At 29.0% G+C, this 144,179-nt stretch overlaps 2 protein-coding genes across 2 annotated transcripts; one reads left to right on the top strand and one right to left on the bottom strand.

The window, feature by feature from the left end:
- Nucleotides 1-41,617: 41,617 nt before the first annotated feature.
- On the bottom strand, nt 41,618-42,268 carry LOC119672177 (peritrophin-1-like). Its single transcript, XM_038083171.1, has 2 exons — nt 41,959-42,268; nt 41,618-41,867 (listed from the first exon to the last, which is right to left on the bottom strand). The coding sequence occupies exons 1-2, from the start codon at nt 42,169-42,171 to the stop codon at nt 41,817-41,819; spliced, it is 264 nt and encodes an 87-aa protein (XP_037939099.1). The 5' UTR covers nt 42,172-42,268; the 3' UTR covers nt 41,618-41,816.
- Nucleotides 42,269-54,248: 11,980 nt separating this feature from the next.
- Nucleotides 54,249-115,159, top strand: LOC119672176 (cysteine-rich motor neuron 1 protein). The gene is made up of 5 exons (XM_038083170.1): nt 54,249-54,573; nt 54,643-54,773; nt 76,047-76,246; nt 77,711-77,838; nt 114,996-115,159. The coding sequence occupies exons 1-5, from the start codon at nt 54,377-54,379 to the stop codon at nt 115,012-115,014; spliced, it is 675 nt and encodes a 224-aa protein (XP_037939098.1). The 5' UTR covers nt 54,249-54,376; the 3' UTR covers nt 115,015-115,159.
- Nucleotides 115,160-144,179: the final 29,020 nt, after the last annotated feature.

Raw genomic sequence — 144,179 nt, 5'->3', positions numbered from 1 at the left:
TGGCAGCAATTAAGGACAATTACTATGCCAAAAATGAGCGCGATCTGTCAGACAGTTCGTTTAAGGCAGCTGTTGAAACCAGTTCACCTCAGTAGTGCGTTGCGAAAAAAACAATGGAAAAAAATATTGGACAAAGAGTTTGCATCAAATTTTGTGTTTCGAACGAAATTTCGTGTGCAGAATCGTTGCGAATGCTACAAAAGGCTTATGGGGAATCAGTTTTATCGAAAACTCAAGTTTATGAGTGGTACAAAGCCTTTCAGGACGGTCGTACGACCGTCGAAGACATTTCGCAACGCACTACTGAGGGGAACTGGTTTCAACAGCTGCCGTAAACGAACTGTCTGACAGATCGCGCTCATTTTTGGCATAGTAATTAAGGACAGTGCTGCCAAACTACATAAACTTAAAATATCGAAAAATATACAGCGCGCGAATTTTAAATGAGAATTTCCGAAAACTTTTCAGTCTTAATGTATATAAAAAAACCATTTATACGCATTTAGATTTGGTTTTTTACGATTGCACTCTGAGTGTTAAAATTACGATTCGTTGTAGTTCAATGGTCTGCAGATAGAATTATTTTATTTATTTGTACGGACCTTATCATACTTTACTAAGCAAATGTGCTAAATCAGTTTAAGATTATAAAATTCCTGAAAAATTAATAGTGAGCATATATTATATATATCATAACAGCTCAACTTAGTAAGAAATGTATCTTTAATATAAAAAATATTTTTATTGAAATTTTTGTAGCACATAATGCCTTGCAAACTCTCGATATTCGTATTTGATATCTGCATTTCCTTCTTAGGGAAAAAATCTGATCATATAGACTACAAAGCTACATAGATAAATCAATTTCATTTTTCAATAAATGAAAAAAGATTAATTGCAAAGGAAATAAAGACTATTAAATATATACAGATGCTTAAGTTTATAAACAAACACTTAAGTCGCTTCAAACTAAATGACCTTTTGATGCGTTTTAACCAGCAAGGAGATGACTAGCTCAGATCTAGCTATATGCTCACTTTAGATAAGTAACATTACTTGTAATATTAAATTAAAAACCCTCTTGTTAGTCAATATGGCTAGTTGTTGTTAATTTAAACTTTGCACTTTGTTTAAATATAATAAAAAAACCAAAAAAAACTGTATTGAACGCAACACCCAGACTTTACACTGAGTAACTGATTTTCATAGATTTTCAAAGCGTTTACTATTTTAATCTTGGCAACTAAGTATTAGAAATCGAAGTCTACTGTACAAAATAGTCGTAAATTCAAGTCTATTATATGGTTGTATTGTGAGTTGTACAACAAGGTTTACCCGCTGCGCCAATTGTGTTTTGTTTTTCCACAGGAGAAAGGAGATGTGTCGGTTAGCGTTAATAATTGACAATTTTTTGTTTGTTGAAAAATTGTAGATTGTTGTCTGTCCTACTACCAACGTATTTATGTCCCCTCAATTGTTATTCTTTCATATTCGTCAACAATCGGTTAATAGAACTAATGCCAATAAAAATGCCATATAATTCGATTTGTTTTAAATATTTATTCACGCATTTTGTTCTGTTACATTTTAGTTTTATAATCTCTTAAAAAGTTTAATTATTAATTGAATGAATGTTTTAATATAATTTCTTCAATATTCTTGGCTATACATTCTCAATTTCACCTAAACATAATAAGTTTAATTTTTAAATAAATTAATGTTCAATGTACTTTATATAATTTTTAGTTACACATTATTATTTTCACAAAAAGTTAGTCCGTTTTCTTTTTTTTTAATCTTTAGTCAAGAATTTTTATTATATTAAGGACTCAAAAATTCCGACTTAGTTTTTATTTCTGACTAATTTTTTAATTTTCTTATGAGACTTCACCATTCCAACTTCAAATAAAAACTTTCAGACCCGGATTTCATATTTGAATACTCTAAACTAAGACTTTCAAAAAAAAAATCTTTCTTAAGAATATCTTACTTAATATTATTACCTAGTTTGATGGACTTCCTAACGTTTGACCATGTCATAACCTTTTATATATCCCAATTACTTCATTTAGGTTTGCAAGTATTTCATAATCACACTTTGCGTAATTCACAAAATTTTCCTTAATTAAAGTTGCTCGAGATTTTTTTACAACTTTTTGGTATTCATATTTTTTCAAAAATTATGTGACACAATTATTTAATTAAATACCAAAAATCAGCATTTCTTACTGGCTTCAGCTAATACTCACCAAGTTGCTTATAACATTAGCTTTGTCTTAAGATCCATTCCCATCAATACCAATAAATATCAAACTTCTCAAAATATAGAATAGAATTGGTGTAAGTTGCCTGGTACCTACGAAATATAATTCTTCATATAGACTTGAGGGTTTCAACTATTAAAAAATTAATGAAAGCCAAACTATTCTCGTATCATAAGTTTTTTTTGAATAACCCACATACACTACATGAATCTTTTACTAACTCTTAACTGAGATTACTATCCATTATTTAAAAAGGAATAATTTAATAATTTAAAAATAAAATTATGGTCATTTTGGTATATAGCTAAAAATGAATAAAGAATTAAAAGAGTTAATAAGCAAATTGTGACCAGATTTTATAAAATAGTTAGTTTCTAAAAACTATTTTAATAACCTAAATTACTATTTTTAAGAATTTTTTATATAAACATACTGCGAGTCATGGTCTTCCAAAACTAGTACTTCACTGGCATTTAAATTGGCAGTTAACTATTTTTGCAGTAATGATAGGGAATTTTATATAATTTTTCCACTTGTTAACTGAACCATTCATCTAAAAATATTACCGACAAACTACAACGAGAAAAAGGAGTTACTACAAATTGTAGTTTCCATGCTAAGTACTTTCGGAATTCCACTGCATTGCAAAAACAGAAACACATATGCGCAAATATGGATGTATTCACACATGGACGTAGATGCACATACCGACATTTGCTTCATGAATGAGTTCACTGGATGGAAGCAGGAAAAATAACATAAACATGGGGTAGAACTGGCAATTGCTGTGCTCAGGAACAAACAAAAACAACAACTCTGAAAACTTGAGTGTAATTAAGAATGCAGCAAATTCCTGTTAAAGGACAGCGGAAACGTGTGGTTGTTGTACTATTAGAAGCAGGAAGGTAACCGTATGAGAAATAATAGCAAAAGTCGGGAACTGAGAAGTATAATTTAAAACCAAGATAGAAGAGAAAAACATTTTTTTTTATTCTTAATTGCACGTTTTTATGCTGAGCGCAACAACTAGACTTTATATAAGTAAATGCTCACATTCTCTTAATAGCTAGGACTTACTTAATAATAAGTACAGTACACGTTCATGAGTATCGATGTAAATCCTTGCGAAGTTGGCAAAAAGTTATTGTTTGTTGTAATTCAGCCTCTTTTGCATGAAAAACTACTAAGTTACAATGCAGCACTAACGAGCAGTAAGCAGCCAATTGAAGTATTGAAGTTAAGTCGAGATTTGCACCAGAAATACACAATGAAAATAAATACTTTCAGTTTCCACAGAAATCATAGCAGAGCAGTAATTAGTTCATTTAATATTGATATCTGATATTAATAACTCAGGGAAGATATTCTTAACTTGATGAAGCACATCGTTAGATTAGTCAGTGACTTGGTATATCTGTATCTCTTTGTATTTCAATGCTAATCAATGGAGATAACTAACAATTTAATGAAAAATTCTGTACAAATGTAATCCATGGAATAACTTCAGTAACACAACAGAATAACTTTTTACCATATTTATATAAGCAATATTTTACCATATTTATATAAGCAACATGAGTACAATGTACTACACCTGCATAAATCAAGATAAGTAGAGATAAAGAAACATTTAACATAATTAAAATGTATGTATGTATGTATATTTATATTCATTTTAAATTTCATTTTTACAGTATGATTAGTGAATCTTAAATTAATATATAAATAAATATAATTAAAATAGCGACTGCGTCGTCCGTCGACTTATAGTATAATAGTGAGTATAAGAATAAACTAGTATATACAAAATAGTAAAAATAGTTAAAAATAGTTAAAATAGTAATTGAGCTATAAAATATATATTAATTATTATATTCTGATATTATTTAAGACCGGTATGCCATACAATTTTTTACATATTCTGCTACTTTTGCCCATTCTACCACAGAACCGTTTAAAATATTTATAATGTTTTCATAAGATACAATAGCTTTACTAAAGTAAGCTAATCGAAACTCTTGTAGAATAGGACAACAGCCAAAAAAATGTACAATATCTTCAGTCTCATCTAAATTACACAATCTACAGAGCGCAGATCTATATACATCAAATCTATTTCCGTTTAGCTGTATCGTGCTACTTCTTGCTTTGAGTATCCAGGTGATATTTGCAATATGTGTTATGTCAGCTATATATTCCTTTCCTAGTGATGGGGTTAAGTCTTTATAAATTCGGATAATTTGTTGAGATTTTCTTATATATTTGTCTCTCAAATCAGTCTTCAGAAATGTCAACAGCAGTTCATTATTTGCCTTCCAAAAAAAATTAATTAATTTTAATTAATTTTGTAATAATTTAAAAACATCATGGTTTAGAACTGTTTGAGATTATAAGTTAAACTTTTCCATTCAGTGTCTTTTATGTTCGAAAATAGTTAATAGTCACATCATATCGAATCCTGTGAATTCATCAAACGCTTTACTAATTCGAACTTTTATATAGTTAATTTTTTGCATTTACCAAAAGCATATGTCCAATAAGTTGAAATCATTACACTTATCAATGTGGTTTGTATAAGCAGTGGGGACTATAATACTGTTTATAGTTACTTAATTCGGCGGTATTAGGATTTTTCACCAATATGACATCATTTTGAAAATTAAGCCTGAGTGCTGAATTTCATCAAGGAACCAGTGGCAAACCCATATTATTATTATTGTTAGGGGATGGGACACAGCGATTGTCGGGTCTATTGTGCCCCCTTCTTGGCTTAGAGTAGGTCCTTAAGCCCTGTTGCATTAATAAAAAGTAGTATAGAACCTACTTTAAGAAATTTTATTGTCTCTGCCGTAAGAATATACATTTCAAGGAGCCTATTTCGTAAATGCATTAGCGCAAGGCGTACTAACAGCACATGTATGGCAGACTCCTCATTCTCTTCAGAGAATCTACAGTTTGCATCCGTAACTATACCCAGTTTTTTAAGGTGGTGTTTTAGTCTACAGGGCACTGTAGAGCAAACCCATATCATTGAGATTATTTAGATCAGTACTGGTCAAAGTATGGCTTGCTACTACAATTACGCAAATTTTCCTTTGGTGCACTGTTAAAACTACATTTTATTCTTGTGGTATATGTACTAAATATATATAAATTGAAAAATTAATGAAACTTAATTTAAAATTATATTTGTATTTTTATTTTTGTAGAAAACAACTATGAACGCATGTATTTGTTTCTGCGGCCCTCGAATCTGTATAGTGTTTTGTATTGGCCCGCGATCGCATCTGGTCTAGACGACCCTGATTTAGATGAAGTTGTATCACATCATATAGACCAAGTTGTATGCGTTTGTCATGTATATAGTTTTATCAGGAAAATTGAGGTGATATGCATTCCAGAAATATAAAACTTATACTATAAAGTATATAGACTGTGGACTGTTCTATTACCTTGGAATTTATTTTCGCTATGTATGCATTTCTAGTACATATTATTAGTTTTTAAAATTGGAAAGTGTCGATTACTGAGAGCTGTTAACTGGAAAAACTTTTTTGTTTTGAAACTTGATCCAACATGACATCAGAATATGATGAACCTCTGGCAATAGGTAATGTGGATAATTGGAAACAAAATTTCAGTGGTAAAATCGAATATGTATCTCAATATGTAGCAAAATCTCAACAGAGTACATAATGAATGCTCAAAAAGCAACGAAGCTTCGGTTTTAGAAAAATTAATGCAGATGAAACATCTTACATGTTTTTTTGATACGAGGTGTTAAATCTGTTATCCTATCTTAAAATATTTTCCATTTCGAAGTTCAAAGTTTAGTTTTAAAAATTATAGTTGTGATGTATATTGCCACCTAAATGCTCAACAACAAGAGTATCTGCAAGTACTAAGTGATAGCAACTGGCACAACTTAGTAGTGTACTTGTTTGTATATTAAAATAATTTTTTGAATTTGCATGAATAACCAAGTCTCAACAGATAGCTAATGTCAACGTCTTATAAGAATGAAAAGTTTTTTGTTTCCTCGTAATTCTAAACCAACTAACTTACTAACTACATATCCTTGAAGAGTTTGATGCTCTTTGAGCATAGCTACAGTTTGCTCTTAGAGATGCTCATTTTACTTAACCTGTGATTTTTTATTGTGTATGTTTTCTATTTCAAGATAAATATTTTCAATGAAACTTTACCTCACGCTTATAACAAAAATTCTTTAGTTCTTTGAAATCATTCTTACCACAACATCTGTTAATTTGTTAAAATAAATAATAAGTTTTCGATGTCAACTTTTTATCTGCAGCAATAGCAATGCAATTTAATTTAATTTAAGCTTAATATTATTATAAAACGTCACGTCACACTGCAGCGGTGCATGCAAGACGAGAAATGCATTTACCTTTAAACTTTAATTCAATACTATTTTGAATTACTTTTAGTCCGTCGTTAAGTCTGTGGGAAAAAAATCTGCTGGAAACCAGAGAAAAACTTTTTACCAACAAGATGCGTTTCTGTTGAATTGCGGTTTTGCATTTCAACTTTGCTGTGCGTTGCAAAGTTCTCTTTTCAGTATTGCATCTGCGAAGCAGCGTAAACAAGTTACTACCTTTGACAGGTCTTATCACAACTTTGTTTTATGTACCGCCACCGCTTGGCGTGGGACTGCTTAACAACTGCCAGCGTTAATAGCTTTGTGCGATTATTAACGTCAACTTAAGTAACTCAAGACGTGCCGACAAAAGTGTCAAATGCAAATTATGTCGCCTTGTTTACATAAAATAGCAGATGCAAGCTAAAAGCTGAAAAATGTACAACTGAGACATTCATTTCATTTACCAATTTATGGTGTTTTTCCAGATTTATTTAATTCAAACAATATATTTACTTCAATTATGTTGTAGGAGTGGGAAGGAAGCAAATCACTGAAATTCTTTTCTGTGTACAAATGATTTGTTATATATTCAATAGTATTAGATAGTTCTCTAATTGTCAATAAATGTGGTAAAAAAATTAAATAATTTAAAAAAATTGTCTTAAATATTAGAATATAAAATAAATTCGGTAGCAGTTGATCCTGAAAGCTGATAATAGCATTATATAAAACGTTCAACTATATTTTAAAGAATTTTGTAATGCAAATTAATTAAAGTGGGTTTATTTCACATTTCATTAAATTTTACATATAATTTGTAGTAATAAAAAATGATTTGAAAGAATTAATCGAAAGAAGTTTAAATCGTCAATCATTTGTCCGCAGTTAAGTTTAGTTTGCATAGAATTAAAAATACTACAAAAAATAATTTACACTCTCTATATGTTAAACTTAGAACTAACAAGTAATCCTTGCAGTCGGTGAGATAAAAACATTATTCAAACTCTATCTGAGTGTCTTAAGTATAATTTTTGGAACAAAATTTAATATTAATAACAAATCATAGGAATTAGATGTAACTATAAACACCATTTTGAGAACAAGTGTTTATTTTAAAAAACTTATCACATTGCAAAATAAAGGCTGTTTTTCTTAGATATCTAGATCATTTTTAATGTGAGATGAGACCTATGGAAAATATATGAATGCTCCTATATTTTGCTTTATTGATAAAATAATTATGACATAAATGATTAAATACAACCAGAATCATAAATTTCGAGGAAAATATTTAGAAAATATAAATTTCCTCTTGATATCTGACATTGTTTCCTTCAAAGTCTTTCTCCATTGTCACAAACGTACCTATGCCAGTGCTACATCAAATTTATAACACATTTTATATAATTACTACTTAATATCTATTAAGTACAATCGAGCAATAATAAAAAATAACACATAGTTAAGATTCTACTATACATTTCTAATAGAGAATTTAAAAAAAAAAAATTTTTTTTAATCGAATTGGTATGTAACCTTCAGAGGTGTGTTCGTGTAGTATACATTAAGACTGAAAAGTTTTCGGAAATTCTCATTTAAAATTCGCGCGCTGTATATTTTTCGATATTTTAAGTTTATGTAGTTTGGCAGCACTGTCCTTAATTACTATGCCAAAAATGAGCTCGATCTGTCAGACAGTTCGTTTACGGCAGCTGTTGAAACCAGTTCACCTCAGTAGTGCGTTGCGAAATGTCTTCGACGGTCGTACGACCGTCCTGGAAGGCTTTGTACCACTCATAAACTTGAGTTTTCGATAAAACTGATTCCCCATAAGCCTTTTGTAGCATTCGCAACGATTCTGCACACGAAATTTCGTTCGAAACACAAAATTTGATGCAAACTCTTTGTTCAATATTTTTTTCCATTGTTTTTTTCGCAACGCCCTACTGAGGTGAACTGGTTTCAACAGCTGCCGTAAACGAACTGTCTGACAGATCGCGCTCATTTTTGGCATAGTAATTAAGGACAGTGCTGCCAAACTACATAAACTTAAAATATCGAAAAATATACAGCGCGCGAATTTTAAATGAGAATTTCCGAAAACTTTTCGGTCTTAATGTACATATATTTTCGACACTTAGTTTTCGAGAGCTTACGCCATATATTGGTAATAACTTTTTCAATATTGACTTACAGATAATTCATTGTTTTCAATTTATCTAAGTTAATCAGTAACTATACATATTTCCCTAAAAAAATATTCATAGCTGGGTTCACTCCCTTTGCTATTTAATTGAGGAATGAAAAAGTTAGAAATCATGAACCTATAGCATATTCCATATTTAAAAAATGTGGTTCATTATTTCTGCCAACTCATAAACCACAGCGTGTCGTGTCCTATTAAACATTTTATTACTTACTAAATAAGTAATAAAAGTAGAAGATAAAACACACCGTAGTCTATTTAACAGTTTGAAATCGAACTGATCATATGGTGAGGAAACTATTAATTATCAAAAGTGTTTGCAACTAGAAACAAAGATCACGACTCTAAACATTATAGTATATAAGCTATTTTTTTTGTTATAGGTAGGACTATTACGTGATATGTAGTCTAGGTTTTGAGGTGCTCGCAGTTCAATAAAATAGCATTAAAAGTTTATTTTGATTTAAAAAATGCTTATTATGCAGTTTATCTAGAAACAGACCAGTCAATGATATCAACCTTAAAAAAACTGATTACCCTTAATTGTCGTGAACCAAATAGTTAATGAACTGCTATATGCCATTAGGAATTTTTAGGAACGCTATCAACAATAACACTACAAAATACACTCAAAAAATATGCTCTAACCACATGCTATTTAAATTGATCTGATCAAATTTGTTAGAGAAATGTTAGCTCATGTGGTAAAAGAAGAGGTAAAACCTAACAGTTGGTATGGTTGAATTAACATGATGCATCGAGAAAGAATATTTTGACCTAAGCGTCAGTTAACATCTGGTTATATCAACCAAATTATTTTTCTGAGTGTATAAATAATTGATCGATTTGGAAGTAAGCTAGTCATAATGATACCATATTCACCTTTAAGATTTTGGACTATATTCTAAATGAGCGAAATAACTTTTAAACCAAGTTCGACACATTCGTTTTATTGTTGATATTCCAAACGATAACCAAATTATTAATGTTGACCATGACAGAATCTAAACATTCTTACAGATATTCGATACTTTCCCAATTAGTAGAGATATTAAAACTAAGTTTGTTCCAAATTTTAATTTTGAGATAAATTTTATTTTACTAGTATTGTAATTTGAGCACTTTACAACTACCGTCATATTACAAAATTTACCACACTCTCTGTTGTCCACACATCACAAATGGTAACGACAACTGAATTTTGTATGATATGATGGAAAAGAAGACGTCATTCACTACAGGACATGCTTCGAGAATGCTTCGAGAAATAAGTGCATTCTGCTATAGTAGTATTTTAGTAGAAGTGAGCTACCTCTCTCCACATTAATATTACACTTTGCTGAATTGCGAACATTGACATTATTCACAACTTTCCAGAAAGAGATGTGACTTTTCAAAAATAATTTTCTATTGATTATTAGTCGTTGTTTTATTTTTACGGAATTTAAATGAAATTCAAAAGCAAAATTGGGTCACAATTAATGATGAAAAATTTTAGAGCAAATAAGAATGTGTATAGAAAATATTTTGGTGCTGCATTTGAAGTTAAAGTCATAAACAAAAGTGCTTTGTGCAAAAGTACAAAGCTCTGTCTTTGTATTTATTTTACTTTATTATACCATATTTTATGATATTTTGTTTTATTTTGTTATATCTGCATTTGACAGAGACATGTCACGCCCTTGAACATTTCAAATTTCATTACCCACAACCATTTCTCTAATAGAAATGCATGGCACCACTTTGAGAAGAACGTTTCCACTTTTGGACACTTGGACACTGGTCAATTTAATAGCAAAGGCCATCCAATCTCTCATGCATTCAATTGATGCTAAAAGCACAGAAATTATGTGACATTTTAAATATTTTATTTATTTGAGAAGAGATAAGTTGGCACTAAAATTTCTTCAGAATAAAAACAACTCGCATATTTCCAGCTCATGCTTAACATTTCAGAATTCGCTTTCTGGTTTGTCCAAGAGCTGAAGTAACCGAGTTGTCTCCTACTGAGTGCCACGCCACTTAAGCGGAATCGCACTGTGGCGTCATGTCCTTTGGGAAACAAAGTCAAAAAATGTATGTTAAAGGATTTCCTTATACTTGCAGTACAGTGTGGATATTTCAGATAAAAAACGTGCTTTAAATACACTCGGGTCAGTGTTAATATTTGCCGTATTTATTAATAAATTTTCTGGAGTGCCATTACGAGTTAATGCAGGTGGCGTGGGTGGCAGTAATTATTTAAGCACGTTTAAAACTTTATGGCAACACTCGTCGCAAGAGTGTAATGAGTTGTAATTTTTTGTTGTGCCTTTTTTGATGTTTGCATAACCATTAAAGTTGGCTAAGTAATATTACCTTTCAGCTTTTTGCGGACTCATCATGTTGATTTAAGTACGTTCAAATTATAAACACGAGTGGGCGGCTGGGAACGTAAATATTGATGCGTTGCCACTAAGAGGTGGGAAATTTAATTAACTTGGCTTTTGTACTCACTGGATGCAAGGCATGGGTTGAATAATACGTCAGAATGTAAAAATATATTCACTTGGCTTACGCTTTGCAATATTAATGGCTCTACAAGGGTTGTAAGGGTTTCGCTAGGTTAATCAACTGGCCAAAATATAATGGGTAAATGTTGTTGTTAATCATCAAAGCGTTGAGTAAAGCCAAAGTATTTAAGATTTAATCTGTTTGTGTAACATTCCGCTTAGAAGATGCAATTTACGAAATTTGCAATTTTGTTAATTAATTTTTTCAATTATAAAGTGTAATGATAATGACCAATGATGTTAGGAACAATTATCAGTAAACGTGTGAGCATATTATAATATTAATCTAATATAATTTAATATTAATAAAAAAGCATGAAATAAGTACAAAAAAGGAAAATAATAAAAATATAGTATTTTAATTTAACAATTAAAATATAGGTATAAATATAATTAATTAAGTCAATTATTCTACAGTTGGTTTAGGCTTTGAGTCAGTTGGTTAAGGAGCGCTGACTTTGAGCTTCAAATTTGGCAGGGCACGAGTTCAATCACTGGTACTTGCAGTTTCAAAAAAAAAAAATTATTTACGAAAAAGTAAATAATAGAAAGTATCTGAGACCACTGATGATGGGTATTTGGCAATACTTGAAACAGATGAAATTTCAATTTATCAATAATCAATAATATAAAACAAATTTTTTTTTTGTTGTAGTTACACTACTTTTCGAAACTTCTCCACCTAATTTATATTAGAAAACATATTAAGAACTAGTAACTAAAACATAGTCCTTCAAAGTATTAGGAAATATAAAAAACTGTGAAAAATTAATATTTCACAACAGTTATTTCCTTATTTCATACATCAAATCAAGGAAGACTGATGCAATTTATATAATTAATAACACGTAGTGGTGAACCTGATTTAAATGTTCTCACTATGATAACCTAACTAACTTAAAATCTAAATAAGAGTATAGCATTAGGCAAGTGATACCTATTCCAGCGACCCTATTTTTTTGTGCGAAATTACTTTTTATTGATTGAAATTACAAAAGTTTGTGGAAATAATCAAAATTTTAGAATCCATTCTTTCTAGCTTGATGTGACCATCTTTTGCGTCAACTATTGCCTTCAAACAGTTAAAAAATTAATTGCTTGCTTAACGAATGTGATATTTTGGACCATTCCTAAACAATGGTTTTCTTTAGCACATCCATACTGGCATATTTTTTAGTACTCACCTTGCTCATCAATATGGTCCAGATGGTATTGTTCATCGGATTTGTATGCACATGAGATCTTGGTTAACACGAGCTTTCTGAGACAGAGACCAGTCGTACAACCGAAATAGTTGTGTGCCCACATAAAAGAAAGAGTATAAAAGAAAGTGTATAAAAAGTAATCATAAAATATCATGAACGAATGCAGATTCATCTCAACAATATTGGTTTAAATTTGATGTCCCTATGAAAAATTATTACAAGGCTGAGAAGAAAACGCCACTTCAGTTCTTATAATAAAAACTTAATTTGAAAAAAAAAGTTAGCTATCCACAGGGAGAACTACCTAAATTGTAAATTGTTATGTTTAAAATCTTTTTTTCAGGAAATTGAAAAATGTCACAACATTATTTGACAGAATACATATTAAATTTAAAATAAAATAAAAATAAACAGTATGTTACATAGTATAGAAATCTCCACAATATTTTTTGTTTAATTGCTGCTTCAGCTAAAAATTTACTTGTATATTAGATTTGTCTTGTAGTATTGACTAACCTATATAACGAATGTATAATGTGTTCTTAATATTCGTTCAAATGGACTATCGTTAAATTGGGTATTCGTCATACTGGATGACTAATTTAAAAATGATAGAAAAATCTAATATTAAATTTATTTTGCACTGTAGTTCACTTTTAGTCCGCGTTACGACTACATAATTTAAAAATTAATTTGGCGTATTCGGACAATAATTTTCCCAATATTTTATTTCACTACCCAACATTTAAGTTTGTTAACTTAATTATATCAAATTTCAGAATATAAAAAGTTGTCTTATAAGTTATAGAGGTATAAGATGATAAGAAGGACTTAACTTGAACACAACACAAAAAAGGTGAATAAACCCTGATTTATAGAACACCCAAAGTCACATTTATATATTTTTATACATTTCTTATATTTTATATTTATATTTTCTTATATTTTATTTATACATTTCTTTTCATGAAGTATAAACGTTAAAGTGCGAATCTGGCTTTTAGTGCGAATCTGGCTTCTCTAAAAAAAGTTTTATCTGCTGTGGCTACAATATTTTTGTCATTCCAATGATTTTAGAATTGAATGACATAAGGCAGATGAGACTCATACTCAGAAAATTTTCCGAAATTTCCTGGACATAATTTTAAATATCTTTTAGGAAAAAATATGTGTTGCTATTCATTTATTTATTTTATTATTGGTATATTATATATATGTATATTATTCTTATCTTATATTATATTATAATATTTCATATCTTATTTTAGTAATGTATACTACCTTTATATCTGTTCTTCACATCATAATTGTTACAAAATGCTAAGATACCGTAAAAATTAAATTTCTCTACCATTCAGAAGTATACCAAAAACGTAAAAGCTTTACTGCCAAAAAATTACGTATTTCGAAATAGTTTGAGATATATTTGTTGGATTCGTCATTTATTTTATCTGTTTTTGATATTGCGGTATACTGCGATGATTCAAAGATTTGTTAATAATTATGAACAGACACCTAAAAATTATTTTATTATGCTTAGATCGAACCAAACACGACTTAGTTTAACACGTTTTAACACATTTTTGGGTCAAATGCATGAGATGCGGAATATTTATGGAAGTCCGAATTTTGGAACATTTCTAATTAAATGTTTTGTTATGCACGCCCTATGGCTATTTCACACAGTTTTATCTGTCGGTCATTAAACTTTATTCCCAAACAATATTTAATGATATGTGGTATTGTAGCTGTTACTATGAAATCACTACATGAATTCATTTGGAGTGGTGGCTACCAGATTTGGGGAATCAACCTTTTTAAATAATCAACAATCAAAGTAACGCATACTTCACACTTTGCAGAGTTTTGACCGGATTTCTGTGCTGTTGTTAAACTATTTAAAGTAAGTAGTTTAAACATTTTGCGGATTTAGATTTTTCATCAAATAATTGCTGTTACTTTAGGGAATTAAATTAATTAAGTTTGCTTGCACTTTTACAAAGGAATGGAACTTTCGATAATGAAAACTGTTTTAAACTTTTTGTTGTCTTACACTAATACAAGTTTTTTTGTGCATTGCATTAATAAACTTAATAAATTTGTGAAAAGGTTGACGAACTATCAATGATATATCTAGTTAGTCTATGGTTTAATATTACCTTGCACTAATGCAGTATTAGTTCCAGAAATAAAAAGCAGAAAATAAATGGTTTTTTACTTACTGTAGTAGTAAGCACTTTAGGCCTAAACACAAGTATAAGTATAAGTTTTAATAGAACCTTAAGAGCATTTGTTAAATCTACCAACATGTAAATAGACATCCATCCAAGAAGTAGCTAGACTTAGCATGTATAATGATATCGTATTATCGGTGGTGTGTTTTGGGAAGGAACAGAGGAGATATAACATATCCGCTGACAATGTTATCTACATATAATAGATAAAAACTGTATAATTTTAATACATTTTTGCGGTTTTAGTATCAACTACAAATTTTTATAATAACACTTTATAAAGATTACAGTTATAGTCATATACTTTAACTATAAGTGAAATTAATTTTTTTCTTTTTAGTTTTTTACAAACCTTATAAAAATAAACAAGAAACTAACAAGTAGTTTTCCTTCGATGCTATCATGTATTTATACCAATTTTTAAAACCACTACTTTCAGTTAAATGTCATTTAAGCCTTGTAGCTTCTTTCGATGAAGTGTCTGAGTAACTTAATGCTAGCTTCCACGTTTATATATCTCTGGAATGACTAACGAAATTGACGCTTCCACAATGTTGTACTGCTCTGGGTTTAGGCTGGTGATGTAACGAGGGGTACATTGAGGGAAGATCTCCCACCCCAATTCTCTTAATAATATGATCTATGGTACGAATAATACAGTGCAAAAAAGCTGCCATCAAAATATATCCCAGTATACTATCCTTGCTATAATCCTGGTTATGCCAATATTTCAGGGACTTTTAAAACTAGTAGAATTACCGATTTTTAAAAAAAGAGAGGTATCAAAAGCTATAGTATCATCTGGCAAATGTAAAATATTTTGTAAATTTCTTACATAGCTTTTATTACTAAAGTAAGTATTACACACACAATGAATTTTTCAGAAACTATTGCATTTCCTAAAGAGCTGCTAATAACACTTAAATTCTCTTTTGATTCTTCAATGCAAATTGAAAAAGTACACATATTTCACAAAGTTTACAGTTGCAAAGTTCAAGTTTACACTGCTCACATTGTTTGCATTTGCAGCAGGTGTTCCTTCGTGCGCAGATGACATTCAAGATAAAGCATCTCAAATTGAGGTTATTCTACTCTGAAATTGCTTAGACACAGTGTTGCCAATTTTGAGTACATAAATGCCATTACTATGAAAACAAGCTACTAAATGGTTCTCGTACAAGCTCCCATCATGCTTGGAACTGCAGTGCTGAAAACTGTAGCTGCCATAAGGACGAAGCGTATTAGTAGTCGAACCAGCACGGATGCGGCTGCGACTTAAGCTAGCCATTTTAGTACGAAACGCCAGCAGGACGTGCAAAATTTATGAACCCATCAATTGCAGTCAAAAGTGGAGTGAAAAACACTTAAGCAAATGCAAAACCATCAAAGCAAGACGAAAGCTATTTGAGGCATAAGAGAAAAAATTGGAAACGAAAACAAAAGTAGAGCAGTAAGGAATATGCACAAGACAAATGGCAGCCAGTCAATTTCATAGGGGAAAGCGTACAGCGAAATGTGAGAACAGTGCAAACTATACTGACTAAAGAAGGTTGAAGTCCTCTTGCAGCCTCTGAACTCGTAGCTGCAATTCCCATAAAAATGCAGCAAGAGCAGCGAAGGGACGCTGAATGTGTTTCGACGCGCGGTAACAAAAGGCAACTGTTGAGGTTAAAATTTGCCAAAGTTCATAAAGTTAGTTTTTATCTTCTTGTAGTGAACATTAAAGGCAATTCTCAGAAATTTACAGGAGAAAAGGATAACAGCTTGTATACAAATAAACGAAATATTCGTCTGAAATTAGTAAAAATAGACTTTCCTGCAAATTTGTATTTCCTCTCAACGATATGAACTTTCAATGATCGGAATTTTAAAGCAGTTGTAAAGCTGTTCATTATTAGAACCAATAAGATAAATAATATATAAATAAATAAAAAAAATTCTGCAATTGAAAAAGTCTTCATTTCTTTTAATGTTTTTAAAAAAATAAATAAAATTTGAAAGCTAAGGAGTCAAATTTGACTTAAATATCTTGGTCAGCGTCCTACTTCCGTTCTCTCTAATGGCACTTTTATGCGGACTAAACTTTATTTTATTTGCAATGCTTACCAATTTTTCGCCTTATAGCTTAACTTATATCTACTGCATCAAATACCATCCTTCTTCCCATTATTTTTGTTGCAATTTTTTGTTTTCGAGGATACATTGCAAATGCACTTGGATGATTAAACTACACTTGACACGTAGCACTTTGACATTAGCTTTGGGATAAAAAGTAAGAAATGACAAGCTGCCACAGCATCAGAAAGAATGGGACAATAATAAAGTTATATGGCGTGCAATAGTTCCATTCATATTTGCCACTGTCACGTACTCCTGGGGACATTAGTGGTGAAATGTGTACAATGAAGCGCGCGCTTAATTAAAAGAGAAAAATAACTGTAAGGATAATGCATTAATGGCATATGAAACATACTTCCTTTGGTTTATTCTTCTTTAGTTAACTCTCATTTGGAATTGTTTGAAGTAAATAACAATGTAATGCATTACGAATCATTTATTTCATAATTTTGTATTAAGATATAATTACTCTCACATAATGAATCACAAAAAATATATAATTAAACACAATAAATATTGTTATCCAATCATACAGGACAGTTGTTATTTATTTTGGATAGTCACAATAACTCTAAAGTCATGAGTATTGAATTCTTTAAATTCTTTTAAATTCATTTAATTCATTTAATGTTATCTTACTTCCACAAGAGAAGAGTGTTATTTCTTACTTTTTCGTTATTTATTTTGTAATTCATTTATTTATATGATATATGGTATATAAGTCCCTTCAAATAATTTACAATTCATTCTATAATTAATTGTATTATGTGTACATAAAATAATTTGTGATGTAATTTTATTAATTTTTCAAAATTGTAAAACTAATTGTTAGGTTTTAAATAAAAGCGATACAATATATACAATTTGTTAAATAGAAAAATCCACCTGCTAAGATAAAGTGAAGCTAGAAATGTTGCCCATTATCGTTATAAGCGGATGGGCAATTAATAAGTATTGAAGTTTGGGTCTAGGGAGACTATCACAGTGTCTCAGGATGTGTTGTCCCTTGTAACACCTGAATTCGATAAATGTTTCTTAATTCCACAAAATCCAGTGAGAAATCATATAAACAAGTCGAATGCCTTTTTTGTTCAACATAAGCAGCTCTCTAGTTCTGGCTTTTGAGAATTTTGGCATAAATTCTTTAGCTTTCCTGCAGGCAGTTACACTACCCCAATTGGTCTGAGGTGCTCTTTACAGTCATTAATTAAAGTATGAAGTCGCCCCTTTTCTGGCTAGTTAAACGGCTTTCTCACATCCCTCAAATTCGCTGTGTCCTGGGATCTATATGAAGTGAACCCTGTCGCTTTTAGTAACATTTTTAAGAAGTTAAAGGCATACCCACATAAGTTTTAAAGTCATTCGAGATAAGTTAAGTGCTAGAAGTGTTGATTTACTGTCAGAGAAAATATATACGTTTTTCCATGTGATAACTTTCTCTTTATATTTTCAAAAATATAGTTCATTTGCGTTTATTTTGGCAATGACTGCTTTAACTCTAGTCATTTCTGGCTAGTATTAATATACAGAACTTTCGGTACAAGTAAATTTAGGTGAGAAGATGTCATTGTTTATGTAAATATATTCTTCTACAGTTCCAAAAATGAACCGACTCATCAGACATAGATCCCTTTACAATAAAACTATTAGATATAAACATATTTTGTAGCTAGCGTGATATTATAAGTGCACAAAACTGGGGCTATAATATTATTAACCAATCATAGTGACTATCATTTCGCTAGTAACCTCGATATTCATTGGATATTTAACATTACTAAAATTGCTGCTAATTATAGAATAAACAGAAGCCCATTCAATGTGGCTTTAGAGGCATATAAACAAACAGGGCACCAAATTTCTTAGTATCGCATGTATTCCACAATTTCTACGGGTTTAAGATAGCATCGCATAAGTCCTTTTTGTTTTGGACCATATGTGTGCCATATGCAATTTAGTTAAAATTATTTTATTGTAATAAATCAAATTTCTCCAGTTGTTTATGTTAGTTCCCTTAAAAAGTCATTTTAAGTCGTGAGTTATTGTATGGTAACACTATGAACTAGTAGACCTAAGTGGTAGTGTTATGGATCGCCGGTACAACGTAGCGTAATGGAATCTAAACAATATAAGCTTATGAAATTTTTTTCTTCAATTTATATTTATTTCGAATGAGCATACTTTAAAACTAAATCTTTCCATATTTTTCATCCATTTGCTTGGGATTATGTGTTAACTTTTTCTGTTTTTGTGTAAATATTCACTTTAAGCTATTTTTGAATTTTACGTCAAGCAATCCTGGTTATAGGAAATTAAATGCCATTTTCTTTGAATATATGCTTTCTTTAAATTGGTTTTTGCTGAGTTCGTAACGAAAACATATTTTGTATTCTTTGAGATTGTTTCGTGGGTTTTGCCGTAGTTTTCCGCTTTATACACTAATATTTATTAAAAAAGTTTTAAGAGTACGAAATCCTTGTGAACCTCTTGCGCTTGTAGTTTTCATTGTTATTATAATTTTTGTTGCATGGAAAAGTGCAAAATTATTATAATTCTACTTGTTTAAATAAGTTAGGAGTACTTTTTTAATAACTTAGTAAAGTGGTTTTATGCCTCTTCCTCAATTTATTCCTTTGCCTGGGTCTTTATCTTTTCGTTTAATTTTTCTTCGCTATGAAAACTTCTGCGCATTTGCGGTTTCATCGCAATTTTTCAAGTTCGCGGCTCAGAAACAGTGAAAGTTTTCAGAATTTCATTCTATGTAGAAGAGCGGAAAGTGAAAATATTACGAAATAAAATAAGATTAAGTGGAAAAAGATGAAAAACTGCAATAAAGGCAACAATTTTTATTAGTTTCTGTAGTTGTTTTTGTGTTCTGCTGCTTTGTGGTGTGTTTAAGTATTTAATCTCTTTTAAGTTTATCTAAACTACAAGCTTGTAATTTATTTATTAATAAGTAAACTTTTGCATTCATAATTCTCTAATGATAAAAAGAACCGAAATGCAAAAACTAAATAAACGGCAAATAGAACAATTGAACGGAACAGTGCGGCAGAGAGAAGTGCTGCCAAGTTCATTTGCAATACTTAAATGCAGCCACATAATGGCTGACATTTTACTGCTTTGTTGCTGAAACATTGAAGTAGCGCTCTCTTATCCATTTCCACGTTATAGTCCTTTTATGTCTACAACAGGCCATTCAAGTCATTGCGGGTAAGCCTTAACGTCTGTTTACGCTAATTGGAAAAGTTTAACGTTTAACTTTGAAAAAAATTGTATTTTCTTGAAAAAAAACGAGGCTTGAAATTAAATTATTATTAGGAATGGCGCAACATCAGTTTATTATGGCTTTTGTTTTGTAATTTTTTCATAAATTTTTCAATGATTATCTTTCTTATATATTGTATATTATCCGTATCTTTGAGCATCCACAAGAATAGAATTATTGGTTGAAAAACGTCACATTGATGTAAGTGAATTTTTGGCAAAATTTGGTTTTTTACTCTTTTATAGAACTCTTGAGAACACGTGTTACACACTTGCCCCGAATTACTTTTAGAAAATTTCTATTGAATATTTATGAATATGAGTTTTTTCTTTATGTTATGAAGAATGTTATTTTGTAATTTTATTTGGGCTTTCGAGCAAATACTTATTTGCAGCTGATGGTTCTAAAGTTTTTGATTTATACATAATAGAACGCAGAGTGTCTTTAAGCTTCAACTCATTTAATTTAAATAGGAACTTTGTTTTGGTAATAAGAAGGGGCTAAAAAATTTACTAGAATTTGAATGTAATTAAATGTGTAGGGACAAAATAATATGAAATAAAACTTTTAAGTTTTTTATGAATTAAACATCGAAAATATAAATAAAATGAATGCTAGGAAACCTCTGGAATGGAGTATTTTATTTATTAATAGTCAAACATAGGCTAAACAGTTTTCAATCAATTTATTTCTTACATAATTTCACACTAAATGGTAAGCAGGAGTGATATATTGATACAGAATGTTATACAAGGTAAAACTATCACTGTTTAAATTAGATACAATATACAATTTATAAACAACATATTACATTATTATTAAGTCTAATAATTAAAAAAGTTGAAGTATTAACATGAATACACACAAAGCTGGGCTAAGCATCAACGTCGGGAAAAACAAACTTTTGCAAAGTGACTATAACCGATAGATCTCTTCTCCAGCATCATCTACATCGGTTGGTAAGGGTAACGTAAAATGCGTTCAAAGCAACACTTATTTAGGTACCACTATTATGGACAAAACCGGAGTTGACGATAATGTCCATAACCAACTTTTCCAAGCAATCAATCAACTGTCCAAGATACTCGTGTTAAGCTCCAGCCAAATTTCTTTAAAAATTAAGCTTTATGTGTTTAACGCAAATGGCAAGTCAGTACTTTTTTATGCATGTGAAACATGGAAAAGGTCAAACGAAATGCAAATCAAGTTGCAAGTGTTTGTCCGCAAGTATCTCCACTGAATCTTCAAAATCCGATGTTAGGAAATAATATCCCCAAGTAATAACGGAAATGGTCCTGTATCGGACATGTACATCGATGACCCGCAAATAACATAGTAAAGCAAGAACTGCGAGGGAGCCCAGAAGGTAGTCGGCAACCCAGTGCATCAGTAGGAACATGGCGGAGAACAATTAAAAAAGAATTAAAAGATACAGAAACATGGCGGAGAACAATTAAAAAAGAATTAAAAGATGCAGGAGTTACTTGCAATAATGTCACGAAAACAGCTCCTGGCAATATACGATTTTAATCGATGGTGAAGAGAATAGAAGAGAATATTCATGGTATTATTTATATCGATCGGCTTAGATACAGTTGTTTTATAAGTTGGTACTTTAAATTCATCTTATTCTGTTTTATACATATTTTTTTTTTTTTATTGTCAAAAAGGGTTGGGAACTAGTCACTGTGTCACTGCATCCTCGGGGATTATTGTGACACTGTTTTATACATACTGTCATCCACACCAATAGATCCTGCAACTTTAATAGTTAAGAGACGTAAGCTAAGAGATGAGAATACGATGTAAATTTAAATTTCTGTCTTAAGAGTATCTAGGGATTAACAAAAATCAACACCTTAATTGTTTATTTCTCTTTTTTTTCTGTTAATAAAGAGAAATTCTATGAAATGAAAAGGACACTTATTTTTCCTGGTGGATTTGATATATTATCTGTGATTTTGATGTTTTGGCAAGGTATAACACCGTATATAGTGTAAAATGTAAACAACTTGTATCATGTTGTTAATAATTGTCTAATTGTCTTCGGGTTCAGGAACTTTTGAAGAAATTGAAACACAATAAAAGGACAATGGAATTCATCAACACCAATACGAAATCAATGCGATTGGCTAAACCGATAACAACGAGCTCATATGCAGTTTCTGTCCCTCTTTCACTTCGTTTGCTCCGTTCATTCTTTGGATTATATAGAACAGAAAATTTTGAAAAAGACTGTAATTGAAATGCATGGAGCACTAAAGTGGTTCCATTTGATGGTAAACTAAGTGAAAAATAATTTCAGGTTGGTCGCATTATGCTAACCCGTGCCAAGTTGAGCTCGAAGTTGCTGACGTATTCCAACATTTTAAAAACTACTACATTACTCACAATAGCATTTCAACAAGAATGTTTGACTAATTTACATTATTTTTACAGACATGTCTAACATTACTATATTGTATTCACTTACGTTTGCTGCAATTTGCTATTTAACACAAAATCGGAATTATAACTCAGTTTAACACCATATGAGGACATGTGAAAATCGAAAAAAGATTTTTCCCATACAAGTAATGGTCAGTCTATTGAGGACGTCTTAAATTTGTAGTAACTGCATTTATTTAGGCGCATGAGGAAGTGCCCTACAAAGCAAGTAAACAATATCTAATTATGTCTTTAGCAAAATTTACAAGCTATTGAGATCTTCAAACGTTTCATTTTACACAATTATAAGGCTGTTTATACGGTGGCGAGTTAATAGAATATAATCGCCGGCAGCACTCAACGTTTACTAAAATTTGTCAATCGCTGACGGGTTTTACATATCTTACAAATGATTTAGCCTTGCACAAAACTAATATTGAGTTCCGATTTTAAAAGAAACTATCGAAGAAATAATGACTTGGAAATATACGCATAAGTGGCTTGTTCACATTCTACACCATGCAACGATATGATATCTTTGCTAACCAAATCATTTTTGAAGTGATTTTCATAAAATGATTAATTCATCGAAGTTTTGTTGTTATTACTTCTGCAAAATAAATTATTATCAATATTCTGTTTATCTCAATAACTGATATTAATAATATCATTAATTTAATACCATATATTACAATGAAGAATTCAATGTTTTAAAACACCTTTTAATTATTCAAATGCAAATAATAATATCTTTTCTGATAAGTATTTAATCATTGCCTTTTATTATAGGCGACCAAAATATTGTACATATGCACCAAACTTGCATATATGAGGTACGATGCATTTTAAAAAGTTTATGTAAATTTAACTTTGAATTTTCCTGAAAATTTCAAAAAGTTATTGAGCATGAAGTGATTTTCTTCAAACAAATAAATACTTTAAAGTTTTCAAATACATACGTATTCGCAACACAATTTTAACAAATTAAATAGCAATTAATTTAATTTAGTTCAAATACAAATAAAAGAATATTTATTTTCAGTGATGAAATCGATTTCGAACAGCAATTTAAAAACTTACACTTTACTCATATAAGTCAACAATCTATTATAACTGGCATGATATATATATATACATCTCTTTCCTAATATACCTTAAAATATGACTCCTAAAAATAACCAAAATGTTGATTTTTAAACCATATTATGACATACTGAGCAATACGTAACTTATGACTAAACGTATTTTTACAAAATAAGACAATTCAAACAATTTGTTTATTTCACATTGCACAATGCTTACTGATGGGTTTATTTGACTAACATACTTCTCAATCTCAAAAAAAAACTTTCCATTTAAAGTTTGAAAAAACAGAAAATATTCGTTTTAAAACTTTCAAACATGATAAGCCAGTTTTTACGTAATTCGTAGAACAAATATCGTTAGGGCAGAATAAAAATAAATTTGGGGATATGTTTTTACGACCATACCCAAAAGCATACTTCAAGGCACTGAAATGATAAATTTATGAAATTCGAAACAATGCATCAAATAGAGCATATGTTGCACGACGATAATCGCACAAACCAAATATTTCCGTAGTTCCAAGAGCACACATAAAGCGGAATATGGCTTTCCTATCAGTTTATTACTGGTACTAGTACTGCTAGCCACACGAAATACCGCCGATATTATTCGTTCTACACCTTCGTCACTTCCAGTCTACAAAATTAGTTGTTTTCGACGCATGCGTCTGATAAAATAATGTTTTTGAAATGTAGGGATATTCTGAATATTTCCACTAAAAGGACAACAAAGCGGTCTTACGTATCAGCACAAACTGAAACGTATCCTACGACAACAAAATCAGTCTTTCGTATAAAATCGTGTCGAATGGCAGACAGGACCGCATGAAATATTCATAAAGTTCTTTCAAAGTAAAACGACAAATTAACTGTAGCAAACTTATCATAACCAAAGTGATTTGTTATTATTAAATTCAAGCATATTTTTAGGTGAAATAACAATATCCCTTTTTTATATTTATAAAAGTAATTTGAAGTTTAACATAAAAATATAAACATACTTTTGTAAAAAAAAAAATAATAATAAGTTAAGAGCCGAAAAGTTATAGCAAACACACCTTTAAAAACTTATGCCTGGCTGCCAACGCCATCGCACATTGATTGATAGCCTTAAGCTATGCAATAAATAAGCTCATCTAACGACACGAATCAAAACAAATTTATAAGAAAAACCAACAAACATAAAGTCAAAGTGTATCCGTGAAATAACAAAAATTTTTATAAAAACTGAAAGCTGAAAGCGGAAAACTGAAACTTTATTTCACATTGGTTAGCTGTAGATATCCAATAGTACGGATCCAGTACACGCGTCATTACTCATCTTTTTATCATTTTGTTTACTTTCAAACCCCTGTGCGGTAGTTACTTGTGTTTGAGTTAAGAGTGACACTGCCATTTCCGGGACTTATCAACAAAGTCAACATAAAAATGCTAATTATGATTGAAATTTGGTTGCAGCAATACTCAATCTTAAATGAAAAACTTGTGCTGAAATGCAACTGAGTTAGTGTGTCGTCCTAAAACTATGCTACAAATTTAAGGACTTCATGTGAAGTGTACGAACAAATGAGTCAACTCACGCAAATCTGAACGTGCTCGGTCAGTGCATGATGTCCAAGGATTAAAACAAAAGAAATTAATTTGTATTCATTTGGCACGATTAATTGAGCAAATTTATTTTTAAATCAAAAAGGATTTTCTGCCATTTGTTTTGATTGCCTAGAATGTGCTTTTGACATCAGCTCGTAACTACATTAATTTTACTGGTAAGCTCTGCTATTTTTAAACTAAATCGATTTAAATTTATTTTAATATATAGGATATATAGTATACAAGTAAACAAAACTGAAGTCAAACAAAAAAACTAATCAATGACATTTTTGCCTTCGTTTAATTTTTCTTTTTTTCTTCAAAGAAATCTCCAGTGTAATTTTTGCGCTTGAGTTAATTTTTCATGAATTTTTGTGTTTTTGTGGAAGCTATTAAAATTCGCTTTAATATCCTTTGACATACTTCGACGTGTTTTCGAAGTTTTGCTGTTTTTAAATCATTTATTATAAATTATTTTGTTATGTCTTATTTGAGAACCTTGAAGAGGTGTGCACAGCTGTGCATGTTTTTTATCTTCTTTCTGTCTTATTCGGGTTAATTTATCACAGTGGGTCTTTGTGGGAGTCCGTAGTTGATGGTGGGTTGTGCTGAAGTTTCCTTCATTTTTGTCATACACGTTTTAGTTTGCTTACATCATTTATTATAGTTTGATATCATTTTACTAAGTTTGTTTAAATTCCACTTAGCACACATTCTTGTTGTTTTGCTTTCTTTTCTTTTAGTTATTTTCAGTTCTCTTAGTTACACATCACAACAACACATCAAATCATATGTAAATAAATGATTATAAGATACGAGTATTACGACTATTATAAATTTATTGCGTGTGTAAAGATACGACCATGAAAATTAAATGTAATAGATGGTATTGAATACGTGTTTCTCGTAAGTAGTTACATTAGGTCAAGAAATTGAGTTACAAAACAAAGTCAAACACGCCACAATTTTATTTCTAGTTTAATCCACTTTGAAGATGGAATTTGTATGTGATTTAATGTGTAGTAATGTTTAAGAAAAATATTAATGTAAACATAAACATAATCAAATTAACGATTTTTAGTAACGATTTTTAATTATAAAGTGAATGTACGTATGAGATTTGACGCTACATTTTTAGATTTAACCTTAAGTCTAGGACCTTAAGTCACTTAATTGAGTTAAACTTATATTCACTGTTCTATGCTACATGTTCTTTAGACTGAAATTTTATAGAAGACATCAACAAGACTATTAAAAACTGTTGCCTCCACTCACTGTTAATCTTCATTCAAAGGCTATATTTAAATTTGTTGTGAATGGTGTGATTTATATATTGTCAAGAAATACAAAAGCTATTTTTATGAGATGAAAAATAAACTTGAATTTAATTAAAATTAATAAAGTCAATAATTACATTACCTAAATAAAAAAAAAACAACAAAAACTTTAATTAAGGTTTTGGCTTAGCATTATTATTATTTGAGTTTGCAAAAAAAAAATTGAGTTCAATAGTTTGCAAATAATCTATAAACTGCAACTGTCATACTTAAATGTTTCATCTGATAAATTTAAAAAGTCACACAAACCAAGTGTTGAGATTGCATTCAATTTCATTGTTTTTCCAAGCAACAGAAATAAAGCACTTGCTGTGTTAATATTAAAACACAAGCATAAACCATTATCATCAGTTTATGTATTTCCTATTGGAGCATAGAGCCTTAAAAAGCATAAACCAAAGTACATATAAGTGCATATAAATGTTAGAACAATTGCTATAAAACTTTGCTATTATTTTAGTAGAAAGACAGATCATTATCTGCTTATTATAGTTGCAACGTGTTGCACATTTTTCTCTAAACCTAACTTAGAATTTGCTTTTATTGGAAGTACATGATTTATTCACTATTGCAATCACAATATGTCATCCGAACACCAATTTCACTGTTTCTTAATGGAATTTATTTTCTCACAATAATTATTTATCGAATTTAATCGGTTTATACTGCGAGCATAGATTGCAGGCATTCTTGTGATCATTCAGATATAACTTCATATTTTGAGTTTTTGTCCCAATATATTGGTGGTGTTCTCTTAAAATAATACTAAATAATAAATAATAATAATAATAATAATAATAATAATAATAATAATAATAATAATAATAATAATAAATAATAAAGTAGTATTTGTCATTCATAGCGCATTCACTTAATATTTGCTCCATAATGTTGAGTCCCCTTTGCCTTTACTGAAGTTTTCGATCGTCTTCAGCAGGCACATGTATATTTAAGTAATCTCATAATGGGCATTACTAAAAGTAATACAATTGATGTATTCTTTATTAGTACATACGACATTTACAGAATTTTACACGATGATGGTAAGCAAAATTGGTAACGCTTACATACCTTCCTTTGGCAGGATGTTGTCGGTTTTACCAGTCAGTATCATTTTCAAAACATAGAACTTATTAATTTTATAGTTCTTCCTATTGTATTCTTATTGTTATTCTTATTGTATACTTGAGGAATTCTGTTGACTGTTGAGCATAGTTGGTGCTACTAGAACTTAGTGCATAAGTTGGCAATACAAGGAGTAAAAGTAAAAAATTAATATTAATAACTACAAATATATGGAAACTTTTAAAAGAGTTCTCTTAATTAAAAATTTTTCCTTTATTCCTTTTCAATCATTATAATAAAGTCATATTAACTACATATAGTGTGTCTATCATTCAAAATATATAAGGCTGCAATTTTACCTCTTGGGTCACCTACTAATGTAAAAATATTACACCACTCCTTAAACTAGGGTTGAATATTCTTAATTATGTTGAGGCTAGTTGAGTCAGTGCACCTAAGCACTTTTACTCTCTATTATCTGCGAGGTTTCTTCAAAGCATCAATTCGTCTATACTTTAATTTGTGTTAATTGACGACAAACAGATGATTATAAATTTGATATTCCTATTTCAAAATTATGTACGTTATTGCCTATATCAATATACCAATAATTATTACATGAGGATAGTCAAGAGTCATGAGCATACGCCTTTTCCCTTAAAAGTGTCCAAAGAAATATTTAATCACGTAAAGGGAACTAAAGAAGCTATCGACTAAAGAAGAAGGTTTTAGTACAAAAATTACTTATTAATCAAGTATGACTAAATAATCCTTAATAATGGGTACCACATCTTATACAGAAATGCGAAAAGTAATTCATGGTTATCAGAATGTGTCAATTTCTGGATAATATTTTTTTAATATTCATATAGTGCATTACCTGGGAACCTGTGACCTGGGAACTGAATTGACCAGGACTGGGACTGAAAAACCAAATTGAATAGAATTGTATCAGTGAGAGAATGACAAATGACAAGAAAAGATCAGCCAGTTAATAATTAATTGATGGAAAGGTATGTAATATGGTATATACATATTCATAGGTCAACGTATTGAAGCGTTTCTAGTAACGTTTAAAAAATTAGAACTCAATATAGTAAGTGATAATATAATATATTTGAATGGAATAGTTAGGATGTGTTTTTATTAGTTACATTTTTAAATTTAATTCAATTTACACTAGAATAGAATAACAAAAATTCCACAAATTATCTTAAATAAATAAATACACAATTTGCATTCTTTTAGTCTCATATCCAAACCCTTTCAGATCCTTGCGAAAACAACAGCTCCCAATCAGTTCCTAAAACAGTTCCCTCTTTAACTAGAAATTCAGCAAAAATATATGTGGGAGGGTTTCATTCACATTATATTATATATAATTTTTAACAATATTTATTAATTATAATGCTTATGCTTTGATTACCTCGTCGGCATTAATTAATAATCAGAAGTGGGGTTAGTTTGGCAAATAGTTAATGTTGTTGGAAATAGTTAATTTTCTTGGAAACTATGTATCATACTTGTCATATTTTTATGAACGTATTCGGAACATTTTTTCATTCATATATTTCGACTTTATCGTTAAATAAGCCCACCATATTAATGAAGTTAACTAATATCAGAATTTATCTACGACTCAAAATATATTATACACTTCTAGATTTTATAGTAAAGAAACATATTTATTGACAAATTTCCTACAATCTTATTATTTTATTCAATTAATTCATTCACGTATTGCAAATTATAAAAAACATCTTTAAAAATATTGAAGATATTATGTATGTTATTGACTTAATCACACATTTTATAATAAAATATTAAAATTTTTAAGATTAACAATATTAGGACATTATTGGACAATTAGGACAATATTTATAATTAAATTTTTAGTATTGCGCTATAAAAAAATATTGTATGAAGCTTCATAATGCTTTATTGCTGCACTTTTATGTTGATAATAGCCAAACAAGATACTTAAAGAAACATAAGCCATATAGTGAGATTTGACTTTCTGTGATTGTTTAATAATTGTATATACAATATGTTTGCGGTTTCTTGTCTCAGTTTTTCGTTTCCGTAATATAGTATTATTACTGAAAACTTTAATATAGAAAATGTGTTGGTATAAGTCCATGAACTTTTGTTATCTTTACAAACATTACAAAAAATGTAATCGTTAAATTGAAATATATTAAAATATAAATATAAAATAAATATAAAAATATTATAATTGTATATGAAAACAAAATTTTTTGTGTATAATTAGAAAATGTGTCTAATCTACAGATGTGTAACAATTTTAAAAGCATAACAATATTATAGAAATGATAGAATTATAAAAATGGCAAATATGTATGTTTGTAAAGAAATAAATTTTTCTTTACAGTCTACTATATATCACTATATATCATTACTAAAAACAGTCCAACGTTTAATATTTTTGTAACAAGAAATTACCTCACGAATTTAAAAAATTTAACAGGAAGTACTATATAAAATTATTGCATATTTCCAATCTACACACTGCATATCAAATAATGTGATACTTTGGTTTTCAACACATCATTAGCACAAAAGTATGATACTTTCAGAGTAATAATTCATTCAGGTTGAAACTTATATCAAACTAAATTCGAATATTTCCTAAGACCACTGATGATGAGTACTTGGCAATACCCGAAATAGCGTTATATGGTCAGACAAATTTCAGTAAATTAACTAAAATTTTTTTCTTCGTCTTTCTTCGCTTTTCGAATTAGTCTAACTTTTAATTAGTTTCTTTTCGTCACTCTCTGCAAGAAAAAATTAACATTTAATTCCACTTATTTCAAAAACTGGGATTGGGAGTACCTGTATGGAACAATAAAACTCTGCTCGTAGCTCTTTATGAGAATATTAATGATCTTGTTAGGAATACAGTTAGCGTTTAACGCTAGCCATATGTAACTTCTTTTAAGTGCTTCGAACGCCTTTTCAAGATCAATAAATGTTAGATATAAAGCAGCATTCAGTTCTGAGGCTTGTTCAATAAGTATTTTAATGGTGTTGATTTGGTTGATGCTTGTGTTCCTTGAAGAGAGACTCGCGTGAGTTTTTCGAATAAGTGAGTTTAATGTTCCGAAGATTCTTTCTAAAATTATTTTGTTGAAAACTGCTGATATTAAAGAAATTCCCTTCCAGTTGCTGCACTTCTTTCTGTCACAGAAATGCTTCTTGCTCCCACATTTTCTTAAAAAAAGGGTACAATAGTTTCGATACAACGTTGGCGTCAACCTTAAAACATTTAATCGGTAGATATTCATTATCTGGTGCTTTAGCATTTTTTATGCTAACAATTACATGTCGTATTTTGTTTTCACTAGGTACTCTTGTATCTGTTTGCCTGTTGGGATTCAAACGTTTTCGTATTGTGAGCTCACTTTCGCTGTGTATGATTTTCAGGGTTTTCTTAAAATGTCTTTTCCATATTTTCGCCTGATCATTCTTAACAGTTACCAGCGCTGTCCATTTTTAATCTCTGTTATTATTCTATACCAGAGTTTAATATACTTAGCAAGAATATCTGTTCCTTTCTAGATTTATTATTTTTCCGAATGTTTCATTTTTCTTCAATTTAAAATTTCCTATTAAAATTCATTAAAGATTAAATAAAAACTTTTGTGATGTGAATTGTAATACAACTTCCTACTCATTTCCACATTTAATGATTTAAATTTAATAAGAGTTTTCACAAAAATAAAAAAGTTTGTTGGATTTGAAATTTCTTTTGCTTTCGATTAAATTTAGGAACTGAAAAATTCGCTTAAAGCGAAATTCGCTCGTAAAGCAAATAGCAGTAGACAAAGCAGAGCAGAGCAGAGCAGTGTCAGGAGAGGCTTGTGAGAAAATTTCTGGTGTCAAGGAAGGCACTTCATGAGCAAAGTTTGCAGAGACGACAACAGCAAAACAATCAAATTAAAGCGAACAAGTCAACAAAAAGCGCAGGAATTAACATAATTGAATGCAAACATGGCGTCGCCCTAACACAAAAAAAAGTATTAAAGCCTTGTTTTCGCTGTGCGTGTGTGTCTGGGCTTGTGTGTGGAAGCGCTTTGCTTTGTTGCAGCAGCCGAAAAGAATAACACAACAATATGGTTCACCTTTTTATGGTTGATAGGCCCACACAGACAAAGTCACAGACACAGACACACAGACAGACAGAGAGACAAACATAGAACAAAGCCAAATCGTAAACAGGAGACATTTGCCTACTGCAACAATGGCTGAATGTCTTCACTTGGCAATGCCTGAACGTCCCCAAGGAAATATAAAAAATTATGCAATTTAAGGCGGCCGCGCTATGCTGAAGAATTTTTTCATTTTAAATGTCAAATCCATTTCCATTTAGTTTTGTATTAAAATAAAAAGAATTTATGTTACATATTAAATTTATTAGATAATAAATATCAAAAGATATACTTTATTATTATTACATAAAAGCGATTGTAAAGAAAATAAACATAAACATCAAAATAGCTATAAAAATTAAGTAAAAAATGATGTTTTATGTTTAAATGAATTTTAAAATTTTTTTTGACCTTTGAAAATATATTTTTCAAATAACTTGATTTTTTATTGTATTTTTTAGGATATTTAAAATAATTACATATTTTTATTGAAGTTTCTATTTTACTTAAAGACTTCATTGTTAAATATCAAATTAATTGCTCCAATCACATTTCGATTTCTATCATTTTTTTGTTTACTCAAACAAGGACAAAAAAGACATTTGTCGCACTATTATTTAAAACAGGGCTGTCCAGATCAGATGTGATCGCGGGCCAATACGGATCACTGTGTAGATTGTGGGGCCGCAGAAACAAATACATATGTTTACAGTTGTTTTCGACAAAAATAAAAATACGGTTATAATTTTAAAATTAGTTTTATTAATTTATCAATTTAAATTCATATTTTTGTTACATATACCATAAAAATAAAATAATGTTGTGGATTAAAAATATGTCGCGGGCCGCACAAACATAGCCGCGGGCCACATGCGGGCCGTGCTTTTGACAGCCCTGATTTAAACAAACGCATAAAGCACAGCTATATATAAATGCAATTAAATCCTATAATTGTTATTGCGTATGACTAAGCAGTTTGTACTTCTTAGTCTAGTATTAGTACTTAATAGTAACTATATGTTAGAGAGGATAAAGTTAATAAAAACAATTGTCTTTATCAGAAAGGTTTCGAAAAGTAATCAAGTACAACAACAAAAAATTTCAAAATCTTTAAATTTTTTTAGTTTTTTTATTTACTTCCATTCTATTTATATTTGATTTCAAATATAATAAATGGTATCATCCTTAGATGTTCTAATTATTTCTAAATTTCTGTGAGATAATAATTGTAGTAAGAGATGTATATAATTTTTTATCTGACTTTTATTTATGTACCTAATATTGAAAATGTATAACATAAAGTATTTAAGATAAGGAATATGTGCATGTGATAAAATACATAACACAATAAATTATCAATAAATAACAACATAGGAAAGAAATTAAATTGAAAACTTATTTCAATATTATAGTAATAACTTTCAGAAGTTGTTGTTCGATTTTATAGTTTTCTAATAATAAGTAACGACTATTGTAACAATTTATGGCTTATTCCGACTTAAGGGAATAAACTTTTATTCTTCAAACTTTTATTGTGCCTGCTGCTAGTATTCCTTTACACAAGTGTTGGGAATACACAATTTTCATCATTTAAAAATTAAAAAAATGTATCTGTTCATTTATTTACAATAGGTCATATAGACAAAATAACGTTTGCTAAAATTTTCTAATAAATTCGATACTAAACTTTCCAACCATCTTCATAATGATTTTCTTGACGTCTTCTTAATGATGTTACTCTACACGGAATTAAGCGATTAATGTGTTTAAAATTTAGCTGGTCAGGACAGAACTACAAATATCGCTTGAACAAAGTAATATGACATTTCTTGATTATTTGTTTTTGTATCAATATAGAGCAATATACATTGTGACCGAAAAGTTTTCGGAGGTTCTCATTTAAAATTCGCGCGCTGTATATTTTTCGATATTTTAAGTTTATGTAGTTTGGCAGCACTGTCCTTAATTACTATGCCAAAAATGAGCGCGATCTGTCAGACAGTTCGTTTACGGCAGCTGTTGAAACCAGTTCACCTCAGTAGTGCGTTGCGAAAAAAACAATGGAAAAAAATATTGAACAAAGAGTTTGCATCAAATTTTGTTTTTCGAACGAAATTTCGTGTGCAGAATCGTTGCGAATGCTACAAAAGGCTTATGGGGAATCAGTTTTATCGAAAACTCAAGTTTATGAGTGGTACAAAGCCTTTCAGGACTGTCGTACGACCGTCGAAGACATGCCGCGTTCTGGACGACCTTCGACCTCTACCACCGACGAAAACATTGAAAAGGCAAAGGAAATCGTGTTCAAAAATCCTCATGTGAGTGTTAGAGAGATAGCACGAGAGCTAGGCATCGGTCGTGAGATGGCTCGTTTGATTTTGGTGGACAATTTGTGTATGCGACGTGTCAACGCCCGGCTTGTTCCGATTCACCTCAATTTGTTCAACATTATCAACGATTTTAAGGCCAAACATTCAATAAATACCATCGAACAGCCACCGTATTCACCTGATCTTGCACCGTGTGACTTTTTCCTGTTTCCCAACCTCAAATTACCACTCAGAGGAACGCGTTTTGAATCCATAGAAGACGTAAAACAGAATTCGCAGAGGGAACTCAAAGCCATACCGGAAAGCGCCTATAAAAAAATGTTTTGATGATTGGAAGAAACGTTGGCATTTGTGTATCGCTTCTAATGGAGCATATTTTGAAGGAGATAAAATAAATATTGATGAAGATTAAGAATTTTGCGTTTTATTTAAAATTTCCGGAAGCTTTTCGGTCACAATGTATATATAGCAATGTACGTAGTACTACGTACTATGCACAACATGGGCGTAAATGCGTTGGTCAATGTGAAATATTATTTTGGACTTTTTATCCACGTACTATAGAAAAATATATTTATGAATTGAGCACCATCAAATAGTTATATGATTTAATAATTTTTATTATAGAGGTAATGTAATATAACTACTTACTTACAATATTTTTATTTCTGATAATCGTTATTGGGAAGCAAGTAAGTTTTAAAATCTTAAGTAATGCCTATGATGACTATCTGATGTTATATTATTTAAAAGCGATTTCTATAACTAACTAGAATTTTCTTTAAGATCCAGAGTTAGCTGAGAAACAATTTATTACGAAATAAAGATTGATCCAATTAAATCCAAAACTTTTATACCAAAGATTTAAATAAATTTTATTAAATTTAAAATATAATTAGTTTAGTAACTCAAATAAAATGCTATATCTAAATTTAAAACAACATTTTTCTTTTGATAACAGATTTTTGGTTTTTTATATTAAATTATCACATTTTCCATCTGATAATTTTAATTATTGTATTATTGATTTTGTTTAATGTGAAAGAATTTAATTTTATTAGTAATTTAAAGTACATAAAATAAAAAATATTAAAATAAAATAGAATTAAAATTCTAAAATTAAAAAAAAATATATGAAATAAAAAAAATATATTTTTTTAGGTAAGTTTGTTACAGAAATGTCACAAGGACATTAAAGGAATTTTAAATTTTCTTTTGTTTTGAAAAGAATAAAAACGAAATCGACCCTTTAAGCTAAATAAAGTTAAGCTCCTCAACTGACAAACCTTGCGATGCGGAAAAAATTTTCAGCTTCAAAAATTTACTCTTCCCAATTTTTGTCATGATTTGATTATAAAATGAAATGCAGGTTAAAATAAGATAAAAAGCAATTTTATTTAAATTTTAGTTGAAATGCATTTTCCAAAAATTTAAATATATTTCATGCTAATTTGTGAGGAAAAACAATTTAAATGCACACAGAAAGAGTTGGAAATTTGAATAAATGAATTAAATACTTAATTCCATAATTTAAACTATAAAACTATATATTATTTTTGATTAAAAATCCATTTGAAATATAATTTATTGATTAATGTATTTTTGTGAATTAAGGCTATGAAATTAATTTTCTGATTTTTATTTCGAAAATGTTTTTTAAAGCTTTGATTTCTACTGTTATTAGTAATCATAAATGTTTAGCAACAAGTTAAATAGGTCATTTTACATATATAAAAATTTTTTACATAAATGGAAAAGTTAATTATACAATATATTTATATTATATATATTTCTCTAAGAGGAAAACAGCATTGAAGATAGTTTGTAGAACTATCTGCATGATGTCGTTGATATATGTAATGTATCATATTTTATATTTATAAAATATAAAATATAATAAAACATATTTTATTATAAATACACATTTTGCATATTTAAATTAAAATATGTAATATAAAAATTTCTGAAAAAGGTTCGATAACAAAATCGATTCATTCCTTATCCTGCGATTGATTCCGTATTTAAGAATTATTTTAAAAAAGCTATTTATAATGCATAATATATTCTATATATATAGATATATATCATCATTTTTTATCATTTTTGAAAGAATGGGTTTGTAAAAAAAAGTGATATTTGAATTAAAATAGACTTGGGATCAATGTTATCTTACAGAATAAAGCTATACAGCACTTCTTATTTTTGCATCTTTGCATATGCTGAGAAAATGCTTTGGGAAGATTTTGATTTCAATGTTAAGTTGTCCAAAAAAAAACCGAGAAGTTATGACTACATGAATATTATTTCCAGAAAAGGAATGAAACGAGTGGAACATACCTTGGGAAATCATTGCAACTTATTAGTGCGTGCCAAGAAATCAAGAACACTGTCAGCTTTAGAAGCTAATATTGACTATATCATTCACTAAAGTTCCAGAGTGTGGTACCTTAAAGAATTTTCCTAAAATGATCTCACATGATTGTGTTTTTTCAACTTCAATGAAGTTATCTTAACTTCCTCCAAGAAGATAGTCTATTTAATTAAACTGACAGTACATATATCACCAAAAATACACTTAAAGAAACGTATAGACAATTCACACGACATAATCTTCTTGATCAGATATAATTTATTTCTATTTCACATATGGTTACTAACTTCAAACAAAATCATTAAAAATGGGTCTCAGAAACTTATTTTTGAAGTTCTTCTTTGTATTTCCTCGCCCATTCTTCCTCCATACTTTCTATGTTTTTATATTTTATATTTTCCTTATTCGCCTGTGTTGCTCAAACTGTTGATTGCCAATTATGTATTTTCAACGGAAATAAATTATTAATGCGAAGTTAATCTAAATCTTAAGATCACGATTAATTCTAAATCTTGTGAAGACATGTTCATATTTATATTGCAGTTTTAATTTAGATGTTAGTATAGACTTTTCAGTTAATAATTTATATTTTCATATATACTCAACATTTCTGCTTACTATTAGACAAATAACATGTACCGACAGACAAGTATGCCCTCAAGCATATTGTTTGTCTACTACATAATTATTTGCATATATATATATATATGTATATACCTTAATGAACAAAATTCACAAAATTCCCAATAATAATTTATGGAAGCATAATTATTAACAAATTAAATGTTAAATCACTGGTTTTTTGACAATATGAGTAAGCATTTGTTTATTACCTTAAAAGCTTTAATGACCTAACAAATTATTGCCTGCTATCGATGGTGAATTATCAAAATATTCCATTTGGTATGCATCATTTAAGCCATTAGAGCGTTTTCATTTGTTCAATATATGACATATTACATTTGATTCGAGCGCTGTTCCTAATTAATCCGGAATAGTCGTCCAAAACATGGCAGCAGCAATTATTACTAAATTATTTTAATATGCACAAATGATTCTCTTAATTGAGTTTAAATCACTAATACAAACATAACTAAAAAGCACACATGGACACATACATATGCACACAACCACTCATTTGTTAACTACTACAAATGTAAATTAAAATTAAGATAATTGCACTTAAATTAAGTATTCAAACACGCGTAAAAAGCAAACTTAATTGCCCTGTCACATGTTGACAATGATTTTACAGCAATTATTTTGTTACTAAAATATTGACTTTTACACAAATACATAAACAATGCAGTTCCGTAATTAAAGCGAAATTAAAACAAAACAAAACAAAACTGATAAAAAACAAAATAAAACATCAAGGAAAAAACAGAAACCAAAACAAAAACAAAATCCTGAAACAATGTGTGAATCGCGTAATGGAGGCGTCGGGAGTGCGAATGTTCATGTTAGGAGCACATTTTCCATATTTTCAGAGTAATTTTCTGTAATGAATCGATTATTGCTGTTATTCCCGAGGTCTTCACATGTGAACACATCAATCGAACATTGTTGAAATCATGTGACAGGAAAAAAGACACATGTGCGCTTTCTCACAATTCGTGAAACAATAAAGAAGTAATGGAACCATTAGAATGGTTCCATGTCAAGAGTCAGTAAAATGCGAATAAAGACATTTTTTGTCATTTATCGTTGAAGTAATTTTGTTCTTCTTATATGACAAATAAAAATGAAAAAATATTATTAACTTCTGTACATTCATCAATAAAAGCATTTGTTATTGTCTATTAATGACCTACAGAACTTCCTTTTAAAACGAAGGACACAGACTATATATGTTGACTCTTGTAAGATTATGCTTAAACAGACCAAATACAGTAAAAACTCTGTTTTACGAACACTCTAATAAATAATAAACATTCCTTTGTTTGTGCATTGGTGCAATTTTTCTAATAAGGTATGTTTCTTAAAATAAATAACACTCTTAAAGAATATTCCATACATTAATATATATTTAGCGCAATATAAACAATAGAATAAAGGGGATGACGTCGACATAATCTTAGTAAAATGAATTTATGTTAGATCGTGATGGTGATGATGTTTCCCAAGGAGAGTCGAAATATTGAATATAATGAAAAATATTAAACAAACGTTGAATTATTTAACGAAAAGTGACCTATAGCCGGATACAAAAGAATATATGTATATGAAAAACATTATAAAAAATCAGGTCGATAAATTAATTCAAAATTTTATATATATAGAATATGTATGTTCTTTACTACAGCATATAAAAGTAAGATATTTCTTTTTATTGTAATCGTAACTATTATCAGAAGCAAACTTTTGACAGAGTTGAATTAGAGAGTTTGTGTCATTTATACTTTATTTAAAATATGTGTGACGAACACATTACAGACATCAGTGCCATCTGTTAGGATAAACAGCATCATCAGCAGCTAAGAGAACAAGCAAGCGGCCATTGAAATACAACAGGTCGTCTTAGTTTTCTATTTTCTAATTTTTCACTTTTAAATAAAATAATTATTAAAAAATTGAAAATTAAAATTAATAATCAACCAAAATCAATGTTAAGAATGTTAATAAAATTTTGAAATTTCTTTTTACAACATAATAATAATAGTTTAGAATATTTATGCTTGAATAAGTACTAACTTGTTAGCAACTAATCCAATAAATCCATAACTGATTCATTCAAAAACTGAAAAACTAATTTGTACATTAACAGATAGACATAGCTTAATCTATTCATGCGAATGCAGTCGAAACATGATTCCTTATACATAAGATGACTCACATCACCCTTCATCATTACAGTGAAAATGGTTTAATACATTTGATATTTGTATAGTATATGTAAAGGACTTAAAAAATGTTAATTTTAATTATAATTTTTAACAATTAATACAGCTTACTTTAATTTGTATACTTTAAGATATATATGGAAAAAACTATTATAAACAGCTGTATTGACACTGCGTTAAAAAAAATTTTGGAAATGGGAAAATTTTAGAGACTGTCACAAATATTATAAATGATTATTAATATTATTATATATGATTAATCCACTCTCTGTTTTTAAAAAAATTAACTATATGTGATACTATACAGAAAACAACTACGTTTATATTTGCTATTTGAAGTAAACCAAAAACTTATAACTAAAAGGGGTAAGGTTGAAATATTAATAAAACTATATTATTTTTATTCATTTATTTAATTTAATATGTTCAATTTTATTTATTTTATTAAATTTATTTTATTTATTCTTTAATTTGCTAAGAATTTGAATTATGACTCCATCATATGACAAAATGAAATGTTGACAAACAACTAGAAAATTGCTAAACATTCCTAAACTAAATAATTTATTATGAAATATATATGAAAAAAATATTTTTCATAATACACGAAAGACATTTTTGCACATTCACTACAGATTTAAAACTATTTCAACAGATTTGTAAGCTACTCAGATAATTACTGCATCCATTTCGCTAAACCTGAAACGATCTACAAATAAACCTGCATCTATAATAACCTTATACTACAGTAGGCGCACGATATAAAATATCATATAAAATCAAAGATAAATGTATTCAACAATCTTATTTTGAATTTCTATTAGAATTTGAAAACTTTCATGTTTAATAGTGTTTGACTAAATTTGACTAAGCAGTAAAGTGCATATATAATATGTAATATTGGATCATATCGTTTAGCCAGGATAGTAAAGTTACGATTACATATTCATTTTAAACACATCATTTGTCTGAGATAAAACCTTTCTAGACAATATAATTGGCAAATCAAATACGACACTTTTGTATCAAAACTTAATTAACACTTATATTTATTAACTTGTTCTAAACCAGATCAACGAAGCTACATGAAACAAAACCTTTCTTATATGCTATAGATTTTTACTTATAACTTTTTGAAAAAACGTAAGGAGTGAAAATGGATATGCAACTTTGATCTAAAATCACATTAAAATCATAATAGTTTAAACGACCGACTCACCGAAATTTGTTATACATGTAGGCTACCCTAATGACAATGATGCAAATGATAACTCTATCAGCTAAAGAGTGGTGTGGAAGGGTATGCAGTAGCACGGGCAGTGAGTGGTTGACGTGCATTCGTTGAGATCAGTTTGGAGTTGATACTTCTTTTCTTTTTTCTGTATCAATATTGTAGCTTTATTATTTTAATATATAAGAAATAATTGAAACCTACTGCTCACAAACTTTTCCTACAAATATATTCTTCTTAATTATAAGAAAATCTTCAATTTAAAGAATACATATTATTTTTCATTTATTTAATTGTACTTGCTACATACTAACACCTGTGTAATGAATGGCAATATAGAGTCAATTACTTCTTATAACTTATAACTTTGCTTTAATCTGCGAAAAAATATCCTTCACTGATAATATGTAACATAATATATATCGTAATATCCATGTTTAATAATAATGTCACTTAAGCCATACATTTTCTTAAAAAATTTCTATTAAAAATTTATTTTTATTCAGAATAAAAATTAATTGTATTCCTTTTTAAAAATAAACTATAGATCTCTAAATTCCATTCATTTTTTTATAAGCTATGTTAGTATTACTGCATTCAATGAACTTACCCATTTCGTTGTAATGTTTTTTGTCCTTGCCTTGCTCTAGATTTTATGGTACAAGAAAACAAAAAACTACGATGAAATAAATGTGTTTACGTGCTGATATTTTACAAAAACTTTTTAAGTCAATTAGTCTCGATTTAATAAGAATTACGTACTTCAATGCTTTTCCATTCATTTCGAATACGAATCCCTAAAAATGGTTCAATTTTATTGAACTGAATTGACAACTCAACGCAAATACTTAGGGAAGAGAAAAGAAATCCGATAGGTAAACAGATAACAGAAGTAGAAAAGTTTAAATTGTGAAGTGCAAAGTAGTAAAACTTGTCTTAAAAAGAGTTTATTTCATTAATTGATACAGAAATACTAAAGGAGAACAATTAAAGTATCTGAAGAATTATTAAAAAAATTGTCACAAAATATTTTTAGAAAAGAAACACACTGATTTTGAGATTTACAAAAATTTCCCCGGTACTTAGTATGTTACTTAATAGCAGTTCCTTTCGCGCCATTGAAACACTCTCCTTTCATATAATATCGGCCAGATGACAGTGAGCGCGGCTCGGGAAATCGCAGGCCTGCAATGTATGAGAAAAGCATTTAAAAGTGAAGCGAAACATGTAATTTCAGTGCATGTAAAATGCACTGTCAATGGCTTTGACTTTGTACCTGAATAAGTTCGTTGTAGTGCAAGCCATCCGGACACTTGTTCATGTAGGCGATACCTCGATTGCATTTGTAAAACACGCTACAACTTGTTGGCGAAGGATATTGGATGACAATGGACTCATCCTCCTGTTCGGTGGGACAAACAATTTCAGCCGCTGTTAACGCAAAAACACTGACAATTAAAATGGCAACTGTTAAAGTGTAAAACTTCATTTTTCAATAGGCGATGGCACGTTTCAGTTGGAAAGCAAATAGTTCAGAGCTATGAGTATGAGTACGTCACAACAGCACTGAACGAATACGAATTTGATTTCACTTTGACGCTTTGCTTTGGGATTGCACGTTTTTATTGGCAGCTACGGTTTGTTGTTGTTTTGTTTTGGGAACTGATAAGTGTTATCAGGTGTACGCGATGTAAATATTATTTTTTACCTAGCTGAGTTAATTTGCTATTTGTTGACAAACTTTTTCCATTTAGAAACATATTCGAACATTAGTGCTACAGAGACCGAAACTAATTGATGTTTATTCAAAAATATTAAAAATAGCTTAACAAGTATAACATTTATGGAATGTGTATTTTTAATTCAATTAGCCTTGTCAAGCTCTATGGATATTTTTGGTAATTTTCTGTCAGAATTTTTAATTAATGCACTAGAAGCTTTAGTTTCATAAAATAAAATATTTTCCGTAATGTCGTCACCTACTGAGCAGCGAAGCAGCACCGTAGTTCGGTCAAAGGACAAACTGCTCCGCATGTGTTTTTAGCATTTTTTGCTTACTCTGTTTTGTGTACTTACGACTTACATACTTCATATATATATACATACATATATACATAAGCACACAAAATTCACATAGATACTCATCTCTATTAGAACTGCTCGCCATTTGGTGACAATAATTAGTTTTTTCCTCTGTTGATATATATGCTGCCTTTTTATATTCAAACATCCACAAGCCTTTGCCTCTGCCTTTGCCTTTGCCATTGCCTGGGAAGGCAAAAATAAAATATTTCAGTTGTGAAAGAAAATTTCTGTAAAAGTTCCTACTTTTGGTAAATGAATTCAAAAGGATTTAGTGCTTTTATTGCCAATATAAATTTTGTGCAAAATGTTTTAATTAAATTTGCAAAACTTTTGAATGCAACTAAATTTCCTTTTAATTATATAGAAAATTTCTACACAAATAAATAAAAATTAAAAAGAGGTTAGATTTATGCTCACCACTAAAATTTTCGGAGTTAAAGTATTGAATATATTATTTTAGTTAAATAAAAAACTTTTTTACATATTAAAATTTATAAGCATTACTTGATATTATATATAATATTTAAAGTAGCTTAAAATTATGTAGAAAATACCACGCTGATTTTGTATTATTAAGCAAGTTAGTAGCTTTTACTAGGTCACCATGCAATCACCTATTAATTCGACGGATATGTGTAACATAAATGAATATATAAATGCAGAATATATCAGATTAAATTCTGCATTTAGCGTTAGTACCTTTTTAAATCAGATTTAACCATGACTCCATTAGCAACAATATTAGTATGGAGTAGCTGGAATATGCAGCTACGTGATTGATACTCCTTAACAATGCAAACAAAACTGTTTGATACTAATATATATTTCCTTTTTTTTATATATTAGTACTAATTTTTATAGAAATTTTGAAATTTTTTAAATTAATTTTTCTTGCCGAATGCTACGCTGCTAATTACAACAAAGAAGCTATTGTTAAAAGTTGGAAGGAGTCAAATAGAAAGAAAACAGAAGAACAAAAATTTCGTTGATTTATTAAGATTTGTCTGACCATACAACGCCGTTTCGAGTATTGCTAAGTACTCATCACCAATGGTCTTAGATGATATTCGACTTTTTTTTAATTAATTTAAAGTCCATATGTAATTTGTTTAGATTGCAAGTGCCATTCATAGAACTCGTGTCTGTCAAATTAGAAGCGATGATTATTTGTGTTTTTCCACAAGTTTTTGTCACTTTTTTCTTTTTTTTTTGTTTTTTTTTTAATGACACTAACCAAAGCTTATAAACTATAGCTTTATTTGGAAACACAAGTTCAAAAAAATTAAAATTAATTTTTGAATTTGCCTACTTTGATTTTAAAGCTATTTTTTTGTCGTAGAGATAAGTACCTGTAGAGTAACTTTCCAATTTTGTTAGGTGACACTAAACTAAGTTTAATGATAAAACTGAAATAAATAAACAAAGTAAAATTGTCAAAGATTTTTAAGAATTTTGAAGCAATATAAGAAATAGTGACACTTCCTTCCAAAATACCCAAAGCTTAAAAATTCTTATAAAACTTTTAAACCAGATAGCTTTAAACTTACCTAGATTTCAATTTCAAATGAATATCTTTCCTAAAAAATATAAATTTAAGCAAATAATATTACATACAATTTTTAAGATATCTTATATGTTCAAATGCAGATATGTTCAAAAGCAAAAGTGTATATCCTAAGCTTATTAGAAAATAAACTAAATTTAGTGAAAGGATTAAAAGGAGTAGAAGTTTCTCAACTTAAGTTTTGTGGAAAAACTTGAACTATTTTTTGAGCGATAAGCAACTATAATATCTCACAGCTAATGTAGATCAAACACAATGGTATTAGTGCTATAGCACAGACGCAACAACAACCCGCACTCGCATGTCGGAGTATTCAGCAAATATAATCCATTCGGTTATGTCAGGGGAAGGAAGAAGGCAGAAGGCAGTACAAACAAGTGTTATGTTCATGCAAGAATCATGCAGTATCCTTGCTGATAAATTTAATATGCAAAATAGACGCCATAAACACCGGAAATGAAAGGAGGAAAGACTAAAGAAACGATGAAAGAAAAATAAAATATTTAAAATAAAAGAAATTTTTTGTTTAAATAAGTAAAAAGTTTTTAGTACTTTTTTATACACTTTGGGCACTTTGCGTTCTGATGGGAAAGCATTAAAGTTAGTTGCTCGCAAAGAGAAAGATAATCATTTATTTATTTGATTTAATATGAAAAAATGACTTTGTTGTGAAATTTTTTAGATTTCATTTCAACAAGATGTAATAAATCCATTGCAAAAAAGCAAGGAAAAGTAACGTTTTAGTTATTATGAAGAAATATTATGGCATAAAACAAATAAACAAAGGATATTAAAAAAAACAAATTAATTATTGAGAGTAGAACGTTAAAAAATTCACAAAGATATCTTTAGGATTTTTTATATAATTTTATATAATCTGTTTGACATAGCAACGTCAGATGAGAATTTTTTAATTGCAATTAAGTAATTTATAAAAAGAATATAATCTATTCAAACTATGATAATGCAATATCTGTTTAGTTTTATAAATATAAGTGCAGTTATTTGTCTAAAAAGATTTACTTCGCAATCATGTAAATAAATAATAATGAAACAATAATAATATAAAGTCAACTCAGTTATACTAATATATTTTATTTAACACAGTGTTCAAAATATAAGATAACATCTTTTATAAGTTCATTTATGCTTCTAAACCCATTTGGGGGCCTACAAAGTACTCCCCTCGCTACGCAATATAAATATAGCAACGCTTTTTTTATCTTCTCAATCGTCTCGAAACAATATCTTTTCAACTAAGTGAATAACCAGAAGACACATCATTATAATGAAAAGAATACGATGGTTAATGGACAATGTAAGTTGAATATTATTTTGATAGTCAGAAAGCATTATTTCATAGACTTTAATTCGAAGCGGTTTTTCCAAAAAAATTAAATGAATTAAATAAAATCATTTTTCAACATTATATGACGTCATTCAAATGAAATATTTACAGTATCAGCGAGGTCTCTGATAGACAATGGAACACAAATTCTTTCAGTGTTGTTCTGCAATTGATATTTATAATTGTTTAGGATGATTTTATTCTTTAACGCTTTTAGCATTTGCTTTGAATTGTTTAAGTCGGATCTTAAGATTTTTTGTTTTGTAACTTGATCGCTAAAGGCCTTCTGCAATATGTTCAGTTCCAACTTAAAAAAATAGTTGCCAGAACTGAAAAGTCATGAAATTATCAATGATTTTTGGTTGTCAGTTTGCTGTTATCATTTATGCTTAATTGGCTTACTTAAAAGATACCAATTGAGCATAAATATTCTGATTATTTGAGGTTATTTAAACCATATTAATGTTGTTTATTTACATACGAAAAAAAATTATTAATGGATGTTAACAATAATATCTCTTGATTGATCGGAAATTTTATAATCTTATAGTCTTATTTTTATAGTCTTATTTTATAAAAATAAATTTAAAACATTACTAATTAACCTGAAATTTTGACAATTTTAAATTTCATATGCTTTGGTAAAGGAAATACAAATATTCATCATTTTTTAACCTTTAACTTGAATAAAAATTATAATAAGTACAACTTAATTTTTTTATATAAATTTTTTTTTTTTTGCTTTATGGGAAAAGGATATCTAAATGCAAAAGGATAAGTAGCCAACCTTTTTAAAAAAACATGTCAAAAGATTTTCACGAGTCACAAACAGAACCATTCTTTCTAAATGATTTATGATGGATTCAGTACCATTCGAATTATATAAGTGCTTTTTGATGAGGGTCCAATGAAAGAGGCGAATAATTGTATTTTTTTAATTGAAATTATCGTGAAAATTCATATTTTAAATTAAAAAAAACTTTAATTTAAAGGTATTACGCATTTACCCATTTTATTTCATACTGGATTAAAAATGTTAAAGTATTCAGTTCATAATTTCAAGCAATTATTATTTGAATATAATTAAAAAAAAATGTTTCTGACAGCAATTCTTGTTGTGATTTATTCTTAGATATGATCCTACATATTATACATATATAATATAGATTTACAGCCATTATCTGATAAACGGCCATATTCAAAAGTTTCAGCCAGATATGTAAATGGATGAAAAATGGCTCCACAACTTATTCTGATAAAAGTCAAACTTTTAAAAATTTATAAATTGATTTTAACTACTATATTGTTTAATCATTGCAAAAAATTAAAAGTAAAAAAATTTGTTTAAACATGTGCTCAGATGACATTAAAATATTCAGAAATCCAGAAATTTACGCAGATTGAAATCACGTTTAGGCAACAAACAGAAATGGACGTGTTTGCTGATAACCAGACAATGAAGGCAAAAACACTTTGCTTCCTCCATTAACTCCATTTGGTAGAAACCACAAAAAGGACATAAATGCGTCCATTAACACTGCTCGAAATGGGTGCACAATTGAATTGGCACTTAATATTTAGACCAGCTAGCGTAAAATTGTTATTATACTTGCACAGATAAAATTATAATAGCCAAACGGAAACAAAAGAGATCTTCTGTAAAACACCAAATTACATTCCGATTCATTTTGGGAAGGATAAGAGAAAGTATATAACATAAAATAAAAGATTATTTTATCTTTCAAAAAATTAAAAATGTCAGAAATAATGTGAGTATGTCAAAAAAGAGAAACCAAAATGACGGTTAGACTTATGAAGAATTATTTTTTTCATTTTAAGCGTTGGAATTTTATTATAAAATTATATACAAATACTTTCTCTAAGCACTATTAAAGTAGTTTGTTTCAAATATTTGCACAAATTTCAAAACTAAACGTAATTCAGATGACATTTGGAAACCCTCAAACCTACATTGTTGTGACACATGTGGGTTTTACGCACATACATAAATCCGCAACTCATAAATGCTTAACACACATGAAACCACATTGAGATAAATTTCGTGCCCTCAATGGCATAAATGTACACTCATATGAAAATAAACGAAACATTTGGGTTACTTATATATTACTTATGTATCACAAGCAAAGCGGTATAGTTAAAATTAGGATCTAAAATTATAATACCATAAAAACATTGCACAGTAATTAATTAAAATGATTTTAAAGATTCTAAAATATTGATTATGTATGGTCCACCTAAACAAATGTAATATGATTACATTATTTATATACAAAGACATGATTGCCCACATAAAATCACGATAAGAAGATAATTCATTAATCACTAAACTAAAATAGAAAAATTGGAATATAGTATTAGAGGAAGAAATTTAGAAGAATTACATTGCATAAAGTGAAATACTGAATGTTACTAATTTATTGTTTTATAATCTAATATGGCGAGACAGAATCCAGTGTTGTTTTGCGGGATTATCTCCTATTGAAGAATTAAAGCTAAGGTGTTTTGAAAAACAAACGCATCAAGAAACGTCCCATTGGAAACTCCAAGGAATTTCCGCCGGAACCGATTGAAATTCCTTGGCACTATGGTAAGGATCTGGGTTTTAAATACTGAGTTTTTCCTTTATAGACGCTTACATAATGGGCCAATAGGCCTAAATGGATCCCCTATAGATTGCTGGTATAACCTAAGCCCCATTCAATCTCTGCTGATTTTTTCGTCACAGCACCTAGTTTGAATACGCAACTCTATGCCGAATGAATGTAAAATACAATCATTCTTCCCGCATATGTTTCGGTATTAGTTGGTCAGGATAGCCGAAGCTGCGGGTTATGACCTCCGTAATACCAGATTTGCACCTCTGGTCTGATGTCGAAACTGAGTTTCACTCACTATCATTCACACGACAAACAGTGTCGGAATAGCGACTGGGTTTTAGTCGCCTCTGACGACAGGCATACCATATCTCGTGAATAGAGCTGTTTCAAGTACCGCCTAATATCCATCATTGCTGGTCTTTTACAAGTACTTTAATTGGCTTATTAGTCTGCAATTAAATTTATCGACGGAAACTGCCAGCCTTTGCATTTTGAATCTCTCGGAACTCTAAAGTTATGATATGTTCAATTGTTAGCTTAGAGTGCCAATATTGCATAAAGCTTTGTTATTCACAACTTCAAGCTTTTATGTATTCCTCTGTCGCAGTGCATAATTTTGGTCTTACTGTGTGTAATATATTAAAAATGTCCAATTGTTTTAACTTAATTTCAGCTGGACACCATCTTCCTATATATTCATACTTTAGCATTTTAAAATTCCTTGCCCTGTTTCTACCATTTTAATTCTCTAACTATTGCTACTCCTTCAGTTGAACTGGTAAGATCACACAGCGGTTTACATCAACAAATAATTTAAGCTGAAAAAGTAGTTATAAACTGATTTTAAATAAAACTGAAAGCTATATTTTGATGCGTTGTAAGCCGATTCCAATTCAAATCAGTTAATGTAGTTTACAGTGTCTGCTTACAGGAAACTGTAAGTATTTACATTAATATTCACTTCTACTCTATAAATAATCGATGAAAAAATTAGTCAGACAATTATTGTTGGTAGTTATTTCCTTAGTAGCATGTATAGGATTGTAAATCTTAAACAAATGTGTACCAATCATAAAAAGTTTTTTCTTTAATCGAATGGATCTTACGGCTATAAGTTCTTCCTCTAATTCGTCTTAAAGTATTTTCGGAAAATGGTGATCTGAGTTTCTTGGAGGTCTGCCTGAATGCTTGAAGTGAATCTTTTAATTTCTCAAATACGTGGTGTGTACCTAACATTGATACTTCAAATTGCAAGAGAACAATTATTTTTCTGGTCTTTAAAAAATATTTGATCTGATACTTAATTTTCTTCAAGTAAAATTTTATATCAATAGTCTTAAAATTTTAACGCTTATGAAGCGATCATATTAGGCGGTTAGTACATTAACGATTTTATTCTAGTACGAAACATAGAATGTCTATATATTGTATCGTCAAATCAATCATACTTGTTTAATTTAAATGGTTGTAACCAATATATACGTGTCGTGTTGGTAAAACAAATGATTATTCCTATTATAACGGTCTCCTCATTATTGTATTTAAGATTTGTTTCGGACTTTCTCACTAGATAAACTATCTTAGTAAACTGCTTCACATGTGGTATGACTTGCTATGTTTATGACATCAGATGATTTGATCATTTAAGGGTATAAAGAAACGCAATCCTAGGATGCGACATTTAATACATAAGTATATTCATTGATATGTGAAGATTTGAGTGTGCTTGTCCTTGTTCAGACTTGTATCCATATAGATACCGGAATATTTTTTTAATTGTTAAAAGCCATTGAAGTCAAATTGATTGTTTTTAATTTTTTATTCCTAAAATTAAGTTTACCTTCACAATAAAGTTTTTCTTCCTTCATTCAACTAAAATATTGAACCACCCCACCTACCAAGCATATCTTGATATACATAACCTGATATGTTAATTTTGGAATGTTGTGCACTGTGTTGTATGTTGATATTTTAAGTAAGCTTTAAGATGGTAAATAAAAAATTTCCTTAATATATCTCAATAAATAAATAAAAGAAAAATATATGTTGCGAATTAAGTTGAAGTATAATTTGCTTTAATTAGTTCTTAGACGTTTATTAAGAAAAAAGATTATTTTTTGTCGTATAAAAACATAAAATGAAAGTTGAACATAGTTTCTGGTTTTCATCATTACCACTGGCAGTCTTGTATTAATTTCATTCCAATTATGTTTTTATATTTGATCTGTGAGATATACTAGTTTCGCTTTTCATTTTTCCTTTTATGTAGTTTTCAAGACAAGGCTTTTCTCTACAGACTTAAGTCCTAATTATTTAGTGCTAATTTTAGACTGACAAGTCTATTATTCTAATTCTATATTTAATATCAAGTTTTCTACGACATACTGTATCATTAATTTGCTATTACGAGTATAATACTAATTGTTTTAACACAAAAAATGCCTACGGATATTATTTGTAAAATATTATGCTTTAATTGCTTTAAAGTATCATTTTAAAACAATAAACTTAATATTTTAATTAAATTGATTTAATTAATTTTATGTAAATTGATATTCGTGATTTGTATTAATAATTTCATTGAAATAAAGTGATATGAAATCGATACATCAATTTTTTCCGTTGAAAACTAACTTTACATATTCAATTATTTCGTGTATTTTTACTTAATGTCAATTCAAACAAATTAACAAAACAAAGAGTAAATAAATTCCTAGTTTCTATTGGAAACAAAATTCTGAATTGAATCTAAAGACAGAATTGCACTTAATTAGAAATGACTTTGGTATGGCAATCAAGAGATGATTATGTATTTGCTAAGCATAAACAGTCCTTAATCAATGTCTTTGCTTCGTGGGCCTTACTTAAACCTAACATTTGTGTACTGATGTAGAGCACTTCACATGGTCAGTATTGCCAACATTTAAGCTTCATATTGTTTGTGTACCAACTCTGCCGTATGATAAACATAAACACACTCTACAAAAGACACTCAACATATTGCCATTTCATTTGCTGTCGTCTGTGTTGAATGGAAAAGTGAGTATGGAGTCATCTTGCAAATTCATTTTCGCAAATTGAAAATGATTTTGCAAATGGAAAATGGTGTCCACTTCGACTCCAGCTGAACACTCCTCTCGGTTGCGTCGTCCAGCACAACTACTTTCGATACATTGGCATTCTTCGGAAGCAATTCTTTCGTTCGATTGCATATTAAATATGTTCGTGATGTTGTTAATTTGTTTCTGTTAGCATTGCTGAAATCACCCACAATTCAATTGCAATAGATGAACCGAGTGTGCATGCTTTCCTTTCCAAACATGTGTTCATCAGTCAATTTTGCTATGGACACAGTGAATCTGCGTTTATGTGCACACTTTGGTAGCATTTCAGATATTCTAAAAGTTTAAAGTTGAATGCTTTAAGACTTTATATACGAGTATGTATTGAACCGAACAAAAAGGATTATGCGTTTTCGTTTTTATTTATTCCTCATCTTTTTAGTTTGTTATTTTTCCTTAGTTTTCACTATTCATTGGCAATGATTTAGCAAAAAATATACAATTTCATCTCAATCAATATTCATTAATTTTCAAATTGGATAAAAACAATATTTTTTTAGATTGTTTTTTATTTGTTAGTTTTGAATTTGAAAACAAGTTTTTTAGTAAAACGAATAAATCCATAAAAGTGTTTAGAATATCACTCAATAACAGTTTGAAGATAAAAAAGATAATCATAGACTATACCAAATAATTCAATTAATATAAAAAATTTTATTTTATAAAACTGAAAACGTTTTTAATTATAATTTATTTTAATAAAGAATTTGAATAATTTGTATATTTTATTTGAAACAAATTCTTTAAATATCAAAGATATTCATAGACAGTAGACCACCGCATCAGACAATACATAGTCCGAAGTTGTTAACGAGATTATCTGATAGCTTAACCCTACGGTGCACTTAACACACATTTCGGTATAATGTGTCCATTTGAAATTCCAAGGAACTCCGCTGATACTAATTAAAGCTACATGCTTGGGTATAGTTTCCTGCTGGGTGGGGAGTGAGGCCTGTTAGAAAAGCACCCAGTTAGAAAAGTACCTTCAAAACAAATTAAAGTAAATAAATATAATCATTCTACCCATGTATGTTATATTTAAGTTTGTATATACAATAGAATGAGATTCGTCAAAATTGACTTCTTTTATGGTTAAATTAGGAAATCTACGGAGTTCTTTCGTGTATAAGATCCATTATATTACCATATAAACTGAAAAATCATAAAATAATTCAAAACCTTTAATAAAACCTTAGAAGTTATATTACTTAGTTAGTTACTTAGTTGCCCCAAAATTCATGTCCAAACATATTTAATCTACTTAACATACCTCTGAACAGTAATGAAATAGATTCTAAACAATACCTTCTGGATATATTAACTATCGAACATGAACAGTGGAAAAGTATTTTTAATTAGCAATTATTGTAAATATTTGTGGTGAAATTTATGACTTTTTAATTACTTATTGCTATAGAAATATTATAATAATTATCGTGATAATAATAATATTTAGTAAACATAATTTAGTATTCATCTGCGAACTTAAATTACAATAGTATTTTTTTTTTATAATAAATACTGATAAAGTTGTGTAAGGGGACACACTTATATATGTTAGATGCTTTTATTATTTCCAATAGAAAGAACAATATAATATCCTTAAATATCGTAATGATAAGAATAAGTTATTAATGATGTAAGATGAACATTATTCGTTCACGATTCCCGAAACACGTGAATTTTTGCATTCTCATCAGGGTTGCCATCGCCTCAAAGTTGTGAAATTAAGATCGAAATATTTGCAATACTTTGTAATTAAAAACGTTTTTCTACAATCCACATCTGATGGCAAATAAATTAGTTTTGTATAAAAAAACATTTCACAAGACGATAAACAGATTTTTTCTGATCACTATATTATATCAAATAATTTTATATAGAAAAATTTTAATAATTGTTTGCATGATGACAGTTATAATCCCAAATGTTCCAGAAATTTGGAATGTATTTCTAAAGTAATCTGTAATCTTATCCGCTAACAATATCTCAACGACAGTAATCTCAAAAAAAAGTAATGCGAAACTGTGTGGATATTGAGATGAACGATATTTAGAGATACATCCGAGATGTGAAATAATTGCTATTCAATATAGATGCTTCACCCAAGTACCTTACTTTCTATAATAGCTTCCATAATAGCCACTACTTTTGCTTGAAATTGCAAATGTCAAGCATTTTTCATATCTTTCCCGTCGGCTATCTTACGTTTCTTAATAAAATAAATGCCAACAAAAAAGCAGTAAATAAGTGATAAATGTGATAAATTATATACGAAGAGTTCCTTCGTTTCTGAATAAGAAAATTAATTTGAAAATACATCCAGAGAGAATATGGTTGGGATGGGAATCAAGAATATCATCGAAAACTTTTTAAAAAAAATTTGATTTGAAAAAAACAAGATTTCCCAGTCTTATCCAAAAGTGAGTTTTTACTATAAAACTTTTTATATTAAGGTTTTTTTTACATAACTGAAGACTTTCTATTCAAAATTGTCTCCAGCTTAATTAACAACCCGTTTAATATTTTTTCATTCCTTTCCAAAGAAAGAAAGTACAATTTGTTCTTAAAAGTCAATGGATTTTGACAAAAACAGCTTCAAACACAAACTTGTAAAAACTTTATAAAAAAATATTGATAACTAAATAAATAATAGTCAGTAAATACAATTTTTTAATAGTTACGTAGTGAATTTTATTTGCTATGTGCAGATAAATATCTACTCTTCTATACAAATTTTTAATGTTCAAACTAATTCTAAATTTTTTTTTACTTAACTAATCTTTTTTTCACAAATTTTTCTTTCAGAGCAATTCAGTGCAAAATGGAAATTATATTTCTATCTAAGATGTTTCATATAATAGAATCGAGATAAGAATTTTTAAATAATTAAGAAGAGAATAAATACACTGCAAAAATTACAAATAAACCTGATAAAAAGATCACAAAAAATGTGCTCAACTACGCAATTCTGTTTCCTGAATCTGCGTACTTATCTCATATATTTATGCTGCTATTTACTAATTATGGTAGCGGCGGGTAGCCGTGTGGTGAATGGACTAAAATGTTACTGCAATCCGAAAGAATGTGATGTCATACGTTCACTCGACTGTCCAGGCAAAGGCTTGATGATTTGGGATCCATGCAAGTATGTTATAATGTTTATACTTCCTAAGACAGGCCTACGAAATTAACAATCACTGTTTTTAATTTCTAGATGCTGTAGAATTTGTGCTAAAACCTTAGGTGAAACATGCGGTGGTCCTGGCGAATTTTCTGGCCGATGTGAACCACCTCTGCAATGTGTTACGAAATTACCAATAAGCAGTGGCTTAGGTGTTTGCATGAGTAAGTCCGAATATTATATTATTTTTATATTACATGATATTAAAGTTTTAGAATTTATTTTGACACTTTAAATTTCAAGTAATCAATATTAAAATTATTAATTGTTTGAAGTAGTATTATTTACTATATACTCGTATGCTTGACCTTTTAATGTGGTTGCATCTATTATGTATACATACCAGGTTATACATTTGGTAGTTTTAAGGTAAATGTGAATAAAATACGCATAGATTAAGATCTCTATAAAATTTTTATTTCAAAAGGTTAGGTTGAAGTGGCAGTCTTGTATACCCAGAAATCGCACTTGAGCTCAAAATAATGGCGCGTTGTGGAATAGCGTTGGTTCGTACATAGACAAAGTGATCAGTATACGACCAACGCCGGAAAAGGCAACGACTCCCACATTTAGGTGAAGGCAAACCAACCCGACAATTCTATTAATCTGCCTAGGTCCCTAATATTGCAGGATGACAGCTCTGTCAGATCAATCAGAAAAGGGGCCCCAAGATTTTTGATCTTCTCCTAGTTAAAGATGGGCACTGACACATGTGATGGAAAACACTTTCCTCCTCGTCTTCAAAGTCACAACCGCCACAAAGGCTATTATTAGGAATATCTATACTCATAGCATAGCTCCTTATTAAGCAGTGACCCGTCAACACCGATACCGTAGTGCTGAGCAGATTCCATTTTAGTTAGAGTAGCTGACTCGTACGTTTTATGTCCAAATTAGACCAAATCGATCTAAAAATCTGATAATTGGTCTCATTGATCCATTGTTGCTTGGCAGTGTTTAGATATTTTTGTTTAATTGCCAGTTTAGCTTTGACAAGCTCCTCTGCCCTACAGTTGCCCACGATATCGCTATAACCAGGAACCCAGATGAGATGTACTACATAACTCTCATTGATTCCACGCCACTGTTTATTGTCCTTACCGTTGATTTCGGGTATTGCATTTTAATGTAATATTTATTTGCCAAAAATGTTTGCAGTTTGAAAATATAATTTAAAAGTGTATTCCACTGTATTATTTCTTCCATGTTATGTTATATAAAGAAAAATATTGTTTGAAATTTAAAACATATTATATTCGTAAAGAAACATAATTTTCTTTTAAAACAATTTTTTAACTTTGTCCTTGCGGAATACACAAAACTTAAGTTTTTTGTTGATTAAGGAAAAATGTTCATGTCGGCCACTCTCACGAGATAAGAATCTGGTACTCTTGTTTAAACAATCTGTGTTTGTTGAAGTCAATATTGTAGTAAAATCGAAAATTTATGCTTGCGATGATTTTGGTATAATCCAGCTGAACAAATTTCATTGAAAATATGTCAACGCGTAGTGAGAAACTATTAATAAAATATTTTTTATTTTAGTTATGAACCCCTGGGCATACTTTATGCTTATAAGTCTAAACACATAATCTTACTTCGTTTATGAAGTTTCGATTATTACAATACTATTTCAATGTAATTACAAATATTATAAGTAAATTATCATTAATTAGAGTTTAACAATCAAAATAACATTAACTCATTTACAACAAATTAATTATAATAGTTTTATAAATACATGAATGCCTAAAAACCATTTACATTCCTCATTATTAATAATTTGTTTAGCTATAAATTCCAGTTCATCCATTTACTTGGTTTTGTTAACATTACACAGCTTTTATATATTAGAATTTTTAACGCTGTTTCTTTTAAAAATTGAAACAATTGAATATCTGTGTAATCAAGTATGGTAAAAGTTTCTGTTATACAGGGTCTTCTACTAACTACAGTAACTTCTTAAGTTACCTTATTTGTTTTTAACGGTATTTTAATAATAGAATATAAATTTATTAATTAGCGACATATTTTTGTTCATTAATGTTTGTTTAAAATATTATGCCAAAATGTACGTAAGTCGTTCGGTGTTTATAAATTATTTTCATCAGAGAATTTATCCAAAATTAAAGATTCATTAAAAATTATTACAATGTGCAACACCAAAGGAGAACAAGGCCCAGTCTTCTTTTTGTAGCTTTGTTCATAAAAAAATTTTTAATAATTGGAATAAAGAACTCCCAAATGTGATACATCACTTATCCATGTAATCTGGAAAATGCATTCTTTGGTGCAATGTACCAATTAATGATGCTTCAAACTGAACAATCAACAATTATTGACTTTTCTATGTTGTTGTCAATATCTTCTGAATGTCTTTTAGGTGCAATAACAAGTTATATTGTCAAAAGGAATCAATAAATTAACAAAATAAGTTCTCGGTAACTAAATGTTCCCCAAAAAGCATAATGTACTGTCAGTACAGAAACATGAACAGTTCAGATAGAATAGCTCTATCTCTATTTGCGCAAATATCTTGAAATGTTGATAATGCCCTTATAAATGATCTGGCTTTTCCTTGGATGTATTTGCTGATAGATGGTCTCGTAGCATTTAATGTTTATTGGAAACCTCTGTTTAATTAAATGTACTTTCCGATTTTAAATTAGTCCTTTTAATGTAACAAATTTCGACAGTTTTCTATTTAGTGGAATTTTGTCTATATCGTAACATATTATCACCGAGAAATGATTTATAAAGTTTTCTATATTAATAATCAATTTTATATTGAAAGAATGGCAGTGGTGAACAAATTTAAATTAAACAAGTAGAAAAAAAACTGCAATTAAATTCTTTTATAAAAATTATGTATTAATAATGTTGTGATTATGTATATTAATTTGTGTGTACATATGTTTATAATTAATTTTTAATTATCTTTCCTTCCATTGTCATATCACATGCATGATTATTATTATACCATATTTCAAGAACTATAATCCAATGCATTGGTGGTAGATACATTGGAAAGTCATTCGGATTAATAGGATATTTATCTATATAATACTTCTTATTCTAGGAAAAATGAAATCGATTAAACATTATTCATATAAAGAAAAAAATACTCACCGCTAATATAGGACATTTCTGAGGAAAATTACTTTTCTTTCTCATAGCAGTCAGAATGACATTAACGATAGCTACAGGCGTCGAATTCATACTAAAATACTTACAGCCTTCAATTGATAGATTTATAATATTTATTTTAGTATTATCTTTACGTAGCAAATCGAATCTGAAGTTATTGTCGAAAGAGTAGACGTCCTCTAAGAATAAAAACTCGCAAGAAAAATACTGTAGACCCTTTTTATAAGAACTGCAATTGCCATGATGGAAGACGCTGTTATTGAATATTGCAAAGTTAACACTTTTAACATCTATAGTGTAATCCCGCTGTAAAGAAGTATTTATATGCTCTCTAAAACTTTCTTGAAAATAAAACTAGATTAAAATATTTACTTTTGCTTTAGAGGAGGTCAAGCAAAAAGTTATTAAAATTATATACAAAAATATTGTATTCAAAATCATTTTTATGCTTTCAAATGTAAAATTAAAATTTTACTAAATATTTTTAACTCTAGGTAGGCTATTTAATTGTATTTAGGTTTAAGATTTTTAAACATTTAATAAAATAGTTCAATTATTTCTGTATCAAAATAACTTTATTTGTTTTTAACAAAAATTAAACCGAATAGCAATTATAAACTCATTTCGAGCATTTGAAAAAATTAGATAAAATCATTAATATATGCATGACTTTTACATTTAAAAAGCAAACAAATATTTTTTAACAGCTAAATAAGATGTTTTTAGGATTATTAAAAAAAAAATAAGATCAAAATATTTTTAAAGCATTTTAGCTCTGGTCTTGTGGAATGTGTTGCTATATAAAGTCTATGCAGTCATTTGATATCTGTATATACTATTTACATATACTATATATAAAAAATTTATAAAATTTACAGTTTTTGTAAGAACTGCGATATTCTTAACTTATAGGTTCTACTCAATAAGAGATAAAATAACAAAAATTGTAGGAGTGATATGGAAATCAGCTTTCAATTATGGAACTAACTTTGAAAACATTGTTTTCAAAAAAAAATAAATTAAACATACATTACTCTTCTTCTTTCGTTAAGAATTTAACAGTAAATTGCAGATCGTATTATCTGAATATTTCCGATCTGTGTGACCATACCAGATCACACAAACGGTATGATCTGTGTAACAGTCAAAAACTCATTTAGTTTTTAAAATTTTTTAACTTTAACAATACGTATATGTGAAAATATATTCCTCGATTTCTATTAAGCCCATATGGATTTCACCAAACTCAAAGAAACATTCAGTCACCTCATTCATCCCGGCTGTGTCAATATATTTAAGGAAAACCCTTATAAAATATGTTGCTTAAAAATGTTAAAATAATTATTTTTAAAATATGAAGGAGTGTAAAACTTAGGAGTCGCTTATGTATGTATTAAGTATTTTCTGCTTTTGCTGCTTTTTAATTAAAGTTCTCTAAATTTAATTTAATATAATTTACATTTACAACACTCTATGTGTGCATTTAATATAAAAATGCACTCAGTTCCTCATTGTTTGTTATATTTATATAAAGGCATATCTAAAATAATAAACTATTTATATATCATTTGCAAAGTTTTAGTTTCTTTATTTATTCCATTCAGATACATATATACTACGTTTTTTAATATATAAATTTTTTCATTATTTTTTATTCACTTTACCTTCGATGACCAAATCAAATTCATGTTTTTTGTCATACCATCCTTCGAATACTACAATCCAATGCATTGCAGGTACATAGAGTGGAAAATCATCCTCATTGATTCGATATTTATCTATAAGGTACTTCTTGTTCTAGTAAAAAATAAAGAGTGTTGATAATTATTTTAAGTAAATAGCAAAATTAAAGCACTTACCGCCAAAATGGGACATCTCTTTGGAAAATTGCTACTTTTTATCAATCCACTTAAAAGTACTTTCAAAATTGATATGGACGATGTGCTGGTTGTGAGAAACTTACACCATTCAACTGATGCACTTAGTATATTAATTTTGGTATTATCTTTACGCAACATATCAAAGGTAAAATTGCTACTAAATGAGTTGATGTTCTTTGCAAAAAGAAGATCACAGGAGAGAAAGAGTTGCGATTTCTCTTTAAGGTGACTGCAATTTCCATGTTTTATAACATCAGTATTATACAGCGTTGAATAAACTTTGACAATGTCTATAGTGTAGTCCCGCTGTCAGGAAAGTATAGAAATATTAAAGTATTTGTTCAAAATAAAAATTCGAATTTAGTTTATACTTTTGCATTGCAGATATAGCAAAAAATATTTAGTATCAAAGATAAAAATATTTTATTCCACATTTTCATGCTTTCATATGAAAATTTATATTTTTACTAAATTTTTGTAGAGTCGACAAAGTTATTTCATTGTTTCAACACTAATAATATTTAAATGTTCGTCAAAATCATTTAATTATTTTGATATTTTAATTACAGTTGAAAATTTTTTTTGGTAAATCAAATTGAAAACAGCAATTTAATGTTCATTTGAAACACTTAAGTTCTTAATTAACATTTGCTATGTATATATCCCAGATTCCTAGATATATATATATATATTATATATATATATATATATATATACGGACCTATTCTGTGCACTTGACAGATTTGTCAAATTCTTTAATAAAATTTTTGATTTTTATAAAGCAGAAAGCTTTTTGGTATTCTGGACACATCTTGACAAATTTCAAAGCTCAAGTACTTAGTGCTTCTCACCACACTATGGTGTAAAGTGTTTTGTATAGAAAACTGTTCGTAATTGTTCGTAACTGTTCGTAAAAAATGCTTGTAAAGAGCACATATTTTAAGTTGTCAAAAGCATTTTTCATGCATTCAAATAACAATAAAAAATATGCTTGTAAAGAGCGTATATTTTAGTTAAGAATATTTGTCATGCATGCAAAAAATAAAAAATGCTTAAAAAGAGCATATTTTTATAGTTGTCAACAACATTTGTAGTATTGACAATTAACAAGGAAAAGAGCTTTTTATTTATGTCACAGAATACCAAAACCTTTACAGCAGTCAATTTTGACAAGTGTCAATATTTGACAATGTTTTATAAAGTGCACAGAATAGGTTCGATATATTATTTATATATAAAATATTGTGCAGCTTAAATAGTTACTCAGTCAGAAACTCCAAAATCAATTAATTTTACTCCTTATATTTGCACTATTATTATTGGGACAGTTCTCTGCAACATTTTCTTGTTGGCGAGAAACTGCTATATAAAGTAGTAGTTTTTCGAAACCCTGGATCTTCATAATAAATAACTAATGGTTGTAACTGAAAGGTAATAACATGGATTTTCGAGCAGCAAATTCATTTCTTAAACTAAAAAAAACTGTTTTCTATTTTGATCACACTTTGGCTAACCTTTAATAGTATTTTCTCTTTCTAAATACTATTTATTTATTTTTTTTATAAACATACTCTAACAATATATTATGTTTCAAAAGAACAATTTTTGGTACTTTCAACATAATTCCTTTTTGGAAGTTTAAGTAAGTTGCTTTTAATATACTATTGAGATAACTACGAAAGTATTGTGATACCCCAGTAATGATAAAAGTATAACCCATATTGATATCAGAATATACTTCCGGGCGACCGTTATATATGAATTATACTCATTACTCTTTAAAAATCATAAAATTTTTTTAAATTGCATATATGTTTCTCAATATAACAAATAAAGCTTCCAATTTATTGAGATAAACCAACCATAAAATTTCTACCACCCTAATGTACTCAGCAATTATTCTTTAACTTAATTATTGATATGTTACTCGTATAACATATGGCATTTTCGATTGGTAGATTAGATTAGATTATGCTGGCAGGCCATAAAGGCCACGCGTAGACCACTAAGGTCCATTGCGATACCAGATCAGAGTCTTGTTTTAGCGATTGTAAGCATCACTTAGGATGCGCGTTTCATTAGCAAAATTTATTAATATTCCAACAGAAACCTCAGGTATGTACTCCAGTCCTGCAAAACTGAAAGCTTCCAAGTATTTTTGTCGAGTTCTCGAGAGAGCCGGGCAATTACACATCAGATGCTCTAGAGTTTCCTTTGCATCCGGCTCATTGCATTTCCTGCAAGCATTGTTGTGAATTAGGTTTAGTTTTCGGGCATGTGATGCAACCAAACAGTGACCTGTCAACACACCAATTAATGTTCTACAGTTCCTTCGGTTAAACGATATAACATTCTTGGTGTACTTTTCTTCGTATTTGTGTCTACACATAATTCTAGCTGTTCTACAGGTGGTTAAGTTTCGCCACCTTACCTTTGTTCTCCTTATCATGTGCTCGTCCAGAAGTTTATGTATTTGTTTCAGAGGTCTAAGTACTTCGCTCGTTTGTTCCTCTGAAAGTTTTGCGCCATTTTTAGCAATAGCATCAACTGTCTCATTTCCCTCTATGCCTTTATGACCAGGAATCCAGTACATACAAAGTCTGCGGTTGCAGGCTAGTCTTGCTATAGCTTCCTTGCATTCTAGAACATTTTTGGAAGATGACCAGTAAGATTTGATCGCTTTAATGGCTGCTTGGCTATCCACATAGAAATTTATGCAGTAGTTTCTCGTTTCATCCCTACACACAAGTTCCGCTGCTTCCTTAACAGCAAACACTTCTGCTTAGAAGACACTGCAGTAGTTGGGAAATTTAAACGGCATTCTTATGCTCAATTCCGCACAATATATGCCAGCTCCTACTCCCATTGGTAAATTTGGAGTACCTTTTTCAATCGACATTTACTCTTAGTGCAATTTGAGTGGTAAGTCTTGAGCAAAGTATATTACACTTGTTGTGACAAATAAAGTGTGATTTTGACTCGATACATGTATTTATAAAAATGATAATATTATTTATAATTATAATGCCGCCGTTTTTTTTTTTGGTTTGGCAACAAATTCTTAGAAACTTGTGCTAAGCAGGTTTCATTATCAGCAGGTTTCATCAACTTCGTCTGTCCACTCTTCAAGGAAATAACATCTAAAATTTTTTCTCTGGTGAATTGAATTGACATAATTATTTTTGTGGCCGACTTCTCTTGCTAAATGGATACATTAATACTCTCTAGACTCTATATCATAAAATTTTATTTTGTTTCTTGTTCGTAACCAAATTTCTTCACCTGTTAGAGTTTTATTGAAGGTGATAAATGCGCCATTTTCATAATTTTTTAATTAAATATTGAGCTAGCTAAGACTGAGGAGCCCATTTTGTTAATTTCTTTTCGTATCCAAGATAATTGCTTTCATCAGCAATCACTTACTAGGTCAATTATATTTGGACTACACTAGAGCGATGCTTAAATGATCAATCAAAAATTTCTGGTGATTTTTACGAAATTCGTCATCTATACAAAAATGTCAGACCCAAAATCTCTGCCCTTTTTAAAACAACTTGAAGATGCCAGCAAGCGGTGGTACATTCGCTCCATATATTACTTGACATTCATGGAATAATTTTGATATTAATTTCGGCGTTGTTACATCAGCTAACTTTTATTAGTACGTTATAATACTTATAATGTAATATAAAAATTATATAAAAAACTGTGATATATATATATAAAATTGTGATATATATATATTTTAAATATTTATTTTTATTTGATATATCTAAAATATCTAAAGTTTTTATGTACCATTCTTTCAGTTAAAATACAAAAATAATCTTTTATGAGTTTTTGGAATAATGAAACAGAATATGCGTTTCACATTTCCACATACATCAGTGGTGCCTAAGAGGACTTTGGTGAGCCACTTTAGCCTAACCTAGCCCAATGTACATATTATATTAATAATTTTGCATTGCTGAAATTAGATCGATATTTCATGTTCTTTAACAATTATATGCATATTGCTTGTATGTAATAATATTCAAAAAATAAACTTCAATAATTTTATTGATTATATTTTAATAAGCATATTGACATGTAAGTTTTTTATTCAACTATGATTTACTTTTCCTTCAATGATCACATCAAATTCATTGTTTTTTTCATGCCATACTTCAACCACAAAAATCCAGTGCATTGCAGGCACATAAATTGGATAGTCATCCTCATTGACTGGATAGTTATCTATTAAATACTTCTTGTTCTATCAAAAAAAGCATAGACTAAATAAGTATTCTCTATATTCTCTATATTATATTAAAAGTAAAATACTTACTGCTAATAAATGACAATTCTGTGGGAAATTAGACCTCTTTTTTATGTTATTCACAATTACATTCACGGCATGTTGCTGAATCACGCTCGTTTTAAAAAGCTTACATCCATCCAACGATATTTTTAGTATATTAATTTTAGTATTATCCTTTCGTAGCATGTTAAATGTAGCATTCAAGTCAAAGGAGTAAATATCTTTTGTAAACTCAAATTCGCATGAGATGAATTGTTTCGATTTCTTTTTAAATAAACTACAATTTCCGACCTTCAAAGCAACTTTATTGTGGACTGTTAAATTAACATTCAGGACATCTATAGTATAATCCCGCTGTCGCATGTGATGAGAGATGAGAGATATATTATATGGTGATATTGAAATAAAACGATTTTAATAAAATACAAATACTTAAATATAGTGAATAAAAATTTACTTTGGCAATGCTGATTGTAAAATAAAAAACGGCAAATATTATAGTTAGAAATATTTTAATCCACAACATTTTAATTATTTCTCCTTCAAATACTTTACTATACTGAATGTTTGATTTTTAAAGCTAAATTATTGTATTAATAATTTACTCAACGATTAGGTCGTTGAGTATATAATAAAAGCAATTAACTAAATCGCTTTATTTTGATATTGATAGTACTCATCATTTGTTTTTTTCTGTTTTTTGATCCATTAGAGGAATTATAAACTCATTTGAATGATAATGTAATTAAATATGTATTTGGACAACTATAATAAACTAATTAAATAGGAGCACTATATTCTTTAATGAGATTTATTTCCTTACAATTGTTTTTAAATGAAGTACTTGAAATTAGTTTGTATAATTTGATTAAATGATTTTTAAGTTTAGACTTTGTGCAAGAGTATATTGTAATTTTAATACTATTTTCCAAAATATTTTACATTTTACTAAAATTAACACAAAATAGTTTTCAAAGTATAAGACTCATTTTTTAGTTATTAAAACTTTAATAATATATTAAAATTTTTTTATGTGCCTCAATACAGTTGGGTGTACTATTAATGGTAAATCTCTCTATAACTAGCGAAGTTTCATGAAACTTTAAAAATCTTCAAAAAATCTCTCGTAGGATTGCAAAATACATCAATCTGTGTCAATTCTATTCCATATAAAACTTAAAAATCATATTGTTCGTATCTAACATATACTTAAAACATTTCATTACTTACGACACGGAATGGATTATTAATAGGTATATTACCATAGGATTAGATTAATGGACTCTATTTGTTTTCTATAGTCCTTTGAAAGCTATACTTAAATTTTAACTTGAAGTTTTTTATCACATTATTTTTCAATAAAAATCAGATTCATAAATATTCCTTCCAAATAAATATTTGTGTGCATTCGTTGAATATGAACTCATTTTGAAATAGCATTTCTCTTTGATAATTTGATTGTCACATCAACATCTTTTGAAATATTTATATCATCTTCTTTTCTAAAAGTATTTTAAAAAAAAAAATTAATAAATTTGGAGATGCTAGAATAAGAAGTTAGTACAGTAGTGTTTGCTTTAACTATAGCACTTAACTTATAGCTAATAGCCTGCCATGACTTCTAGAACACTACAATTATTGCCATATCTATTACCTCTTTGATAGTATGTAAAAACAAATGTTCATATATTTTGTGCCCACAAATTACAAAAATTTCAATTTTGATATCTCACGTTTTTAATATTGCGACCTTGCAATAATGTTTTTACTAAATTCTAGTAGGTTTATTATTATTTTAATTATCGAATCAAAGTTATTTATACTAGCAATAACCAACGGGATTCACAGCGGACCGTCTAGGCATTTGCTTTTATTTTATTATAGCATTACTTTCAATATATGTCTCTCTAATCACCAAGACTTAAGCATGACAAAGTGTTGCTCTATAAGACAGACAAATGGACAAATTTTTATCTGCATAAATTGAAAATATTTTTACTTCTATCTTCACCTCCGGGATAGTGGTTAGAGGGTATATTCCCAAGGCGTACATGTCGTAAGAGGCGACTAAACTCTACTAGACACTAATCGTTATTTTTCGAAGTATTACTGATACTGAATAAAACTTAATTGCGGTAACCGACCGAAGTTATATATCTGGTACCATAAGGGTTAGAGCTGGAAGCTTCAGGTGTCCTTGCCAATAGAGATTTACACCTTAAAGAGGCAGTCGTGGTGGCTGTAGTTAAAACCTAAATATACGCAGGTATATTGATTCTAGTCATTCAATTTTATTCGAAGCGATGCTATACTTTTCAATCAAATTTTGTAACTGAAATAGTAGGAAAGGTGTAGACACATCTTAATTTTTACTAAGGAGGAAAATATATTTAATCGTATAGCTGCAGTTGGTAGCAGTGGAAGTCCTTAGAATTCTAATGAGACCGTTTATTTGCGCAATGTACCGATGCGTGTGTTTAGAGCATCATGGTGTTAAGCCTCGTTTCATAGCTCTAAAATTACTAAACAAATTGCGAATTTAACGTATTTAGCTTTAAATTTTTCGGTGTGATAACAGTATACACCTACAACTAGACTCTTTACAAATGACAGTCATAATAATGGTGCCGACCAATATAGAAAGGGAGTATACTGCACATAAAAGAGTGATTATTACAGTACCATTTAAACGACTTCTGTTTTTAAAAGTATTATTTAAGAAACTTGATATGCCTAATATTGAGGAACTTGAGAATAATAAGCATATCATTTACTACCCGAACAAATGGAAGATATGTTTACAAAAGTTATTGAATATCATTTGTCGGGAATATTACGTTTGATACGCAACGAAGGATAATACTAAAATTCATATACTTAAATATCATTTAAAGGTGATATTCTTTTGAAAACGAATTTTATACTGAAAGATATAATGAATGCAGTTGCAAGTATTGCTAATATTGATGAGAACACCTTACACCACAGGTGCCGCACCAACACTCACACTCAAACGACAATCAGCATTTTGACCTTTTGTCTTCTTAACAGTCAAGAAAACAATGTAAGACTGCTTATCTTTACTTTATTTGCCGATAACTTCTGAGCTTACAAAGCTGACAACTATGAATGTAAAAACCGACCAATTATTAAACATCACGTCCTTATTAATACGGTTGAGAGTCCTGTTGAGCGTCAAGCGTTTACAAGTTATACCAGAAAATGTTCTACGAATGAGTTTTGTTTAAAATTACTTTTCATATAAACGATATATCTTATATTAAAGATAAAATTTTTATTTAGAATTTAAATTTCAAATTTAATAAAAACATTTTTTAAAAGAATTTTAAATAAATCACTAGTATTTGAATACGTTTAGATTATTTGTATGAACAGAAATAAGAACAGAAAGAGGAATCCTTTTCGAGTGTATATTGATTGAAATTTCATTTATTCGTACTCCTTTTCATGCACATTTATTCCATTTTGTCCCAATTTTTTATAAGGTGTATGACATATTTATGCGTGCACGTTTTTTCCTATCACTTCCGTATCCGTGCTAGTATGTAATGAAAACTTATGTACCGGGACGTAAATACATGAAGTATCTCCAAAAAGCAGATATTTGTGCGGGAACCCTACTCATAATGCATAACTTATGTCATAAGGAAAGGAAGACATAATATTTTATGTTTGTCACATGTCATAAGCAAGGACTGACATAATACAAACTTAGAGCTCAGAGCTGGGAGCTCGGAGTCAGCCACATGATGGCGTTCAAGTTGGCAGTCAAACCAACTACGACAACTCAGGAATTTTTGGGTTGGCATTGAACTGGGAAAGAAGAAAAATATTGTTAAAAAATTTTGTTTGCGTTCGCATAAAATGACAATTTTCCACAAGCTTCGCATTATAGTGATACAGTTTTCATATTGAGCTTCAAAAAAGGGTTAAAATTTGCGAGCACATCAAGTCCTGTGCTTCGGAATCCTTTTACTAAAGCTATGTTTAAAGTGAAAAAATTCAGAAATGAAAGTCGGGGGCATGAAAATGTGAATTTCTCTCATCAAATAGCAGCAAAGCAATTATAGATATAATTTTATTATTTAAATTTACTCACCTTTCTATGGAGAGGTGTGTGGATGTCAGTGAGGCTTAGAAATTGAATTAAGGTAAAAATAATAACAAAAGGGAATATGTTGGGATGTAAAAAGGACTAAAACATATGCAGTTTTATTGTCGGAATTTAAAAAGGTATAAAATAATTCTTAGAATTGTCCTTACTTGGCTAAAAGATATTAAAGAAAGTGATAATTTATTTTAATGTCGATTAAGGGTTTATATTCCTTGTTATGATAATTCTTTTATCGTTTTAAGAATTAATCCTCTTTAATATTATCTGTATAAGTATAAACAGTGTATATAGATTAAACGAAAAAATTGAGCTGATATTGTTCATAAAATCTTTAATGCAGATTTAAGACACGAGTTAATTTTTAAATCGCGGGTCCATATTTAATACAATTGATCTTATTCTATATGAGATATTTACCCTATATATCAAACTTGTTATTTTTTTAAAGTTGTGAGATATAGTAGAAATATTAATATCCCGATAAAATAATCTGAAAGTATTGAAAAGATTTAAAAAATTTAGTTCCAGATTTTGTTGTGCCCTTTAAAAAGGGGTCTGATTTTACGTCACATAATTGCAACTGGTAATCAGTCTTTACATTTTCAATTGCCATTGTTAATAGGCTAGAAAGAAACATATCTTGTTCTCTAATTCCATAAAATCTGTGCAACGTTACTCAAATTCAACAATCACCTCATAAATGTGGTTCAGGTGAACAGAAAAATTGCATCCTTTAAAATTGTCCATCTCTGTGTAATGTTCCTTGTAACACGAATAAAAGTCTTTCTGTTGTAGTGTGATGTTTTGAATAATGTTCGTTTATTTCCATATCCATTCACAAATTCATAGAAGTTGGATATGTTATGTTGTTTACCTTGAAACTTTAAACTCAATTTATTCAAGTGCTGTGTCATACCAATTAAAAATGAAAGATCAATGAAGATCTTCCTTTTATTTTCCGTTCGTTTGGGACAAAAGATTTCGCACCATTTCTGGTGGATTATTACCATTTTGTCTCAAAAGCCACGCAAATTGGGCAGTTCTTCTGTCCAAACCTATGGAATAGTATTCGCAATCTACAATATATTTTTTTTAATATATTAGCTCTCATGTTCCCCATTGTTTGATAGGATAATTGTGCCGATTTGAAGTTTTCAGCCAGTTTCAACTGCATGTAACTGCATTTCTTTATAAAAGTTTCATTGTTAATTGATTTCTGTGTTTTCGCTAATGGCAAAGCATATTGGCTTCATATTACGTCGCCAAACTTTGTTCACTGTTGCAACTCACTTTCAAAAACATACTTTTTTGGTAAATTGTTTTTTTATATTTAACCTCAACATTTTTTCTTGACTCATCGATATACTCGATACCTATATGATTCATATGATATAAACTATATATACATATACTTTTTATATTTTTCTTCATGTAACGTAGCATAATGTAGTTTAGGATTGTACTCATTATCCACAATCAAAACTTGCATACATATCATACACTTAGCTAATAAAGCTAAATAATTCCCAGACATAATATATGTGATTTTGGTTAATAATTATATATGGAACACAAAATATTAATAGGTGATTGAATTGCTTGAAGTCCAACCAATAGCTCTTACATTGAGCGACAATTAAAAAATGCCCGCAATCAGCTACTGAACAAAAACAGTTCGGGAATTCCCTGAGCAGTAGTGAGAGACAGAAAAGTGTTGCCATACCAAAAAATTTTTTTTTGATGTAATGACTCATGGAATACTAATTTTTTGAACCAGTTGTTTAAAGAAATATGTACTATAATAAAATCTTTGTTAATTAAGTAAATTAATGATAAGTGTAATATATTATTTAAAACATATTAATTAATTTATTTGGATTTATTCATTTATTAAAAATGAAATAATGAAATTTTACTAAAATATATCAAAAAAAAAAATTACATAATTGTAGCGGACTAAAATTATGTCGTGAGCCTCACAAATATAGGCCGCGGGCAATGCTTTAGCCAACCCTAGTGTAAACTATACGGTGCAAAGTTATGTAAGCGTTGAGAAAGCAAAGATTGTGTAACGTAACAAATCAAATGATATATGAGAAGAGTTTACTAATATATTACGTTAAAAAAATGAAACAAAATAAAATGAAACAAAATAATCGAAACAGCAGAAATGAATATATATAATCAAGTAACGATTATGCAAGCAACGCGTTACTCATACGTCACGATGTCCATATGAAATGTAATTAATATGCAAAATAAAGTTTTGTTTAGATTGTTTGAAATTAGTATGATATTAGTTCATTTAATTTACTCTGATGTACTTTGTATAGTATATATCAATAGATATTACTAAATTTATTTTCTTCAGTTTTTTATTTTCTTCAGCTGAAAATATGTTAATAAATTTATTCTTATGCCACTTAGAAAAATTAATTTGTACATTATGCGTGTACCAAAATTAAAAAAATGCAACAGTTAACTACAGGGTTTAAAACCCATTTATTAATATTCCAGATTTATACAACAATATTAAGTCCTTAACTTATTTAAAGTGAACTCAAAACAAAATAAATCGACATAGAAAACAAAGCACTTTGTTGCTCATATAGATCAGAGCCTTTTATTAAATTACTGCTTACTTAAGGGCTCTAAAGCAATTTGCGTTTAGGACGCTATCATTTCACTTTTCACATGACATTTACGAAGAATTGTGCATTCTCATATACCCACCTAGACATGTTAGAACCGCTCCATATACCGCAGCTGTCAAAATACTTAATCCCATTTCGCACATAAAGTCTACGCGTTTTAGGGTTCATTGTTGCCATATATTATTTGGCCTTTTTGCAGAAACCAGCACGTAGGATAACAGGCGGTTTGTTGGAGTTTCGGATTTGTTAACAAATACAAACGAGAAGGGAAAAAAACGAAACAATAATAAAGATGAAAAATAAAATAGCAAAAAATGTGGCTCTTAGGCTTGCCTATGCATGCCGAATGCTTATTTGTGGGTATAAATGAACTTTTAAGCAAGCATTTCCCTTATGTACAATTTTGTAACATTTCAGTCCTATTTACTGAGTGCTGGCTGCTTCATAAAATGAACACTTTAACTTTATTTAAGGGTACAAATAGCTCTCAACACTTTGCTTTATCATACGTCTTTTCTCCATCAGCAGCAAGTTGTCAATTAGCTTGCCATGTCAATCGACCTCCACTTTACTCAATGGTTAGGTTCTTTTTTGTAGTACAGAAGTATAAGTAAAAAAATTCTAAATAATAAATAAGAATGATATCCTTCCATTTTCTAAAGTAGTCCTTTTTGAGTTAACTTTTTGCTGATAAGCAAATTATTTCTGGTAGCGCACAATTTATGTGCAACTATTTTCAAATATGACTTTGTTAAAAATAAATAAAAGTAAAGGAAATTTAGTTGTTCCACTTAAAGCTTTCTTTCCCTTTTTTATGTACTATTTTTTTTTCCTTAATTTGCAGTAACTTACCGTGTTTCGGTCCTGATGCTTTAGAAATTTTTTCAAATTTCCATTGTCATTCGCAATCTTATTTGTTGCTCCAAAGCAATAATTTTAAATTAATTTCCATCACAATTGTGCTCGTCACGCATACTTAAGTCCTTATTTATAGTGGCAATTCAAACACCCTTTTCAACACTTTTCCTGAATGCTTTTAGCATTCACTGCACTACTAAGTTAATAACTTAGTTTCCTAAATTAACTATTTGGACTTTTGTAAATTTCTTTTGCTTAAGTTTGCAAAAAAAAATTGAATTCGGAGTCAATTTTTATAAAACTTTGTGCTTTATTATAAGTATAATAATATAAGAGTAAATTGCATAAAATATATAAACCATTTAAACATATTTTAAAAGTAATCTGCGAATTGAAATACAAATCGTTTGAAAAATTTTTATTTTATTACTTACCTTATCATGAACATTCTTACTCCATATCAGCGGATAGTGTGACAAAACAGAAATTAGCCGATCAGAACCAGTAGAGATATAGACATAAAATTTTCCTTAATTATAGTTTTTGAGATGTATTATAAAATCGTTGGTTTTCAATCGATTTGGTTGAAATTTGAAACATAAATAAATTAAACATTAATGTTCAATGCTCTTATATTATTATATTGTAATTATTATTTAAAGTCATATTTGCGTAATTTATAGGTATACAACGTAGAGTGCACAGGCTAATTTTGGTTTTTTGTGTAATTCTATCAATTGGTTATTAGTAGGAAAAGTTTTATGAAAAAATTCGAATACCTTTTTTGGGTATCGCAGATAGAAGTGAAAATCGCCAATAAAAAATATAGACTTTTTGTGCAATTTCATTTATAAATTTTTATTAATAATTGAAATTGATATATTGTTTAACACATAAGAAATATTAATATCTTAAGCTTTAAAAAAAATTAAAAATGTATATTTTTGAACAAGTTGTAAAAAAGTTATAAGGGTTTAAAGTTGAGAACTGCGGTGTCAAGTAACTACTTAATTTAAGTTTAAGAGAAAATCAGCTGCACAAATTAAGTAAAAAAACGGTCCGAGTACAAAAAAAAAGATTGAATTGTAATGCAAATTTTCTAGTAACTTTATATAAGAAAAAGAGCTTGTGCATATTTTTAGGAATCAATTAATTAGGTTAATCCACATCCAAAAATACTGCAGAGCTCAATAGTCTCATGTCGTAGTCTAAAATCAAATTGAGATTTAGTGTAAAGCATCTTTGCGTTATTATGGGACCATATTTCATAGCATCATTTTCTTTAAAATTTATATAGTTAAGACAGAGGACCAATGAGTCTTTGTGATGCTGAAAGATAAGTTCCCGATTTGAAAGGACGATAGTGTAAGATTGCCGTGAACAAAAACTATCTCCAATTTTATTGCATTATTGCTCATTCTTTTTATATTTTATTTAATACTAAAATAAATATTATTTAATAGTTTATGTTATCTCTTTCTGTGTTGAAGCTTCATTTTTGCAATACTTGAGAGTTCCATCTGTACAGGAGACATCATTTCATAATTTGCTGCTTCTTCATTTGGTAGTTTTTTATTTTTATTATTAAAAATGGTAAGACAAATATTTTAAAAAAATGAATTTGTAACGCGCAAAATTATTACGTATAAATGTTTATGTTAAAACCTCAATCCCCATATGCCAAATATCCTGTTTTTTATGGCATATTCGTATTTCTTCTCCATTAATGTGCTTTTAACCAACCAACGATAAAACCACATCAAAAACAGTATAAACTGAAATTTATGGAAGCTTAAAAAAATTGGATAGCCCATTCATTTCCACTTCAACCAAAGTTATAGCTTAATTATCCCTGACTGGTGAGCAAACGAAAGCGAGTAAAAGCGAAAAAAAATTAATTTTAATATTAAAACAAAGCAAAATAACTGAAATAGTAACGGCATGAACAAATTGATTTTCTTCTTACACGCTTGCTTAAGTTTTCAATTTTTTTACGAACTGAACATACCCTGCACATGCTAGTGTAGTAAAGCAAGAAGCCTGCCTTCCACATTAAAAAGTTATAAAAATCAATAATTATGAAGTAAACTGATGTACTGTGTGAGCAGCTTTAATCGATAAAAACTTATTACGCTGCATGTGAAGCAATGGGGAGAAAGGAAAAGGCAGAAAAAACGATTGCAAATATAACAACAAATGATTTCACATTAACGAAATGTGTAGGAACCATAAAGTGTGCTTTAGGGAAGAGGGACGCAAGGTTAGCTGATTGAAAACACGTGCTTCTGTAAAACAAATAAACTCTCAAGCACGCAAATAATTTAAGATTTACTATAGTAAATATATTTGCAGATAACACCTATATATAGATAAACACACGCATGCATAAACACACACACACAACAACTAATTACTACTGCAACAGTACCACATATGCGAAAGTAGATATGCTACGCAATAAAATAGTGTCAATTTGTTTGCTATGTTGCAAAATAAATTAATTTTACATATTCCACATGCGGAGAGGCAGACTTAAATAAAATGAGTAAAAATTTAATCAAATTACTGTAGTCTGTAGTCTGCAGTCAAGTTAACGGCACCAATACACATAAGCGTAAACAATCACTGGCAAATCGAGCGATTTCACGGACAGACAGACCACATAGGTAGGTGGTGGTAGTTCAGTGGGAATGAAAGCCTTAAATTGATAGAAATAAATTCGTTCCTAATTGAAACGTTAGCGATGAAGTGGAAATGTCTATCAATTCTGTTGACTGCGCAAAAGGATGAAATTATTCCCTTTTATTTATTTGATTTCAGTTTTCGTTGCTGGTTTCGTTATTCCGTTTTATTTTTGTTTTTGTTTTTGTTTTTGTTTTTGTTTCTTTTATTAATAAGTGATGTGAAAGGCTTTGGAAATTCATGATTTGTTGCGTGATATGTTTCCTTTGTATCCATAATAATTATTGCTGTTGCTCGTTGTACTTATTGATGTTGCTGTTGTTGGCGTCGTTGTTGTTGTTACCTTTGCGTTGCCATGTTTGTTGTTCTTATTTTAATTGTAAATATAATTGCGCATTTTGCTGATGGAAAAATTAATTGAAAAAAAATAAAATTTAATATAATCATAGCAAGTATTTTCCACACGATTTCATTTAATATTAAACGCACAGGATATGCGTGTAAACAGAGGAACACATTTAAGGATTTAAATATTCTCCATAAAAACTATTAAATAACTTTAATAAATTTAAGTGATTTGGCTTAAATCAGTACAAGAGTTAATAACTTCACATACTAGAATTTAAAAAATTTAAAAAACTTTAGTTCTTTTATATTAATATTATTACTAAATAATAAGCTATGAATGCACCCTAACATAAAAGATCTATTGTGCGCCTAAAGGCTCAACTAAAACAATTCTAGACTATTTATAAATCTCGTAATTGCTGTTGGCTTCAATTTATCTATTTGATTCGGGACTAAGATCCCGCTTTCAAGGTAGTCGAGTCTACGTCCTGTCGCTGCTGGGCAGTTACATAGCGTATTTTCTGATGTTTCCTTTTTCTCATGAGAGAGTCGACAGGAATCACTTTTTATCACACCTATAATCTTCAAGTGGTGATTAAGTCTATAGTGTCCTGTGAGAAGTTAATTGTAAATTTTAATATTGTTTCTGTTAAGGTTAAGGATATCGTAAACTTTGATGTGTTCAGGTTCAGTGAATCTTCTTGACTGCCCGTTTGGGCTCTCTAGTCTTCAAGTAGATTTTGTTTCTTCCGTTCACTTAATAAATTATTTGTGAAGCTATTTGTTACCCCGCAGAAGAGCTCTGGAGCAATGAAAGGAGTAATACTATTTCATTGCTCTCATGCTCTTCATGACCCGTTACCCGCATAAGAGTAACAGTTAATAAGATTATGTAAGATTAAATATTGAATATAAGATGAGTAATTAAGTTTAGAATATAAAGTAATACAAGTTACTTTATATAAAAGTAAAACACAAATTCCAAATTTTTTTTATTATTCATATATACCCAATGAGATATCTTAAAACTATTAAGAAATTTGAAGTTCTCGTTCCAAAATAATATATAATCGATATATATTTTAATATTAAAAAACAATTTTTAAAAATGCCAACAAAACAAGTAAAAAAATATACTTGATGTTCTGTATTTACTGTTAATAAGAAGGGGCTGCATCAAGCCAAAACAGAGTAAATAATTTTTCCCTAAACCATTATTTCATTTAAAATATCTAATTTTTTTTCAAAACAAACTATTTTTTTTAGTTTAACGTTGAAGAACTCATATAGAAACTAGATATAATATACTTTACAAAATCTCTAATATAAATTTACAATATTTTTAATACATAATTATTAAAATATTTTAAATATAATAAGTCTTGGAATTACTAAATAAAGAAAAATTCATTACATAATTATTTCTATTTCAGATCTCCCTTTTTCTTCATCTTCTTTTACATATCACAACAAAAACTGTACAAATGATGAGACAATATTTATAGACGCTGGCTGCGAAATAACCAACAAACGTTGCCAATGTTGGCCCACGTTACGTATTTGCCGAAGTGAAGATGTGGAAAGTATTAGTGGCTCAACAAGAGATACCAGATGGCACTTTAAAACACTAGAAGTAAGTATTCCCATTCATTATTGCGGCTAGTACTAGGAATGTAAATTAATTTTGATAAGATTTGAAATCTTATAGTTTTAGATTAAATTGAGATAGATTTCAACTTCAAAAAAGATGATCGTTTGGATTCCTAAGTACTAAGATGAATCATTAACTAGTATAAGTTTTTCACAATTTTTAAGAACTTATAGACACAAGAAAAGCATGATAATATGGAATATATTATGCATTAAAATAAATTTTATTTAATAAAATATTACATTCAATTAACAACAATACTAATGTGATAGCACATAACATGTTATCCTCTGATATAACTAGTGTGTTTTTGATTGAAGGCATTGTTATACAGAGCGAATAGTTCTTGGTGACTAGATATATGCGAATAATCTAGCAATACCCGAATATGTATGCAATTTAGTTGACACAGATATCTGATATAAAATTGGTTTGCAACTGAAACAACTGTCCCGTCAACTGGTTTGACGGGACTTCGAACAAACGTTTTTAAGCGCAGACTTCTGCCTACAGCTATCGGTAGACTTTTATTCTGTGTAGAAGAAAGGTAAGATTATTTGGTGTTACAATGCAAAAAAAAGGGAGTTGTCAGAAGTGAGAGAAATACAAAGGAAATTAACAAAATTCATCTTTTGAAAACTTATTGTTCTAAAATATTTTATTTGAGTTTTCGAAAAAGTCGAAAAGAAACACAAGAAACACTCTAGGTATCAACTCAATATTTTCTGCAATTGCCACTGTTGTTGATATTTATAAGAACCTATTAAAACACCAACCATAGTCACACGATAATTATACAGGATTTACATATATGTTTAACATTTCTAGATTAGCTCATTTTCAAGGAATACTGAGTTTAATTTTGAATAAAAATAATTAATATTATTAATAACTTCTAGATCTGTTTCTAGATTCTAATAGCTTCAATATAGTTCTTGAAGTATGAAACAAGTTCTATACATCTTTTTGATTTTTTTTATAAAAAATATTAATCTTCATGTTAAACTAAGCATCAATCAATTAGTTTTTGTTATCCGTCCTAATAATCTTATAATATTTAATTGAATTCTATATTGTATATTGCCATGACTGTGCTTTTATATTGTGTGAGCATTTGTGCTTGTGAATTAATAGCCTTTATAGTGTATTATGAAAATCAAATATTTTGCTATAAGCACATTTCATCATCAAATTAATTAGAAATTCATTAGCTGCTCACACACAAAATTTTGAAAATTTCATCAATGTCATCGCAGTATTGATTTCCACATTGTAAGTTATTATAACATGGCCAATAAATTTTAACTGAAATATTTTGCTTGCCATATTTGATGATAGTTTGGCATTAGATTGTAAGGCTGGAAGCTCAAATTATAAAAATCCAATCAATTTTATTGTAAATTTGAATTTCATCAAAAAAAAACATTTTGTGTTGCCTATTTTTAGGAGTGCCAATTAAATTTGCAAAATTTAATTCAAATTGAAATGGAATTCGATGAGGACTACACAATTTCACCGAGCACCTTCACATATAAGAAACTGAGAAGGAAGCGCAGATCGCTCAGAAAAAGAACGTGAGTAAATCTTTATATTATATACTAATATTTGTCTAATATTAAATGTATAATCGTTTAATAATATATGTAGTTCATGAAGTGAAATCAAGGCTAACGAAATTGTTTCGCAAAGAAACAAAACAAAGTGAAGCTGATTGGGAACAAGCCAACTGAAATGCTCAGTACTGCCAATTTACCAAGTTTTTTCACATAAAAATTTAATTTCCTGCTACTTTTTATTTTTGTTTTTAGTTCTTAGTGCGTAAATTCGTTGCCAAAAGTTACTTAGTTGACAGTTTTGATAGTCAAATAAAAGCATTTCAGCAAATAAAAAGTGAAACACTATTTGCTGTATTTTATTTAAAACTCCGAAGAAAAAAGTGCCGAGTTCAAGTACCAAAAATACTGTCACAATAAGGCAACAAAAACGCTAAAAGCTTATGCAAAAAAGCGGAAAGTTAACAAATTCCATTAAAACTGTTAAAGTGCCTCGACAGTGGATGATGAAGCAACAACAACAAAAACCAGCAAAAGAAATATATAAACAAAAAGCTGTCAACTATAAACTAAAAGTGTTTAAGCGAAATTTTGTTTTTCATTTAAAAAAACATTTACAGAATATTTATGTAGGGATTTCTGGCTGCAAAACTTGGCAATTAACATTAATAAATTTCATTACAGAACCTATAGTTTATAACATAATATTTTATTTTCAATGAAGTACCTTGTAATGGATTGGAAATATCTCTCAGAATAATTTAATATTAGAATTACAACTATATATATATAGCCTTGGTTTCATATTTTTTTTTATTACATGCTGTCCTTTGCAAAATACAGTTTCTTCTACTTTTTTCATTAAGATATTATGGTCAGTAGAGAGTAAATAATATTTCCTCACTTCGATAGTTATCTGGTAATTTATGGAGTCAACAGTTCACAGTTTTCGGGATCATTCTCTTCTCCTGCTAATAATCCGTGAATTCAATATCGTCTTAGGAATTGTTTTGTATTTTTCATTCGACGGCTGTGATCGAGCAAATAAATAAGTTCTGAAACCACTATAAGATAATATTCAAGTCGCTCCATTGTTGGACTGAAAAACTGCTTTCAAACCTTTCCTCCAAATATACTGAGCTTGTTCTTTGTACGGTCACATAGGATCCACTCTTCTTGACCATATGTTACAATCGAACCTATTAGTGTTTCGTGTATTCTTACTTTCCATGTTTTGTTGAGAAATTTGGTGTTTAATAGTATCCAGTACAGAAATTGAATTTTTTTACTGCTGGTCAGCACTAATGGCTCACAGACTTGGAATTATTACTTCGACTTAGTAGCACTTCAAGATATTTAATATCATCGATTCTTTCAAATTCGAAGGGGGCGATTACTCAGTTATATAATCTTCTTCTCACAATAAATCCATTGAGGTTCATTTTTTATTTGGCTTTATTCTCAAACACAAAAATCTGAAGTTAATGGTCAGAGGCTAAAATTTTAGTAGTTTTGTCGTGCAGAGCAAAATTATGAGAGCTATACTATATCTTGAGGTCGTTTTATATGTATGTAATTCTGTACTCTTAGCTGGAGCACAGAGTCTCTCTATTAGGTCGATTTCATTAATCGCATTGTTATATATAATTAATAACCAGTTTAAGGCAATGGTTAGGAAAAATTGTGGCAAACGGGAAGGGAATATACTTAAAATTGGATATACTAGCAAGTTGTTTTTGTCGATTTTATTTTTGCAAGTCACTAAAAAGGTACATATAAGAGTCTGCAGTAATTTAACTTATATAAAGATCCATATGCATATAAATACACACATAAAGAAAGTTTCTGTACATATATAAATTTAGTGAATATTTATGTATATAAATACAAATATACAAATAAATAAAATTTAAAATACTATATATGTATTTATATACATAAAAGTTATTTTTAAGAACCTGTTTGTATTAAATTGAAGAATATTTCGGATTTTTGGAAATATATGAAAATATACTTAAGAAATATATACTTAAGTAATATATACACCTTTTCACACCATTTGTGTTTACCTATAATACAAAAACAAATGAGACAGCTTATAAATCATCAGTATCAGTTAATAGATCAAACTTATTGAAAATCACTTAAGTTTTGTATTGTGCAGATTATTTAGTCAAGTAACTTAATTAGAGTGCTAAAAATTTGTTTTACCAACTTTAGTAGTTTGATTGCTACTTTTGTTACTATTGTTTTCAATATGACCAATAATGATAAATCATTTTATACCTATATAAGTTAGACATTTCTGTGACTTGTATTGATTTTTTACAATCAATTAATGCTAAAGAATTGTGTACCTTTTTATGAAGTATGGTTAAAACTTGAGAATATTTGACTACATTTCACCTCCAATCAAAATATAAATTTTCGAAATTTAGCAATATATTTATAAAATATTAATAAACAATTAATATTATTATTAGTTTTTTTTTTGTGGTGAAAAGGCGGAATGCCTTAAGCACCATAAAACTGACCGTCATCGGAATAGTGTGCCCGTCTGCATAATATATAATATATGCAGTATACCTACTAAAGTCTACAGAGAGACTCATTCGCCCATGAAACCGCTTTTGCATCATTTCGGGTAGAGTCTCTTTTATGTTGGCATTTCAACACATGCTCTTTTGATTTTCGATCTGCGTCCAGATATTTACTTTTTCACCGCATTTTTGGGATGTGCACTATTAGTAGCCTAGTTTCTCCTTCTCCTTTCTAGTTCTAATTTAATGCTTTGAGATTTTTTATAATAATCGAGTAAGAGAAAATTAATTCAAGAATTAGTTCATTAGTAAAAATTAGTTAATTTAGAAGAAGACTTAAATTAACAATTTAATAAACTCTTTTGACTTCCTGAATTGTGGCTTCGTTCTCCATATTCTAGGATATAATCGTGTTAGTTTATTTTTTGATTGTCGGTGGTCATAATTGCAAGCAAAGATATCACATATATTACTACTCTCTGGAAATTAAGCTCCTCTATACTCGTGTAATATATATTTATATAGTTCTTCGTTTTTGCTAGATGAAATGTGAGTTAGCACCGCGTTTCATAGTAATAAGAGTTCTGTTGAATTCTGATAATAATATTATATGTATATAGAGTTAAAATAAAAACTAGAACTTTTGAATTACGAACTAATTAGCGATTACAAATACTCGGAAATATTGCAAGTATATGCACAGTTTATACTAAACTGAAAAAATAGGCAACTAAATAAATAACTTTCAATTCGTTGAACTCTTATTTTCAAATTAAGCTAATTTCATAAATAATAATGAAATAATAATAATAATAAATAAAGCTCGTTTTAATTAAAAAAAAAGGTGTAGCAAGTGCTCTTAAACATAAATGGACAAAAAAGTTGGAACTTGAGCATCGAATTTTGTGCAGCCTTGGGTACTTGTGGAAAACACGATTAATCATCGTTTCTAATTTGACAGAAACAAGTTCTAAGCCAGATACTTGCAATTCAACAAATTACATATGGACTTTAAACTAATTAAATAAAAATTCCAATATTTCCTAAGATCATTGATAATGAGTACTTGGTAGTACTCGAAACAGCGTTTTATGATTAACCAAATCTCAATAAATTAATTAAAAATTGTTGTTGTTGTTTCTTTATTACTATTGAAACCCCTCTAACTTATAAATAACTTCATTTCGTCATATTTGACATTTAAAATTAACATTTAAACCACTCAGTTTCGATAGTTTTTCTATAATAAACAACACTAAAATAACACAATTCTAATATGAACAACTTGGGTTAAAGAATTCTCAGAAAATATCTGTAAAGTGTGTTTCTATTTAACAAAACAAATGCTAATTTTAATTTTACACATTTTTTACCTTTTAGTATAAATAAGTTATATAAAATGTTAATAATATTTAAATATTAAAATAACTTGCGAAAATGTTGAGTTCATTAGAGAATCGCTATTGCACTCACATATTCGCTATTTACTTTCACTTTTTAAGCTTTTATGAAAATATTATCTTTCACTTCCATTCCTGCTCGTAGGTTGACGACAAACCACTTACAAGTAAAGCGCATTCCTCTTGACGCTCTAAATTAAATTTTATATTGTTTATCTATGACATTAAAGAGTCCTTGATCTGTGACACTTTGCTGCGTGTCCTTACGACTGTAACATATTGTTTATGGTGAGAAAGAATGTTAGTGTTTCCGTTGAGTGTTTCGCTGCTCTCCATATAACAGTTACTGGCACATGAATATTTCATGTCTTAGGTTTTAGTTGTGTTGTGTTTTTCTACTCCACACAAACGACTTTGGTCCTTTCTGATGTACTTGTGCTTCCTTCCCTGCTTCGCTCCTGGTTTGTTGGTTCTTATTTTAGCATTTTTATTAGTGTCATACACTTTTGTTGCATATCCTTACGTCTCTAACCGTTCTTCGTACAAGTATTTATTTAGAGTTGTTTGTTTCCTGCGAAATCTGTTGCAAATTTTTCATTGCTTTCTGATTTTTATATTTTTACCGTGCCATTTTATTAGTTCGTATTTCATATTTGCTGGCGTTTTTTATTTGCAAAATTTTGCAATATTTCCCATATTTTCTGCAACATATTTTACGACTGCAGCCCTATTTGCATACGTATTTGTTTTAGTGATTTCTCGGAATGCTCCATAAGACAATCAGCACTATAATTCTTCGGTGTACGAAATTTAGATACATAAAAATGAAAATTTTTTACGATTTCTATAAATTTAAGAGTTGCAGAATTTTATTTTTGCACATTTATGAGTAAAAATAAAAAGTTTTGGTGGGGTGGTTTTCGAAATTAATGACAAAATACAAAGAAATTATGTTTTTGTGTTTGAAAACCCAATAAAAAATTATCACCTTTTGTAATAGTTTCTATAAAAGTAAAAAAGGGTAATTCTATGGAAAATATCCATAAAAAATTGCATTGTCTTAAAACAATATCGTAAACAGTTTGCTTTCTTGTAATAAAAATTATTTGTTACTAAAAAGTAATACTTTATTTATTATTAAAATAACTTGAAGAATAATATGGTTGTTACAACATGAATGTAATGTCAGCTGTACTCATTCATATTTTTGGATCTGGGAACGTGATATATCATTTGGGTCTGATTATTACATCATACTTACCTGACATAGTTGACTCATTGCCTAATAGTTCCTTATCATCGTCCAAATAGAGCAGTTCTTTATTGAACTGCAGTTCAATAAATTGCTCATTAAATGTTAGGAGCTTTTTATTAAACTGTAATAGGTCTTCAAGAAACTGTAGCAGCTCTGGCATTATCTAAAGTGTAGTTAGTGAAACCAGATTCAAACCAGAGTGTTTGCAAATTTGATTTTTCCCTGTATGACGCTTCTACTTAAATAATTTTCTGTGAATAATCATCTATTTAAGTGAAAATGATACCTTGATCTCTATTGAGATTACTTTATTTATTTATTAATTTTTTTTTTTAATAAACTCCTTCTGAATTTCTTTACACAAATTTTGTATAATTATTGGATATAAAGGCGCATTGGTTCAAAAAACAAAGCTTTATTTAACAAATATTGCTTCTGAAGCGTAACTGAATGTTGTCATTGTAAATACCATATAATGATCATAAGTAAGTTCGATTGTTGGATTACAAGATAATGAACAGCCAAAAGTGGTCCACGATATTTCAAGCCAATAGAGATTGTGATATATTCATAAACAATGGTTTAATGGAAAAATCATCAGATATACAAGTATATATTGCTTTCCAACAACAAAATTAAACATCCTTTTCAAACTTTCTAGCACTATATTGCTTCGCCTTTGAAAAATATATTCTCACAAACTTTCCCCATACCATCACCTTTTATCAGAACAAAATTTGTAATATGCACTTCCATTTAAGACTTGTTCCAACAGAAGTAGATATATTACTGTAACTTTAGTATCAGAATTAGTTGCTTCAGATTTAAGTTTCACATTATATTATGAACTCTGTTGGCAGCTTTTTCTTAAACTTTTTATGACTTATTCTTCTTCTTTCTACTTATTTCGCACTACAGTTCAGCGTGGACCTTGCCTTTCTTCACGATCTGCCTCCATCTGTCCCGATCTTCTGCTACTCTCTTTCAGTTCAGTACACCAATCGTTCTTGCCTCACCATACACGTTCTCATTCCATTTTGTTTTTGGCTTACCTTTGGTTATCATCGGCTTTGCGTTGTAAATGTTGCTCAGTTTTCTGTCCGGTGCCATTCTTACTACATGAGCAGCCCATTGTATCCTTTGCGTTTTAAGGTATCTCATTATATTTTCGATTTTTAGTAGTTTTTCAAATTCATTATTTGTCTTTGAAAAGTTTATGTATCAATTTGGATTGGCCCTTAGATTTGGCGAATTATTTTTCTTTCGAAAATAATTTAAGGCTTTTTCGTCCGCCTTCGTCTTTGTCCATGTTTCTGAGCCATATATAGTTACTGGTCTTATTATTGTAATCTTGATTTAATGAAGTTCAAATATTTGTAAAAACATCTATTTGCTTCCTATATTCTACTTCTGATTATCAAAGTTTTTAGTTACGATTATATTTATATTCTAATTTTCTAATTTTCTAATTTACAATTCTCATTAACTTTGAGTAATGTGATATATATATTATCTTCTTCGTTATACAAGAATTGTGTAAATCCATTATTGGTTATTAATATAGTTTATTAGATTTTATTGAAGGATCCAATCAGTTGTTTTGTATGGTACTGGATAGTTACGACACAAAGTGTTATTGAGCATGTATAAAAATCAAATATGAAAGTTAAAATAGTTTTAGAAACATATATTTATGTTAAGGGAAGAATCATACTTTCATTAATTTCTAATTTGGCACTGCAGTCACGGTTGCCACTTATGGTACTTTAGTACCAAAATTGGTACTTTTTTTTTCGTTTTTTCGTTTTTGGTACTCATGTTTAAAAAATGGTACATTTTTGACCACCCAACTTTATTGTGGATATTTTTAATTAATTTTTTTTTAAATCAACTTTACACTATTTTATATTTTGTTCATTTATAACACTATGAAAAACACAGAACGAAAAAATAAAAAGGTCCAAAAAAATGTTGGACCTTTTTTTACAGAAATGGTACCTTTTTAAACCAATTTTGGTACAGGAAAAAATTTTCAAGTGGCAACCGTGACTGCAGTTCAAACTATCAACAACATAACTTAAATTTTGACCAGATTTCAAGAATTCAACTCTCAAAACATAAAAGATATATATTTTCGCCCTGTCAATTCAGTTCTTGTTCCTAAGCGAATTGATGTCTATTTGCGGATGTATTATGCATGAATGAAATAATTGATCATTTCAAAAGATTTTAGCCAATGGAAATTAATTCTAAAATAGTATTTATGTCAGATACTATTATGTAATATTATATTTGTATGTTCGATGAATTTGCGCATTAAAAAGCAATAAATTGTAAGTGAGATTTTTGTTTATAAGTAGACGTATAAGCCTACAATACCAGAACGCCTAGCGAAATTGCAGTTTACTCCAGTAGAAACTGAACTGTCTTATAATAAACTGATAAATATTTTCGGCTAATTTTAGGTTTCCTTCAAACTGGAAAAATTTATTAAATTCAGATTATTACTGCTAACTTTCGACCAAAGAATGTTGGAGAATTCCTCTAAATAGACGTAAAGTTCTACCAAACTGCTCATAAAACGAATAAACGAATAACTCAGTGAATGAATGTAAGAACGTTTTTAACAATCAGCCTATCCGTCAGATTAAGATCTCTGTGACTTCCTAAAATGATTTCGTGAAAAACGATTCATATCAAACGAAAATATAATAGATAGTGTATGGGAGTACAATATACTCTTTTCGAAAAACAGCTGCAGAGTGGATCATTGAAATAAGTTTACTGAGGTTGAGAGAGATAATAACAAAATATTAACCCATTTTTATATAAAAAGTATTAAATTATTTCTATTAAAACTTTAAATGTAGAAATATTCAATATCCCATTTTCTCTTAAATCATACTTTAGTGAAACTTATTTTCATTTTTAAACTTTTGAGTTATTAAATTCATTTCTGGACTTTCGTGTTTGTTGAATTTGCGCAATTTACTGAACACAAAGAGAATATATATTTAAAATAATATTTGGTAAAAATACTAAATTATTAAAATAAAATAACAAGCTTTGAACTTTGTTAAGCCGAGTAGTATTAATAATTAAAAAACAGAACAAATACGTTAAACAAAATAATTGCTAAAAACTTCAGAATAAAGTCTTGAATATTTAAACTTTAATAAGCTTTAACTTTTAACAAAGTTTTTTTTTATGATAGTAGAAAGTTCTTATTTTTACGTCGACGCAACATTTTACGACCAAATTTTACTTTAATAAAATTTTTATTTTATATACTAAACTAGCTTTAAATTAGAATAAATATGTGCACAGTTCAACGTAGTATTCCAAAACTTAAACGTGGTATTCTCTTTAAATCCACGAAATGACGCTTCTTACGCCTCACAATGGGCAATATATGCCTCCGAGTTGAAGTGCTGACAACTGTCAGTACGCGCCTTCCGAACCTACGCTTCCTTGGCATCCAACCAAATTGTGTTTACATGAAACAAAAAGTTGAATCAGGAGTTGAAAAGTTGTAGAAGTTTTTTATTTATTTTGCGAAGTACAAATTATAAAATATATTTATTAATTCCTCATTTCTTATTAATTTAAAAATACTATTTTACATATATATAATATATATCTTAAAATACCTTTTATTAACTCTTGCCTGACTCTACTGCCTGAATGCTTCTATAATTATCTATTCTAGTTTTATTTGATTCGTAGTGTCAAACTAATGAATGAAAATTGTGAATTACTTAACTTTGTTTCCCTAAGTTTATGTATTTAACAAGTGCAGTTTCAGTTTGATTTTTAAACATAATAATATTATCTTAGTATGAATACAGGGTTACTCATTTTATGTTTCCGCAACCTTAAATGGAACACATATTTAATAAGATTTCTTTCAAATAATTATTTAAATATATTTTTTGAGCTTTTATCCCCTACCATTAGATGCTATTCCTTAATCCTTTTCAATAATTCTCGAGAACTGGTATGCTTATCGCTAGCAATAATTTATTAAAGCTCGGCTATAACATCCATCAAATGTTGATTTTCAAAACATCGAGAGTATGACGATTTTCAGCAGAATTATGACCTTTTGCATATCTCAAATAAAAAAGCAGTGGCATATTGTAATTATGATGGACATCACTCACATCACTCAAACTTAAAATTACGAATCTACAAAATTTCTTTTGCAACCAAACCAAAAGAGGATGTATTGCTTAGCATGTCACACCGCCCTTTACGAACCACACATCTTCTATTTATGGTATATATCTTTCATGGCATGACAAAAAATGCTTCTAACCATGCGGCTGTAGCAATCAGAATTAATGGTTTTTGTGTCAGATTTTCGACATTTTCAAAAAATAGTGGGCAAATCGCACCTCTTGACCAAATACCACACCACACAGTGCTTTTAATGGATGTAATGTTTTTTCAACAGTTACTCTTAGATTTTCACTGCAACAGATGTGACAATATTTTTTACTGACGTCAAGTCATTTGAATAAGTCCAAGCTACATTATGGTACTGAAGTAAATTTGGTGCAAAAAAGTAGCACAGCTTTTAAGTGATCCATACTAAGACTAAACATATGATCTCTTGCATGTCTGTTCTGTTTTACTTATGTCACTGAAATAATGTTGCCAAATATGAATAGGACTATTTTCCCAGCAAATCCTAACAATTTATATATTTGCGTCAACCAAACATGGAACGAAGTTTGTTTCTAAAAAGCGTTTACATTTCCATTAAAAGCAAATAATTTACTGTAAAACATTTTATTTACCAAAAATGCTCCCAAAATTAAAAAGTTCTTAAAGATGCTATATTTCTCAAATGTTATACATAATTATATACCATAAATATTCACATTAGGAAATAAATGTTTTTCTCAAAAAAACAATTTTCATAAATAGTAAAACTGTACCATCAAAACGAAAAATTTTATTTTTAAGTATCCTTGAAAAAATGAGAATGTCTCACGTTGAAGATGTACGCATCCCGTTTAAAGCACTTAAGCAACTCCTTCCCGCATATTATCCGTTTCTAAGTCGCAAGATAAACTGCTATGGGATCCATATTGAGCAGTTGTCATTGGTAAAGATATTTTTGCTAATAACAACAGGACAGTTTCTTGTTATTTTCAACATTTAATATTATTTTTTTTATTACTGTCAAGTGGATACCCAGCTAAGCAATAATCCTAGTTAACAAATGCCTTAGCTTACGGCAAATTTGAGGTCATTTCTATTATTCCGATTTTTAAATTTTTGTTTTCTCCGTTACCGAAAAACAGAAGAAGGTGCCAATGAAGCTTAACTGAGTGGAGAATGTCAAAAAGCAAAAATAGACGTGAAAATTTACCGTGAATTCGTAATGATCTGGGATTTGATTGTTGGCTTTGCTTTGCCATTGATAAAATTTTCCATTTTCCTACGGAAACAATATCAATAAAATTTTAATGAAATAAAAAACAAAAAGTATCCAAACTGTCACACTGAAGACAATACGGACAATGGCAACTTTAAATACCTGACCTTTGAGTACCAAATTTATTTTAAGTTTTTTTTTAATAAATATAAAAATTCAAGAGATAGGATTTATGAAATTGCTATAAAATAATGTAGAAAATTTAAAAGTGGACAGTTTTAGATACTAATTATTTTCAAATATAAACAAATCATTACAATTTTATATAGTAAAATTTAATTTCGTTATTTTGGAAATATGAATTTTTTTTGAATTTCTCCATCAAAGTTAATACCACTAGACACAACATATGACTATATAAAGTAGTCATTTTCTTTGAGATCATTACAGACCGCAGGTGTAAGGTTTTCCTCATCACCTATTTTGACACACATTCATCAAGAAAATTGACTTTCATTTTCGGTTTTCAAAGTATGGTAGTGTATCCATGTTTTATCAACAATTGTAATTCAATAGACTTCGCGGAAGGATGTTGAAATCTATTGGATTATATTGAAATGTTTTAAAAAGAACTTGAAAATGCTTGAGGGTAATTACACGGCAACACTTTAAGTACACTGTTAGAAATACAGTTTGCTACTTAGTAGGCATCCAATTTGCTGAAAATAGTTTTATATACCATACATATAAAAGCTCTCGTGAAATATTATAAATGCTTTCTCTTAAGTTTTTGACCACATCAGTAGTCCTGTGCGTTTTTTTCATCCTTAATTTTTATCTCATTTGGGCATCCTACAGGCTTAACAATATTAAAATTAATTTTACGAAATCTGATAAACCAACTTTAAATCAATTCATATGATAATTATGAGTCTGTTATTTACTTATCATGCTTTTTTTGCTTTAGACTTTTTTTATTCAAAAAGTTGTATATGTTACACACACGAAATTCTTTAAAAGTTGGAAGCGTTCGAATAGAAATGCAGAAACAACAACAAAAATTTGATTAATTTATTAAAATTTGACTGACCATATAGCGTTGTTTCGAGTATTGCCAAGTACTCATCATCAGTGGTTTAAGGAAATATTTAAATTTTTTAATTAGTTTATAGTCGGTATATAGTTTGTTTGGATTGTAAGTGCCAAATCTTCTTTTTTCTACTTCCATTTTTACAAACTCACCAAAAATTGTACTTGACAAATAATTGTCAAAGTCAAAGAAGCGCTCATCTCCGAAAAATTGTCCAGACTTAAGCTTTTAGATAATGCCAGATTATGAAGATAATATTACAAAAATATAATGCAGTTAATCGTTTTTTACTCACTAACCAAAAGGTATTGAGATATTGTCTACTGTTATAGCAATGAATCTTCTTCTTGGTTCCGTTAACTCTTCGCGGAGCATAGGACCACACAGCGATATATACATATATGCTAAAAATGAAGAATATAAATAAATATTTATTAATAAATAATGATAGTAAAAATTTTATTCTGCTATTCGGCACACTTTTAACAAAAATTTTCTTTTTTTCTTGATTCTTTCTTTAAAATAATTTTTATCAAATATTTATTGAACAGTATTAATTATGTCCACTTGCCACTTTTCGGTTAGCTTCATTATTCCATCAATGTAGAGCTCCTCTAGTTTACCGACGAAAAACTAACCCAAGGATTACTTAGCGGCTCATCGATTGATCAACTTGAGAGTTTTGTAACATAGGCAAGGCCGGAACTATACGTTGAATCACATACATCAAAACTTCCTAAGTAAATTCTGTCTATTTCTTCTAAATCATAAAAAATCTGTACGACCTGACATTATGATGATGAAACACAATTCTCTTCTGTTGGCCAATTCCAAGCGCTTTTCCATGATTGTTTCGTTCAAGCTGTCGACTTATGAGCACCTATGTATAGTCGCTGCACCAGGCTGGAGCTGCTCGTAATCGACAATTTCCTTCCAAACTATGTGGACCAAACAGTCCACATAGCCTTCTTTGCCGTCAACTTCGAGTTTGAAGTCGAGTTTAAAGCGTTTCACTGATTGTTATTCAAACAATCAAATTTTTTTACATTAATTCATGTAGTTTCCAAACATCGAAAGTATTTACGTAGTCTGCGCTTTTTAAATGATTTGATGGCTGCTCAAGCCTGAGTAGCCTGCTCCTTTTAAAAGATATGTTGACATTTTCGATTTTTTTAATGACACATTATATCTTCGATCTTAGTTTTATTGGCTCACTTGTACAAATATTAACTATAATAAAATAAAATTTAAAGAGATATATGTCAACGTCTTGTACATTTTAAATCAAAATAAAATATTTGCGACAGCCACAAAACTTGCATCCAATGTGGCATAATCGAGTTACTACTGTATTCTGACATTAGTTAAAATAGTTAAGAAATTAAACCAAGATGAAAATTCTTATTTAAGTGTTCTGTTACAATGAATACTTTAGGACATTATTCTTAAAATACAAAAACTGGATTAGGATAAATGTTCAATAGCCATTCAAAATTGTTTATGAAGGCCTCTAAATTGAAATATTTTCAATATGTCTGAGCTAAGATTTAAAAATATATTTAATACTTAAGATAAATCTCCTTTGTGTACAGATAAGTATGTTCTTAAGAATACATTCAGTTATTTTTTTTTTTTAAATACATAAAGAATACAATATGTATGCATCAATAAAATTTATATATCTTTGATCTGCAGCTGCGTGAAGTAAGTTAAAATAAATTCAGCAATAATTAAGTAGTTAATCAATCTAGTCACTTATGAGTTTATTGATTTATTGTATGAAATAAAATTATACGTTTATTTTATTTATTTCGTAATAAGATTTCAATCCAGGCATTCCTGAATTTTTATTATTTTGATAAAACGTGGTTTCATTGACAGATTTTGAATATTCTTTTATGATTGTTGGTAAATCAAATAAATAATAAAAAATATTGTAAAAGTAAGCAAATAAAATTTATGATTATAACGACAATAAACTTGGTAATTCTAATTATTAACCAAATCATCATAAAAGTTTTATGAAGTCATTTAAATCTGTTATAAATAAAATTGATTTAATATTTATTTGATATTACATTTATTTATAGCAACTTTAATAACAAAATAAGGTGAAATGATTAACATTTTCCTCCAGAACCAACAATGCTTCTAAGTTATTTACTAATGTTAATATTATTTATAGGAACACATATTTAATTCAGTTGGCTTATCTGTTTTGTAGCATTTTTCCTATTTATTTATTCATGCAGCTCTTATAATCAGCATTATAATGAAACTATAATTTCTATAATTCACACAATTTCTACGTTAATGTAGTTTTAATTCAAAGTACACTTCGCACAGTTCGGATTACATAATTCCACCTATTTTCCAACCTCACTCGGCTTTCTCGCCTTTCACGTTCACGTCAACCTGTACTCAGGGGACTTCGAGTTTATTAAAAATAGCATAAATATGCAAGAGTTTTGTACTTTTTCGAGTTTAACTAATGAAAGCGAACACAGAAGCTCTTTACCGACATAAAGGTCGAAAAGCTGCTCGCCTGCCGTATTTAATAAGAAAATGTAAAAACGTATCGTTCGTAATTACTTTTCCCTAAGAAATTTATATCAAAATAAAGGGTATTTCGTATTGTATGTGAAATAAATAAACATTTAAATTTAATATCTTAACTTTTCATTAAAACTCTATTTATCCACACTGGTTGCATGATGCAAACAATACTTCCCAATATAAAAATAGGAAGGGATTTCTATGAAATATAATATTACAACACAACACCATCAATTAATTGTTTTCTTTTATTCGAATATAGGTTAAAATTCGTTTTATACTTTCATATAATATATCCCTTAACATAAGGTCAGACTTCTCAAAATATTTCCACTTTCATATGTAATTTTATAAATTCTCTATAACACTTGTTGTTGTAATATCCAGCCTCGTATTAAACAATTGACTTTGACTTTAGTCAAAGTTAATGAGAATTGTAATTAGAAAATGTGAATATAAGTATAATCATAACCAAAACCTTTGATAATCCGAACTCAAAACAATCTTAATTCTTTTAAAAGTATTTTTATTCACATTCATGAGCAAAAAAAAAGTTTCTGCGTTAACAGATTTTAATATCTTCAATTTCCATATCACTAATTGCAATAAATCTTTTTTAATACATAATTCGTTTCAGTACACACGGATGCGACAGCTTCGGCATCTCTGCACTAAAGCTCTTACCTAGGAATCTGTGACATATTTACAGATGAGCATTTTTTAACTACAATAATTTCATATCCATATAATAAGGTTGCGGATAAATGTCCATAAGCCCCCATGAATATTGTCAGACGTATGCATTTGACCAATGTCGAAGATCATGTATATAATTTATTTTGTGTTAAACACATTACTATCGCCTTTTTCTTAATTTACTTTACTAAATGAATTACGGACCATACGTATATTCAATATTTTTTTTTAAATTCTCCGTATATTGCATTTTGGTCCTATGTTAGATATTGTGAAGCCACTTAAATTGTTTCCGGTCAATACCGTGTTTCAATTCGATTTTTTCTTGATTAATCAATTATCACATTTATCATTTCGTGTGCTATATTCTAAATAAAACGTTTTCACGTCCTTTGATATATCATATTCTTCTTGGACATTGAAAGCTTTTAATCGCAATTTATTTTTCGAAACCTTGATAAGACATGGGTGTTCACTGTATTTTTAAAATTCTAACAAAGATTCACAATTCTAGTAATTCCATATTAGTGATATCTGTTATTTTTAAACTCTAGCTTTTTATTGGAAAGCATTTTACAATACAGATTACATACCTTTTGAAATATAAACAAATCGGTATGTGCTATTTTTATTTGACATTTTATATTTTTTAGAAAAATCCCTGTGTTCTATGAATGGTATTCCAGATATTTAAGATATTGGACTCTTTCTCTAGTAGTTTTGTTAAGAACTCAATTTTTATAACTTATCGTTCCTCTCATGATCTGATGATGAGTTAGATTCGTATAGCTAGAAAGGTACATCCATCTATTTCTTGCTTTGACTGCTATTTATAGGATATAACATTTTTCTCATAGCTCTTATGTGAATGCTGGCAAATGAAATTTGAACATGAATAACTACTAAATAAATAAACTACTAAATAAAGTCCTCTAATAAATGAAATATGTAATATAACTATAACTGTACATTACCTTCTTAGAAATATTTTAATATATTTTAATACAAACTATTAACTTAAAAAGTGTTGCAGTTTTGACTACTCCAAATTGAATTTTTTACTGAGAGGAATAGAAAAAATTATACAATTCCAATGAACAGTATATGGTTGTTTGTCAAATCTGAATTGTACAAACAATACATATTACGATGAGATAATGAAAATAAAGAGAATGACAATTATAAATCAAAAATTTTTTTGCATGGGTATCTACAGAAAAAGTAAAACTTATTTTATATATTTTTCATTTTATTTTAATTAAAATCATTTATATTCATATATTATATATTATAAATTTTAAAGAACAAAAGTTAATAATAAGCAGTAAAAAAAGGTTGATAATAAATTTAGGATGAGGGAATAGTACCAAACAAAGGGTTCATGTGTTGAGAATATATGATCCAATGTACTTAGTTATTATATTTATTTTATTTATTATTGTTTTGAATTAATTATTATAATTAATTCAAAACAATAATAATAATATTGCTTAATAATATACATTAATTATGTCGCTTCGTTCAATTTTCTCCATCTTTTATTAATTTATTATTATTACTTACCACAGTCATTTGGCAAAGGGGCAAGAAATTTTTCGTTCTTTTTGGTGCATATTATTATTATTATTATATTATTTTTGGTGCATGTTAAGCAGGCAGTCAAATTTCATTTCTTAATTTTATGATATGACTATTATAACTTATTTTCAGTTGTGCTTCAGTTGTATATATATGATAATATATTTTTTGTTGATAAGTACGCATTTACTCCAACTTGGCCTTAAAAAATGCATATTTCGACTTTTAGTAGTGATCAAAGTTTAGTCGAATTTTACTCTATTGCTCCAAATATCTTAATTAAGGTTCTAAAAAATAAAAATTTTACATTTGCCATGACTATGAGTGTGTGCATAATATGGTCCTTAGCAAACACTAAAATCAATTAAAAAATACTTAATATATAGAACTAAAATACACTTCTATGGTATATAAGACATGTGTTTTTAAAATGTAATATGCACATAACAACGTAAAATGTACGTAGTAGCACCCTGTAAAAAAGCTTAAGAACATAAACGCACTTTTGACAATACCCTCCGCACATGAAATTCACATTTGTATGTGCTTTGAGGAATACATTTGACTTTTGTTATGGCACTTTTCGCTGTAGTTTTGCTACTTGAGATTAAAAGGCAACGCAATAGTAACATTAAGGATAAGAAAGGAAATTAGGATAAACAGAATTTTTGTTTATTTTTCTTGGAAGTACACAAAAGTAAGAGTAAACTCGGAAAATAAACGAGTTTGTAACATACTCGCACTTTACTGTTCACTTCTGCTTAAATGTGTACTCCTCTTAGAATGAAGGTCAAGGATATGTGCAGAAATAAAGGAAAAAATCACAGTAAAATGTGATATCAAACGAGAATAATAGGGCAACAAAAACTTTAGAATTTGCTTAATAACTCATACATTAGACAAACTTTCACAATTTCCCAGAAATTTCAGTAAAAATACCAAAGTCTTGATAAAGAAATTTAAATTGGCGGTGAAGAAAAACCCTTGATTCACGCAAAGTTCTTCATTTTCTCAACAATATCAACATAAAAGCCAGAGCACTTTATTTGCACTGAAGTTTTAAATTAAGTATTTCGATTTATTTACCTGGAAAGAAGTTTTCCTTCTTAAGTTTGTAGTTTGAGACGAAGCGGTAGTTACTTTTTGGCATACAAACCTCATTAAAAAAGTTACGAAATGCTTAATATCAACACTTAAAGGTCATGTGGAGATTTCGTAAAAGATTATAGTTTTTATTTTTAAAAACATTGTTTCATATAAAAAGGTTAACACTAAAAAGCTTTAAACCTTCATTCAAGTCCCTTTTAACTTTAATTATTTTTAATTAATTACTTCATAGAAAGATTTATTTTATGTAGAATAAAAAGTATATGTATATGTTTATCTGAATACATGTATATTCAAGTATATGTGTCTTTAACAAAAATTATTTTTATGGGGTTTTTTATAATCTTTAGCAAACATTTTGTTCTATATAAAAGCAAAGCCGATGTTACATCGTTACGTTACTAATGAGTGTTCCTATTCTTCTACATCAAATGATCACCTACCACGAACAGTTGGTGTTTTAAGTTCAGAAGGAAGTATCTCTTAAATATTTAATCTATATATAGATTTTTATGCTTACATTTCAACTATTCTGGATTATTCCGCTTTATGAATACGACTGTTGTGAGTAGCATAATCGTCCTAAAAGAACTTTATTTCGAATTTCTATTTATACCGACCAACATTGGAGTATTAAATTTTTTGATGAATTATTGTTTGCAATTGGCCTTCACTAAATAACAGCTGAGCATTTTTTACTCTAAATTCCCTGACAAATTTACTTAAAATAACTAAATGCTAGTGACTTTTTAAAAATTATATAAGTGCTCTAACTAGATTCAAAAGAACATTGTATCTAAACTACATTATATGCCTTCCTTGTTCTTATAAATTTTTAACTTCTGCCACTATCATCTTATATATGTATAAGTAATTATACCTCACAAAAATGTTAGTTAATAGTTAATAGATATAAATTACTCTTTTCGACTGATTTATGAAGCAAGGCACGTGTTTTTCAGGAGGAAATCTTTGCAATTGGGAAGACGTGTTAGTTTATCGCAAACCACATTAAAGATAGATGTGAAGTTGTCTTTTTCATAGACTGCAAAGCGTCCATCAAAGCACTTCAATCTATTATTACTAAAACAAAAAAAAAAAGATTTGTAGCGCATAATTCGGCGGGTTAAATCAACTCACAGACTATACTCTCATATGAGAATGAAGAGAATTATGAACCAAACAGTTTAACATGCCTTACCAACTCTGTGTTTGTTTTGCTGAGAGTAGCAGTATATGTGTTTCTAGACACCATTTAGAAAGACATCTTCTACTATTTTTTGCAGCTACCGGAAAATAGTTTGAAGGCTCTAACTATATATAAAATTACTGATCAATCTAGCCTTCATATAATAAGATTAGGTTAAGGAAGCTTATTAAATGGTACCGAACTCATACTGTTATGATAATCGCATAACAGTAAGGGTACTAATTACTAGTATTTAGGACTTAACAGCGTTTCTTATTCAACATTTATTGCAAAAGTTGTTGGAACTTGGATGAATGAGAGACAAGCACATTCTTTTTCTGAGACTGCACTGACTTACCTAACAGCAGGCTTAGATTTTTTAGGTAAGCAGCCTGCTAGACTGGCATGTCTTTCATTAGATAAAAAGAAAATATCTCTCAAAGTACAAAAACTTATACTAACCGGATCTAGTTTATTTGGAGTTTTCGACGAGGAATCATGTATTAAGATGACAAATATTTGATAGTAATGTGAGGCATCTATGGATCACACACACCAATACCAACCAAATTACTATTATTACACTTTTAATAGGTGAATTTATTTTAATTTTGTTGTTCCCTTAAAAATAGCTTCTTTAGATTTTTTTTAATAAATGTTAACTTATAATATCTAATATCTTTAACAAATTCTATCCTATACTTTTGTTTATTCTTGCTTTTAATCACTATTCATCCCTGTCTCTCTCTCTTTTTGACCGTGTCCTTTTCTCACTGTTCCTCTCTCTCTCTTCTCACTGTCCCTCTCTCTCTCTTCTCTCTGTTTCTCTCTCTCTGTCCGTCTCTGTCTCTCTCTCTCTCTTTCCCTCTTTCTCTATCTCTCTGCCCCTCTCTCTCTCTCTCTCCTTCTGTCCCTCTCTCTCTCTATCCATTCATCTCACTTTGTCCCTCTCTCCCTATCTCTCTCACCCTCTCCCTCTCTCCCTTTCATATGAAATTGATTTCCAAATAAAATGTATATAAATAGTAATTTGATTGATTTTAGTTTATTAAGCGAACTATAAAGTTGTTTAGAATGTCATCAAATATTTATTGCCAATAGTTTTTTAAATCATTTATTGATTTAATAGTCCACTTACAATTTTCTGGACTGCAAGTGGCTGGAGTAAATAAAAAACATCGTTGGATTCCGTTTTAAGGTTCATATGTTGTGATAATCCTGCAGACAAAACAAATATTTATTTGTGAAATGAAATTCTTTTTTGTGTTGCCAGAAATAATTTTTAATTAATTTAAGTAGTTTAAACTTTTTTATAGATACATTAATGCAATTTATTTTATACCAGAAAAAACAAAAAAAATTTTTCAGACAAAATGAAATGTGTTTCACTAAGTTACGTCTTTCATCTTCCCAAACTCAGTTTTTCAACTTTTCCACAATTCCACAAATATTTTGTTTGTTTTCAATGAACTTTCAATTATTATTATTGTATCTATTATTTCTATATATTGTTGTTGTTGTTTATTTATGCAACAACAGCACCAAAAACAAAATCGAAGAGAAAATAGAAGAAGCGGAAATATTTCTCAAGTTCGCTTCTTCATGTGCGACCCAAAAATTTATTTTGTAAAATTGAAAAAGTTCGGTTTCTCATGTGTCGACGTTTTTTGGCTTGGAGTGTGGCGGGTTCGAAAACCGCCAGCTGCCACAGGAGCTTCCTTGTTGTCGTCTGCCGATCTGTTTGCGTAGAGAATGTGTTTGTTTGCCATTCAAAAGTATCTTCTTGATTATTATATTTTCTGTCAATAGTTGCAACTAGTAAGTACGAGTATACAAAGCCAAACAAACCCAACGCATTGACAATAAAAACTCCGAGCAAACTTTGTGGTTCAAAGAAGAAAAAAGTTGCTCCTACTTTTATCTTAGAATGTTTGTCTTTAACTTTTATTTGCTAACAATGTTTACTTATCTGCTACTCAAATACTTTCAGAAGAACTGTTTAAATTTCGAAAAACCGAATTACCAAACTGGAGAGAAGTTTCACATGCAATCACTTTTTATGGCACCACATTTAAAGTTTAAATTTAAGAAATTATTTTTCCTTTGCGGATACATTTTAAAAAGAACTTCGGGATTTAAAAATGCGGATAATGGAAATTTATTTTATTGAGACCGGAAATTTTAAACTCACTGCCTTAAACTCACAGTTGTAAAATATTATCTTTAATTTGAAAGAACTTGCATGTATAAAAATTGCTCGAAGCAATTATAAACAAAAATGTACTGATTACTATAAAATGAATCTATTTTGAGTTTTAATTTGAAAAATTAAATCTTTTTATATTTAATTCCTGTGAAATACTATTAAATAAATTTAAATTTACAAAATACAGAAAAAATTTTAAAAAAAAGAAAATTTATAAAAGAATTTTGTTACACAAAAAAAACACGTATTTAGCGGAGTGAAATACAATATAGTGAGGTTGATACCAATTTAATTTAAAATAAATTAAATATTTTATTAAATTAAGTTGTCAACTGCATCAACTCTGCAGTAAAAATACATTCTTGATAGACTAAACTCGATGAACCAAAAACAAAATGGCTAGACTTTCATTACTAAGAAATATGATCAGATATTCCAAAAGGAACTACTTTAAAATTCTTAAAGAATGTATAATGATTATGAATGATTTTGAGAGCTTTATTTAAAGTCTTAAACAATTTACAATATATGAAGGATGTGCAAACTATATACCTATATGCAACAATATGTAGTAAACATAATATATTGTATAATTTCCAGTTAAAATTCTTTGATTTTGAGAGTTATATTTAAACTTTTGAATAATGTGCAAACTATATATAATAATTCCCACAGAAAGCTTTTCAACAATATATAATAAACATAATATATTGTATAATTTCCACTTAAAATTCCTTAACTTTGTAAAAACTATAATAATTTCTATTTCGTTTTAAAAATTATACGACCTTCCAGACCTACCAGCACCACTAAATTTATGTACATTTTAAGTCTTAAATAAGCACTCAAATTGCTTGAGCTAAAACGTTTCCCATTCACTTACCAAAAGTACGTTTAAACGTTTTCATAACATGCAAAATACGTCTGCCAAATAGAACAAAACGATTTTGGCTAAGCCGCACAATAAATCTCACTTGACCCAAAAATATTCAAACTAAAAGCCATAATAATCGTTCTAATCGATACTTTCGGTTTTCACTGCATTCCGATAGCATTGGGTGTGAGTGTTTATAAATAAATAAAAAACTTAACTTTTCTAAGGAAGCATTAAAACGCAACAGGAAGTCATTTGCCGCCGAAGGCCAAGTAGTTCAACAAAAAGTAGTTTAGCATTTTAGTGGGTCATGAGGCTTTAAAGCAATTCCTACATTGCCTGCGGTTTTATTACTGCGTCGTCAATTTGGTGGTCTGTTCGAGGAAACTCAACTAAGAAGTTCGTAAACTCATAAAAGTATTTTATTATTTAAATGGATAATTGTAGTGAGAGTACTTTCTTGCTAATACGTACTTCGTCCTTTACATATACTGTTAGAATATCATGGAATAATTTATAAAAGGATAAAAGTTTTGATAATTCTTTGGAAATTCACAAATCCACGCGTTATTGTTTTGGGAAACCATTTTCGAAAAGGAAAATAGAGCAACAAACTGTAAGAAACAACCAGAAATATCACCTTAAAATATATGAAATATTGAATTTGATAATCTTAAAGAATTACTATCCTTTTTAACTACTTTATGTATTGTAATTAAAGTTTATTTATTTAAATATATTGCTCTTAAAATACAACTAATATTGTTTTAAAAACAAGAAATTAGTCCATAGTCCATAAATTATATATAAAAACTAATAAATTATGGCCATTCCAATGACCTGGTGGTGAATATTTTACAATTTTAAAAGCACCTTTATGGTCACCTAGAACAATCCAATCAATTCAGTAAAATTTTTGTTAATTCTTCAATGCTAGTTACACCTCTCTAAATATAGACCGACACTTACAATTTTTCGAGACTTACAATTTTGAAGTGGAAGTAATCGAACTTGTCAAAAATGCATTCTGTTTTAATTCATTGTACCATTCAATTTATTTGTATATACCTTCTGCTCAAAAAGTACTCGGATTTTATTAATTACTCCTTATATTAACCTTTTTCTAAAATTTTTTGTTATATTGGTACACTTTTTCTTGACATATGGTACAAATTTGAGCGGCATCTCTCAATTAGTTTGTTTACAGCAGCTGTTAATGTATGTAGACCACCTCAAGTGCATTTAGCGATTTTTATTATGGAAAATTCAAATGAATAACGAGTTTGTTTGAAATTTTATGTTTTGAACGAAATTTCATGTGTTGAAGCATTGAAAATGGTGCAGAAAGCTTACGGGGACTCTTATATGTCTCGAACACAGGCATACTAGTGGTATAAATCATTCAAAGAGGGTCGCAAAGTGATCGAAGATTTGCCTCATTCTGGACGTCCATCAACCTCAAATACAGAAGAAAACTGGAAGATCGTCGTATGACTGAAAGGGAGTTAAACACCTTAAATGGATCCGTTCACCACATTCTACATAATATATTGGGCATGAGATGTGTTACAGCTCGACTTGTACCGAAACACCTTGATTTTTAGCAAAAAGAATACCGAAAGAACGTGTGTGAAAAAATGATGTTTGAGCAAGGAAACGACTCTACATTAATGAAACGCATCATTACAGGTGATGAGACATAGGTTAATGAGTATGACGTCGAAACTAGTCAACAATCGAGCGAATGGCACTTCGAAAACGAGCCAAAACCCAAAAAACAGCGCAAGAGTCGCTCGAAAATTAAAATTATGCTCACTGTTTTTTTTTACTACCGCGGTGTTTTTCATTACGAATTTTTGCCAGAGGGTCATACCATCAATAAAGAATATTACCACGGCGTTTTGCGTGAGTCCATCCGTAACAAAAAACTAGATTTGTGGAAAACCAACTATTGGATTCTTCACCACGACAATGCTTCATCGCACACGGCTCTTGTTGTACGCGATTTTTTGACCAAACACGGCACCACTGTCATCGCTCAGGCACCATATTCGCCAGATCTGGATCCGTGCGACTTTTTCCTGTTCCCGAAACTCAAATTGCCCCTTCGTGGTACGCGTTTTGAGTCGATTGAATCGGTGAAACAGAATTCGCTAAAGGAACTAAAAGGAACGATCGAGTTATGAGCGGTAGTGGCCCGAGTTATGCGTTGCACTAAGCAGGAGCAGCTTATAAAATACAATTACGTTTTAGTCCCAACAAATAGTTGGAAGACAGCAACTCGTATTCCATCTATTTTTCATCGTCCGTAATAAAATAGAATCGATTTCGTTGCGTTTCTACAGCGTTTCACTATTGGTAATTTTAACAATCAAATTATTTTCGTTGTTTCATTTAAAACAGAATATGACAATGAATGAGAACATAAACTGTTACATGAAATTTGAAACCAATTAACAAAATTGTTTTTTTGAGAGTTAAATTTTAAAAGTTTTTAGTTTAGCCAAACGTAGCTTGTAGGACATATGTTATAGCTGCGTAGCATAACAAATGACTATACTACACTACTCCCATTACTACACTTAAACAGTTTTAGTGGCACCAATTTCAAGTACGTAAAAAGTTAGGTACATCGACCTATAAACTTGTAGAGAGATCTATGTATCCTGAGCTTAGGAATATGTAATAAGTATACACAAGTAATAGACCCTTGTTTTATAAATTTTTAACAGCATCAATAGATATTCTATTCTCTTCCTACCCCTTCCTTCCTTTACCATATATCTTCATCCTAGACTATACTTCTCTCTCTCTTTTCTGAATCGTTGCCAACCTGAATCACTACTGGCTCAACTGTCAGTTAACATCTTGCAATATTCCCACAAAAAAAAATTAAAAATCTACAGACACTTAGTCTATACACACACAAATGAATTAAGATGCTATCCCAACTTGAAATAAATATCAACAACTACAGAATGTTAAATCATAAATTGAAATCATAAAAATATTTTTTTGTTATTTAAATAATGTAAATTCCACAATACGAAAAAGAGTTCAAATAAAATAGTTGGAGTGAACAACGAATTCAGAAATGGTGGTGCAGAATATGAAAAAGTAATGAACCACTTTATCGATCGATTAACACCAACTCGAGGGGAATGGATTTCAAAAGTGGCACAGGTGAAAGGAATTTGATTGGAATTTTGTACTTGATTTAATTGCAACTCAGTATCTCAATGCAGTATTGAAAACATAATATATCTTTTGCATATATTCTTATCCTTGATGTCCCTTGACATTTACATCGAAAGAAATCATTATTACTACGTTTGTTATAGTTCAATTTAAAGTAACATTTATTTAAAATATTTAGTATATCACAAATTAAATTTCTACATTGCAAAGATTAGTATGTTTTTATAAGAAAAAGAAAAAACCACTGAAGAAAATAAAAATGCTCTATAAAGTTTTCATTGCCTTGTGTTACCTCGGCATTGAATATTTTATTATGTTAATATTTACGTGTTGCAAACTATGTGTGTTCAGTAAGTGCGTACAAAGTATATTTGCATAGGTAAGCATAAAAACTGTTTATTATCATTACTTATTCAAGAGGATACCTCTTTAACATGTTACCTTAAAAGCAAGGAATGGGGTTATTCACTTCGAGCATATAAGTGTTTACACACATTGCGTGTAACTTAATCAAACTACTTACTTCCGCTCACCAAAAGATTTTTTAAAGACAAATCTACTTATGTAACTGACATAAGTTAGGTAAGGTTGGGTAATAGTGGTGACTTTTTGCACCAAAGCCTACTTGAGTTCAAATATTTGCCCGTTGTGATACCATGCATAAGTATTTTCAATACGCCAAGTCAGAAAAATCTCCAAAAAAGTAAATCTCCCTAACAAATCTCCACAAGGAATGAAATAGTTAGCACAAACAAAAAAGCAGGCTCAATTTCCCTGTTGAAGGAAGACGTAACTAACCTGATACGTATATCAATTAGGCTAGGTCTGTGATTAAAATAACCCTTCGGATCGTAAGAAATGGGGACCCAAAAGGTTTTGATCTTTTACTAAAGAAAAATGGCAAATGACATATAAGTAAAAACATAAATCACAATTAATTTCTTGCCTTTCCAATGTGTATCAATGTACCAACGTCTATCGGCAGTGATACTATAATATAGTGTCGGTTCCGCTTTTGTTGAATCAACTAACTGGTACATTTCTTGTCCAATTTAGAACTATTAAGTCTTCAGATCAGATAAGAGTCTTCATTCACGTAAACTTTTCTAGTTGTCTCCAGGTATTTACATTATATGGTTAACTAAGCCGTTGCAAGCGGGACACCAATATCAAGGCTATTGCACCATGTAGCCTTGGCAAGCGCATCTGCTCTGAAATTATCCGAGATAGATTTAGGTGTCAATCTGAATTGAGCATAAAGAAGCCTAGTCAATTCGTTGAGAGTACCCCTACATACTCGAACTGTTAATATATAGAATTAACAAAGAATTTATAGCAGCTGTCCACTAGGGAAAATGGGAAAAATGGGTAAAATTTTGTTACTTAGAACTGCATAGTGTGTGCTTAGTTTGCTGCATAATGAATTAACCTTATTTCTTTCTGAAATATACAGCAATGGGTGGATTTTTAAAATAAGATGCTTAAGCAATATTTTAATAAAACATCTATTTACCGACTTTATCATTTATTTACTTTATCATCTATTTACCGACTTTAACGGCACAGCACTGTAATAAGTAGCACGCATTTCTTTACAGGTCTTTTCAGTCAAGTTGGTTCTCCATCTAAATTGAGAGACATGGATTAGACCCACGTATTTACCCATGAAAGTGTAAACCAAATGAAGAGTTAATTGTCCAATATAAGGAAAGGGTAAAGATTTTATATCATCTAGTGAAAAGCATCACGTCCATTTTTTTAAGGTAAAACTAAACACATTACTCTCTTTTTCCACAACGATAAGAGAAGTATTAATAATATTAAGCAATACCTTGGGAAACTTGGTGGTAGCAATGTCATCCACATATGCAATAATTATGAATTCCAGCTGTTCAAATGCAATAGTTCACACAGTGTGTTCAACGCTATACTCAACTGAGAAAAAAAGAGAACATCTTCCTGTGATGTACTACCAAGTACCATCCTAAAACATGGCACAGTTCCGATGGCCATATCTTGAACATGTTTTTGTGTTCTTTGGATTTGTAGATGTGAGATTTCAGAAATTTAAGCTTTTATACTTTAGAAATTTTTACTTCCTTTTCCTTATCTAGAATAATATCGTACTATGAGCTAAAAACTCATTTCTCTTTTAATTCGCCTACTTTTATTTTTAAAATAGGTAAAATTTTATTTAATTAATTGTCTTTTGTACTTCAGGAAAATTTTCGCACAATGCTTACCATTGGCAATTCCAAGTAATGCTTTTACTTGAATAAAATAGAAGTTTTTACTAACCTTTATTGAAGTCCTGTGGTTACTTTGGGGTGAGTTGCCCTAACATGGAATTATGTCAATGTGCGAAAATAAAAAATTCATCCGAACTTTGCTTTACTGTTTTTGTAGTTTAAGTTTATTTGTTTTAATTTGTTGTCTTTTGTTTATTTTCGAAGGGGCTTGTTTTGTCATCCACGTCGATTTTTTTTCCATTTCGGTTCTGTTTGTTGACAACAACAACGGTTCCCATACACTACACAAAATGGATCTCTCATTTTCACAGGAGCGCACACAATGTGTTTTCATGGAGCAAAACAAAAAAAAAATAAAAATTTAAAACATTAAAAATATACTTCCATTGTATCTAAGCTCTAACAAATTTTAATGGAATCTACAACATAAATCCATGTAAAAAGCATTTAAATCAATTAAACTTTTTATTTTGCCTTTAGGATTCACAATTTTTTTTTAAATTTTCTTTAAATTTTGAATATAAATTATTTGTGTTTTAAATTAAAGTAATTGTTTAAAAACAAAATATTTTGCTAAAATAAACTTAAAATTTACATCCTATTCAGGTACTTTTAATTGAATCAACTTTAATTTAAATATTAGTTTCTTATAAAAATTTTATTGCAATTTGCATATCTAGGTTGATTTAAAATTAAAGCTTTTCCTCTGCAGTATATGGCCGCTCAAGACCCTCTCTGAAGAATTAAATGTTAGAAAAATATACAATTGAGATATATTCATTAATTTTTTTTCATCTACTACAGTACTGCAGGTATACACATCTACCAAAATGAAGTATTTTAAACTCTTACTGCCAAATGGGACGATCATACTTTAATATACTATGTTATAATAATAGGTGTAATAAAAATAAATCCATTATTTTTGCATAAAATTGAAGGCTTAGTTAGAATGATTCGATTTCGGTCAAATATGCACCATTTTGTTCAATAACTTATTGCCATTTTGATGGTAATTTCATTACACCTCTCTTATAAAAATCCTCGCCCCTATCAACAAAAAATTTAAAATTTTTGAGTTGATTTTAACAAGCCTCTCTTGAAGGTAGTTTTGCAACAGAAAAATTGTTCGTCATGAACAAAAATAGATGGTAATTAATGGTAATCATGGTAAGCCAGGTCTTGACTCCTACAGCTTTTGGCAAGTCATTAACGATGTATGTGACCTAGAGTTGTCTTGATGGAACACATTTCTTCTCCTATTACCCAAAGCCCCAAAGGGTGATTGCTTCCTTTAGACGGTTCAGTTATTGACACTACAGTTTCAAATTAATAGTTTTGTCGTAGGGAAGAAGCGACAAAAAAAAAAAAAAAAAAAAAAAAATTAAGAAAAAAATGAAGAAAAAACAAAAAAAAAATAAGAAAAAACAAAAAAAAATAAGAAAAAAAAAAAAAAAAAAAAAAAAAAAAAAAAAAAAAAAAAAAAAAAAAAAAAAAAAAAAAAAAAACAAAAAAAAAAAAGCTATATTGTCAAGTACATTAAAAAGTATAATGATTTTTAAAATTTCTATCAATTTCTTTTCTGCGTAAAGTTAAATAGTTTTCTAAATCCATGTTGTGACACTATGATTATGATAATGATATGATAATTTTAAATGAATTTTTTATATTCTACTATATGTGTGTACAGTCTGTAAAAGAGAGAATACAAATATATTTTTCAAAACTTTTGATTTAAAACAATACATAGACAAGTGATAAAATACTATATTAACATTTGAATCAAATTATTCTTCAATCATATATTAGCACGATTATTATTGAGTAACTGATTTAAACCAACCGAGAATCAAAAAGTGCTTATCAGATACCAATGTTCTATGTTGTCAAGGTGGTAAATTTTTAATTCACATTATATTGAAATAAATTGTCCCTTAAAAGTCTCGTTGTGTATTAATATAATTAATTCAAATGTTAATACTAAGAAAATTAAAGTATTGATAAAAATTTTTTTTTTTTTTGAATGAGAAATATATAATTTTAATTTCGGTGGCAATAACATAATATTCAACCACTAACAACATTTTCTTAATTAAATATCTGTCCATAATTTATAAAAATATGCCATAAATTTTTATTTTATTCAAACATAGGTTGATGTTGTATAAAATACGTGACTGATTTTTGTTTTTGGGAAAAATATTTTTTTTTATATATAAACCCATGGCACCTATTTAATAGATAAATGAGGCTTATATCATATTAATCAAGTTTTGAAGACGTAAAAAAAGAAACACAAAAGGTATATTCACTATTTTGTGTAATGAATCTAGCGCTCAGGCATTCCTCACTAAGTATTGCAGATATTTGCTTTACAAAAGCAGATTTGCAGTAACTCTCAGCTTTATAATTTGATTGGCAATTGTATTGCGAACTGAACCCTTTATAGATTAATATGATTATATAAACCTATTATATACGTATAAATTATTGTATTATAATTTATGGATAATTAAACAATTCCATAATTCTGCTATGATATTTACATGGAATCATGAACAAAGTATATATGAAGTACATAAATCAACACAAACAAAAAGCCAAAGTACCAGCTAACATTAACAAAAAGCGACAAAAATAAAAAAGAATTTCAAATAAAAACTTACTAAATAAAAAGTGACGAAGTAGAATTCCAAATATTGGAATTCTACACACAACGACATAAAAATTTTATAGTAGTAATTTGTTATAAAACATACTATAAAAGGAAGAAAGCGTTATATTATATCCAAGAAGAAGATGTAACTCTGGTAAAGGGTATCTATATAGCAATATCTGCGCCATAATTTTGGTACTTTAAGCACAATAATTTAAATTTGTCTTGATAATCAAATTTTTGAAGCCAGGACAATATTTATCAATTTTTAAAAATTGGTAAATATTTAAAAATATTTACAATATTTAATAGATAAAAAACAATATTTTATTTATATAATATTTAATATATAATATAGTAAAAAACAAAGAAATCTAGAGTGTAAAACAAATACATAAAGACCTGATATATTACTTTTATCACATTATACTATTATATTATTCTATTATTATATAAAAATTATATTTCTGTTACTATATATATTATTTATGTACTTTGTACTATATATACTGCTGTGTAATTGTCCGGCTCTTTCGACTACTCGACAAAATACTTGTGAGCTTACAGTTTTACAGTGTTAGAGCACATACCTAAGGTTACTGTTGAACTCTAATACAATTGAGTGATGCATAATATTGATAGAAATATCCCTTTCATGTGGTATCATAATGGACCTACCTAACCTATATATACAGTCACTATTATAGTAATATTACTATTAAGCATCTTTGTCGTTGAACCGGTAATGGTTTCCTTATATTACGAAATATTGCTAGGCTTATTACTAGCCAAAAATTGTCCGAAGTAACTCATTGGTTACAATGTACCATCTTCCTACTTCTATTAAAAAACAGATTTAAATCCTCTCATACCACAACTTGGAGTCAATGTGCAAATATACAGATATCACGTTTATGTGCCTAGAATTATGTTTCACTAATCACTAACACCTTAAAGTTATTGTTCCAGCAACTCGTAACGAAAGAAACCCATTTTCAGTTTCTAATAAAATAAGCTGTGAATTAAGCTCCGAGTGTTGTTAAAATTATAATTTTTCGCATTTATTAGAAAATTTATGAACTTCCTTAAAACGCACACATTAATTTTCAACTAAATGAAAATGAAGTCCTTCCACAATCCTTCCATGCCATGAAACTGCAATCACTCGGAAAAGAGGCAAGTAAGTCATCGAGCCGTCAAGCCATTTCACAATGAAAACTCAAATTTAATTAATTTCTGTCTTTCATGCTAAAGTTCAAATTTTATGCAAATTTCCGTATGATACTCGTATTTATATTCGAATAATGTGATGTAATTTCTTTATATAAACTAAATTCAATTAATTAAGCATATTATTTTATGGTTATTTCAAGGACTTGTGGCTTACAAGAAAAGTCATTTTACACAGAAACTAGTAGAGTCCCTTCCAGCATAACAGTATTGAATTGTCAGTTTTGCTCGGAGGGTGCGTTTCTCAGATTTCTTAATTAATTGGTAATAAATTTTAATAGACTGTCAATATTTTGGAAGAGGATATAAATTTACATGCAAATGTGCCAAAATTTAAACACTTCAATGTCAGCTCTCACACAAATACGAAGTGTTCGTCACACAAAAAGGATACTTTGGGTGTGTCCATGCCATTAGAGCCTCTGCAATAAAATACGAACCACTTACCACTTTAAACTTCTTCAGGCAAATATATTTGATCAGTGTCAAAATTGATGTCATTTCTTCTGCCAAGGTTAATGGAAATCAGTTATAATAAATTACGTTTGAGATATCAAAAAATATGTTTTTGCGAAACATTCTCGATGAATTGCAAAATGGCATTTAATTAAAAACACATAAGCAAAATTGAGATATCAGAAATGCAAAAAAGTGGCCTTTATTGCCTCTGCATTAATTAAATAAACTGTGAATCGGTTGTGTGGAAATGTACAATAAAATATTTTAACACGAAATAAACACGAATTAAATGACACAATAACTACATTCCCCAGCACATCCGTCGTCCGTCGTCCTTCGTGCCATAAACGCGCCCAGTTAATTCAATAAAAAGCGAAGTCGGAAACAATTTTTATCGTCCGAAATAATAAATAAATTTTTAAAGTTTTGCTTTTTTAGTCAAAAAATATGCACATTTTGCAAAATCAACAATGGTAAAGGCAACAGCACTACGAAAGGATAGAAGACGGCAGGAAGTTTCTGGGAGTGCTGAACACTCGCCTGAAACATGCCACACTCGTTCCTCAAGTGGCAACTAAGCCAAAGCTGGGGTATTTGTATTATCTTTGCTGCAACACCTGCACGTGTAAAAATTGTAAAATATTTAAACCAACGTCGTGTTTATTTTTTCCTTCTCACATATTTTGGATTACATAAAATAAATAAAATGGAGTTTCGGAAATTGTTTAATGGGTCACTACTGTGGTCCTTGTTGGTACAATAAACGTAACTGAAAAAAACTGCAGAAAGCGTAAGTGAAAAACAATGATACGCTACTCTTACTCAGCGAATTTAAAATAAAATATCTGGAAGAATGAAGTGGGCAATAAATTGTCCGAAAGTTGAAGAGAATGTTTCTTTTTATTTTCAATGAATATGGTAAATACTTTTGCACTATCTCTTACAAAATGTGATATAGTTGACACAAATTTTAAATAATATTATTACAAAGAGATCATTCTGTATTGCTAACGTGTTCCTACATCCACTACCTAAGTTAACTAACACGATTGTTTATTTTTTCTCTTTTTTGGTATTAAACGTGGGGGAAAAATCTTCTATAGACACAAATGGCCCATGCTATTTGCATATCCAGTTCATGCACGACTCATTGAGTCATACATGCCTACTGAATTAAAACTACCCACATTCTCATCTCAGAATCCTGGAGATTCCTGTAGTACAACCAGTGAAGTTATTCGTTTACAAGGCAGATTAGAAGAGCACATAGCGTGTTTTACTCCGATTGCGTACATAATACCTATTTCGTCCGCTTTAACAATTTTCATTATTCTAAAGATTATGCAGTTGTTAGTTAGTTGTGGTGGAGGGAGGACGAAACCTCCCCAATTAGCTAAAGGAGAAAGCCGTTTTTAATCCACTAAAAACCTCGTAATAGTAGTAGATAGAGGGTCAACCTAGAACCAGCCAGTGGCATTAACAAAGGTAAGAATCTGGTTGATGCTAATGCTGGAGATATTGCTAAGTGAGTTGAAGAAGGGGCCCCCAGAAGCTTAAACCTGGTTCTGGCCTGACCTGGACAAAAACACATCAAGTGTTCTGGTGTCATATCTTCAAGAGCTGGTAGACACGCACTGCAAGAGCTACCACAGGGAAGGCCGACTCTAGCTACATGTCTTTCTATGGACCAGTGTCCCGTAAACACAGATATTAGCCTAGACACCTCAGATTTGTTTCTACGAATTAAGTCAGAGGTTCTATATTTGGAATAAATAGCCAAGTAGCCCTTGGCTGCTGAGGCAGTAAGGGTCCACTTCCTATTTGCCTGTCGCAAAAAATGATCATAAATCAGCCTACGCCCGTAGCTGACAGGGGCAGGGATCGAAATAGGAGTATTCGTGGAAGAAGCGCCTAGTTTAGCAAGTTTGTCAGCGCGCTCATTTTCTACAATATTAGAATGCCCGGGAACCCAGACTAGAGTAACCTTGGACTTCTCACTTAGTTTACTGATAAATTTCTTACATTCTTCTACTAATCTCGATGACAAACAGACTGCTGATAAAGCTTTAATAGCTGCCTGACTGTCAGTTAGAATGTAGACCTCTTTTCCGTGAAGGCCCATATTTTAAGCAAGAACACTTGCCCTAAGGATGGCAAAAACTTCAGCCTGAAATATTGAGGTGGAATCTGAAAGATGGTATGATTTACTGATCATTAGGTCCGTAGAAAAGATTCCGGCTCCAACGCCCTCATCCATTTTAGACCCGTCGGTGTAAATCGTTATCTTTTCTAGAGTTGTAAGCAATTCCGTTAATCTTTGACGATTTAATCTTGGCAGCGGAAAATCTGGAATTTTATATTTGTTGGTAAACAGTAACAGTTCAGTCTTAAAGGGATTAACACCTACATCACACTTTGAGGCCCATTTACTAAGGTTCCAAAAATTATGCAGTTGTAGAGACTAAACATGCATTACCGTAGAAGAAAGGTTGGTTTCCCCGATTAGCATCTCAAGATTTTGTCTAGTATCAATGAATCAGTCTTTAATTATATGGTCGGGACTTACAATTTTAACTGAATATGATTGCTTTTAGTTAACACTGATATTCGTTAATTCCTGTGATTTCACTTTTTAATGAAGTGATCAATAATCAACTTATGTTAAGTGCTCTGATATAACACAAATATTGTCGTTTTCGTCTTTTATCCCTAATATCTCTTATTCACGTAGAAGGGCTGCTGAAAATTGTATATACTTAGATAAAAAATATTTTAATTCTATTATTCTTTACATATTAGAGGAATATTGATTGATTTGACTATAAAGGTTTCAAAAACCTGCATAACTAGGTTTGGCTATCTAAACCAATAAATATTAAAAATAATATTTTTAATATTTTAACTGCTTTATTCCAGCAATAATTTGGGGTGATATTACTGTTGTTTTATCATTAGATAGAATTATATTATTATTTTAATTTTCTTTTTGAGGAGAATAAACAGTCTATAGCGGGTTTCTGTACGTTAACGTAATTGAAATACAGAGACTATATTTAAATTTCAAAATTATTTATTGAGTCTACTTATTTTCTTTTTCAGAAAACTGAAACTTCTTCTTCGAATCTAATTTTCTTTTTTCTATTTTACAAGTTTTAATGTTGTCAATATACTTAAATAATAATCCAGTTTACTGTGATTATTTAGAATATGAACAGCTACATTATTCCCCCTTCCGAAAAAAAACCTTGCGACCATAACGCGAAGTGTATGTCTTATGATCGTTCTTGTCAGTGACTAAAGGCTTAACTTCTTGTTCCTTAAAATATTGTTCACTGAAGGCTGCTTTGAGGCGATCCACCGAGATATTCACTTTCCTTCCCTTAACATCCACGACAAAATATTTATCGAAACGCTTAAGAACAGTGAATGGACCTTCGTATGGAGCCTGCAATGGTTTACAAATCATGGAATTTCTGACGAAAACCTGATCCGAGGAATAAAGATCTTTTTCAATAAAAACCTTTCCACTAGAATGATGAGCAGTTTGAGTAGGTCTTAAGTCGTTCATAAATCTTTTTAGTTTAGCTACAAATTCTGCCTGAGGGTTTGAGACGTCGCGATTAACTTCTGAAATGAATTCCCCAGGTAAACGTAAGCCAACGCCATAAACCAGTTGTGAAGGACATGCGTTAATATCTTCTTTCACTACAACTCTAAATCCTAGAAGGATGAGAGGTAATATTTCAACCCAGTTGTCATTTTGATAACACTTAATGGCTGCTTTCAAAGACCTGTGAAATCTTTCAATAATTCCATTAGAAGCAGGGTGATAAGCTGTGGTACGTAAGTGCTGAATACCAAGAAGCTTAGACAGCTCTTTAAACAAATAGCATTCAAATTGTCGTCCCTGATCTGTGGTTACACGTAATGGAACGCCAAATCTTGCAATCCAGGTGGAATAGAATGCGAAAGCTACATTTTCAGCAGAAATATCCTGCAATGGACAAACCTCAGACCAGCGTGAGAAACGATCGATCATTGTCAAACAGTAACGAAAACCTCTACAGCATGGTAGTGGTCCGACAATGTCCATGTTGACGTGGTCGAAACGAGACGAAGCAGGTAGATACTGCTGAATAGGTACCTTGTTGTGGCGGTGAATTTTGCTTTTTTGACAAGCAATGCAGGATTTGGCCCAAATAGCACAATCTTTCTTCATATTAGGCCAAATGAACTTTTCTGCTAATAATTTGTGAGTTCTTTTACCATTTGAGTGACAAAGGTTGTGGATCGAGTCAAAAGCGATTTTGCGAAAATGCTTCGTCAAGACCGGACGAACGTTCCCGGTAGAAATGTCACAATACACTGATACATCAGAGTTTGGTAAGGTAAAGGACTTGATTTGCAAGCTGGAGTCTCCGTTGAGAAGCTTTTTAACTTCTTCATCAGTCGTTTGCTGGCAGGATTTAAAAAACTTTGACGTGCAGGCTGGCCGAATGCCTCGTTGGCGGCCGCGCCGTGTCAAAGTGATTGAGAGTGGAGAGCGTTGATGAGATTTGAGGAAGTCGTCAGCTTTAGAAAGTAACTTTGATCTGTAGGCTGGCCTCATGCCTCGTTGGCGGCCGCGCCGTATCAAAGTGGGTGTAAGTTGTGCTGCTTAATTCACAGAAAAATTTATTGTGATGACCTGGATCCAGATTCCTCATCTGAATGTGTCACCGGCATGCTTGTGTTGCGTTTTCAAATCACGTCGGGGTCACCAATATATAGCGGGTTTCTGTATTTGAACGTATTTGAAAACACAGAGACTATATTTAAATTTCAAAATTATTTATTGAGTCTACTTATTTTCTTTTTCAGAAAACTGAAACTTCTTCTTCGAATCTAATTTTCTTTTTTCTATTTTACAAGTTTTAATGTTGTCAATATACTTAAATAATAATCCAGTTTACTGTGATTATTTAGAATATGAACAGCTACAAGTCTATAAAAAGTTTGAAACTGGGATATTCCTGGAACGATAGTCGTTAAACGATATTCCGATTTGAGTGAAGACTGTTCTGATATAAGTTGATGTTATCAAGGGTATGTAGCTATATAGTACTGATTTATTTAATTTTCTTCTTGGGCTTATATACATTTCTCATAGTACATATTTTATTACGGCGTACGTGCTAAATAAATACTGATTTTCAACTAGATTTTTTTGTCTTCTATGTCATGGTGCATCTTTTAGTTTTCTAGTCACCGATAGGCGGGAATATCAGCATCGGTCTTAGGTAGAGTTAGCAGTATTAATGGTCTGTGTATTAACGTTACTTCAGTATAAATGTTCTGTGTGTTGGTGACTGTAAATAGTGAATTTTATTCAAAAATGTGCTAGGGTATTATATTTGATGAAACTCTCGCTAGCATTTGTTTATAAAATTACATATTTTTATAAAAAAATTCAAAATTTATATTAGAATTTATTTAAAATTAATAAGAAAAATTATGTTCTCTATTTCAGTATGATCATCACGCATTAAAAGAGTCAATGCACTAGGCGCACTCAACCCTCTAACTTCAATGTTTTCAAAACCCGCTCCCAACGGCTTGGTAAAGCTCCTGTATAAATTGTATTGTAAATGCTATTTGACTAAAAATTATTTTTAAAATAAATTACCTAAAACTTTGTATCTATTGTTGAATAAAAATTTATATTTTCAAAGTTGATTGAAAAAATTCTCAAAAATGAGCAAAGTTAAGCTGAAGTGTTTCAAAGGTCAACTCCCACTAAACTTAGGCTTATAAGCAGACATTTTTCGATTCAACTCCAAACTATGTAAAAGCGCTATTATAGAAAAATCAAACTATATATGAAATACAATAATTTTTAAAGGAAATGAATGTATACACATTTAAACAATACTATTGTTATACATAAGCAAATATAAGCAGATTTAAATATACAATAATGAACTTAATATAAATATATATAGATGTACTTATTTAATAAATGATTATATATATATACTTATATACATACATACGTGTACTTTCTATTTGTGTAGTTAAGCTAATTTGAAGCGAAAAACAAACCAAAAATTGTTTGCATATAAAAAGAAATTAAAATTATTTAAAAAAAATTGACAATAGTTTTTAAGAGCCAAAAGACGAAATTAACCCAAAATATCAACTGAAGAGAAATAAATTTTCGGGCAAAAAACGAAACAGTTGAGATTTGCATAATTAAAATAATAATAACAATAAATAGAAGAAAATACACTGATATCAAACAAATCCTTTCATAAATAAAATTTTAAGTTAAAACTGCTTCGGATGATCACAGAAAGCTTTTGCATACCAACCGGATGTAAGGAAGCCGAAAAGGATAAAACAATAATCACATTTGCAACCTCATAGCTATCACATACATACATATATATACATACATTATAGTCGTATGTATAGTGCAAATCTGCTAGAATTTTGCTGCTATTTGCCATATAAGACGCATTCATCGATATCTGTTGCATTTGGCTATGAAGTCCTCACAAAACCACGCAGGAACATTTGATTAAGCAAACGAAATAAAATTATGAGATTTATTGTATTGTGTAAATAATTTGATAAAATATAAAACCAAAATTGTATAAAATTCAGAAACTGAAAATGCAGAATATAAGTTGAAATCCATTGTAATTGTAATTGTAATTCAAGGAAATGATTGAAAACGAAATAGTCTTATTAAGGAAATATTATAAATAAAAAATCTACTAAAAATTTCTAGTCTTCCTCATTTACTTCTTATTATTATTATAGTAATTTGTATAGATATATAGGTTCGCACTTTAATGTTCATGACACTGGCAACGTAAGTCTATTTTAAAAACAGTGCAAAGTATCTGACATTTTCCTGAACTAACAAATATATTTCAATAGCATGAAGTAAATTCAGAAGATCGTGATCTTGAGAAAATTGTGATTGCCATTCGCAGAAACCCAGTACAGAGTTACTGAAAGATACTTTAACCACCGCTGGATACAGAAAATTCAATCTTTTTCTGGTTGATGTGTGACCACTCTGACTCATTGATCACCTCTTTATGCAAAATTAATCATCCATATTTACAGAGACTTGAAAAATTCATCTCGGCCAAAAAATGGAATTAACCCGTGAACATTTTCGTGTGATCATTTTTCACAAGTTTCGACGTAGACTAACACTGAAAAACTGCTTTAATGAATTCAATCCTGGCCGACACTCGCTCGTGCATGAACTGATAATGCAAGATCGTCATGTGACATAGAGTGATAGAGGCATCCTTGGGAATTTCTTCCACCAGCATACATTTGATATTGCATGAACACCTGGCCGTAAAAAAGGTTTGTTCTCATTGGGTCCCACACAATTTGACAATCACCCAAAAAAAGGCTCTTGTCGATTGCTGCAAAGAAATGTTGAAAAAATACGTTCGCGGTGCTTCCAAAGATGTTTATGAGATCATCACAGATCTACGCGTATGAGCCCGAAACAAATCAACAATCGACCGTCTGGATCTTCGAAGACGAGCCAAATCCAACGAAAATTGTTCGTGGATGAAGCACTTCGAAGCAAAGGGTCGCCTCTTTCTTCGGCAAAACTGGTCCGCTTGAGCAACGAAGAACGGTCACTTCTGAGTGGCACACCATAATTTGTTTGCCTGAAATCTTTGGAGAAATTCGAAAAACAAACAGGAGAAGACGAATCATTGTTCACCATGACAACGCGAGCTCTCACACATCGGCTTAAACCAGCGCCTTTTTGACCGGCCAAAATGTCGAATTGATAGGTCATCCACCGTGCAGTCCTGACTTGACACCTAACGACTTTTTTTATTCCCGCACATCAAGAAAAAAATGCGTGGTTAACGATTTTCGTCGCCAGAAGATGTTGTTTAAGCGTTCAAAAACCATGTTTTGGAGGTGTCTCAATCGGAGTAAAAAAAATGCTTCGACAATTCGTTTAAGTGCCTGCAAAAGTATATAAATCAGGCTGGAGAATACCTTGAAAAACATTAAAACAATTCTTGATGAAATATATATAGCAGTCCTCGTACTTGTTTAAAAAGCGAGAACAGTTATCACTCCACAGATTGTTTTTAAATACAATCTGTTCAGATTTAGTACGTATTTATTTGTTTGTTCGGGGATTTCAGGAAGAAGTATTTAGTACGACGGTATCTTTTCCTGAGGGATTATCTGTAATTGACTTTACCAGTGAATTTCAGTTAACTTAGCTAGGATTTTAAAGTGTTTTTGGCTTTCTTAGCAAATGCATCAATAATTTCATTGTCATCAAGAGGACTGTGTGCAAGTATCAAATGCAATATCACTTGACTGCCAGAAACAGGGACTTATAAAATATTAAGAAAGTAGTTGACAGTTTGCCGAGATTCAGAACATAAAGTACATAAGCTCTAGACAAAACGGCTCATCTTTCAACAATATGAGAAATAAGCAGGAAGGCGTCTTCGGTATTATTCACAGAAAAATATATCTGATAGTAAACTACGGCAAAAAACATTTATGAAATATATATCCCATTCTGCATATGAACTTAGGTATATTTTATATGAAATAACACACGTGTGGAATCTAAGCGAAGAGTCGAAAAAATGAAAAATTGAGCTGGTTGCTGTCAAAAATAAAGCTTGTTTTGAGGCGTAAGATGCTAACCACATTGATTGAAAATCAAATCAGGGAAAAAATAGGTTCTATCAAGAACAGGGAATCAAATATTCAAAATATGATAGGATAGAATGATGGGATGTACTAACATGGCTACAATAGAAATCAAAATTTAATCTGTAGTAGAAATTTAAAAAGAGATATGATATATATGACATATCATATGATATGAAAGAGTTATTTATTAAATTTGATGTAAAAAAACAGATATGTATTGAATTATTCTAAAATCACACTTTGAAAGACTCTTTATAGTATTCACGATTAAAATGTAAAAAGATTTACTATGCACACAATATAGATGCATTAAGTAAAGGAACGAGTTTTGACAGAATTTAAATTCATTGCCTCTGATTTGTTTGAAATTTTTTATGACTCCTTTTGTATATAAAAATCTTCGTTAATTTTTTCCTAGGAGATAGGGACCCATAGGGTTTAAGAATTTACATTTTAGACCAAATTTTAAATAAATTTTTAAATTACACGAAAATAAATTAAATGGATAATCAAACGAAAATGAATTAAATGAATAATTAAATGAATCTTGATTAAATAAAAAAATTATATAAAATACAAACCGTTACATTTACAAAATAAAATTGAAAAAAAACATTGAAATTTTTTGTTTCTTATTTTTGATTTAGATTTAACATGAAATTTTATTTAAAACTGAAATTATCCCGAAGCCTTCAATTTACGAATTTTTAAAGAATTAATTCAAGTTGCATAAAATTTTAAATAATAAACCATACAAAATATTTACTTAATTTTGATTTATCATTCAATTTTATAAAACAAAATTAATTTTTTCAGTATTTGCCAATAACGCAATTTTTCTGAAATTCGGTAAAAAATAATAAAAGTGTAATAGTAGAAAGAAATATTAGTTATATTATTTTGTTAGTATTTTACCAAAATTATTTAATTTGATAAAATAATTTTTAATTAAATATTAATATTCATTAATTACAATTAATTATTTATTGCATATGCGTATATCACCAAAAAATTTGAATAATCTGTGATCTCAAATAAAAAGCTCTTAGAAAGTTTAGCCGCGAAGCTTAAAAGCTTTTCGATTAGAGTGACAGGTTGCGATGTTTTTAATTTGCTCAATTGTCTTCAAATTCTGATCTCTTACTGAGTACGAAAATGTGCTTTCACTCAAAAACATTATTGCCGTTCTATTTGAAATTAAATAGAGTAAATATGTGTGTGTGGTTAACTCAAATAAAAAACGAATATTTAAGCTTAATATATCTTTCCTTCCTTTATTAAATTTACAAGAAATATTTTAAATTGTTTGATAAAATTAGTTGGGAAAACATATTTATATTTCATAAAAATATATTGAATTATAAATTTATATATATTAAAATATATGTAAACTGCTATACACGTTTCTAGGAACATGCACACAATTCAACTAATACATTGACTAATACATAACTAATACATAATACTTATTATTCGTTACAATTTAATATTGAACAAATATAATGAAAAAATGTAATATATATAATATAATAAAACAACTCTAACCATTTTATAGAACTAGAAATGGATCACACAGAATTTAAGTTCCGTACGTTATTAGGACGGTGCCCAGCCAACATCAGAAGGAATTGTGTGGATCTTGCTAACTTGTCAATAGTATTGGTACCCACATATCTTGCAAAACTAATCCGTTTATGTAAAACGAACACGTATTTGAAAGGTGACATCCCAGGCTATATTTTTTGGAAAGTCCATTATAGTATCTGTCGCTCGTATGAAAAGTTGAATTAATTTAAAAGTCAATAAAAATACGCTTTCTGTTGCTTTATTACTACAAACCTTATAGTTCAAGGTTTAAGGTGAGGATTTTGTTAGTGAGCAGTGAAGATGCACCTCGCTCGAGTCGAATAGCCACTAAAAAAATGGATGTAATTTTTGAAATCATTTAAATAAAACCAGGCTACGTAAAACCGCTCGATATTTGGATGCCACATGAATTAATGCCAGGAAATTTGATGGACCGACTTTTGAAGCGAAAAATTTATTAAATACCAGAATACCCGACGCAACCTATTATGATAAAAGGCCGATGAAAATCCCTAAGCAACTTAACAGCCAAGTTAGACGGCAAGTAAGGTTATATCACTACCAAAGTGTTTAGTGGGATTGGAAGAGATTTGTGTCTTAGCAGATGCCAGAAGAGAATGTGTAGGAAAAACACATATATTTTCTTATTGAAATCGGTTATCATTTGTAATAATTTTGGTATTTAAAGAGTTTGTTGCATAAGGCAGACTACGCAAAGACGCTCGATGTTTGGGTACCGCATAAATTAATACAAAAAAATTTGATGGGTCGAATTGTCAAAAGGCAAAAGAACAGAAGACAATACCAGGCCCGACTCATCTTTGATGTCACTGCATATTATGTAATTTTAATATTAATAAAACAATAAGTTTTCCTTTACGTTTTATATAATGCAGTTTTTTTTAATTTACCGGATTGGAATTATTATACCCTTTAGCATTAGTATAATAATTTTCCTACTGCTATATATTAATTATTAATCAGGATTTTTGTTTCAAAAAAACGCAATTAAAATTAGCGTATTTCATCACAACGTTGGCAGTAATCAACAAAGTGGCTAGAAATTTTGAAGAACTCTCCCAGAACTCTCTTAAAGTTTGGCTAACACCGCCGAATGCGTGTTCACACATAAATTTTAATTTCTTTATTGCACAATTAGCTGCGCCTTTGGGTAGTGTTTCTCCCTTCCCCAATTATTTGATGCATTGTCCCATTTAAAGCAAAGTAGAATTGCTTACGTGCTTAAAAGGCATTTAGTGACCAAACAGTGCAGTGAATGTATAGGCGTAGCCATGAAACGGGACAGAGAGCCACCATAAACACTTTTATAAATACTGACGAGTAAGGAAAATACGAATATTTATTTAAATAAACTAAATAATCATAATCAATGAAATTTCGTAATATCTATTATTATATTCATATTGCTGTATGAAGCAACATATGAAGGTTATACACATGCTCCATACCTTAATTATTCATTTATCGCACTTAGAAGGAGAGGTTGTTAGTCAATTTGCCGCCTTTTCATGATGAAATATCACAATTTCACTTCTGTATGCCCTTTTTCCCCTAGCGACGCCTTTATTTGGCAAATACACTTTAATTTTCATGATTCCATAATTCATTTGTTACTTCAACTCTGATTTAAGTAAACTAATGAACTTAAATTTCTTATTTAAATCAAATCAACAACACATAGGATATTATTCTTACTTAGCTCCTTATGGAGCATAGGGCCTTATATAGGATACTTTTACAGATGATTAATCAAAAAACAATAATAATTATTAATGTCAACCAAAATCTATCGGCACTATACTTATTTGAGCCTTTTATATTCATATTATCAATCAGAGCAGATTTCTGATTGAACGACTGTGGCTGTCGATGCTTTCCACCTATCGCAAAAAATATGCCATCTGCGTCCATTGATGAACTATTTCTTTCTCTTCAGTTGTATCCAGTAAAGTTTTAATCAGATTAGTATTTACCACTCGAATCAATTCCTTGTGAAAAATTCGTCTATTATATTATATAAGAACAGGACATTATAGTTGAAACTATTTTCAAAGAAAAGTGTTGTCTCATATCACTTTGTTAACTAAATTGATTGTTAAAAAACTAATTGATAAAAAAACGCAAGACTTTTAAATTGACAAATTAAACAATTTTATTCAAGGGTCGGGAATGACTATCAAAAGTGCATCTTCTTTAAGTTTGGTAAAATCTTCAGTTTAGTTCCTATGTGGAAGGGTCCATTATTTCCATGAAATACAAAACAGGTAAAAAAGGGAAGAGTTAAAAATGATTTTTCCCCAAAAATTGTGAAAATAATAAAATTATGCAAAATGTGATACATAGTATATATTATTCATGAATTTCTAACAAAACATTAATCGCTGAAGATTTCTGAGACCTTTAAATATGTATAAATAAAGTCGTCTTTGTGTTGTTTTTAGATTCCGTCGAATATTCTATTATTTCATATTCCAAGTTAATTTTCAAATCATCCATCCGCAATAAAATATTATATATATGTTATACATCCCCTGATATTAAATATGCATTATTAAATGTTTATTTAAATATTTATTTAAAAACACAAACAAAATATATATGCAATGCAAAATTAAAAGCATTTCCAGAACGTTTTGTTAAAGAAACACTAAAAAGCGCTAAAATATACTACATTTGGGAAATGATCACTACAAAAGTTCATTACCTTCGTCAAAAGATCATTGAAATGTTCACTAGCTTCGTGAAGAGAACACTACCAAGAACATTAAAAATTGTACAAGAACACTACGGAGAACATTAAAAAGTGTACATGAGATGTCGGGAACAGTATATGTTACTATTTTAGTGCTTCGGACATGTCACTTTCTGTTTTAATGTAGTGTTTGTGTTTGTGTGTTCGTGAACACAAAACCCTATGATACTGTACTCTTTATTTTCGTTTACAGGTCCTTATATGGTCTTACAAGTCACCTTATTTTTTTTCCTTTTTACCCTTGTCGCAACAAGTGCAAGAAGATTTAATTAAAACGGAATTGAATAATAGTCTAATAAGAGAATATAAACGATGACAAAGAGAGTCAGAAGTTCGTCTAAACAATACAAATGTTGGTAGAACAACAACAAGGCAAGTAAAATATTTTAATTAATTCCAAAACTGTTTTTATTATTAAATATTATCCTATCTCACACCCACACACATTCATACCCACACACTTATAAAGAAGTGCAATGCAGTTAGTTGTGTGCACTCTCATCAAATGTTGGCCAAAATATACCATCAAAATTGAAAAACACAACAACAACATGATTAAGTAGTAACAACTCAAGTCTGAAATAAAGTCCCAAACAATTTTTTATATACAAAACAGTTTATTTCATTAAATATTGTTTTAATAGTGTTTGTGAACGCGAGCCCCCAACATAGCAGCATTTTTCTTCTAAGCAAAATGAATTTTCTCTTTGTGACTCTCTTCTCCAATCGCCGCATTTCGTGCTCACAATATCGCAAGCTGTGATGGCAGTGCCAAATTCAAAACGCATCAGTTCTACTCGGAACGTGAACGTGTTCGGTTGGATTAATAAGAAAGTTTTCTTTGGAGCATTTTTATACAGTTTGAATAAACTTCGCGTTTGTTTATTTGTTATTACTGTGACAACTGAAAATTGCAAATGAATTTCCTATTAAATAAATTGCTTAAAAATTAATTTCTTTTTATAGAAAAGAATATATATTCTTGACAAAAACGATTTTTGTGTGTTAATTGGAAAAAAAGAAACGAACTAAAATATCAATTTGTGAATGACAATAACAGCAAGAACAATACGTTCTTACCTTAGAATGTACGTATTAATAAAAAATGAATGTCTTCATATTTTTATTTTTAATGTCGTTACGGTTACTGTGCATATGTTTTTTGTTTCTTTTTTTTTTTTTTTGTTGTACATCAGGTCAAAGTATGCTCCTCCATTCGTTTATTTTTTTTTATTGTATGTATTTCAGTTATTTTCTGAAGCTAACTGACTTACTGAAGTTATTATTGTGTTTTTGTTATTGTTTTAGTCCAAAAAAAAGCGTGTAAATTTGTACTTTGAATGTTTTTATGTGGTGACATCGATTTTCAGTGTTTTCCTTTGACATATTCTTTCACTTAATTTGATATCCGTGCCACCAACCCACCCAGCCATCACCCACATTACGACATAAACGCACAGCTTACTGTTTTCTGTTTACTGTTTTTTTCCTATTTATTTGTGTTTTACTACTGGTTTTGTGGTTGACTTTGTTTCAAGTAAATAACCGTTAGCCAAACTTTCTTATGTTTGAGGGGATGGGGGACTGCTTGAATTAGTTTGTTGAAGCTTCGAACGCTGAAATCAGCTGTGATATTGCATGCGCATTGTTTATTTTTTCAAAACGTATTATTTGTATAAGAAAAAAACTTTTTTTTAGATATATAATACTGTTTTTTTTTTGTATTGATACTAAAGTCAAATTAAAGGAAAACTTGTGCAGTTTGTGATAAAAAAAATATAATATAAAATTATTGAAAACATTTAAATGTTTTTTTTTTTTGCAAATTTAATTATTTATTAATAATTTATTAAACGTATTTGATATATGAAAAGTAATAAAAATAAACTTAAAATTTTAAAAATATAGCAAAAGTAAATTGTGATTTCTCTCTTAATTATTAATTTTAATTTTTAACAACAATAAAAAAGTTTTGACTAATCAGCCTAAAAAAACACAATATTTAAAAATTTTAATCTATTTTAATTATATAATAATAATACTTGGAATTAACATTAAATAAATTAATTTAAAAATAAGTGTATAGTAATATTGGCAAATTTATAAAAATAACTTTTTACTTTTTAATTCATATTAAAATTTACAATTTTAGAAATAAAATTTAAACCTACTTACACACACAAATATAAAAAATAAACAAGCACAAGTACAAAAATGTAATATTGCTATTGATTTTTAATATATAATAAATATTTATTAATAGCTTTTATACATACCTAATTTTAAAATAATTGAAGAGCGGGCAAATTGGTCATTTAAATCAAAAAAAAAAAACTATAATTCATTATTTATATTTAAAAAAAATATTTTATTAAGATATTTTCCGATATTTTCATCTTCAGAGAAACTATTTATTCTGTATAATATATAGAATATATTTAAAATATTACAATAATATAATAATTTAATTGGTGAATTAAATATTAAAATATTATGAACAAAATGTTGATAAAAGATTATATATAATATTGATAACAAAATATTATTCTTGCATATTTTACTAAATTTATTTAAAATATTTATTAAATATTTTTTAATATTATTAACAAATAATAAAATTATTATAAATACAAATAATAATACTAAAATTTAATAATAATATTTATTAAATATTTGTTCATATTATTCAAATAATAATATTAAATTATTAAATTTAATGAAAATATTTCCTTTAATGGCACAAAATAAAGATATATATATATATATACATGAATATTTATTATATAAAGATATAAAGTGCATTATTAAATAATTTCTTTTTTCTTTATATCTTTTTATAATGAGGTTTTATATTTTAAATATATATTATTTAAAAAAAATGTAAGATATAAAATAATAATTTTAGTAATTTATCATTATTTTAAACGATATTAAATTAAGATTAAGATTAATTTTTTTTTTTTTGTGTTCTATCCATCATGTGTTTACAATATTATAACATATTTAAATTTTCTATTTTAATATTAAAAAATATTCCATACATTATTTGTAGAAATGATAATTACAATTATCTATATCTACATCTACATCTAAAACAATTACATATTATGAATTGAAGAAAATAACATATTCAAGATATATAAAATGTTCACAAATCTGCATGCAATAACAATGAATTATAAGATTTTTGGTTATAAGAATTATTATTCAATTCCAAAATGAAATAAAATATATATGAAAAAATTTAAATCACGAAATTAACAAATATAAATAAAAAACTAATAAAGTGTTTTTTATTTAACTGTTAATTTAACCTTTAAAAAAATTTGTTTTATTTATTTTAAATTATAAAAACAATTATTTTTATTTATATTAAATAAATTATTTATTGAGAAATTAAAATAAATGCAACAAATTTTTGGAGTTCATATAATAATTTATTAAACATAAAAATATATAAATTTTATTTTTTATACAATATTTAATATATATGTATTTTTGTAAGGGCGAATTAACACAGAATTTTTTAAATTAGTTTCAATTTCGATACTCTGTAGATGACTATAGACTACAGTCGAAATATTGGTGCAAATTAAATATATTTTTTTAAATTTATATTAATTAATTTAATATAAATTAAATCAAATTAATTGTTAAGAAATTTTGTTTTATTTAAACAATTTGCCAATTTGACACCGTTAAAAAATATATAAATTTATTTATTTATTTGTTTATCCATTTATTTAATTTATATATTAAAGTAAATGTATTTCTAGTGTTTTAACTAAATAATCCTTACAATTAGATTATAAATTCTTTAATAAGTTATACAACTAAAAGAACCAATAAATTATTCAATATTCGCATTTTAATAGCCGGTTACTTTTTGCTTGTGCCAATTTCTGCAACACTAACTCGTATTTTATACTTAAGTAGAATTTGATAGTAAATTTTTATCAGTCTATGGCACAAAACTACACACCTAAAAAGACAAAGAAATAATATATCAAAATACAACTTTTTTCTTATTATTTTTAACCCTGATAACTATATTTTGATATATTTTTGTTAGGTAAATCACCAAAAGCTAAAAAATAAATAAAGAAAAAAACTTGTAATATAATATCAGAAGAAAAATAACGTTTTTGTTGATATACTATAAAAATCAACAAAAAAAATTGTAATCAAGCTTATAGTAAATAAATTCTAGATTACTTGGACACTGCAGTTCTACTGTACTTTGATAAAATCATGTTTTAATCAAATTTAGAAATTATATTTTTTACTTTAAATATAGTATATTTCATTATTCAATAAAAAAATTTAAAGAGAAAGTAAATATAAACAAAAAATATAGACAGTTAAAAATCTACTTACATTTATTATATATTTATATTATAATATTAATGATTCCATAAGGAATCAATTACCTATTTTTAGTTTTTATTAATTTCTAATATTTTGTGCGATGTTTTTTTTTATTGGGAAATGAAAATAAAAAAATTGTATTATGAAACAGTACCAAAATTTATTCTATAATGGATTCAACCTGAAGGGTGTTCATCAAAAGCAACAATGTACATTGTTTCCTATATAACCTGAAGAATCGCTTGTTTGCGCATGACGACTTCATTTAGTTCTAGAATGCTAGTTTTTGAGTTGCCCTTTCTTACCAAGTTTCTATTAAAAATTCTGCAGGTGGGTTTTGCCCTTCATGCCCTATTTTTTCACTCACCTGCCTACAATTACTTGTTTCCATTTAATCCGTTGCCATATTCAGTGTGTGCTCTGTTGACCTGATTTTAAAAACTTAGGAATAAATTAGGTTAACCACTGGTATATTTTGGTTTTCTTTTCTAGTTTTTGAGAAAACCTTCTGCACTGGCTAGATTTTGGAAAAGTCTTTGTCTTTGCATGAATTTGCATGTTTAGTTAGAAATTGAGTTTGCTTGCCAAAATGGCCAGAGTATTTGTCAGCAAAGAGTATTAAATATTATATGTATATAGAATGTGTATATCAGGAATAAATATTTTTAAACATACTGCGTGTCCAGTGGTTGATGCGCTTTGGGTTCAATTTTTAACGCATATTTCTGTACCTGTACTTGTATCTGAGCATTTTTTTAACCTATAGTACTTTTCACCAAACGAATCCGCTTGAACATCGTTTATTTGTGTTATAATTTAATAAATAATTACTTTATTAAGTTTTTCACTTAAGATGACTATCAACTTACATCAAACCATTATTTTCGGTCCTTCCAAAATCGGTTTAAGTAAAAAGTATTTACATTTTTTTGACTTAAGATTTATTTAAACAATGTAATCTAAATTTAATTATTATAATAAAATTAATCAATTTGAATTCATATATTTTTCATTCATTCTTGAAACTGAAATGCATTTACGCATGCAACAGCCACGTGCGCCGAAGTATCGTTTGATTGGCGCTTGATGGTTCTTCATTGCTCACTTCTTACTTCTGATGAATCAATACATTTGCTGTTGAAATTAAGTGCATTCAATCGTCAAATTATTAGTCGTGGAATATTGTTTCTTAAAATAATTACTTTGTAAACATTTATTAAATAAAAGATGCACAAATTTCGTTTCTATACTTAACAATTAATAATACATGCGTATGTAAATATGTGACTCACATATATTAATTATTTTGCAAAAGGTACTGGAAATAATTTTTTGTGAAATGTAATTTACTAATTGAAGTAAAAAGATAATATTCTCTTAAAAACTATCAAATACAAAAATTAAAATTTTAAATTGAATTCAAGATTTATTTACTTTCTTATAAACAGTAAGTGGTTTATTCTCAGAACAAATTAATTGTAACCATAATGTTATACTATATAGTTCATAACGTTGATTGCTGACAAGAATGTTTATCTAATCAGATTCATTATCTTACGACTCACTTAAAAATGCACACAGGAAATATACACCGAGATACAATGCACAATTGCAAGAACGCATATGCAAAAATAATTATATACAATTTTTTCTACGAAAGGCTTAAATATGAAATAAATTGACAAAAATAGTTTCCATATTATTTTCTCTATTATTAAACTCAGTTTTTGGATTTTAATCATGTCTATTAAAAATAATTTATTTCGTAATTAAGTGTACTATATTTTCAATTAGGAAGATTTTAAGTTTATTTAATTTCCTCATAAACATTTAACAAAGACTTACGTTTTGTAAAAATAATTTAAACATATTTACATATATTCTTGGTATAAAAGAACTCCATATTTCCTTGTCATTTGAATAGTAGCAATTTGCATACTATCTGTAGTATATGTGTACTATACTATACTATATACAATTTGTATACTATCCCAGTATCTGTACAGCTTATAATAGCAATTTGACTTAAATTGGAAATATTTATTTTCTTTATTTATAGTTTATTTATAGTTATAGTGATGCTCCACCACTTCACAAAAATACCAAACATTTGGAATTTAAATAAAACGAAGTGATGACTTTTTCAAAATGCTTCTTCTTCTGCTAAATGCATTGACACCTTAATTAATTAGTATCAAAAGTTGGTCGAGGAGCTACAAAAGTATTTGTCTTGGACGTATTAGCTTAATGCACCTACGTTGTGTCGTAAGTGCAATAACCAGTACGATTCTGATATTCCGGACTCACTGATTTGAAAAAGAAGTTTAGTAGTGTCAGCTATTTTGAGCAAATTTTTTTGATAAACTGACTTCTCGAGATATTGAGGTTTAAGGTTGCTAACGTTTTACATATATTACACTAACTTAAACTAAATACTCCAATTTGTACTAACTATATGATGTATGTAAAGTATTAAATTAATTACAAAAACCATGAGTATTGTAGTACATTACAAAGTCAACTAGTTGGTGTTTTCCACTTGAAAATTTTTAACTTTAAAGGTTGATATCTTGAAAACTGAGTTATATCCACATATGGCGTAGTAGAAAAGTTGCTCAAAATGACTCTGCTTACGAAATTGAATTACCAAATAGGCATGTTAGAAGAATTAGAATCATGGTCGATAATTATGAGTATGTTAAAATAATAAGGTATATCACAAGTTATAAGAATAAACCAACAACTATAACAAATATTAAGAATGATGTATTAATCAGCTCTGAAATGAGATCTGAAATCAGAAATGGGAATTAATGATCATTAAGGCCCATTTCTGTAGTGCAACCCGATTTTTTAAAGTAACTGAGTTCTTAAGAGGGATATGAAAAATTGTACTTATGTTGTAGTTCTAATAACGTTTTAGCTATACATAAAATATATAGGGGCACTATTTCAAAATACAAATATATATAAAAAAATTACGAAAAATAATTTTTTTAAATTTGATAAAATATTTAATTTTGACTGCAAATACTGGTACAGAATTTTTTGAAGTCTTTTATAAAGAGATCTCATTGATAATTACAGCATATTAGACGAAGTTGAAAACTTGAGGTACCGTTCAAATTGTGTTCACAAAAAAGGTATGAATTTATAAACACTTAAATAATTAATAGTCCAAATGTATATTATTAATATATTTCAAAGTATAAATCAAATTGATATCAACGTTTTGAACACCATAAATAACATTTTTTCGAGCTTCACTTGAACCCAGATTTCTGAAGTACCTCATGAGCCGTTTTTTGTTTTTTTTTTCAATTTCTTTAACTTCTTTTGTTTTTCTCTTTTAGTGCAACTATCTGTTTCCATAGTAAACACACCTCTATCCCATATTTTATTAAAAACAAATGTTGTAGTAGATTATATATAACAAATTGTATTTCTTTCATATTACTGTGTTTAGCACACTTTATAATCAAAACCTTCAGTTAATCAGAAATTAACTAATACTAGCATTTTTATCAAATAAATAGATAGTTTGTCTGTTAAAAATTTATCTAAATTAAAATCAATCTATCATAAGAATATTATCGTCACTTCCCAATGTTACTTAAGTTTTGCTTTACTAAAATAATTGCGTTTCAATTTTTTGCAATAATTAAAAGTGTACTAGGGTAGACGAACATTTTTTAAAATTTTGGAACTCGCTTAGCTTGCGCTAAATTACTTAATTAACCTGTTTACATTTATTCCATCATTTTTGTTATTTAATTATTACCATTTAATCTTAATTCTCATTATCCCCAATATTTTATCACCCTCAGTCATGCATAGTGCTATAAAATACTCTCTCTCTCTCTCTCTCTCTCTCATCCTGATCTCGCAGTGGGCTTCAGGGAAGGGCTTGTAAATGTAACTATAAAATACTAAACTTCACTAAATATTTGTTACTTCTAGCTACTGTAGCTAGCGCGTCTTACCAGTATAAGGAATGCTTGGTTAGTAGATTACAGTGGCAAGTCAACAGATATCTTCCTGTAGCGCCAACATTTATTCATCGCAGCAAGCTTGAATTGAATTCAAAAGTGTTGACATAAGAAAATTTAGATAGAAACAAAAAAATAAACAAAACGGTTCAAGTTTTCCGGCTTAAGCAATTAAGATTACAATAAAATAAATTTCGCATAATAATATAGCCTTTATGACTTTTATTCCGCTTTGGAAGAATACCATCACAAGCCACAGAAAGCTGCTATATTCCCATTTCCCACAGTTATCGATTAAACGTCTTTTTACTACTACAGTTAAGAGATGACAATTGGATCTATCTAAAATTAACTTAATTTAACCAATCTTTGGTCCTTAATTATATGCAGTCTGTCATTCACCAAAAATTCATTTCTTTTGGAACTGTGCGAAAATGCAGAATTGTTTCATTTTCTTATAAGACTCCATAAATTCTCTAATGAATATTAAAAGATCGATCCAGGGTTTCCAATGAGCATGGAGAACTGCAGCAAACCCAGCACTATGCAAGCGATCCCTTTCAAATAGTTCACAGGATCTGATTTTATTGTACTAAAAACAGTTCAATCCAAAAATTACACTAAGTATAAGTACTAGTCCAAAACAAATTATTTTCCTTCATCTTAAATATATTACAAATGCAATCTCATTAGGGGTATTAGGAGAAGTTCAGAAGAAATCCTTTTCCTGAACTTATTTTTGTCATATTTACAATAAAACAAATCTCAACACAAGGGCGTATGAGTGTTTTTTAATTCAAGGATGCTTTTTAACGACACTTTGGAGAAATTATTCATATTTTACATTACACATATTTCTGGTTAACATTAAATTAAATTATTTTAATTAAAAACAAAAACAAACTTTAAATAAAATTCTTGAATTTTAATAATTTGCAAAAATGTTGACAATCGAAATTATTTTCCCACCTCTTTTTTGCTTAATTATATTGAATTATTGTCAATATTGTACATTTTGACAGTTTTGACTTTGACTACGAAATTATTTGTTTTGAATAATTGAGCAGTAAAAATAAAGCTTACGAAATTTAAAATTTAAAATTTAAATAATTTTTAAATGTACTTAAAGTGACGAAAAAATGAAATAAGAAACAAGTATAATAAAATTTAACAATAAACCTTAACAAAAAATTTCATTAATTTTGTTAAATGAATACAACCAAAATTGGCAAAATTAACAAATCTATAATTCGCCTTAACCAAAAATAGCAAAATGATTAATAAATAATTTAAATGTTCGGTGAGAGGCGAGTGGTGAGTGGCGAGGAGCGAGAGGCGAATAAACAAAATAAAACGCCAGTGAGTGACATTAAAAAATAGCAAAAATAAAATATTTTTTCACACGCTAACTGCAGATAATCAAGTGTGAACAAAGAAAACATAAATAGAAAGTATCATTTCACAAAATTTTAAATTTTAAAATTTAAAAAATTAAATGATAAAAAATAATTCAAACAAATTATTAAAATTCCTTTACCACAAAACAAAAAAAAAAATTAAGAATTTTTTTTCGTTTTTTAATAATCCAGAAGGCAGAAACGTCCCCTTTTTTTCATTTAATGAATTCGTTCTTTTTATTGTGTCATAAAAATGCTTTTATCTCAAGCAAATAAAATAGCACAAAATCATTAAAAAGATTAAAAATGCATATTAATATAGATTTAAAATTCATTTGCGCACATATAAATTGATATCTGTGATTTTAACTACCCAGGCATTATAGAGTCGAATACATTAATCAATGAGCCACTTAGCAAAAAAAAAAAATTTATAATTTCTATTCGCATTTTAATGTCAAGCACAAGAAGTTAAAAAACCTTTTTTTTTCTTTTTTGCTACAAAATACGAAATTTTGAATTATATACGTCAAGTTCTATTGATAAAATGCATACACCGAGACATATCTATATACAAAATTTGTCCATAGAAATTATACTAAAATCGCGATCATTTGAGTAAACAAAATAAATCAGCGCAAAAACACTTGTGATAAAACAACATAAGTAAATGTCACTATACATTCTCAAAGTGTCACATATGAAAGTAAATTGGTCATAAATTTTAGTTTTGCACTGCTGCGGGGTAACCAGTCATGTTTCGAAATATTTAGTCTAACAAAAATTGTATATAGAATTGCTCAACTACATCTTCAACGCTACGTCATAATTGTTAAAAATCTAATTAAATACAATATATATATTAAACTATTATCATACACACGTTAGTTTCGCAAAAATCTTAATTTCAACTTAATTTCAGTGAAATTAAGTAAATTTTTCCATACAAAATTCAGTTTTAAGGCTAGAACGAAATTAAGGAAAATTGCCTTAATTTCGTTGAAACTAATACTATGTTCAGACAAACCTGAATTTTTCAAGTATCTTAATTTCAACTTCATTTCAGCGAAATTAAGTGAATTTTTCCATACAAAATTCAGTTTTAAGGTTAGAACGAAATTAAGGAAAATTGCCTTAATTTTGTTGAAACTAATACTATGTTCAGACAGACCTGAATTTTTCAAGTATCTTAATTTCAACTTCATTTCAGCGAAATTAAGTGAATTTTTCCATACAAAATTCAGTTTTAAGGTTAGAACGAAATTAAGGAAAATTGCCTTAATTTCGTTGAAACGAATACTATGTTCAGACAAACCTGAATTTTTCAAGTATCTTAATTTCAACTTCATTTCAGCGAAATTAAGTGAATTTTTCCATACAAAATTTAGTTTTAAGGTTAGAATGAAATTAAGGAAAATGGAAAGCTGAATTTAAGAGATATTTCATATACAAAATTTTAAGCAAAAGATAAAGTAGATAATGAAAAAGTAAAATTTTTTTTTAAATATAAGTCAATGACAATTGACTTTAAAACCGAAAAAATATTTTGAAAGTAGTGAATATTTTTAAATTTGAATATAGAGAAAGAACTGTAACTGTTATTAATTTAAAATAGAGTGAAAAATAATAAGCGACATACCTGTAATACACTAAAGCTAATGAAACTACTGAATGTCATCCTTTATAGTTATAATTAACAACTTTTAAAAATTTCCCAGATACAAATTGTGTTTGGAGCATGTAATTTGTAACATTCGATTTATAAACAAAAAACGTATGACTTCCTTAATTTGGAAGGAAAGTGTTATATGAACACTTTCGAAATTAGCTTAGTTTCATTTTTACGAAATTAAAGAAATTTGACTGTCTGAACATAGTATAACATAAATTGCAGAATTGCTCGATTTTATCTTCAACTCTTCGTCATAATTGTTAAAAATCTAATTAAATACAATACATATATATGTATATGTATTAACTGCAAAAAGCTATTATAATATTTAATTTCTCTATCTGCACAAATACTATTCACTATATAAATTAATAAGTCACCTAGCATACAGCGCAACCCCCGTCTAATACTTTTTTAATTGAGCGCATTTATTTATTCATAAGATGATACCAATCAGTCGAACTTGCCAAAACGTTGCTACTTAAGCTCTTACCACCTCACTCATTCACTCATTTGCTCCCAGTGGCGTTACGAGGAATAGCATACGTGACGTGATGCACTGAAAGTATCAGGAGGAGGGCGCCACATTTGTCCAACTTATTCTTGTTTATTTATTATTTATTTAAAGACTAAACTACGTTGGTGAATTGTTTTTTTTCGGGCGCCTTGGAACCTCGTGCCGCCACTGTCCCTTCCATATACATCTTACTCTGCTTTTGTTTACAAACATTTCGTCTTCTTAATTATTTATTATTTCTTGAATTTGCACAATTTTGCAAAATTTTCCGCAAAAGTATATTGCTGCGCAATATGTTTACGGTTATATTTTATTTTAATTTCATTATTTATTTGTTAAATTTAATTTTACCTTTTTAGTTCTGTAGTTCCATTCCAATATCGAGAAAAATAAAAAAGATACTTTCGGTTATGGCGCGGCGTTTTCGTTTTACGATTATTTTTATAATCTTCACACATAGTGTGAAAAGAGTAGGGGTTTGTCAAGATACCATTATACCCACTGACACTATATGGTATGAATAATCTTGATTAATTCAAACAAACGTAAACAATTTTATCTAGCTAAGTTTGTCCGTTTGTGTATTTGCTTCAACACAAAAAAAAGGCAATTAATATTAAAACGTAAAGAATGAAAATTGCAAATTATTTTATATTGCAAATCAGCCTCAAATATTTTTCCAATTAGATTTAATTTTCTTTATTGAGTATAATACTTTTTTTTATTGAGTACACTCTATTAAGATTATAAACATGATGCATCATATTTATAATATCTAAATTCGTTTAGATTTATATTCAGTAGATTTTAGACAGGTCTTACTATAGATAGGTCTGGCATATAAATTTGCAGTATAGTTACATATTCTTATCAAATAAAACTCTCTTATTTCACTGTCATTTCGCTGTTAGTTAGTTGTGGTGGAGGGAGGAACGAGTGCTCCGCAATTAGCTAAATAAGTCGTGTCGAATCAAGAACCAGCCAGAGGCATTTATAAAAACAAGAATCAATGTTAATGCTAGAGATCTCGCCAAGTGTGTTGAATAAAGACGCTCCCATAAACTTAAGCCTAGTTCTGGCCAAATCTGGACATAGACACATCACGTGTGCTGATGTCCTTTCTTCGAGAGCTGCTAGCCATACATTGCAGGAGATACCGAAGGGTAGGCAAATTTCGCTGTCATAATTTAGATGTAAGTTCACGAATAATAAACTCTAAACAAAAACATGATAATAATATGATTTAATAGACGCAGTGAATTTTAAGCAATATAGTAATTTGCCTCATATGAGACTTTTCACTTGAGCGCAATTCCAATTCTGATACAAAATATATGGTCTAAAAATCGACCTTGTTATCTTCAAACGATATTAGTCATCTTCACCCTTTTGTTTCCTAATATATGAATGTATGTTCATAATCTTCGAATATATGCTTTTAGATTTTATAGGTATTTTGATCAGACATCCAATCTAACTCAATTTTTGTTATTTAATATATCCGACAATATTTTCACTGACCATCAACCGTTCAATTTAAGAATTTTATGAAATTCTGTACTATTCTGAACTATTTAACATCCATATTAATCTATTGATATCTATATCTATATCTTTATCTATATCTATATCTATATCTATATCTATATCTATATCTATATCTATATCTATATCTATATCTATATCTATATCTATATCTATATCTATATCTATATTTATATCTATATCTATATCTATATCTATATCTATATCTATATCTATATCTATATCTATATCTATATCTATATCTATATCTATATCTATATCTATATCTATATCTATATCTATATCTATATCTATATCTATATCTATATCTATATCTATATCTATATCTATATAGACACATTAATATTGTGGACTTAAAGAACTATATTCTTAGTTTTGATTTTAGAATAGCAAGTATCAAGAAGTATGCTGTATATTAGCAGTATACGCTTCATTAGTTTAGCAAAACCCTATAAATTGGCAATGTCTGAAAATGTATGATTGCCAATATTAATATTTTGTGTGGTTCATTTTGTTCGTACAATGAAGGAATAATATACAATCTTTATCTCTGCTCACTTTCACACCAACACCTGACACTCCTCTAGTTTATATACCAGCCAAATGCTTACAGGTAGTCAAATTTTTATAGATAAAGATACTGACGGTATTATTACCTGGTCTTACTTCTAAAATTATTGGAAAACTTTCTAAGACATTTCCACTATTTCAATTCCCAAAGACGATACCAATTAGTATACCATTATCTTTAAACCCAATGATTTAAATTTTCTATTTTCTTTACCTTGTCTTACTACTATGAATATTGGAAAAGTTTCTAAGACGTTTCCACTATTTCAGTTCCCAAAGACGTTACCAATTAGTATACCATTATCTTTAAACCCAATGATTTAAATTTTCTATTTCAATTTTTTATTGAATCCACAATAAATAAATTTATTTTTGTAGTATATAAAATTTAGCCAAGTACGCAATATTTCAGATTCTCATTTTTTTGTTAATTTCATTATTCAGTCTTAGAATTTCGTGAGAAACGTGAGTTGTGTATGCACATGAGTTAAACTATTTTTATACAATACTTCATAGTGAACAAACTGATAAATAAAATTGTAATTTCAACAAAAAAAAATACGTGTTATTATATCTGTTCATTCAGTATTTAAATTAGTACTTGAAAATTAGTATTATCATATGGACACATCTGATAATAAAGTTTTCGTATTCTCAAATTGATTAAATTTCTTGTCTTTAAGTTTTTTGCCTTTAGCAATATTTCATCTCTTCTGCCCAGTTAATGGTGCTCTTATAGCTTAATACTTTCTAACCCCTTGATTAAATTTTAAAAATAATTTACTAAAATGTCATTATGCACTTAAAGTAGATGAGCGGCCAGAAGAACTGTGGTCTAGTACACAGATCCGATGAATACTACGAAGGCAGAGATTAATAAAACTTCATTCCACATTTCACATCCATGAAGTAGCATTGACAAGACGTCAGTTTGATTTATATATATTTGGGTACTGTAGATATTCTATAACTGCTTTTCTTCATTTTAACAACTACATCTGTTGTCTTACCTGCAGTAAACATCAGCACGCTTCTTAGATGTCGACTCATACAATTCGTAGACTGTTTTGAATTGCATTGAGTTTTAATGATTCAATGTTGCACTAATAAGCATTTATTTTATTTATTTTAAAAAGCCAGACTTAGCGGATTTATCTAGAACTGAGGCTCCAATCTTCGCTTGTAAGTGGCTTCATCTATAAAGTACATCACATATATCATCTGCATAGTCGAAGGAATGTAGTCTTATAATAAATTTTTTTTGTTTTGTGTTGCAAATCATGTTGTGATCTCGACAACTATAAAGGAATTTTGTGATGATAAAAGGCAGCCCGAAATTGTGGCATAAGGTGCCGATATGTTTCCGCTGTGAACATTTCTTCCAAATAATATATAATTTGAAAATTAATTTTTTTTTTATAACAGAATTTTTTAATTGAAAATCTGCATACTGTTTAAGGCATATGTGTTTATATTTTTATCAAAAATATTTACTTACATCCATTGAGATACCAAAAAACTTTGTATAACATATCTGCTTCTGCATTTTCTAAGTAAATCAGGTCGTTAATAAGACATTGATCTCATTAATCCATTATTTTTATGCACATATCTTTCCTCCCCATCAAATTTCTAATGCATTGTATTATTGAGTATGAAGTGTATATCCGGTGCAGATATACAAACTTACTTATAAAGTAATAAAGTATCTTATATAGCAAATTCTTAATTTCAAGGCGCCTATATTCTTTTTTAATATTACTTTTTCATGTTCATGCCTACATTTTTATTGTTTCAAAAACACTTGGCATGCACTTCGACCATGATTTGAATTTTATGATTCATTTTGAGTGGAAGCACCTATAATTCAGTTCATTGTGGTCTTAGAACAAACAATGCAAAAGTATTTTAAAATAAATAAATGAAAAATATATAGTATATATATATATATCTCGAACAATTTGTATATGTCATAGTCATAATTTAGTCTGCTTTCGTTCTAAGTGTTAGTAAGTATCAATGAATTAATAACTTTTCCACATAATGTTTATATAAAGTTAAAAGTATATAGCAACCATTTCAAAATCGATTTAGTATTATTTTAAATAATTTCTCAACATTGAGCAGAAGTATTTAATTTACGTAAAATTAAAAGATAATATATTTTTTATGATTTTCTCATTAACAAATTAAATATTTTTGTGCTTTTAATGCAGCTATCAACAAATATATTGAGACTTCCAAGTGAAGTGCATTTTTCGAAGGTTGTATTTATTATCGAAATCTCATTAAATTCATTATTAATGAGAAAATTATGATTGGATAAAATCAATATTGGAATTAAATTTATCAACCACATTGAAAAATAGTCTTCAGGACAACTTGGTTGTATTCTTTGATAATTAACATTATTCATTTCTTTTTGGATTGTTGAATATATGCATTTAACTCTTCCAATAACGTTCATTCAAAGTCTTCAGAATGCTATTATTGATATTAGTAATGTTATTTTAAATTCTATATATGAATTTACATTTCCAGATCCATATATTAGAGGAATAAATTGACCAGCATTTGAATGAACATATAGATTCAACACAGGATTTTCTGTGTTGTAATATATGTTGCATCCCAAAAATAGCTAGATATCTTTATTACTGCTAATACTTTGATCAAATTGATGAGAGATACCTCGTTAGTTTGATTTCTAATTGCACAACTACGATTTCAATTTCTTTGCTTATGTAGTAAAATAGATACAATATTTAATTTAATATTTATTTTAAGTACTTTACACAATATTGAACAGTGTTCACACAAAGCTTCATCAAAGAAAAATCTTCATATAGTCTGCGTGGGCGCTAAATGAAGACTTTTTTATCCTGCAAAAGTTAATGAAGTTACTATGCTTTTTTGCTTTTTCAATCAAATGATACAAATGATATCAAAAAATATTATAGCAGTGGTGAAACTAAAGCTTATAATGTAAAGCAACTTATTAAAATCCGATTCACAGATCTCTACCGGTCTTCGTCGTATGTACCTTCGATCCGTAATCTTTTATATTTTTGCTACATTAAGACATTATAATTTTTTGGGAAGATACCGATCCTTGCAAAACATCTTGAATATCTAATAGGTTTTTATGAAATACATTTAATATTTTTCAGTGTACAGCAAATTATAGTCTAATAACACTGATACGCAGCAGTCTGATGAGTTTCAAAATCTCTTTAATAAATTAACTTATGAATAAAAATATTTTTTTTTTGCGATGGGTGAAAAACATTGCAATCCACAGTGTGGAACCTGAACACCCTAAAAACCCCTCTTACAAACGAGTTGAGAAGGTCGACAGCCATTAGACAATGAATGACTTCCTGCTAAAATCACATTGCAATAATTAGGGTGAAACATATGAAGTTTCGTATGTAACAAACAATAGCAATAATAAAGATAAGAAGAGTAAATAAATGTTCACCATTTGAAAATTATATATTATATATAAAAATTATATATAACTGATTATCTATTTTCTCCTTCAATTATATGTCAACATTCCCTTATTTTCTAATGTTAATTTTTTTTTTGCTGAAAGGGATGCGTGTTATGACGAAAATAAATTATTTAAAAGTTAGAAGGGTTCAAATAGAAATGAAAAGATAACAACAAAAGTTTTAGTTAATTTATTAAAATTTGAATGACTATACAACGCTATTTCGAATATATTTATTTGAAAATATAAGTTCAACAAATTGAAATTTAATTTTTGAGAAGTACTATTTTTATTTCAAAGCTATTCTTTTTGGCGGGACAACTGTTATGCATATTTTTATAATACTTACTATATGTTGGATGCTTTTTCGTGCACATGCACCAGAAAGCGACACAAACAAAAAAGAAAGCGCTGGATAATAGTACTAAAAATCTAAAGAACGCTGAATAAGTATATCCATTTCCATGCATATTTTGCGTGAATGCTTTTTCGTGGACATGCACCAGAAATTCTATACAAACAAAAAAAAAGTGCTGGCTAACATTACTAAAAATGCGAAGTAACAATTTTGAATTCTTAAAATTGAAAAATTTTTTGCTATTATTAACTTCAATATGTTTATAATGAAAACAAGGAAAACAAATTGATTTGTATATTTTCCTTATGAAGAATCTATAATTTCATCGAATACGTTTTTAATTCAGTTCTAAAAATAAACTGAAATTCTTTTTCTAAAATCTAATAAGGAGGCACCCTGTTACAATTTATGCTAATAGAAATGCGGTAAACAAACAATTAAAATTGAAATTAAATTTTCAATAATTTTGTTCATATTTACTGCTCACACAATTGTTTTATGTATTTTTGTATTTTCGTATTTTGTATATTTTGTGTATTTTGTGTATTTTGTGTATTTACAGTAACGAGTAAAAAATTAAAAAACCAAACAAACCATTAAAACAATGTTGCCATACGTTTTTATTTGTTTTCATTGTGTAACGCAAACATTATTAAATATTTTCTACATAAACCTAAGTTCAGTATTTAATTAAATTTTATTTTGCAAAATTGTTGATGACGTACATACACAAACAGTTTCGTAATTTTTTCCATTTTTATTTACAGGATTTCAGCGAAGACAATAAATTGCCAAAATATTCACTTTAAAGTAGCCTGAGATACAATAAATCAAAGTGCACAGAGGGAATTTAGGTTAATTGCCGCATTAACACTTTTGTAAATCAATTAAAACTACAATCAAGCAAAATATTTCACTCGCACATTTTTTCATTGCATTAACTTATTGAGCTAATTAAATTCAATAAATCACAACACAAGAAGAATATTTGAAACGTTTAAAGTAAAAACAAATATATATAGTTGTAGTTAGTACACCAGAAGACACAGCTGATATTGCTAATCAATTCTGAGATACAAAGCAGGAAACATTCCTGAGCATTACAAATAAAATATATTTTACCCATTTAATCTTATCTGCTCGTACATATCGCGTCGCGTCAAATCGTCAATCGCCATGGCTAACGACGGATCTAAGCTACTTAACATCGCTGCACCGACACTTGTGTTGGTTTTCTTGCTGCTGCAGAAGGTCTCTCCGACATTAACAGGTGAGTGCATATGTTATATATATTTAAACACAAATAGATATATCGGAAAACTTTATATATGTTTTGTGCAAATTTTTATTTTAAATAATGTAAACAACAGTAGCGGTTCTGCATCAGAAGCGAATGGAACTCAGGCTCACCAAAAATAGTTTAAGTAAATTAATTAGATTCATTTAATGTTATATATTAATTGCTCATTTAATTTTTACTGAATATTACATGGAGCTATACAAAATCGAGCAGAGTAAAGAAAATGTTATTGTAATCTGAACATAAGAACTTTAAAGAATTGATAATTATAACAAATAAGGAATTCAATATATACACGTATCAGAAAATATCTAGTAGAATAAGAGTAAACTATAAAAGGATTCAGATTTATATTGAAATTATGAATAGTTTTAAAATTCAACAATTAAAAATAAAAATATATAATTAATTAAATGAATTATTCTATGGCTGGTTTATGATTTCGTTCTAATATAAACACAATTAGTAAATTTGTTAATAAAAATTGTCACAACAAATCAACAAAACTCCAGAAAAATGTGCGAACATAAAAGTAAAGTAAAAGTCAAGAGCGCTGACTCTAAGCTTCAAATTTGGCAGGACACGAGCTCGATTCCTGGTACTTACAAAGTTAAAAAAATTATTTACGAATAATTAAATACAAGAATTATATCGAAGATCACTAATGATGGGCATTTAGAAATACTCGAAACAGTTATATAGTCAGCCAAAAATTCAATTACTTAAAATACCATAACAATAATTTTTGTTGTTGTAGTTCACTACTGTTCGAAAACCCTTTTTATTGAAATAATGAATATTTTCTGTATTCTTTCCATTATAAAGGTGTATACCACCTTTAAAAAAAATCCTGCCTCTATTTTGCCAAACTAACAAGAACCGCTACTGCTTATTTGCCTTATTTTCTTAAACAATTATAAATGAAAATAATTTGTACTGTCATCATTTATTTTTGGGCTCTTGACGTGAATGACAGATACTGAAAATGAAAATTTCTAAAATTTTAATTCAAAAGCATTTTACATTTTCCTCTAAATCATCTCACTTTCATAAAATTTGTATTTGCAATATTATTAATCTATATTAATTATGAACATTAACTGGTCTCATACAGTCTAAAGTATGCACGAAAAATAAAAAAACTTTTTGTTTTCAACTTTGTGCATCGAAATTATTTCAGTCTCGTGTGACGTCACTAGGCTAGATCTATTCATGGTTTGCTGGTATATTTAGTTCACAAGACATTGCCGTATATACATATGTCCGTGATTATATTTAAGTATAAAAAATTTGAAATTAATGTATAAAGTAAAAATATGCATTCCGAACTCCTCGTAATACCACTTCTACTTAAATCAAATATAATAATTTTAATAATAACTAATAGTAATAATGAATAACTTTAGCTTATATTGAGTTTTATATATATTATATATAGAATATATATATAAAATATATATAGAATATATATATCAATATAAAATTCTAAATCAAAAGTTGTTTGAAAAAAAAGATAATATATAAACAGTGTGTACGATTTTGAAGTACTTTTAAAAAATTTAGAATCTGAATTGTCTGAAAAATAGTAGTTATAATTTTAGTATCCAGGAATATGCAGAGTTTCAAGCAGGATCCACGCTAAATTTAAATAAACTTAGAAAATATGAAAATACTGAAACAAGGAAAGTAGCATATCATACCATATTGCAACAATGCTTGACAATATGTGACTCAATTATAAAAAAGGCATTATTAATTGTGTTAATACATACATTATCATTCAGTCGTTTACACTAGATAATATAAATGAATTATTAAGATATTTTTTTTAGCTTTTACTTTATATATTTTTTTTTTGAGGTTTACAACCGTTATATTAGTTTCCTGATAGTAAATATGGAATAAGGTCGAAATATTAGAATTATTTCAATGAAATTTTGTATTCACACTATAATTAAAAACTGCAATATTTGTTTTTGATGTAATATAAACTGCGTCTAGAATAATGAGAATTGTGTACATAATATGAACACTAAATCTATTAATAAGCATTTAAAATTAAATAAGTTTTGAAAATATTTTCTTCTTATAAATAACATTATAGAAAAATATTAGCTGTTTTTTAAAAAACGTTATTAATTTCAAAAATTTTTTTTGAAATTTATTTTTAAAAATAAGAAATTTCAATCTATTCTGCGCGGTTACAAACAACCTCTAAAGCATGGAATAATAATAACAATAACAATAATGGTGACCTCCATGATAATAATGATAAGGCTGTATTAAATAATGAAACATAATACTAGCGATAATAATGAAAAAGATTATTATAATTATAATGATTATTATAATGATGGTGACTACGATTTTAATGGCGATAATTGTGATGATAGTAGGTATTAGTATTGAAGA

The sequence above is a fragment of the Teleopsis dalmanni genome, chromosome 1 (genome assembly GCF_002237135.1).
Source record: "Teleopsis dalmanni isolate 2A chromosome 1, ASM223713v2, whole genome shotgun sequence".
NCBI classification, from domain to species: domain Eukaryota; kingdom Metazoa; phylum Arthropoda; class Insecta; order Diptera; family Diopsidae; genus Teleopsis; species Teleopsis dalmanni.
Note: the sequence above shows the minus strand (reverse complement) of the source record. Positions and strands in the feature narration are given on the sequence as shown.

What these genes read in the sequence shown, in the direction of transcription:
- LOC119672177 (XM_038083171.1), bottom strand. Translation starts at nt 42,171, where the DNA reads ATGAAGTTTTACACTTTAACAGTTGCCATTTTAATTGTCAGTGTTTTT. An exon ending in ACTACAACGAACTTATTCAG is followed by an intron (nt 41,868 to 41,958) that starts GTACAAAGTCAA and finishes CATACATTGCAG; the next exon opens with GCCTGCGATTTCCCGAGCCG.
- LOC119672176 (XM_038083170.1), top strand. Translation starts at nt 54,377, where the DNA reads ATGTGCTCAACTACGCAATTCTGTTTCCTGAATCTGCGTACTTATCTC. An exon ending in ATGATTTGGGATCCATGCAA is followed by an intron (nt 54,574 to 54,642) that starts GTATGTTATAAT and finishes TTTAATTTCTAG; the next exon opens with ATGCTGTAGAATTTGTGCTA. An exon ending in GGCACTTTAAAACACTAGAA is followed by an intron (nt 76,247 to 77,710) that starts GTAAGTATTCCC and finishes GCCTATTTTTAG; the next exon opens with GAGTGCCAATTAAATTTGCA.